Source organism: Rhamphochromis longiceps, linkage group LG7 (assembly GCF_057381845.1).
Source record: "Rhamphochromis longiceps isolate RC_006_pf linkage group LG7, R_longiceps_female_GT1.1, whole genome shotgun sequence".
Classification (NCBI taxonomy): Eukaryota; Metazoa; Chordata; class Actinopteri; order Cichliformes; family Cichlidae; genus Rhamphochromis; species Rhamphochromis longiceps.
In genome coordinates this window covers 18,068,234-18,212,412 of record NC_140563.1, presented here as the reverse complement: position 1 = coordinate 18,212,412, position 144,179 = coordinate 18,068,234, and the positions used below count along the sequence as shown (strand labels likewise).

At 40.4% G+C, this 144,179-nt stretch overlaps 2 protein-coding genes and 1 long non-coding RNA gene across 4 annotated transcripts; 1 reads left to right on the top strand and 2 right to left on the bottom strand.

Annotated features, from left to right (window-relative positions):
- The first annotated feature begins 24,068 nt into the window (after nucleotides 1-24,068).
- On the top strand, nucleotides 24,069-103,197 carry LOC146665158 (A disintegrin and metalloproteinase with thrombospondin motifs 20). Its single transcript, XM_085412677.1, has 39 exons — nucleotides 24,069-24,491; nucleotides 24,700-25,061; nucleotides 30,357-30,525; nucleotides 40,367-40,620; nucleotides 45,525-45,608; nucleotides 46,156-46,280; nucleotides 46,391-46,431; nucleotides 46,767-46,872; nucleotides 49,959-50,105; nucleotides 54,013-54,154; nucleotides 55,316-55,420; nucleotides 64,955-65,100; nucleotides 65,341-65,522; nucleotides 66,380-66,516; nucleotides 66,673-66,790; nucleotides 69,277-69,372; nucleotides 71,043-71,209; nucleotides 71,497-71,626; nucleotides 72,333-72,459; nucleotides 72,542-72,752; nucleotides 72,847-73,011; nucleotides 73,390-73,560; nucleotides 74,392-74,511; nucleotides 75,839-75,946; nucleotides 77,353-77,517; nucleotides 79,030-79,299; nucleotides 80,417-80,578; nucleotides 80,786-80,962; nucleotides 91,286-91,453; nucleotides 95,377-95,550; nucleotides 96,384-96,554; nucleotides 97,102-97,302; nucleotides 97,474-97,603; nucleotides 98,235-98,329; nucleotides 98,435-98,529; nucleotides 98,632-98,765; nucleotides 100,011-100,102; nucleotides 100,219-100,323; nucleotides 100,591-103,197. Exons 1-39 carry the CDS (start codon nucleotides 24,401-24,403, stop codon nucleotides 100,678-100,680), a joined length of 5,733 nt encoding a protein of 1,910 aa, XP_085268803.1. The 5' UTR covers nucleotides 24,069-24,400; the 3' UTR covers nucleotides 100,681-103,197.
- Nucleotides 83,364-89,941, bottom strand: LOC146665159 (uncharacterized). Of its 2 annotated transcripts, XR_014912570.1 has the most exons (5): nucleotides 89,608-89,941; nucleotides 88,693-88,746; nucleotides 87,670-87,725; nucleotides 87,277-87,354; nucleotides 83,364-86,647 (listed from the first exon to the last, which is right to left on the bottom strand). It is a non-coding gene; the product is annotated as an uncharacterized LOC146665159 (long non-coding RNA). The 2 variants fall into 2 exon arrangements; XR_014912569.1 differs by having other exon boundaries at nucleotides 83,364-87,354.
- A 16,165-nt stretch (nucleotides 103,198-119,362) lies between the features above and the next one.
- LOC146665157 (T-cell surface antigen CD2-like) lies at nucleotides 119,363-121,219 on the bottom strand. Its single transcript, XM_085411099.1, has one exon. The coding sequence runs from the start codon at nucleotides 121,168-121,170 to the stop codon at nucleotides 120,169-120,171; it is 1,002 nt and encodes a 333-aa protein (XP_085267225.1). The 5' UTR covers nucleotides 121,171-121,219; the 3' UTR covers nucleotides 119,363-120,168.
- Between the last annotated feature and the right edge of the window lie 22,960 nt (nucleotides 121,220-144,179).

Genomic DNA, 144,179 nt, shown 5'->3' with positions numbered 1-144,179 from the left:
TTTTTAAAGGTTTACAAACTCCTACTTTGTTCAAGGTTTTCTGACCTCTTTTCTACACTGTTCCCTTGTATTGTCACGTAGCGATGTGCTTGAAAATGCCATTCTGTAGCTGAATAAATAACCCAAGGCAAACTAGGGCGGTTTGCTCTGATCTCCCACAATAAACTTCTCTGAAATTTCAAAGCAGGTCTAGACCTCAGCTCTGAGGCCTTGACAATAGTCTCGGCTCAAAAAATGACAGAACACTGCCACAGGTGGTTTATTCTTTAAACTATAAAACAATGCTGCACCTTATTTGTTCCTTATTTAAAAACCTGTTGGAACTTGCTGATGGATGAGGTTAAGGTCTGCGCTGTGGGGAGAGCAAAGAAGAGCAATAAAAGGGTGGATACACTGACACACACTGTAACTTTTTCCTGTTTGGTTTGCCCGTGTGCTCTTTGTTGCATGATAATGATATATAACATAATATATAATACAGCTACAGTGCTGAACATTGACTCAATGATTTACTAAATAGGCCATGAATATCAGCCATAGGTGTATAAAAATAATCATATTTAAAAAATACAACAAAAAACTATTAGTATCCAGGTCACAACTCTTCAGCAGCCTCGTGGTGAAGTCGTAAATCTCATAATCACCTTCACAAGCTCCAACATTGAGCTTCTATTCATTATAGTGAGAGATGTGCATGTTTCTCATGCGACTGATCCCTCTCGATCTGAAAAAACCAAAGGCTTTTTGTTTTGTGCATTGACTACACTTGGGGTTAACGCCTCACAAGCTCTTATACCTACACCTAAAATGCTGAGTCATGCTAATCCCATAGATTTATCTTTTATCCACAGTGAAAACAGCTGGTGGCAATGTTTAGTGGACTGTAAATAAGAACAGCTCAGAATAATGGTAGCTGTGGATGATATGCTGGACTGCGCACACCCACCACAGACTCAGTCTATGGATTAAGCAGTCTCCTGTCATGATCACGTGGGCTGTGTAAGTCTTTTCCCCCTGAAGCACCAGTAGTATAACTCTTATTCTAAATTAATTTAAGAACTTAAGTATCTGTTATTACTTTTGATGAATGTGGCTGTCCATTAAAGTCTGGTGTGCTGAAGCTAAGTCGGGTTTGTGATTTTCAAAATTTTATTTAGCTGTGACTCAGTTCAGAGACTAGATCTTTCAAAAATCAAACCAATTCAATTAAATCTTATTTATGTCGCACCAATTCACAAGAAGAGTCACCTCAAGGTGCCTTATATTGTAAGGTAAAGCCCCTTGAATAATTCAGAGAAAACCCCAACAATCAGATGATCCTCTATGAACAAGCACTTGGTGACAGTGGGAAGGAAAAACTCCCTTTTGATAGGAAGAAACCTCTGGCAGGGGGATAAACAAGATAAGAGGCACAGTGTGGAGGAGAGTCATAAATTAACAAATTATTAAATACAAATTGTTGGATAAACACATGTATAAACACACAGTGAAAATAGGTGAATAAACACTCGTCATGGGAACTCAAAAGCAGCCAAGATCTATTGCAGCATAACTACGGGAGGATTCAAGGTCGTCTGATCCAGCCATAATTATATGCTTTATGAAAAAGGAAAGTTTTTAGCTGAATCTTAAAAGTAGAGAGGGTGTCTGTCTCCAGAATCCAAACTGGGAGCTGGTTTCAGAGAAGACGAGGCTAAATCACAAGTAAGCCTGAGACTGAAGTGCTCTATTCTGGTCATATGGTACTATGAGCTCTTTAACATAAAATTAACAGGAAGCCAATGAAGAAAAGCCAATATGGGAGAAATGTGCTTTCTCTTTCTAGTCATTTCAAACCAGTTTTCTTTAATATGTTGGTTACAGCTTTAAACAAGTTTAAAAAAATATATAATTTAAGAAATCCTTCTTCTATGTTCTGAATGATTATTTTAGCTTTCTTTAATACTTGAACATTACTACCCAGTAAGTGTAAAAAACTTGCATGTTCTGGAGTGCAATATTTAACATGTAACCCACTGTCGGTGTTATCATGCACAATGTCCCACAAGTCATAGCAACATCATCTTTTTTTTTAGATTTTACAGGCATAGTTACTACTGTAGAGGGTGGGTGTTAACCAGGAAAAGAACATCTACAAATTACAAAAAAAAGTTGCAAAATCCCTTAAAATACACATTGGCAAATTGTGGTTGCCTAACATAGCCAAGTGTGTTTGCAAATTATCAGTGTGAATCCTTTTAACTTCACCCACCATCTCTGCCATGGGGAGATGATTGCTACATGGTATAATTGAAGAGTAGATCAAAAGCCAAGGCAGAAGTGGTCGCTGAAGACAAGTGTAAGGGTGCATCCATACCGACTGCAGCGCTCTGTGGAAACTCAGACCCACAGATTACAGGCTTCAGCTTATCATTACAATAGTTGCTGGGTAAGGAGCAAGTTGACTGATTTCCAAATTACTTAAAGAATGCACAAATTGAAGCTCACGATCTGCTTTATTCTATATGATCTGGAATTCTGGGGCACATACTCAAATAGCTAGCTATAATGTTGGAGCAACTTTTATTTTTTTTTACCAATAGACCCTCGTATTACTACATTAAAACAACTGGATTTGTGAGTTCAAATGTGTGACTGAATAATCTTTAAAGTCGTATTATAGTGCAGGATGTTGTGGTTGTTTGCATACGTTGTTTCAACATGTGCTCGCAAACTAAAAGGAGTCACGTGATCCCACGGACAAAAGTTCACTGTGTAGGTGAATTAAGGTTGTGCCAACTTGTTTCCTTTCCATTCTTGACAGATCACCCTCAGTATTTGTCCAGCAGGTCCACCTTAAGCCCACCAGTGAGTACCCCACACCCATCGTGCATACATATATGTACAAACACTTATATACATCTCAAAACCTTGAAACCACCAGCCACACCCGCTCTGTCATTGATGGAATACAGATGTTATCAGCATGCTGGATAACACTGTTTGCTCTCTTTAAAACACTGGCCACCTACTTTTCTCCACATCTGTTATACAACCAGAGCAGGAGCAAAACAGGGAAGTAGAGACAGGTCGCGCTCTGGATAACTATATTTTAATTAGATGTCCTGCACCACCAGGGTAACAAATTGTCATCACTTATTATTGCCACAATATGCACTGCTGCTAATACTTCTGCAGTTTTGTTTTGCTTGACGTGATAATGCTTGTAATAGTGATAAGCAGATCGACGTACAACTTTTCCAAATATCCTTTTTTATCAACTATTTGATCAAATTTCATCAGCTTTTTAGTACTAACTCATTGAGATCGTAAGAAATGTTGGCTGACTGGAACATATTAAAACATGTGCAAACACGTGAAAATACAGCACATAGAGCAACAAAAGTTTTTTTTTTACAATTCTAACTCTAATTCGAGGAGTAAATGTCAATATTTGGTATGAATATCTGTATTCTCTAACACAGTCTGAACTCTCTTAGTCAAATTTCCTTCAGTAGTCTTGAAGAATATCTCTCCAGGTTTCTTAAAGGACATCCAAAGCTTTTCCTTAGAGTCTGTCAAGATGATCTCATACTGGTTCAATCATTTTGAAGCTCTGGGGAGGCCAGTCAATGACTGATAGTGTTCCACAGTGTCTTTTCCTATCCAGGTAGGCTTTTATTCAATTCACTTCAATTCAATTTTATTTATACAGCACTAAATCACAACATCAGTGGCCTCAACTGCATTTCGTTGCCCTGTACCTGTGCATGTGCAATGACAATAAAGTTGAATTCTATTCTATTCTATTCTCAAGGCGATGGACTTTACTGCATTGACAGTGTGTACAGGATCATTGTCATGCTGAAACATGAAGCTGTTGCCAATCAGTGGCTTTCCGAATGGTTTTGCATCACAATCTGATGATACTTTTCTGTGTCTATGACAAGATCTCCAACACCACTGGCTGGAGTGGAGCCCCAAACAATGACAGGGCCTCCACCGTGTTTTACAGACTGCTCACTGTTGTTTCATCTCCCGACCTCCCTGGTGACAATTTGAACCAAAAATGTCAAATTTGGATTCATCCCTCCATCAGATGTGTTGCCATTGATTTTCAGTCTATTTCTTGTGTAATTTGACCTAACTGAGCCTTTCCTCTCTGTTTACATTGCTTCAGTCTCTGAAGAAGTCACTTGGTCACAAGTGTTCATCTGACCTACAGATGAACACTTGACCTACAATCAACTTTCTGGGAGTTCATTACCTGGGTGACTGAGCACACATCAGGAAACTATTAATATATTTTTATATATTTTATTTATTGTTTACTCCAATTAATTTGTTAAATATGTGTACACACACACACACACACACACACACACACACACACACACACACACACACACACACACACACACACACACACACACACACGTAGAAAAATATTTAGTATACACATCCAGAAATGCATATACTATTATATATTGTACATATATTTATTAGTTTCAGATGTAGCCATTCTTGTATTTTGCTTGTTTACATTATTGTATTTTGCACAACTCTGTTGCTTGTGAAGCTCGCACACAAGAATTTCACTCACATGTGCTGTACCAATGTACCTGCACATGTGATGTGACAATAAAAGTGATTTGATTTGATTTGAAGTAATATAGGTCACTATGCGATTGTTCCATATAACACACTATATAATTTTAACGTAAAACAAACAAACATTTGGCACTGTAAATAAAAGTTTTGTATCATCTACATATTTGACATCAACTAATCAGCAAGAAATCTTTCAGCAAGTTGTTCTCACGTGTCTATGTGAATTTTCCAGTTTGGAACTCATTTTTCATTATAGCCAGCTGCTGCAATCATCACTACTGATACTTTTTCAAGCCTCATTTCACTGACAACAGCTGTGTAGCAAAAAACTATTTTAAAAATGTATTTAATATATATATAATTAATATAATATATAATTAATTTGCATATGAGTTTAAATTTGTATAATACTTACTACCTCAGAATTGGTTTTTTTTTTTTGCAACTTATTGCTTAAAAGTGCACTTTCAACTTTTTTTGGTTTTTCAGGGGGAAAAATTCACACTGATGACGTAGAAGTCTCAAAAACTCCCATAAAAAACTGTCACATTATAATACTGCTATAGCCCTGTGAGTTTGTCTGCAAAAAAGGGCAAAGATGCTAAGGTTAACAAAATCAACATTTGCATCTTACTTGTTGTTTAAGTAAACAGTTTGTTACTTCTATATGCGACTATATTGTCTGTTTTGGAGAGGCAATAAAAACGTTCTTTAACTCCTTTAGAATTCCTTTGCCAAGAACTGTTAAAGGGAAAACTTCAGTCAGTGAGAAAGACGTTTTAATGCTGTTTGTAAAAGTACATCTCATCCAGAATGTGGAGCTACAGCAGCACACAGTACCACACGCCACACATTTTTGCAAAAGTGATTAATGTGCATCATGAAAGCCTGGAAATGCTTAATAGCAGTTGCAAAGCTATTCTGTCTGTAAAGGTTAAACCACAACAGAGGTCCTTGGGGATAAAGAAGACAAAGCGAGGTGTTTCGGACACATGCCAAAGTTAACTGATGCAAAAAGATACTCACTGGGCCTTTATGGGTCATTTATTTTAACTGTGATGGAAGGAGAGGGTTAGTATGTATGCTCGGAATCAGTTTGGGGGCTGCTTGGTAATGTCCGTGGGTAACAGGAGTCATTTGTTGTGATTTCTAAAGACTTTCTGATATTTTCTCAGGCTGTAAACTCTGGGTCAGAGACCTTGGACAACTCTTTGTTTCCTTCTGCAGAAGACTAGTCCAGACTCATCCATTGCTAGAGGCCAAAAAGATAAAGCAAACAAATATCTGCTGGGAAAAGATGGAAACAGTTTAGATAGATAGAAAATCTCCTATCTAGCTTCACATTTACATAATACGTAATAGTCCTGGACATAAGCAGTCAAATACTGTGAGTAATTTTATTTAATTATATTTATATATTTTATTTTTGTTTGTTTGTTTTTTTTCCTTAGTTGCACTTTCAAAAAAGATGCATCCACATGTTAAGACTCAGAAACTGCTTTAAGAGAATTTACATTTGTCTCCACTTGCATCTGGAAAAAAAAAAGACCAGGGCCTCCCAGGCCATGATTACATGTTATATTTTGCTGTTACATTTCTAATTAGAGAACACACAGGAGTGGAGGATGTGGAACAAGTTGAGTCACAGTCGGTTTGGTTTCAGGAACATTTCATAGCCACATATTCATTCGCTGACAATCCGCTGCAGCATTATACTTCTGTGCTGAGGTAAAACCCTTCTGCCCCAATTCTGACCCTGCAGGAAGGCCGCTGGGCTTTATAGCACTGTAGCTACATGCATTTTTCCATTGTTTCACCTGTGTTTACATCCATGATGTAATGTGAGTGCTTAACACTACCCTGAGGCTACAATGGGACTTCTGCTGTTGGTGGAATAATTTGCAATCTCCTGTTTTGTTTGTTTTACCTCACATCAGATGGAATTCCCCTCTTATCTAAATCCAATAATTACTTAAACCTGGATGTCAAAACACTTTCCATTATCATCACAGCCCCTTTTACCCCCTTTTTCCCTTTGATGCCAGTTGTTACCATGCAGGAGCAGAGTACTTGGGTCTTCTTTGGCTTAACTGAGTTGCCAGGAGGACAGGAACACTCTGTGTGATCTCAGGATATGCTGATGCCTTGTCGGGATTAAGACAACACTATGCTGTATGTAACTTTCATTTAGGACTAGTCTAAAGATGTTGTGTCTGTTTACTGAAAACAGATCGTGTTTTTGTGCTGTTTTTGGCTTTTCACGTAATTAAACCACATTTCAAAATGTTTGATGCTGCTAACGTGAATCTAAATTTGAAGGCAGCTAATAGCCACTTTAGATGCCCACGTCATTAGTTTTTGTTAAAGAAAATAACAGCACTGAACTTTTTTTTTTTTATAAAACCTAAAATGAAATTTAAACAGTGACTGACTTGGTGCTTCCATTTCATATATCCTGTCTATGTCCAGGATTTAAGCAACACTGATGGGGTGGCTGTGGAAGTAGTGCAGGTCATCTACTAGATGGAGGGTGTTCCAGTCTTAATGCCACCATGTCCTTGGAGAAAATCCTAAACATTGAGTTCCTCCTGATGGATAAATATTAGATAGAAAGCAGTTAGACATAGAGAAAAGTGCTTGTGTGAATGTATAAAATGCTTTGAGTGCTCAAGTAGAGTAGAAAAACCTTGTATATGAACCAATCCATTCACCATAATTTACAAATGGAGGACTTTGTTCTTAAAGTCTGTAATGGCTCTTCACGTTGATGGATTTAATCTTTTAGCTTAATCCCAGTCAGGCACCAGTACAGAGATGCTTTACTGAAATTCTGGGTGTGTTGTAGGATTCTGGTCTCTACTTTCACTCAGACACTTGATGCATTTGCTTTCTTTCTTTTCCTCAGTGTCTGGACATTCTCCTGTTTCCTCAGTTACCTTGCTGATGGAGACGGGGGAGGGTAAGTGCTTTAGCGTCATTAAAAGTAAGTTAGGTGTAGCTAAAAGAAAACACAAAGCAAAGGGTTAAAGGGCAGCAATGGGCTGCTTCAAATGGTTTCCACAGTCTTCCCTTGATAGGTGCGTTTGAGTGGATGAAAAAGTTTCATGTGGGTAATGTGTATTTTGGTCAAAGTAAAAAGTACATTACATGCTTGTAATGTTTTATCTGTGTGGTAAAATTCTGAATAATATACTAGCTTCTGTCGACATACAGAAACACAGCAACAACAAAGTGGGATCCAGGTTTACATACTAGTATTTAGACGTTGGCTAGCACACTCTGTGAATAGCAGAAGTACTAAGGTATGTTTATTTACAGCCTTTCAGATGGGCCAGATGGGAATTTAAAAAAGAAGAAAAAAAAAAGAAGGGCAGCACAGGCAAAGCTTAGAAGATGACTCGGTTAATTCCTCCAGGGCTCCCTGCATGTCTCCAGCCCTTTGCACTGTAAATGGCTTCACTAAAGTCATTACTTTCTTAATTGGACCAGCTCAACATGTTTCCCAAACTCTTAAACAGTTTATGATTCGGAGATGCAAACCAAACACTAAAGACTGTTGTTTCCTCTTTGCCTCGGGGTGACAGGCCTGCCTGCCATGTGAGGAAGCAGGAAGACACCTGTGCCACATTTCCCATCATCTCTTTCTATACCATACATCAGTGTGTCTGCCCCGAGGACCGAATTGTAATCAGCTTATTGTTTAATGGGAAAGCCAATCTCAGCGTTAGGCCTAATCGCCTGCCGTGTCCTTTTCGAACCTTTCCAAAGACACCATGAGGTTTAACAAGGAAAAAGGCAGGGGGGGGATAATAATTAAAAGGTACACCAGTAGGATACCATGTTCGCTCACAATCACCTAAAAGAGGGATCATTCCTCCTCACTGAGTCCTGTGGCACTTGCGTGAATTGAAATCACATGTGAATGAACGAGCTGATCCACAAACGGCTGGAGCTTTCTGTGCTTCAATAGCCTCCGTGCGTGATATTACTGCAATGTTTTGAACATGCTGAATGGAGTTCGAGCCAATTTAGCACGAGGTCCCAGCTGGAGTTCCAGTCTTGGTTTACTTGGGAAAAGAAAATGTTGGGAGAATGGAAAACGTTCGCTCATATACATGCAGTTCAACCCCCCTCGCTTGTTGTGACAAAGATGAATGGTTGGCTTTAGGGGACTTTTAATCAAGGCTCGAGAATACAGAACGTAACATAGTCTGTGCCAGCAGACCACTTTTGAATATTAACAGGAGGATTGGATCCTTTAAACTGGATCCTTTAACCTCACAGCACTTTTTCTCATATCATGATGAAGCGATTCTGACACTGAAGATGAGGATCATAAACACAGATACCACATCTTCACAGTCTGAATGGACTCTGACACTACGACTGGGAAGCTGAGGGTCACTTCAGAGAATCCTCCTGTACATAAGGTTTGCCTTGGCCACCTGCGTGACGTGACATAAGGTAGAGGGTAGGTGCAAAGATGTGTGATGGAGGCTTTGGCAGGACTGTTTCCTGCCTCTCTTTCTCTCTCTCTTTTCTTCTTTAGCAGCACCAGGAGCCCCTGCATGGGGGCCACCCCCTCTGACATCAGCGAGGCCCCGCAGCCCTGGGAAGTTGAGCATGTGAGCTTCCCCAGGTCATTAGGGAGAGGCTTGAAAAGACTGTCACCAGGAAGGAGATAAGCCGCGAGGGGCGTAGTAATAAGGCCCCGAATAATAGCCCCTCTGTAGAAAGCCACTGAGGATACAGACCCAGGGATTAAAGGGAGACTGAAAAGGAGAAAGTCAATGGACCTCCACAAAAATATGAACCGAGAGTACTGGTGAATAGTGGGGGGAGTTATCAGCATTCTGGGGGCTCCTTCTCTGGGCCCCATCAAGCTCAAGGAGAAGAGCGGTGTTCTGTGTTTTTTAGCCTCTTCTCTGATGGGATTGGCAATATTAAGGGAAGACTTTTCTGCCGAGTTTGTACGTATCATTAAAAAAACAACAAAAAAACCTCCAACTTAATTGGACGCAGACCTTTGGTACTCCGGTTCACTGAAGTCATCCTCAAAGTGGAGGTGCTGCGGGTCATCTTTTTCGATGCAGTTTACATGCAGTGTGTTACTGCGGTGCAAGAACAGGCTGTCTGCATTCACTGTGTTTGTGCAAACTGCTCATGCAGTTGCGCATTTTTGTGCATCTACTATCTTTTTATTCTAATGGCAAAAGTCAGCTCAGTGTGTAGAGGCTTGTTTCTACTTGTTTGCTGATAAAATCTCAGTCACCCTCCCTGTCAACACTGTGTCCATGTCCTGTGGGAGAACTGTTTTTGTTTAAACAACAGGGCATTTAAGCATCACTTTAAACTACAATGGCAGTCCAGGAAACATGTAGTTACAGTGTGGCAGAATATGAAAAGAACTGGATCAGTTAAATATCTTTAGTCAAAGTAAGAAAAGGTCGATAGCAATGGAAAGCTTAATATCCAATGATACTTTTATGATCTGATCTCAGGATTTGAGGATTTCCTATAACGGGACACTTGGTGCTGTAGGTGGAAGACAGAATAAACAAGCATTCAGCCTCTCTCTTTCCCTGAGACCATTTCTTGATGTCTTATTGATTGTGAAAGTGGGTTCGGATTGGCCTGCTATGCGCTCAGCTGCTTGAGCTGTAACACAAACCTACAGGGTAATTTAGGCTTCACGCCAAGTGTTGAAGGGGAAGGAAACCTTACAAAAGCTTGTTAATCTCCCAAAGGAAATTTCATTTTTCTTAGGGGACACCCAGCAAAATGTACTAACAATCAGTGGGGTCTATACGAAAGGTGATCTCTGAGAGGCTGGCGTGGCTCACGAATTGCCAAATAATTAGGTCATTCCCTTTAATGCGCATTATCCGAATCAATTTCCGATCTCACCGCAGCGCCGTGGAGCATCCCATAATGTGAGCCACATTGTCAGATGCGGTCAACGGTAATATGAAGCAGACGTGTGAAGCTGAACTCAGGTGGGCTTGATTGTATCTGCTGGAGCCACGAGGCCTGTGTCAGATCTGCCCTTTAACCTCAACAGCACTTATTAGGACAATGACAGAGCCAGACGTAAACACCCTTTTCAAATGAACTGAATGAACTTTTTAATTACCAAGTGGTAGGTATATACTTATACAGATACAAAAAAGTCACATCAGTGTGCACACACAGACAGAGAATTTAAAAATACAGCTTCTATGCACACACACTTCTTAAAGAAAGTCTGTTCTTTTCACTCAAGCACTCCAACAAGTTTGTTAGTAGAACAAAATTCAACCTCTCTCCTCACCCCTCTGTCACCTCCCACACAGCTGCTTGCTGCCACATTGTCCTCGCATCATTGTCAATGTCACTGTCATCACCATGCGCAACATGCGCTAACCTTTCCTCTCACCGAGCCCGGCCCCCGGGGTGTCGGCTGTCGGTTGTTTCGGGGCACGACTGTGGCGCTGAATGGTGAATCAAAGCTGTGCTCTCCCGCAGCAGGAAACCCCTCGACTCCGACTTGTTCTGGCCTATTCGGCAGCTCACAGCAACCAGACTTCATTCCCTAGACCACTGCTTTTAGAAACTCTGTCACTCCCCCAACCCCACAGTCACACAATCCCTGTGTAGGAGCAAGCCCAGAGAGACAGGCAGGTCTATGAATAGGAGCAGAAATTGAATGGGCATTTCTTCAGACACTGCTAATGGGTGGTCCCTTTACCTCGGGATTGGACTGCGTGCAAGCAGCCGATCCAAAAGAGCTCTCATGCAGTGTCACCTCGAACAATAATCTGCAAAATCAGTCCAGAGTTTGGACTTCCTGGAAAGACATTTTTTGTTAAGGGGATTTTAAAAGAAGGCTCTTGCTGACCATGGAAGCTGTCTTGAGCTTCCCAACCCCATCAGCTCTGTCTCTTTCACCCTTACTCTTTTTTTATTCCCATTTCTTTGTTTGCTTAAGAGGCGTCTAGGAAAAAGGCATCTTAACTCACAAAAATTTATAACAGAGAATTTGTCCATCAACACATCATGTGTGCAGTTAGCTGACGTGGAGTATTTTCAAAATTCACAGATTGTATAGAACTGTGTACAGTGTTTCTTAGAAATATCAGCATTTGTGCGTCTTTCAGGACATATACAGTAGTGGCCTCGAGTTCACGTGAGGTATTGTATGAGCTATAGGTGCAGGTGAGTGGGCTTTCCATTGTTTGTGTTGAGCAAACAGAGGCTGTTGAAATACAGGAAGGTTCTGAAAGAACCACACCAGACACATCTATGTCTGTCATCTCACTCTGGGAAATGCACAACACTGACACAGGCTGCATGTAAAGGTTCCTTTGATCAGAGGTACTCTCAGATCTTCAGCAACTTCCCTGCCATTTAGACCTGTTTACACAACTCCAGACTCTAACAAGCACAGGGATAATACCTGGAAGACTGGTTTCAAGACCTGGTATAGTGGGCTACTCATAATGAAGTCTGACCTGGGTTTGGCCTCTTTTTCAGTTCATTGTTAACATTGCTGTTATTCTGATTGCTGTCATGTTCGTCTTCTCCTTCACTTCATTTGTTATTAATCTATATGAAACTGTCTATAGTTACATTAAAAAAAAAAAACGCAGTAGGTTTCTACTAAAACATATCATTACACATGAAAAGTACCACTCATATTTCCTTTATTGCTTTTCTGCAGTAATAGTCTAACCCCACAGCTGCAAAACCACAGACTACATGACAAAAAACGCAGTCCATCATGGTTCCTATCATGCTTAATACAGATTTGGTCCATGTTTTATGAGCTGCAACGCTCAGGTAGATACCACCATAAAGCACATAGTCGAAGTGGGTAGAGAGGAGATCAGAACTGGATGGAAGCTGTGATGACCATGTGCTGAGCTCTTACAGCAGCTCACAGGCCCCCTGATGGGGGTAGAAGACTAAATGAAGACCACCTGTACTGGGGCTAATCCCCCAAACACCATCCTCCTCCTCCAGAGGACTGCTTCATGGACTCATGCCATAGGATTTACACTGTTTTGAATTTGAACCAGTCCCTTTTGCCCCCCCTTCACCTTTTCTCTTCCACTTGAAGTATGGATAAAGGTGGCGAAAGGAAAGAAGGGAATGCAGAGCGTTTTTCTTTTGTGTCTCTGATGTCACGACCAAGCTAAAGCTCACCGCTCACACATCTGACAGAATATTGTGTTCTGTTGGAGGTAACTGATGTGTAATCATAAAATTGTTTTGTGTTCATGTGCTCAATCACCGCTATCTGTTTTGGATTATGTTGGATCTCTTAAGTTTGCTCAATAAAGGGAAAATAAAGTTTCTCATTATGAAACAATTGTTCCACGTCCTTTTGTGCATTTGCAAAAGTTTCACGTTTGTATCTGGGTTTTGTTTTGTTTTTTGCCCAAATGTATCTGTCATCAAATCGTGGGAATACTTGACACAATTGCAAGTTAAAATGAACGCATGGAGAACTGAGCGCTGTGCGCAATCAAGATTCGATCTGCAGATTCAAGGGCTTTGAAGTTGTGTATATGATGAAGGTCGCGAACAATATCTGACATCAGATTTTAACCTTGTTGTAGCGAGAAGTGAGGCACATACAAAGCGCACACACGAACATGCACACAGACAAGCAAGCACATGCACATTAAGATTACATGATTCCATGAGCTAAGGAGACTGGCTGTCTACTTGTGTTTCGAGATAACGTACAAAAAGGGGACAGTTTCCAGGTGTTGAAGGCATTTCCTTTTTTTCTCTTTTGGCTATAGATAGTCTCAGTGTAAAAGAGAGGAAGTGATTGACAGAGTTATTATATTTTGGGGGTTTTTCTTATTTGTTGCTGAATTTTGGCTTGAGTTCATTAGGTTTTCTCACTGGATTTACTTGTTTTAGTTTAGTCAGTGTTTAAAAATGTTCAATAAAATATATCAATAAAATGAATGAAAAATGGGAATCTAATGCTATTAATATTTAAGATAGTAAAGTCGGTACATAGCCAAATGTCTCAGACACTGGATACACGTGATGAATGTGCGCTCCATTGGTAGCAGAGGGTTTTAACTTCAAGCTCACTTCTGTGGAGTGTTGAATGCTTGAAAACACTTGACCACTTGGCACTCGCAAGGTTATATTAGTGCATGGTTGTAATGCTATTAGTGCCGGTAAAGTTTTATTGAGCTTGATAGCATCCTTATATTGTGCATAACTGTAAGGTTGACCTGTGTGCTATATGGTGCCTTCCTTGATGGAGAACTCTCAGCGAGATTTAAACAGTCTGTCTGTAAAAACGCATTATCTCTTGCTCGCTCACAGTGTGAGATACTCAAAGAGCAGCAGAAGGTTGTGAGCAAAGTGACTACCAGTGTGCAGTGTGAATTCTCAGGCTTTCTTATCGTGAAGCATTTTGATAACACTAATTTTAGACCTCCTAATATCTCAGAGACCAGGCTATCTGTGCCTGTAAGGTTCCCGGGCTCACGAAAAGCTGCCATCTTTCACTGTGAACGAACCAGGTCTTCATCAGTGGACACATTGGCTCAGTGAAAGCCCGGTTTGACAGATTCGACTCAGGCAGACAGTGTATGTGTGCGTTTCAAGGAAAGGATCCTCACAACTAAATAAGGAGAAGTACAGAAGATGTTAAGATATGTTTATAATAAACAGTTTGGCTCTGAACTTTGCTCATGCCATATCATTTTAAGCTTAGAGATTAAGTCAGAGACAGAAATTCAGCTGGGATTATAGAAATTGGGATTAAATTTCAAAATAAATGAGGTGCCGGTAGGATTTTGGGTCTTTTGCACACAGCCTGGCGAGCTGTTTACTTATGTTTCCAGTCTGCATGATGGACTAAACCAATGGATTGGTGGCTGTTGCTTTTTATTTAGTCTTTCTTTTCATCCAACTATTGTTTTAAGAATTTAGCTAAATGAAACAGTATCTTACTCTAAACTAAAATAAGTTTTTGGTCTCTGAGAAAGAAGGTTTAAAAAAAAAAAAAGATGCGTGCATGTGTGTTTATGTCTGTGCAACACTTTTATGCTTCAGGCCCTAATCCTTCTGTGAGGGAATGAAATGAGGCGAAAAGCAAAGTGATTCTTTGTGTGAGTGCCGAATAACAGTGAGCTCAGCGGGTGTGTAAAAGGATGAGCCCTGCTTTAGACAGACTGACACTGTCAAAGCTTACAAATGATTTGCCATGTCTCACGTACAACTCGTGGCCTTCAGTAATACTGGTATTATTTCTGAAAGAAAATGATTTGAAATCAATGATTGGACTTACCAACAGTACAAATTAAATTTTAATCGCGAGTATTTTTCTTTTCCATTTTCTCATTTTATAAAGCTTAACAACAAATCCCCTAATACTAAAATTTTCTGGTTGGAAGATATTTAATTATATTACACATTTAATGAAAACTTTGATCTATGATAAAGTATGATAGGTAGGTCTTCTCAGGGAGTACCTGAATTTTGCTTCATGTCATCTGGGATAAACTCCAGCACCACCGCAACAATATTAGATCTGTTTGTTTGCACTGAATAAATAAATGATAAATCCCATTAATTACATTTACTGTTCATAAATGAAGACGACTGGGAATGTGAGGCAGACCAGAGGCAAATCTGACAAAAACAAAGCTTTCTTTGCATTAACATTGACAAACCCTAAAACACCACTTATGGACAATCAATGCCACAACTATGAATATCCGCTTTCTCTCTTTACTACATCAGACTTCATTGCTGCTTGTTTTTGGGTCTTTCTGCATTATGTTTTGTATCTAATAACTGAAAGCATGCTCTGTTTGGTCATCAATGAAGAATATCCCATTTCTTTGTCTTGAGAAACTCTTGGGTTGTTTTTGCAGTGCTTTGGGTCATTATTCATTTGCACTGTGCAGGACTGCCTGATCAGTTTTGCAGCATTTTGGTGAATCTGAACAGAGAGCACAGTCGCTCTACACTTCACAACTCAACCTGCTGATTCTGTCAGCAGTCACATCATCAATAAACACTAGTTGCCCAGGTCCACGGGCAGCCATACATGCCCAATTCATGACATTTCTTTCACCCCCTTTGACAGATGATGTGCTATGCTTGCACTTTGTGGTAATCCTATGTATTTTCATGAAGTTGTTTCTTGAGTCTAGACTGTGAAAATGACGCCTACCTTCTCAAGCTTGTTCCTGACTTGGATGTTAACCATGGAAATAATCCTGTCATCATACCCTTTAGGGTCTTCTTTGATCTTTTTTGGCCTTTTGGTGTTGCTGAGCAGTTTTTGCTCTGTCTGAACAGTTTATTTGCCACATTGGTGCTGTTAATTCAACTTTATTAAATTAATTTAAATTTCATAAAATATAGGAGACAGAAAACATAAATTCACGTCATGCAAGAGTGGCATAAAAAACACAGAAAAATACACACAGGAAAGAGGAGGAGATGTGCTCACTACATGGGAAATCCCCCAACAGCCTGAGCTTATAGCAGCATAAATAAGGGATGTTTAAGGCTTCCTTGATCTGGCCTTGGCTATAAGCTTTGCTGAAAAGGTGTCTGTCTCCCAAATCCAAACTGGACTTGGCAAGTATCCAGTTTCCTGTCATTAAGACAATAGAGCACTGAAGCAAGCGTGCAATCTTCTTAATGTAGTGTATGTTAATGTATTTATTTTGCCAGTCAGTCTTCTCTCATCCTCCCATTTTTTTCTTGTCTAACATGACAGTTTTTTTTTCCAAAGGCAGGTTCAGCTTTTGACTGTTTATAATGGAAGTGGAGAACCTCCAGGCCTGGCATGTTATCTATTTTCACCCCAACCTCACTGTTATTTTGGTTGCTGGTCACAAATAGTAGAGCAGTTGTCCTGTCTGTGGCCCATGGGGATTGTACTCTGTAAATTACCCTCTGCAGTTGGAACGGTCAGGATTTAGCATCCCAGTCATATTTTAAGAAAAACACGATGGTTACTGGTGAACAGTGTGGCATTCGGTCATGGTATGGTATCAGATGGCAGATTGATGGCTGCGGTAAATGTTAGCGGTTGATGCTAAAATGCTAGTTCTTTCCCACTAATCAAACAACAAGGGTTAAAAAGCTGAGTTTGATTTAATTGACCGCATCATATCAACACATTCATGCTATTTCCATATGCCACAGCGGACAAAGACATTTTTCAGGAATAAAATAAATCAACACTAGTGTGGCCAGCTGTCAAAAGAAATCAACACCCACTATTTTTATTGAGGGGTGTGGATGCACGATTGCCTGTTGACAAGTGCAAAAAAGGGAATACATTTCTCGGTGAAATTTAATCAGAAAGACAGTCACATGACCCATGTCGCAAGTGTCATGTTGAGAGCGTGGCCACACCGGACACCACGGGTGTGAAACGGTCGAATGCCTTCTGTTTAGATCATCATCTGTTCTCCATTACATTTATTAGTGTGATGTCTTTTTGCAGTATAGTGACACATCCCTGGTGTCTGAAAGTCAATTTCGCCATTAAACATGATCTCGCTTCACTCAGCTGTATGATTTGCCTTCTCATTTTAGCGTAATTGATACAATCATGTGAGGAATTAAATTTGGCCTTTATGGCAGCAGACCTTAACCTTGACAGCAACCTTCTCCTAATTTAAAGACACATGCTTTGTCTCACTTCTGTTTGCTTAACCCCTTTACTAGTCAGTGGAGCTAGAGTGCGGAAGCAGACACTTTCTATTAATGGAAAAAGAGTGTTAAGAAGTCAGAGACTGGAACTGGAATTAGGCTGATTGTTTCCTTGTACAGTGCAGTCCAAGCCTTCCTTGTTAGGCCTTTGCTTGTCATGTAATGAGCTCAGCAGAGTTATAAACACAGTGTCCCAACCATGAAAAGAGGACATCTAAATACAAAATTTGTACTTGTAAAACAGCAAGAATTCACCATGTTTTCACTCATTTGGCTTTTCAACCATTGCAATAATGTGAAATTAAAGCCTTTGCTGTCTGATTTATTTCAGCAACGAAGAATTCTTTTTGGGTTTGTTTGTTTTTTTGGCATAATAACATAATTCATCAGCCCTCAGGAGATGGGTGACAGAGTGTACTTTAACATTGTTTTATAGCTGTCTGCAGAGCTGAGGCAGACAGTGCCTCACTCAATGGGAGTATGGAAAAGGTTGACAGACTGCTGTGTTTAAACAACTAAGAATTCAGCATCTTATGAAGCTGCGTTGAGGAAATGGGGTGGGGGCGCTAATCTGTAGTGCAAGCAGTCAGGTGGATGAGCTTCTTGATCAATGCACCATGAGAACCACCTGAATGGTCGCAGACCGGGGATTGCTTTGTCAGTGTGTTATGCTAACTCTTTGAGGGACACAGTAACTCCCCTATCCACCTCCCAGTGACTTTTTTATTGAATTTTCCTCTGAGCTGATTGAGTATCGCCATATTAATTATAGTACAGTGATAAGAGTTCATTATACGCATGCAGTGCAACAGCAGACATTGCAACACTGCACAACAATAAAGGATTCTGTGGACGGTCATGGAGAAATTGATGGTCAACAATCCATTACCCCCCTGGGAGGAATGATTCTCTGTTGTCATGTTACAATCTTTGCACTTGACACACGTACATGTGCAAATATGTGTCAAATAAAGAAGATTTTGCAACACCACGAGAAGAGGCTGGTTAAGGCAAGGCCCCGATGTGTATCAGGAGGTCTAGATCACTGTTATGACTGCAGAGTTCAAAACCAGCGACCCATGAGAGGCAGAGCAGCTCTGGAACTGCTTCAGCTTTCGAGCTTAGGCTTTGCTTAAGTTTGGGGTACAGCAGAGAGGGGAGGGAAGTTCAGACTGGTTGATAAATCACCTGACATGTTGGTGAGCTTCCACTGCTTTCTTTGTTTAGTGTACACTTTAACTAAGAAGTACTTTGTACGGTGTAAGGATTCTTGCAGAGCTCCAAATGTGCTGAGTACACCAGTGTCATTTTTTCATTATTAATTCAGTTTACCGAAAGATTTTATGTTTTTGTTTTAGCCATGTATTCATCTGTATGTGTCACTCATTTATTTTGTCAATGTATATTGACCCACATGTACCTTTGAATAAAAATTAGATTATTTTGAAGAAAAAAAGACAGGATCGTGCTGCTGCATTCATTTCCCTATAAAAACAGTATTTGACAACTTCCCCTGTAGCAAATGGTGAATTTTGCCACCTCAGAATATATCAATCAAGACCTGGTTTGATGACCATTAGCATAGATCCAGTGTTTTTCCAAGAACCTGAACCTATACTGTTAAGCTGATCACTAAATTATTATGTAGACCAAGTCATTTTATTCTAAAGGAAGGTCTGAAATTACAGAAATTGATCAGATGAGAAAAGAGAAACGAGGTTTAGGCCTCCGAGGGCAAAATAATTAAAGACATAAATCAGTGTCAGAACAAAATACTTGGTACAGAAAATGAATGACCAAGGGAAGAAACAAGAAGCATTGACATGTATAAAGAGGCAAATCATTCAATGACTATTTGTTTTACTGGGTAGACACTTGGAAAGGGGGTGAAATATTTAGATGGCAGTGAATCTTACACAATTTTTACCTTATTTTTTTTTTATAACCTAAATCAAGGTCATTCTTGGTCATTATCAATCACTTAACTGTATGCATAAACCTCCAAAAGGTAGACTGAGGCCAGAGACCAAACAAGCAATACAACCCATAAAAAACATATTATGATAATAATGATTCACATTTAAAAAAAACCCGATAATAAACAATAAATAATTACCAGCAAACTCCTAACCAGAACTTTTTCACACTGCAAGCAACAGTCAGGGTATCAAGAGCCAACCTCGTTTGATGCATTTTTATGAAAATTACTCTTCACAATAAATAATTCACATATGAAAGATGGTATAGATGTACAAATGTGTAGATGATTACAACAGAGAACTGACACGTGCAGATTTTGAGCAGACCCTGCAATATCTGGGAAACTACGCAGATATTGCAGATGTTTAGCCAAAACATCTGTCTGGAATAACAAGCACATGAGTAGCTAGACTAAACCTAAATAAGCTATTTAGTGCAGGCATGTGGCTAACTCTAAAATGCACCATAGATTATAAAAGCTGGTTTGTGGATGGGCGGATGAAGAGGTGTTAAAGTGATAGCTAGAGGCACTGGCACCTGTGTGCCATACAGCGGTTGTTGCAGTATAAGAAAGCTGCACATCTGGGACTTATCGTTCTCGTCATAGAATTAAGCTCAGTCTTTTCTTTCCCCCTAAAATTGAAACATATAATTAGGAAAAATAGAAGATTTAAGCACCAAATGAGGGTTTTTTTTATGTGGCTTTAAAGCTGAACATTTCAAATATTTCATAAGAGAATTTGTTTCTTCTGTCACTATGTAAATCTGCTTTTCTTGCCATAACCGGTTTGTCTCAAACTCTGTTCTTTTTTGCACATACCCAGTGAAAGAGCTGGGACACTGGACAAGAGGACTGAAAAGCCTCACAGGAGGTTTGAAGAGTGAATGAATAACACATCAGGGAGGCATCAGAGGAGTTACAGTGGGGAGATTTTTTTTACTGAAAAGAACAATAACTTCATCCCAGAAGGTTGAAATTCATAATCAGATTAGACAGCCTGACTTCAACACTGAGTAACTATTCTTTTAAAATATTGTCAGCTTTTAGGAACTGGAATGTGCGAATCCTGCATTTTTATTGAGAAGTTTGACCCTGTTTGCAGATGCATTCTTGGTCTTGTTTCATTCTTTTGTCTAAGTTTATTTCAAAAAGTTTCATTATCTGAGATGCTTACATATTTAACAGAAGCCTGGACTGACTGTTAAGAGCAATTTCTGAGGCGTATAGTTCTTTCTACTTAACATTTATCGCAATATATGAAAAATTATGCAATGCAAAGCTATGGCAAACCTCTGTTTGGCCTACCGCCGGCCACACCACCGCTCTGTTAGCAGATATGTGTCGATGAAATAAAAGCTCTTGGAAGAGAGGGAAAGAGAAGAGTCAGAGAGACTTCAAAAAGTAATAGCTGTGACTTGAAGACTAGATGTTTTGTGTCAAAGAAAGAGCTTTTGGTATCCGAAAGTGTTTCCGGTGAGACCACTGCGTCTAATTACTAACAATGCTGTGACATCAGTCTTCAAAGGACAAGATTTCTTTCACACATCCATCAACTTTGTGGAACACTTTACGTGCCCAAATGATTAACGAGAAGCTGGCCGCTTCACAGCCAAGGAAATCCACTTCCTCCAATAGATGACAGTGAAGAATGGTTCTTAATGCCTTCTGTCCTCATTATTTTGTGCTTTGATTTCCTCAGTGCTTTTCTCACCAGTTGTAACTAAATAGTCTCTAATTTTTATGGTAGCTTCATTTTAATGGCGAGAGACAGAATATCAACCAAAAATTCAAAACAAAAAACACACATACACGTTACTTAATTATTATACAGTAAAGTGATTTACATATCATTGAATGAATAAATGTTTGATCATCAAGCAAAATTAGGACTTGGTGGAGAAACTCTAGCAGGGAGCGCAATTGTAAGACATTTCTTGTAGTTGGTCACCAGGTTTGTAACATCTCAGGAGGGATTTGGCCCACTCCTCTTAAAGAAACTCTCCAAATCCTTTAGGTTTCTGGCTGTCACTTGGTAACTTAAAGCTTCCGGTCCTACGCAGATTTTCTATAGCACTGAGGTCTGGAGAGTGACTCAGCCACTCCATGACCTTTGTGTGCTTCTTCTTTAGCTAATCCTTTGTAGCACTGTAGGTATATTTTTGGTCATTGTCATCCTGGAAAATGGTAAATGGACTGGTTCTTATATGGCGCTTTCCTACTCTACCTGAGTGCTCAAAGTTCTTTATATAACATGCCCCATTCACCCATTCACACCAGTTCAAACAAGCATCTTTTTCTGAGTTTAAGTACTTTCTATCTAACATTCACACACACGTTCACACTGTTATGGGACTTAACTTGGGGTTAATATTTTGCCCAGGGATGTTTGGCATCAAACTGACAAGCTTCTAATTAGTGGATGACCTGCTCTGCTTCCTGAGCTACAACCACCCCTAAATCCCCTGGATCCATCCACAACCTATCTTCAGTGATCTGGCTGAGAGTGACACACGGCCCTCAACAGATCGCTGACAAATGGTGGTGACTGTGGTTCCAACAGAACATTAAAAGCTCCCACGACAATCCATAGTTTTGGGCTGTGTTACGGTCGCTAACCTCTAGGCCGTCTCCATATTTATGTTGCGGCTTTTGAGCCGGATCGTAACAGGCCGCCACCACCTTTCTCATGATCATGAGGTAAGATCTTACACGGAGCTCCTGGTCAATAGCTGGTCATTTTATTTGTCTTTCATTTTCAAATAATAATAGCAACAGTTACCCTAATAGGTCTTTAATCTTGTCCCTGGTGTCTTTGGTCTTGGCCATGGTGGTGAAGAGCTTGGAATAAAAGAAATTGATTCTGTGGACAGATGTGCTTTATACACATAACGAGTTAAGATCAAGAGTATGTATAATTGATTGACTGATTGTCCTACATCAGGGGTGTCCAAGGCCAGGCCTCGAGGGCGGTGTCCTGCAGGTTTTAGATGTGTCCTTGATCCAGCACAGCTGATTTAAAGGCTAAATTACCTCCTCAACATATCTTGAAGTTGGTACTAAAATGGTAGTATTACACATTTTTACTGGTGCAGACAGTGCTGCTGATACCATGGAACATGTAAGAAGCTGTACACACTAAGTTCCTAGTTTATCAGGATGAGTTTGCAGCTCCATAACGTGCTGTTCAGTCAACTAAAATTTAACTTCATTAAATTCATTACATCAGATATCACATTACTTTCACTTGATTTCTCTTACCTGTCAGCAACAATAATAACTTAATGATCTGACTCATACTGTAATTTGTTTGTCTATTCATAATTATCCACAGTAAGTTCTGACTGTTCTCATTTGAATATTTTGTTCTCCCCATAGACAAATGATGCTAATAGGTACAACGAGTCACTGACCATCTCTGGCAGTTTAAGCAAAGGTTAGTAATGTTGAAAGTGTCAGTCAACACAGTATAGTCTATTTTATTCCACCTGAGACTAAATCGTTTTAGATGCTAATAATATCAATGTATAAGTTACAATATCTCACGTATTGTCCAATATGTGTTAATATTGACATTTTCCCCTAATAAGTACTCTTGAAAAAGTGTTATTTTTTGCAAGTTAATTAAAATATAACTATTTACTCTTTTACTTTAAACTTGCTAAGCTTTTTTTATTACTAACTAATTACTTTTGTTGTTGGATCTAATTCAGTCAAGGCTCTGTTAAACACACATATATCACATTCTTTGCATATCATTAGATAAAATAAGATATTTCAGTTTTAACCAGCAGCCAGGATGAGGTTTCTCTTTAATGGTTGATTTTTTCTGATCAGCAGCAACACAAACTCTTGAACTCCCAGGAAAACCAGCTGACTGCTGGGTGTTTCTCAGTACTCGCTGACATTTGGCAGCTGAGAAACAACAATATGAAGCATGAAGTTAGTTCAGGCAGGCGTTCAAGTCGAGCTCTGCCAGTCCTTGCATATCAGCTGATCTCAATGCCAGTCCTCATCAGCTAACGGTCCAGCTCATTTCATATGGGGCCTACTGTTCAGGGTGCTTTAGCCTGCACACAGCCACTTTGCAACCCACATCTGGTCGTCTGTTCATGCTGTATCTGACTTATTTTGTTGAATATCTGTTGCCCCTGATACCTGCTCTGCAGTGTGCCGGGGTTTTCTTACCTCATTCTTTTCCACATAGCTACATGCAGGGGGCTTGGAGTTCATTGAACAGCGCAATACAGATTGATATAAACTATTCCTTAAAGAATTTTTTAATGCAAAAATGGTTTGTGAATGCATTAAGACCAGCCTTTATATGCTTCTTCCTATGTGTGTGTGCCATAAAATCTATATATTATTATCTGCTACCATGCTGACCTAGCCAGTATAACAGTCTAGGTTTGAAGCCTATTCTGTAAATCCAATATGACTTCATTGTTTGGCATCTCAGTTACATCACGACTCTTTTTAATAACAGCCTAATATAGAATCAAGGAAATTTAGTGCTGCATGGCACAGCTTCAAAGTGTGGCTTTCCTCAGAGTGTGCCTTTGTGTGTGTGAGAGTGACAAAGCTAGAATCATAGCAAGAATCACGGCTGAAAACAAACAGAAATCACCGGACTTTCACTTCGTTTTACTGTTTTGGCTGATTTTGTGCAACATGACCGGTCTCAGCACTGCAACACTCCAGCTTGTACCTTGTGTGGTGGCGGAGGCACACTCACTATTGGCTCGAGATTGTAGGGGCGTTGCTTCGCAGTTGGTGAGTGCTTAGGGTGCACGGGGTGTTCTAGGGATGGCTAAGGGAAAGCTTACTTGGCACTGATCCCTCCTTTCAGTATAGACTGCAATTAACATTAGGCAGCACTTTTTTCCGAGTTGGGGGGGGGGGGGGGGGGATGAATGTGTCATAAATAGTTCGCCTTTATAGAGGGTAGTGGATGCATGTTGAGCAATGCGATGAGGCCAGTGCACTTTGCAAGACTTGCGCTGCAGAGAGCGTCCACGGATCCCACGACCTGCTGCTGACAAGCCGGGGGGAAAGGAGAGGCAGAGGGGGAGCCGCTCGGAGAGAGATTGAGGGTACTGCCTTGGAGACGACAGCCCGGGTTTCTTTGCGGAGGGAATCATGCAGTTTGCAATCTGGCTGGTTGGACTAATGTGTCATCTGTCAGCTTTTGTCCGGGAGACTCTGCAATACCAGTTGCATCCGAAACAAGGTAGTGTTTTCTTTTGGCTTGCGAGTACGATGAAGTGATACTGCTGAAATGTGTTTCAACATTATTAACGGTGATTGAGCATGATTCCCGGCGTGCGGTAGGCTTGTCACCCTGCATCTGCATTTAGTCTGTTACACAGGCTCTAGGCTGTTTGTTACCATTGCTTTGTCTCTCACTTCCAACTTTCTCTGACTTTTTTTTTGAGCAGAAAGCTTCATCAAGCAGCTGTCATCGTATGAAATCGTCAAGCCGCTACGTGTGAATGACTTCGGAGAGTCGTTCCCCCACAAACTGCACTACAGAAGGAGACGGCGGAGTTTAAACAATGACCTGTCCGGTTTACGGCTTCACTACAGGATTGATGCTTTCGGGGAACGCTTTCATCTCAATCTAACCGCAGACTCCAGCTTTATCGCGCCCTCTTACACGGTGACACACTTGGGAGAGGAGCAGAGCAACGACACGGACTCCCAGTCCACTGACCCCGGCGATATGCGCCACTGCTTTTTCCGTGGACACGTCAACGCCAAGCGCGAGTACCCTGCCGTCTTCAGCCTGTGCACTGGTCTGGTGAGTACTTGGTTTCCACTCCGCTATCTTCAAGCTTCTTTTTTGGGAAGCTTTAATCACTCTGACATGCTTTCTTCCATTTAAACGAATTCCATCCACGCACGCACAGCCCACAGCTCAAGTCATGTGTGTAAGTGTGGATCGAGAGCAAGTGTTACTGGACTAGTGACAATGGGAAGCCCTGCACCTTTGTGCCTGTGGGGATGGTGGGGTGGGATGGATGTGAGGGCTGGTTGTTATGGTTGGGATTGGGGCTGATTTGACAACAAGCCACTCTGTTGAAGTGTCCGTCAGCAAACACACTAAAACCCTGATGTGGTCATAGAGGATTTTCACACAGAAATGGATTATTAGTTATTTGGTGTCATGCTCGTGCTTGTGAAACAGAGATGCCAAACTCATTTTACAGGCCATATACAGCCCACACTGATTTTAAGTGCACTGGACCAATGAAATGACATGATAAACGTGTCAAAAGTTCTGGTAGTTCATTGCCCAGAATGTCCTGTATTCATAAAATGTTATATTTTTGTTCATTGACAAAAAATATTAGGTGTTTGTTTGTTTGTTTTTTACTATGGATGTAAACCCCCCCCCCCCCCCCCCCCCCCGCAACTTTGTAGTAGATAGTGGAAAAGGAAGCGCTTTTCTGTCAATTAACTAATAGTTAATTACTTTGTTTTAGTATGAATGGCAGTGGGGAGGAGGGGGGACTTAATCAACTGGAAAAGCTGTAAAAGTTATAAAAATACAGTTAAAAGTTCAAAATCTATTTACATTCTTTGGGCCGATTTTTGGCCCAGGCCTTATGTTTGACAACCCAATTTTGAAGCAGTCCAGTTTTTAATTTTATGAATAAAAATGCAGAACATTTCCTTGTTCCAGCTTCTTTAATGTTTATAATATGATACTCAAATCATCATAAGTTTGACCCATAGACAAATAGGTCTTTTGAAGATGCCACCATGTAGTTCCTGGAACTCGCTTCTCTTGTGGTCACTCTTCATAGCCTAAAGAGGCATGTTCATTAATTGACAGAAGAAAGAAGATGCTCATTGATGAAAATGTATCACATTTTTTTCCCCTGCCAACTTTATAGGGGTGTAATGGAATAAGTGGGTAATAAGGGGGTTTATAGGACTTATGTGTAATATCGGACGCCTGATGCCAGAGTCATTTAGTTTGCTGACTCCTATGTGAGGGAATCTGATAACTGTTGACAGCGATGACTTCATGGGTCACATAAGGTTACTGGTACAGGGGCAGGGGGTTGACCTTAGTCGCGCCAGGCGGATTCTGGCATAGACTGTGCCTGGGGATGGGGCAGGGTGGGAGAGCAGGGGTTGTTAGAGTGGACAGATAGACTGACCATAGCCTCAAAAGCCTTCCTCCTGCTCTAGGCCATTATCAGTGATGGTTATCCTTATTTTAGATGTACAGCAGGAGAATAGCATGTCATATAGTTATTTGCACATTCAGTTAAAAAACATAAATCTTTGTATTATCACTTTGCAAGAATTGACTCACAGCAGTGTAGCTATCAAAAATAAAATAAGGTCAAATAAAGTGTTTTTCTTGTTATTCACCAATTTAAGACAAAAGGTGTTCTCCATTTATCAGGGCAGCCTTTAATTGCCCTCTCTGATATATGACTCACTTATACAAACATGTGTGCATCCTTTTTTTCAACAAACCGTCTTGTTTCCTTGCAACATCACTCATTGAGAATGACAGGACAATGGACACACCACCAGAGGCTATTGGGTCATAAATGTTTCCGTGTCTGATCACTGGGGCTTAATGGCCCGGGCACATTTTGGTGAGATGAGGTCATTAAGGAATAATTAGGCCCTAAAACAAAGGGGTCATTCTGGAAAAAGCAGTTTCCCCTTTCGTCCAATGTTGCTCAAAGCTATCACCGGGGGGCAATTGAGGAGAGCTTGGGGGAGGCAGGGTTGAGGAGCTTTTGGCCTTTTCAAAGGGAGTCATGAAGGGCAGAAAAGAGGAGAAATGCCCCGAAGAGAAGACAGCTGCCAATGAAGGTTGCGGAGGAGACTTAAAGATTGCTCACACCGTGGGAAATTTGGGTTCCTTGAGAAGCTGGGTCTTTCAGTCCACTCACATAATAGAAGTGTAGGTTAAGTCAGGCTGTTCTGACAAATGCATCTGTTTTACTTCCAGCACAGAATGAAGCAGCTCTGCACAAAGATCAGGTTCACGGCACCTTTATGCCGTAAGATATTTAACAGAGACTGACTGCAGGTGTCTGCAGCCACAGAAAATCATAGTGTCTTTGAGAGATTTCATAATAGAGCTGTGTGCCAGCAGTCGGTCCACTCATGTCATGAATGTGACCTCGCTTCAAAAAGGGGTCTCTCAGTTGTAAGGTCCAGTTCAGCACCCAGTACTGAACAGCAGCCATTGTGTCTGCCCAAACCTTTGTCAGATTTGCTGCTGAGCTAATGCTGGGAAACCCTGAATCTCTTCCTCTCCGCTGACTAAAGGGAGCATTTATCTGTTCAGCTTTCTGTTAACACTACACGAAACTTTAGACTGGATCACCCGTAATTACCTAATTGAAGTTAATTCACCATAGACAGTGATTTACAAGACACCGGCAAACATCTACCAATTTTTGCATTGTATAAATCATTCATTATATTTAGATTATGACTGCAATGGTTTGAAAAAGGCTGCAGTACTTCTATGTTGATCAGGCATATTTAAACAGAGTTTTATTTTCACAACCAGATGAGACGAAAGCGAATGTTTTGAGCCTGCTGTGAACAAAGAGGACATTACATCGACAGTTTGATGACAACAGAGTAATCTCCATCTGCTCAAGATGTGCACCGAAATGAACCAGAGCATGTACCAAATGAACCTTGTGCTTTTTTTGTAGTTCCAAGGTCAAGAATGAAGTAATATCTGACTGTTATTCAGTGATCATTTTTTTGAAACACAAAGGGAAACGTTCTCTGCAGTGGATAATTCCTGATGCGTTTTAGCCACATAAATTTGTTTTTTACTCGACCGTGTAAATGTAAGAAAATGTAGTCGTGTATGCTTGAGTGGATTGACTCTTATTTTGACTGCAAAGACCATTTCATGAACACTGTTTATTCAGTATCAGCTTCTCTGGCGAGTTGTTGTCACAGCATGTTTTGTGTCTATGATGAGTGATTGGTGGACTTTAGGACTTAAAAAAAAAGAGTCACATCATCTTGAAATCATTCATACAAATGCATCCGTTCATGCTGTCTTCTCTCAAAGTTCCCCGCTGGATTTGAAAACTACTTCTATTTCGTTTCACTGGCTTCTCAGAACTGAAGAACCAGTACTGATCCAGGGCAGAGGGGGGGGGGGTGCTTCAACAAGTGAAGGCGTTTCTATCCTGTGCATTGTTTATGAAAGTTTTGACACTTTTGCACTGAACCCACATCCATATGTTTTTGGAACATGGCATAGTTATTCTAAATAAAAGAATTAATATGTGATTGAAGTCCAGACTCTCAGCTTTTATTTAAGCGATTAAGCAAAATTATTGCATTAACTTTTCAGGAATTACAGCCACTTTTATACACCCCTTCCTTATTTTCAGAGGCTCACACTGATTTGGATAATTTTAAATATCAGGACTGTTTTTCATACTTTGATGGGTTCTAGACTGCCTGAAATCTCTGTTAGGCCTTTACTGTAAGCCACCTTAGATTGCTGCTTGCTTGTGTGTCTCTTTGCCTTCAGCTTTGTCTTCAGAAAGTTGAGTTGACAAAGTTATCTTAGCAGTATGCTTTGGTTCATTTAACTATTAGCACTGTCTGATCTGTTTTGAAGTGTTTGGCTGAACCTGAGCAGAAAGTATAGCACATGTACACTTCACAATTTATCCTGCTGATTATCTCAATAATAATAATAATAATAATAATAATGGATTGGATTTATATAGCGCTTTTCTAGGCACCCAAAGCGCTTTACAATACCACTATTCATTCACTCTCACATTCATACACTGGTGGAATAAGTCACGTTATCAATAAACACCGGCAAACTTGTTCTGTTGACAGTGATAGTTGCCCATACCACAACATAGCCTTGTCTTCTAGTCCTTCTGGTGTTGCTGAGCTGGCTGGTGCATTCCCTTTTTTTAAAAGAATGTAGCAGAGTGTTGATTTAACCTCTCTTAAAGTTTTTGTTATCTCTTTAATAGGTTTTTTTTCAGCCTAATGAGGGCCTCATTCACCTAAACTGATATCTCTTTGACCTTCACATAGTTCCAGTTAACACCTAAGTAATGAAAGTGCAACACTTGGAATCAACTCCAGAATTTTTATCTGCTAAATTTGTCGTGGAACGACGAGGAAACAGGTCCCACTTGGCCGTGAAACCGCCTTCACATCTTGATTTGAATTGAATGTCATACAAAGGCAAAAATTACACAAATTGTGCCACTTTCCAAATACCTAACTGTAGAACTGAGTGCCTTTAACCTTTTTCAGGAGCTATAGTGTAAACCTGCAGGGGATCTAATCCCTCACTTTTTGAAAAGTAGGGAGGAAAAGTGCAGTTCCAGTTTGTACTTGTTTTCCACGTCCGAGTTGTATCTTTTCCATTGTCAAATGTCCATCACTCGGGGATGTTTATGGCGTAATGCTGCCTTAAAGATAACATTCCAGCCTCCAATATCCTGTTTAAGTGTGCGCATGAAATTACCATGCAAACACCAGTGCGCCTCATGGCTGAGTGAGCTAAGAAGCTTTGTGAGGGACCGAGCTGCCAAATCAATATTAGCATTCCTCTGTCAGCAGCTTGGTCCGCGTATGATGATGTCACTCTTCCCAGTGTCAGGGTTTTCGGGGAAAAACGCATTTTGACACTTACAGCTTACCTAATAACCTGTGCATAAATGTGTGAAACGGTTTACTGAATTGCAACAGCGCCCTGATAAATGTATCATGCAAAAGACTTAAAATGTTTCAAAACTCGCCTTCATTGTCACGGAATGAGATTCTCAGGGCTTAAACTTCAACAATAACTGACATGAAAGCAGTTATGGATATTCTGTTGCCTTTTCAATCAGCATGTTCTTTCCATACACACCTGTCAAAAGAGCTTATTTAAAAGCATGGAAATAATGTGAACCCTGGTGCCAGAGGCTAGGACCGAGTGACTGCAAAGAGACCACAACCTGTGTAAATGAAACTGTGAAATAAACAGACACGTGTACAGTAGAATATGCACACATGCACGTGCATGCTTTGTACCAGTGACATCTCCTGGCTTTCCCCCCCCTTATAGATTGGAACTTTTACAACACAACATGGCGAATTCTTCTTGGAACCCCTTTTAAACGCTGCTGGGGAGGAATACGATGAAGAACACGACAAACCTCATCTCGTCTATCGACATGAGAGGAAAAGAAACATCTCCAAATCTGACAACAATGCAGATCCCTGTGCTGCCTCAGGTAATAGACTGCCTAAGTATTCTACCTGTAACCACAGTCTGTCTGACTTTCACCCACAAACACTTACCTCCTTATCTCCTGTATTTTCTTTCTGAACCGTGGCAATAAACACTGCCCTAAAATGTAAATTATACTCAGTCACGATCTTTGGCTTGCAGATTTCAGCCTTGATTAGTGGCTGTTACTTGTGCACTGCGTGGTGGTTTCATGCCTCCTCTGCTGGAACATTGAGTCCCAGGTTTGTAGCAGGAGCTCAGAGGGTAGGTGCGATAACTTTTTAGTTTGCAGCTGAAAAGAACTGGGGGGGTTTTCCACTTGGGAGGCTGCTGGAAAGTTCCCCCAATTTCATTTGAATTTTTATGGTTGAGGCCCTGCGGGTGGTGGAGAGGCCCTCAAGAGAAAAGCAGGGTGACTGAGTGAAGTTCACCTCGATGGAAGACCTTAAAGTTGTCCTCCAAGGGGGGCCTTTGTCGAGTGACGCGATAAATCTTTTATATGCCGACTGCTTGATTTGTTTGTTGTCTGAACGCAGCCATTGTCGCCCAGTGGTGGCCTTTGTGTGTGGCGGTGGGTTAAAAAAACTTGGATAGGCCAACGCTGCCTCAATATGCTCAACCCTTTCACTCGCTCAATCTGTGTGAGGCAAACAGAGACCCAGCATTCGCTGAAAGCTTTGTGTATATATATCTATTAACCCCCTGACTTTTAATGTTTTAAGAACATCCATTTCCACCATTCAGTTTAAGTGTGTAAACCAGTTTAATGTCTAGTTAACATGAAATGAGAAGCATCCTGAAATAGCTTCTCATGACCTTTACTGTGAAATGAAATCCTTTTGTTCAGTGTACAGCAGGAGGTAGCTGGGATGTAGGTGTTTAAAGTGTTAGAGACACCTGCGGGGCCTCATCAAAGGATAGCAAGTAAACAATGAACAAGGGATTAAAAGAAGCAGTGGGCCTGGGTTAGGACTGTGAGGTGTCCCCAGACTGTGCCATTATCAGAAAGGGCAATCTCCACATGTTGTGAAAAATTGGTTCTTTGAAGGCTTCACTGAGCACAGACTAATAGGCTTGTCCTGTCTTTTTATGACACACAGCGCAGTGCAGGTTACATATAAACGCTAACTTGACGCGTGTCGTCCTGCTTCCGGAACACTTGCAGTTTTTTCTCCTGGTCTTTGGGCATTTTCCTCCTGGCTTTGCAGTATGTCTGCACATTGATGTCTCAGAAGGAAAATTGTCCACTTAATTTTCTTCATTAGACTAAACTGACTTCTAAAATAAATGTCAACACACTCAGGCTGTCAGCTTGTCATTGTGTTTGAAAAACTGGAAAGCTTTATTAATGGATTAGAGGAGCGCATAAGCATCACACAAGACCACATTTTAAGCAAGAAGCACATAGATTACCCACCCAAAACCTGTGATGTTAGCAAGAGAGCCGATTCCAATCTCCTTTTTTTTTGACTGGCTCTAAAAGGACTCTCTGTCAAGGTCAACGCGATCTTATGACTCTGTTTTTCTCTTTGTCGCTTTCTCTTCCATATTCGTGTTTTCGTGTGGAGAGAACGTTTGAGCCACACAGAGAAGTGCTGATGACCTTCCAAGCAGCCACTCTGATTTGTAAAAAAAAAAGTTTTTGCAAGACATACGGTGATTTTATTCCTTATCCATCCCCCTTTTTTTGCTGTTTCCTGAAGCAAAACATATTTTTGAAAACGATAAAGATGAAACAAACTGCGCTTTATCAAACACACCTTCAGGAAACAGCATGTGTATCAGCAGAATGGTAAGATAAGAGCTTCCTTTAGAAATGCTGGCTCAGAATACCTCCCTCGTGCACTGCGCAGTGCGCCAGAACAACGGAGACTTCTGTATCTGCTGTCCTAAGACAAGTAAGAGTTTCCAAGATCTCTGAAAGAAAAAAATGCTGAAAGGAGAGGAAAGCGATGTTTCCACATAGAAACATTTCACAAAGATGACGCTCTGTTTTGAGCTTTGAGCTTGTCATCTCCGACACGTACAAATAGTTGACTTATTCATACTTGTGCTGTCACTGCTTGTGAGATGTCAGATGTAGAAGTGGACTGATAAGACTGAAGTGTTACCTTGATGGAAAATTCTATTTTAACTGTCAGGTCACGGCTGTCTTCAGCTGCTTTTCTTCACGACATGTGTTCATGGTCTGTTGATAAAGCGAGAGGCTGTTATTGTAATGCTGTGTTGAATGGATGGAAGTTTATATGACATTTTTAAATGTAAATTCATCCTACTGAACCACTGATGCCAGTGTCTTTGATGGACATTGCAGCTGTATCAGTTTCCTTTCTCTGTCAGCCAACCTGGGTGGTTTTCCTTCTGTTTAGAATACCTTTACTGGAGTAGATAGCTGTTGAGTGGGTGATTAATGTTTTAAAGTCACAGAGTGCCTTGTTGTGCCTCGCTCTGAATTTTGAAAGCATAGAGGCAATAAAGCTTAACAGGCTCAAACCACAACACGGCTCCGACCCCTAATGACACATTCTACAGGGTATCAGTCTGTCGGCTTGCATGTGAATCCCCGTGTCATCCTTTGATAGAGATAAGCGCAGAAATGAGGGCGGCTGCAGGTAGGGGTAGATTCTTCTGTCGCTCTGCTCCCTTTGCTTTTTAAAAATCCATGTGAAGACAAGCAAAAGGCAAAGGGAAGCGGGAATTGCAAAGAATCTCTTTCACCAAGCCACTGGCTGCAAGTCCAGAACTGTGGGGTGTCGTATTTTGTCTGAATTAGAAACAGTGAAAAGACTAAAAGACAGCTTGACACCAAACTGAAATCCAACTACCCAAAGTCCTGTTCCAGCGTCAGCTCTCAAGCAGCTTGCCTGATTTCTTGATGGGTAACCGAGGCCAGCTTGGAGACTGAATTGCCTGGCGTTGATGCGGCAATACTTGGCACAGATGGCATCTGTGCCCCCTGACCCTTAACACAATCATCGTATACGATTCCCCTCTCGGTGCCCACTGTGTATACATGGTAGCTCAAATGCTAGCATCAGGTTTTTGGTCAATGGGTTCATTTACATGGAAAAATGTCCTCCCCGCCTGCGGTTTGAACTAGCCGACTTGAATCGGTGCCTGCCCTCCCTTTGCGCTTTCATGTATGTGAATGGAGGCACTTGTTGATTGTGACCTCACTTCCCTCTTTGTTTGGAGTCACTCACTGGATGAGTTGATGTGACCTTGAACTTTTCCCTCCTAGATGTGCGTGGATTCTGGGCTTGGCGGCTTGTTTGCCGGGCCTCACTTGGAACTATGTATGCATTAAACCCTTTGTTTTCCTCTGAAGCACGGCTCTTGACAGGGGTCAGGAAATGTGGTCAGCTAGGGTGTGATGGGCGAACAGCAATTACTCTGTCATCTTCACCATCTTTCTTTAGATTGTGTGGAACTTCTGGGTGTCACATGGCTCCAAAGGGCTTAGGCTTATTCTGTGGCCTTATGGCCCTTGCACTGACTCAACCTCCTGCATTCCAGGAAGTACCTATTGTGGCAAAGAATAAAAACAGTTTGTTTTGGGGCTTTTGTGTCCGTGTGTAAATGTGGTTTGCTTGTGAATGTGTGTTTGTGAAAGTGCATGTCATCTCCTTGGCCTGTCAGTGGATGAAGTGTCCCACTGAGTGCTGAGAATTGCTGAGCAAGAGCGGAGAGGAATGGGGAAACGAACTTCTTTCTTTGTGAGTTTGAGCAATTCTGGCTTGCACTGCATGTGCCTGTCTGTCTTGCTTCAGAGCTTGGCAGTGGCCCTTGCCTTTTCTCAAGCTCCCACTGCCTGCTTTTCTTCTTTTACACCTGCTTCTATAAAGTAGCTTTCTTACTCACTGCATTGCTGTTGGCCCTCATTTGAAAAAGACTCATTTCTCTTGTCTTTTTGAATGCCAGTTGAATATTTTTGTCTTTTGAATCACTGTGATCTGAACGCTAGCCTTAAAATGTGTCAGATGAGTCTAAAAAAATCTGATTTTTCATGCATTGATTGCGAGTTTGAGCCACCACATGTGCTATTTGTGTGTAATGAGTGAGTTTTCCCTTCAGGTAGGATGCTCTGTTGAGTTAGTGCCTCAAATTTCATAACACTCCATGACAGATAATGCAAGCAGCTAATAATTTGGTCCATTGCACTCGCTGAGTTTAGGATAACAGATACTCCGGACAGGGCTGAGTAGGGCTGGGTACACACACAGTCTGTAACTTTAATAGCTGCCATGTGCCTACCCTGAGGCCACAGCCCTATTGAACCCAGTGTGTTGGGTGTGTTGCTCAGATTCCAACTTGAGCTATTTTCTGCCACTGAATACTGTCTGGGCATTCTTAACAGACTTGAGCTTATTCAAACAACTTGAGTGACAGTGATTAACTGCATGGTGGCATGGATGCTGGAAGAGCAACAGTTTCCCACTAAGGGTAAACCCAAGAGATGACCGGAAATCATCAGTGACTTGGCCAGGGTCTCGGGCTGTTTACTATCATAGAGGCCAGACATCCTTCAAAAACACAGAGCTACATTTTTAATGTAAAGATGATTTATAGTTCAGTATCTAAAGTAGGGGTTTCTTTTAAAATATGGTAGACGTGATTAAGTCATCCATACTGATTGTCTTGGAGTAAAATCAACATCTCGATATTTAAATGGTTCCTTGAACAGATCTGTAGTCATTGTTGAGTCACAAATGGTCGTCTTCGAGGAAAAGAAAAATGAGGCCTTGTATATGTGCTTATCAGATAGGATTTTAACATTACGTATAAACGTGTGATTGCATAAATTGCAGTGTTGAGGTTGATGCTCTTTAGTGATGCATTTAACAAAACCTGAAGATCCTGTTTAATTTGCTGCTTTGCATTTTATTAGCATCCTGTGTGTGCAAATCTCCGATTGGGCTGGTTTTGTATACCTGTGAACTATGGCTTTCACTCAAGCAAAACGTTAGCAGTATTTATCCCTGCAAAAAAAGATGTTGATTTTTTTTTTTTGATTTGATTTGATTTTATTGATTAGCATTCAAATTCAAATCTCAGTGAAAACAGTGAGAAAAAAACAAAAAAAAAAACAGTGAAAACAGAACAAAAATCTACCATAAAGAAAGAAAGCATGAGACAAGGCTAATCAAAAGGTATTGGCTGAAGCATTTGCTTATTACGCCAACCCTTTTCACAAAATATCTTTTTGTATGCAGCTCCTGTACACAGGGCTTGAAGAAAATAATAAAACAAAGCAAAAACCAAACAAAACAAACAAACAAACAAACAAACAAAACAAAGAAAAAAAAACTTTCCACCTTAGATAAGTAACTACATCAAAGTAAAGAATCAAGAGGTTGTTGTTTTTTTTCTCCTTTTTGTTCTTTTCATTCTTGATATATATATTTTTCTAATACTCTATTTTTAAACATGTTTTTAAACAAGGAAAATGAACTACACCTTTTTAAATCACTGTCATAACTATTCCACAGGTTAACTCCTCTAACAGAAACACATCTCTGCTTTATATTTGTCCTCATCTTGTTTTTCTTAAAGAAATCTGTTCCCCTTAAGTCATATTGACTCTCTCTGACTTTGAACAGCTTCTGAGTACTGGGGCAAAGCAAGTTATTTTGTGCTTTATACATTATCTGTGCCATTTTATATTCAACTAAATCATAAAATTTCAGGGTATTCAGATTAATAAACAAATGTCATTAGAATAATCTATAGAAGGACAGGAAACTGTCCAGAATAGTTCCTGTCGGGGAGTTTCAAAGGATCGAGAACATAGTGCTCATTGTTAATGTCTTTGCTCTTGAAGTGGCACTAGTTCTGTGTTATTGTATATACAACATCGTGTATCATGTATATGTTGTATTCACTCGCTTGTTTTGTATGTCAGTACAAGCAGAAACTATTTATTTCTGTTTAGAATGACTAAATCTTTGCCTCTGTCTTGACCAAATCACTTTTGAAAAAGGATTTTTTTAATCTCAATGGAACTTTTATTTGGATAAATAAAAAATAATATTATTAGAGACTTTTCATCAAATCTTTGACACATTTTGAAGAGCTTTAGAAAATGATGTATTTGCTCTTTATCGGCACTTCCTTGTAAAACACCAACATCTGTCCTATAAACTATTGACTGGGCCTTCCAGATGTAACCAAATTACTCTAAGATTTGAAGACATGTGTATTCAACAAAGAGGAAGGGTTGCTTCTTGCGTATCCCAATCCAAACATTTTCAATTGAATTCAAATGGTATCCATAATGATTTAATCTTTAGTATATTTGGATGAACCCCTTTAAACTAGACATCTTGGTTTGGCTAAGATAACACTCCAGGCTACTACCCGTCACAGTTCTGATTCACAAGTAGTGTTTCGTCATTTGAGGAGGTCTGCAGCCGACCACTATGCTGTCGTTATCTCTGAACTGAAAATATCAACCGAGTGGACTGCAAGTGTACAAAGACCATACTTCCAGTGATGTCGACAGCCACGCCACTTCACTTTTAAAAGCCTTCTTCAGCAGAAGCAATTAGCTGCCTTACTTCTCCACTGTCTAGCCGCAGAATTACACTTAATTGTGCCCCTGTCTGCGGTGGTTTCAAAGTTTTTCCCCTCTTAACTTGTATTCCAATAACCACGCTGTCTGATTGTTTTAAGTAGCAGGCACTACCTGTACTGATTGGAAAGTGTACTTTAAATGTGTCCTTGAACCAACACAGCTGATTTAAATGGCTAAATTAGCTCCTGCAGTTCTCCAGAGGCCTGGTAATGAACTAATCATGTGATTCAGGTGTGTTGACCCAAGGTGAGCTCTAAAACCTGCAGGACACCGGCCCTCAGGGCCTGGAATTGCCCACCCCTGGTTTAATGTGTAGCCTAAGATGACAACTCTCAGAAGGCCAGCAAAACACTGTAAAACAATGGTTATTAGTTCAACTACGTATTTGTTGGTTCTTGGCATTTGTCATGAAAGAGCAGCTCTATGTTAAAATCCCATTGAGATCCTTTTGGACAGGCTGGCATACATAGATGGACTCAGACTAAAAGTATATGTAACAGTAAAATATTTCCACACTTTAATGTTTATGGATTAATGTAAATAAATGCTTAACTGTTAACATATGTGGCAGTTCAAACCCAATCAAAATGTCTAGATATGTTTAAAAGAGTTCAGTCATTGTGTGTATGGGATATTTTGTCTGCAATTATTCATGGCATTGAGTGAATACACAAACAGGGTAATGTTCATTGTTTTGATTGTGTTTTGGCACAGTGATATAAAGATTTACACATCCCGAGTCAATTAGGTGTTGGAACATAGAAGTGAGTGTGTTCTGTTGGTACAATTTAGCTGTGTGTACATTGGAATCGACTAGATTATAAGTTGGAAATGCCTACACTCATGCCATGCAGGGCCCCTTTTTAATAATGCTCCCGATCATGAGAAACCTCTGAAGTTCGAGTTTATATTCCAAGTTTGAAAAGAAATAATATCTATCAGGTTCTTTTTGTTGATAGTAAATTCCAACATGCAGAGCACAGAGATATAAAGACCTTCTGTGGCTGATTTTTCCAGTGCCCAGTGAGTGATGTAATGCCTCTGTGCATACAGTGGGTCAGTCACCCCTGTCTTCTCATGGTGTAAGTAGCAGCTCACTACCTAGCGAGAGGGGGATTTCAACCTAAGGCGATTTGGGAAGGTTGTGTGTGGCTAATCTGCACTGATTCAAAGGCTATTATAGCAGAAGGCAATATTTTCACCTCCTCCTCTCTTTTTTCCATCACACACTTGCTTACTCTGAGTCTTAACACCAATTTCTGAGGATGGAGAGATACTCCTCTGTGCTTTGATAATCCCTTTGATGTCGGACTGTCTGCAGCGATGAGTCTGTTTAAGGGGTTTAGTGCGGTGGGTTTTGGCCTTTGAGACTTTTCTTTCCCTGGAAAATACAAAGCTCCGTGCTGGCCCAGCTGCCCGGGCTGCGTGCACAGGCACAGACCGGCTTGGCGCTGGCTTGGATGCTGGTTCTGGCATGGGGTTGGGCCTCACGGCGGCAAGAGCTGTGGGCCATTGTGCCAGGGAGTCACGCTTCGCCTCGTGTGCCCACTGGGGGCATCGCTTGAATACTCACGGAGCACTGAATGAGTTTTCCTTTCTCTTTTTTTCCCTAATCTAACAGTTACACACAATCTGTCTCTGTGTGACTGTCTGGAAAGATTGAGTTTACAAAACACAATGGAAGTCTTCACTGTAATCGGGTTATCCAAAGTTGAGGAGGATGACGGATTCCAAACTATGCTTGGATCGTAAGCACTAGTGGTCTTACTTAAAGTAATTACATAGTCGGTGTAATTTTTTTTTAGCAACTTTTGCTACATTGTGTCCCTTTTGCGGCTTGGTTTAATGGAGGCAAAAGAAAAATACTACACCTATATGTACAAACATTTATTAAAAATTACAGCAATTTGAGTTTTGACAAAATAGGAAATTGACAGTGAAATCTTTCATTGTCAATTCTTAGCTATTTCATCAGTGGCTCCTGATATTTTTCTTCTTTTTCTTCTTTCAGCTGGTCCTTTTAGAGGTGGCCACAGCAGATCATTTATTTCCATCTCACCCAATCCCACTTCTTCTGTCACACCAACCCTCTGCATGTCCTCCTGCACTACATTCATGAATCTTCTCTTTGATCGTTCTTTTCCGCCCGCCTGGCATACGTTAAATCAATCTTTCCTCGGCAGGGCGACAGGTGAAACTGCTTTAAGCAAGCTTTCTTACACTATATCACGGATGTGCGCCAAAGCAACAGTGGAAATCAGAAGAGCACAATGATCGACCTGCACGCTTCGGTCCTGGACTTCTCACAAAATGCAGTGTAAAGTTATACAGTGCTGATTGACTGCTTAAGCATTTTGATGTTCATAGCTGATACGTGCAGTTTATCTGGCCCTCCATTGGTTGTCATTTTCAGTCAGGAGAATCTGGGGATATTGCAGAAAACAAACTCAACCCTTTTTTGTGATTTGGATTATTCCTGTGGTGTGACTGGGAAACCTCTTGCTGTTTTTTCCACTCTGTTTTTATTCAGAACTCCAGGGTTCTTATTAATGTGCAATCAACGCTACTTCATTTTTAAGTACAGCAAGTTTTTCTTGCCTTGCCTCTAATAATATAGGCAATCGGTCTGTGTCTCTGCCTCTGTGTTCCTCTTTTAACTTCACTCTGTCATGATGATGGAATCTACCGTTTGTAGCCAGCACAACACGTGCGCTTCAGCTGAGAGAAGTGAGCCATTTGAGTGTGCACTGTGTATGGCTGTCATTCTGGGTCTGAGGCTGCTGTTGGAGGCGGCGTATGAATGGAACTGTTTGAGTGTTAATGTGTTCCTTTCACCACGATTGTAACAATTTACCAAAATAATACAATGACTGGGGTATCCAGAGCGGAATATAGGATTTTTACGCCTCTGCATGGCGTAAACTGAGCCTAGTCTCTGTGACTCAGTAAAGTGCTGTTAAGGGATTTCTTAGTTTGTGTGGCTTCGTTTGAGACAGGAGAATCCAGATTGCCTGAGATAAAACACAGGCTCAAAGCTCACCAGTGACTCTGTGTCTCTGGGTTCAACTGCTTTCCTGAACACTTGAATGAGACGGTTTATGGCAGGTGTCTGCAACAGAAGCCTAGTTATGTGATTGGAACTAAGCTGCGCCAGAACATGCACTGAACTGTAGATGTAGCTTGCTCTCTTATGAAACACCTTTATGACGTTAAGTAGTCCATTAAAAAAAAGGCTAATTACCACATTAAAATTATTTTCTTTCTTAAACAGAGAACTTGAAGAAGCCAGCCTCTTCAGAGATGAGAGGGACCATGAGAGAGGAGCTAGAATCTCTCAGAGCCACAGTAGAGCACCAACGCGTGCTCGAGAACAACTCCACCGGCCCACACCCGAGATCGCCACGCAGGCGCAAGCGTTTCCTGTCCTATCCTCGCTACGTTGAGCTGATGGTGACAGCAGATGCCAAAATGGTGCGTCACCATGGACGCAACCTAGAGCACTACATTCTAACAATCATGTCAGTAGTAAGTAAAATAATGTTTCTCATTTTTTTCAGTGTTTAAATGTGTTTTTGCTCAGTATTGTTTGCTGGCATTGCCTTCCTGTTGGGATTACATGCTACTAAAAGGTCTTTAACATATGATGGGGTTAGTTACTCAAGACCTTGTATGTGAGGAGAAGGGTTTTAAAATCAGCTGTTAAACCAATTTAACCAAACATCAATAACTGAACGATTTAGAGGTTCATTTAAAATACTGAAAAGTAGCAAAAACTTAGTGAAAGAACATGACAAACGTCTCAGTGTTAGCCATGCTGTTGTTCACAGCAGATTTCACAAGTCATTGAATTGTTTAAACTTGAGACTTGTAGACTTATAGAATAGTCAGTTAAACTTGAATGAAATGTAGGTTGCTCGGTTGCTAGAGACGAGCTAAATGCTAAATGCTAAATGCTAAATTTTTTTCCAAGCAATGTTTAACTCTATGTGGCCATGTTCTTTGGCTGTATGCTCAGCATGTTGTTTCCCCATGTGTAAATAAGCGTCTCAAACTAGATCAAAATTAGGCTTGATGGAATACACTTACAAACATTAACCTTTCCACTAGATGGATCTAATTTAATAGATGCCAAATCTACAGCAGAGCTGTATTGAATTTAATGTGGTTTTGTGGACATTTACATTGAAAACATGCCTCGTCTTTTTTTAATTGTGAAAGATCTCTAGAAAATGACAAACTTTACAGCAAAAAATAAACAACTTCAGATAAGAAACTTCTTATGATGATCGTCTCCATCATGAGGGTCAGATTTTAACATTAAATCAATGACACTCGTGCTATTGAACCTTTTTTAAAATGATAAACTCTGCTGAAATGAATGCAACAGAAATAAAGAGCAATCTGACATTTTGGTCACAGTAGTATTCAGAAGCTTTTTCAGTGAATACGCCACATATGACAACACTTTAAAAAATTTAAGTTCTGATATATACACCACGTACTCTGTGATATATTTCTTTCCACTATTAAAGCAATTGCCCAGTGGAAACTGCAGTCAAGTCCAGGGCTGTGTTTTTCTAGTCTTAGATTTTACTGTTTGGCATTTTTGGTCATTAACTCCGATGTAACCTCAGCATGCTTCTGCATATGCCAAACAAACCCTGTTAGCCTGTCCAGCACCTTGACCACTTTATAAGTCCTACTTTTGACTGTGAAAGAAGAATATTCATTTTAAGAATATTCATGGAGTTGTACGATAAAAACTGTCCAACAATAAAATACAACAGAAAGCACAAATATTCAGATAGACCATGGCTCACTAAGGGTTTACAAAATGCATGTAAAAAGAAAAATACACTCTATAGGGAATACCTAAAACAAAGAACAAAAGATGCTGAAAATAAATATAAAAAATACAAAAATAAGTTGACCAATATTATACGTGTATGTAGAAAGGAGTATTATAGTAAAATATTGAACAACAATAAACATAATATGAAAGGAATATGGGATGTTTTAAACGGTATCATTAAAAATAATTCTGGACAACAAAGTTATCCACAATACTTTATCGATAATGGCAATATTATGGAAAACACTGCTGATAAGGTCAACAGCTTTAATCATTATTTTGTAAATATTGGACCAAAACTGGCAGAACAAATTCCCGAGTCACTGCCATCAGTAGACTGTAGTGAAAACCTGATTGATAGGAACCCTAACTCAATGTTCCTCACATCAGTGGAGGAAAAAGAAATAATTGACATTGTACACATGTGTAAATATAAAACATCTACTGATTGTAATGATATTGACATGAAAATCGTCAAGAAGGTCATTGAAGGAATTGTAGGACCTCTAATATATATTTGCAACTTATCATTTCAGACGGGAAAAGTGCCAAACAAAATGAAAATAGCTAAAGTTGTGCCGCTGTATAAAACCGGGGATAGACGCCACTTCACAAATTACAGGCCTGTTTCTTTACTACCACAATTCTCCAAAATCCTAGAAAACCTGTTTAATAAACGATTAGACAAATTCTTAGATAAATATAAATTACTCTCTGACAGTCAATATGGATTCAGATCAAAAAGATCAACATCTCTGGCATTAATCGAATCAATTGAGGAGATTACGAATGCTATAGATCAGAAACAGTATGCAGCTGGAGTATTTCTGGATCTCAAGAAAGCATTCGACACAATCAATCATGACATATTAATTAATAAACTGGAACGGTATGGGATTAGGGGGGTTGTACTGCAATGGGTGAAAAATTATTTAAGTGACCGGAAACAATTTGTGAAGCTGGGTGTCCATTCCTCATCATGCTTGGACATTGCTTGTGGTGTTCCACAAGGCTCTGTACTGGGTCCAAAATTATTTATTATTTATATAAATGATATTTGTAAGGCATCTGATATATTAAAATTAGTATTATTTGCAGATGACACAAATATTTTTTGTTCTGGGGGGAATCTAAAGGAGCTGCTGGATACAATTACTTCAGAAATGTGCAAAATTAAAAAATGGTTTAACAGGAACAAACTATCGCTAAATCTAAGTAAAACTAAAATTATCTTATTTGGGAATTCCCTTAGAAATGCACAAGTGCAGATTCATGTAGATGGTGTGGAAATTGAAAGAGTACTTGAACATAAGTTTCTTGGTGTGATTATAGATGATAAATTAAACTGGAAGTCTCATATAAATCATATACATAACAAAATTTCAAGAAGTGTCTCAATCTTGAGTAAAGTAAAACACATTCTGGACCACAAATCACTCCACATTCTCTATTGTTCCCTGATTGCACCGTATTTGAATTACTGTGCAGAGGTTTGGGGCAATACTTACAAATGTTCGCTATCATCAATCTTTATATTACAAAAAAGGGCCATAAGGATAATCCATAAAACTGGTTACAGAGATCATACAAATCCACTATTCTTAAAATCAAAAAATCTAAAATTCACAGATCTGGTTCATTTTCTCACAGCACAAATTATATATAAAGCAATAAATAACCTGCTTCCTGACAATATTCTAAAAATGTTTTCTAAAAGGGAACGGGGATACAATTTGAGGGGGGAATTAAATTTAAAACATCCTCCTATCCGTACAACATTAAAAAGTTTTTGCATCTCTGTGTGTGGAGTGAAGCTGTGGAACAGACTAAGTAAAGATATGAAGCAATGTCCAAGCATGGCGCAGTTTAAAAAGCGGTTTAAGGATATGGTTTTTACAGGGTACAGGGAAAAGGTAGAGATTTGATAGGGTGTTCTTGTCTAATATTTTCATGTGTGTGCGCATGCACGGGTTTGTTGGTATGGGTATATATATATATATATATATATAATTGTAGGTTGTGTATCCTTGAGGTGTTAATGGGGTTATTGAAAATGTGTATATGTGCGTATGTGTGTATATACGTATGTATGGATAGATAGAAACATATATGTGTATATATTAAAAAAAAAAAAATTTACACATAACATATAATGTAATTGCAAGGAGGTATTTCTGTAGTCTATTGATACTAGATAGTGGAAAAGGGGTGGGATTAAATAAGCTTATGCTTCTTCCTGCTCCTTTTTGAACATGGACGTTATTTGGAGTTGTGGTTGCTCGTTTTCCTTTTGTTTGCTTTGTTCATTTGTCTCTTTTAATTCTATTTTTTTTTATACTTTTTCAACATGTTCAAAATAAAGATTCAATCAATCAAAAAGAAGGCTGGTAATTAAGCCAGTGACACTGTGATGGACTGGGTAGTAAAACGTCTCAACTCAGGACGGGTTATTAATTCAACTGAGTCTAGTATCTGCTGTCTCTCTACACCATCACAGGCAAAATGTTTGAAACACTCATTTACTTGCAGAGGAGTAATGATTGTCAGTGGAGTGTCCTTAAAGGTTGCTGGAGTATAGTGAGTGTTGCATAGGCCAGTTTCGACAGCAAATCATGTTTATGTCTGCAGACCAGGGGGCAGCCATACACAAATGCATGCTTTTTTCCCCCCTGTCCTCTTTCAAATGGTTACATTTGCTCTACTTTTGCAAAAATTTATCCAAACTTACCATATTATTTTCTATTGGTCACGCCGATAAACTGTATAGATATGACCCCTGATGTCTTACTGTCTTACTGTTATTTTAAGAAGGTAGCTTTTAACCATGTAAAAAAATGTTGCACATGTAGCAAAATATAAATTCTAAGAAGTCCTAAAAAAACCTTTACTGTTTAATATTTGCTCCTGAATGCATTTTGCAGTAATTTATGGTGTCGTCCCCCCTCGCTTCTGGCTGTTAAACTGATCGCATGAGAGCATAAACTGGAGGTGAGAGTCTAATGAGCGGGGTCATGTGTCACCGTTGGATGACGTGCATACAAAGACAGTCTCGTTTTATTACTCAACCCGGGCAAGCCTGGGCTACGTTTGCTTCCCTCTATTTTACGATGAGGTAGCTGTTTATAGTAACTAATAAGTTCCTGTCATGAGGCCGTACCCTGTTTCGGGGCACCGCTGGCTGACTGTGACACGGGTGCACGAGAAACGCAAGAGTAGCAGAGGGGAAAAGAGTTGGAATATTTTGCTGTCCCCACAGAGGGGCTGCTTCACATTTGTAGCCAGGTCCAGTTTCTTTCTTTTCTTTTTCCTTTTCTATGGTCTTCTGGGTGGGGGGGTTGTAATTGGTTTAAATACTCTGTTGATTAAACTTACCCTCGAGGAGGCACTTTGTGCTTTCTTTTGACTTTGGTGAGCTGCTGCTATTTTGATTAAACCAAAATAGAGCTTAGCTAAAAGAGCCTTGACTGTGTGTTCCCATTCCAAGTACTTTAACTAATACATGACTCTAGCTCTGCTCTGACTCAGGTTAGTGGAAGTTTGCATTTTTTTTTGTCTGTGTGTTTTGTCTTTGTTACAGGTAGCAGCAGTGTACAGGGACCCCAGCATAGGAAACCTCATCAGCATCAAGATTGTCAAGCTTGTCATCATCCACAATGAACAGGTGAGTACGGGGTCTTGAATGCTACGTGTACGCAGGTCATCTGCGCGTGGTTGACGTCATTGCAGGTGTCTTTGGCTTGGCTTTTTTTTCTCTGTGGGGCCTCTTTGAAAGGAAGCTGTCTTTCTTGTCGGGCTTATGTGGAATACAAATCATAATGTATTAAGGCTGCTAGCCACCTGCAAATGAAATGCTCTGTTATCAGTTTTTGAATAAGTAGGCATTTGCCTAGGGATTTTCTTTGTTTAGTTTGGTCACGGTGAGATTTTCCTCACTACCTCTGTTATTGAAAGGACCACAGGAAAGAACATAAGGCCGTTGTAGGTTGCAAGATGTCACTGAAAAATTACCAATGTATGTCCTTGTTTTCCAAAAATCCAGCACCTAAATCTTTAGTCCAAACATTATAATCATAATGAACACAAACATAAGACTCACACATTAAAGAACCTGATGTTCTAATATGTCTTTACCACCATTATTAAAAAAGGTTACTGTATATAAGCCCAGTTTGTTGGTCGTAACCCCACTGCTGTTTCACCCAAAACAGGAAGGTCCCACTGTGAGCTTCAACGCTGCCACCACTCTGCACAACTTCTGTGTCTGGCAGCAGAGCCACAACGTCCAGGACGACAGCCATCCTTCTCACCACGACACTGCGCTCCTCATAACCAGGTATCTGCCTTTCCCACCCCACCCCTCACCTCCTTTTCGAAAGCAAGTCGCTCGAGCACGCTGCCCTTTTCAGAAGGGATTTACAGGATGGTGTTTTTTCTTTTTCACAGGGAAGACATCTGCCGCGCTAAAGACAAATGTGACACATTAGGTAATATTTTGGCTTTTCATGCAAAAATATCTGCACGTTAAGTTCTTTTACAGTGAACTTTCCACTCCACTGACCACAGCTCATGAACTGTGCTGTAATGAGTTTATGGCAAGCTGTCAGCTAATAATATTATCGTGACAGAACAGAGTGGTAGACCTGGGAGGAGGGAGACTGTGGCAGTGCTAATCTCTCTTAGGAAACAGAAGTTTTGATGCCTTTAATCTTCTCAAACGCTCAAGCAACTATTTTTCCCCCAGACACACTTGGCTTGTAGATGTTTATGCGGATCTGTGTGTTTTCCTGTGTGTGCGTATTGGTGTGTGTTGACCCTGTAGGGCTTGCTGAGCTGGGGACCATGTGCGACCCGTACCGGAGCTGCTCCATTAGTGAGGAAAATGGAATTAGTGCATCCTTCACCATCGCTCATGAGCTGGGCCATGTGTAAGTTGCAGTTCTAAACCTGTTGCCCCACCACCACCCCCATAACTCACACACACACACACATAGGACGTATGTCACCACTCAAAGCCAAGCTCGACTACAAAAGCCCTCTTATCAAGAGACACAGAGTGCAGCAGACACAGGTGCAAAACATAATAAAGAAAAAAAACCTTGACTTTTAATAACATGCCAGCCTACAATGCCTTACTATAGAGCTCAGGACGTCAACCCTCCATGTGTCCGAGCTTTACCTCGATAGCTATAAGCTCAAAGACACAACTTTATGTGAATGCCAGAAAAAACCCTCAAAAATCCTAATAATAATTGGACCTGGCATTGATGAACAACAACAAAGATTTTCTTGGAAATGGTACAAGGAGCAAGTACAAAGCTAAATATTGTATTTAGTACCTGGAAAGCCTTCCACCCCCCACCCCCCACCCCCGACTCCTCAGCGCCAAAGACAGGTAAAACAAACTGGAGATGTCACATCGCCATCATGTGCAGCTCGCCTTCGACCGGGTAATAGCGGGGTTATCACAACATGCCTTTGCGCCAGAGAGTGTTTTCACAACAAGCAAATACTGCCACATGTGTGGAGTGAAGAAAGACTCGTACGCATAATCTGTCTTCAAATGACTGAGTCAAAACACATGACTTTATCTCTCGTATGAAGCGATGTTTATTCCAAACATCCATTTGTGGCGAAATTATGATAAATAAGTCATTACCTTCTCATTCTTACAAACGCTCCAGGTGATTTAAAACAGAGAGCTTACTTTTGGATAAAGACAAGGCCTCTGTCTTTGGTTTTTTTTTTCTCTTCTGCTTCTCTCCATCTGGGTAGTAAAAAGGCGCACTGTCAGTGTGAGCCTGTGAGGTAATAGTTAAGAATGAGAGATATTTTTTTCTAGTTCCTCTGCCACGGTCACACATTTTTCCAGTGGAGAGACTGGACCAGAGGAGCAGCAGATGGACCAAGCTTACACCCTGCCCTTTTTACTTCGAGTCTCATGTGGATCTGTTTATGCTAAAGTTCAAGCAGCTGGAAGCCCACTTGGCTCTGTCTCTTGGCATGGCGAATCACTGTGTTTGCAGGCGTGAGCTCTCATGAGTGTTTGGCGCTCTGAGAAAGCCAGTGTCAGGTAATGGGACCCACTCAAGAGCACTGCAGATTAATCAGAGACTTATACTAATGGCTGGGAGGCCTTTCTCAGATAACTGCGAGAATGTGCGATCACTACTAGGCAGCACAGGGATTTTTAGGTGGCGTGGCGTCACTTGATAGCTCCTCAAAGGTGACATGTATGAGGACTTAAAACATTTGTCTGTCTTCACATGTCCCAGATCAAAAATAAATCTTCCTGACATTTTGCAAAAAAAGTATATCAAGTGTGTAAAGTGCACACAAAAAACAAAACAAATCAGAAAGCCAATGGGATAAAATCTCTGGGATTGTTAAAGATGGTTTCTTCTCGTGGACAAGTACATTCAGAGCAGCTAAGATGTGTAGTTCACAGACAGTGAGCCCTGCCTATCTTGAAGTGCTTTTCAAAGGATTTTAATCAAAGAAATACTTTTTTCAGTGCTGAAGATCCATCAAATAGGGTGGCAGAGTGGCGCGGGGACAGTGATGTGCACAGAGTGATGCAGTTATTTTGTTAAGAGCTTGAAGTGAGTGGTTTCGGATGCATGTAAATCACTGAAATTGGTTCCTCCATTGATCTAGCCACAAAACTGCCTGATTTATAACCTCATTACACTAAAAGGCTCTCATCTCAGGATTTTAAGGTTGTATTCTCATTTGTATCCTTCTGATCTGACTTATTTGACGCAACATATCCAGTTTTATGTTTTCTCTCCTTTTTTTTGTGAAACTCAATTCTATTTACTTTTTTTTTTACATCATAAGTGACAAAAAATCTTTTGCATAGTACCAGTTGATTCAGTTTTGATGTTGTGAGTATTATCCAACGGCTTGGTTTGTGTGCAGAGCTTATTACTGTGCCAGAGGCTTAATTATTTCCTGGGTGTTTGCCCTCGGGCCCTCCGTCTCCCGTAGGGTGGGCTTCATGCCAGCCATGCTAGATCTTGTTTGTGTGGTGGTATGGATTGACCCTCAGCTCCAGCCCAGAGCACAGCACTGCCCCACATCCTGGCGTAAACATCTCAAGACATCATACAGCTGCATGGGATCCTGTGTGTATAAATACATGTGTACTCATGCGTGCATGTATTTATGGGTAATGCGCCAAACCGCAGTACAAAACAGGACATCTATGCTGGGCTGCACTGTTCTGGACATGATCAAGAAAACCTGCTCTATGAGACTGCCAGCTACAGACAGCCTGGATGAATTCATTAGTTTGCAGCTTCCATGCCTCATTACGTACAGTTATTCTTTTGCAAAGACTCCCGTCTCACTGCTTGATCGCTAAAGACAAATGCTCAAACAATTAGCTGGTTAACTGATTTTTGGACTTGCAGAAAATACAGGAAATAGTATTATCTCAGCAAATGTTTGTGATAATGTTATTGCAGCTTTATTGGTAAGATTGTGTACACATCAGTCTGGTTCTCCTGTCTGTGAGAGCAACTGATGTGTGAGGTGCTATTACCCCCAGCTTTTTCTAAGCATTAAGCCCTTTGAGAATGTGAGATGGTGAGCTTTGACCTCTAAGCTGGAGGTAGATCTCACTAGCATGTTGTTCTCGATGTTGAAGCCAATAGATAATGATAGATGGGGTGTGACATTTTTTTTAAGACAATGTTGCACCACCTACTGGCCAGTTGGAGTTTTCTTGAAACTCTTGAAAGGATTTTACTCTCTAAATATTTAGCAAATAATACAAATAAGGATGTGCATGTATTTGGAAGTGGAAAACAAACAGACCAGTAGAGGAAAAGTGCAAAGTGTGAGGAATAACTCAAAGATATTACCGGATCTGTGGGCTGGTTGTGAACCCCTGCTACAAATGACTGAGAGTCGATCTTAGACATTTATCCTTTTTACTATGGCATATCTAATAATCGGATGATAACCCTCACAATCTCTAAATTCCCCCCTTTTTTTTGTTCTGCACCAGGTTCAACATGCCTCATGATGACAACCCCAAGTGCCGGGAGGCAGGGATAAAGCACCAGTATCACGTCATGGCTCCTACACTTAACTACGATACCAACCCTTGGTCGTGGTCCAAGTGCAGTCGCAAGTACATCACCGACTTTCTTGAGTAGGTATCTGCAGCTCTCCTATCTGGTTCTAAATTGCTTCGTAATCAAAACACGTGACTCATTATGAGCTCTTCTCACGGGAGAGAAAGTGATGTTTTTTCCAGGTTTTACATGTAACTGCTTCCAGTCTCCCACAGAACTCTGCAGACAGGTCAGTGTAATGTAAACTGTGTGGAGTTGTTATTGCCTTGTGTTGAAAGAGTATTTCCTGTTTGAATTTGGGGGTCTTCCTCAGCTGACCTGAGCGATGGATCTCCTGAAGTCCTTCATCTGTCTCCCTGCTCAGACAGAGCTATTTTGTAAAGAAGCTGGCCAAACAGTAATCTAGTCACTAATCCCATTTCATCACCACAACCTTGTGCATGGGGAGGTGGCTGATTCAGCTACTCCAAACCCGCACCCACGGACGCTCATCCTGACTTCGATTCAAAATGGGAAATGTCAGTTATAATTACATCTTCCCTGAACATGACCCTTTAATCTTTGCCTCCTTTCCTCTGTTAATTGTAGAGGCCTTCACAAAGGACAGCCTTGTTAACCAGATGCGTCTCGAGAATTAGGCGATGGCCTCATATGGAGTTTTAAGGCCATGCTCTTTGCATAGTTTCCAGCTAGCCCGGACCTCAGCATCCAGTGGTTGGAACTTGCAGCCAAAGTTGAAAAGAATGTCCATCTGTCTCTTTATTGTTTGGATAAAGTTGTGTTGCTCTTCTGTTTGTATCTAATTACTACACAAAAAAACAGGAAGAGCATGACGTGAACGTCAGTCGCATTCATGTTAAACTGTAACATTTGTTAGTCACTTTGGATGTAACACACAGTGCAGGTATCGAGAACGAAGCACTGGCTTCGGTGTGGGAGCCGCGGTGGTGGGAAAGGCTCTTGAGAGTGCAGTCCAAGTGCTTTTGAAGTTTTTTGCAAGCCAACAATGAGGAGCATTGATTGAAAGTAGCACTTCTGCAGCACCACTCCTGCTGAGTGGACCGACCTGGTCAAGTATATCAGTGTTTTGACTGCCCATTCTTCCCGTAGAGTAAATTCAACCTGTAACAGTTTACAAAACGAAAGGCCGTGCCACCTCTCAAACATCCCTTTTCAAACAGCAACGGATTCCCCAATGCAGTCCCTCTTGTCTGAATATTGTTGTAATAATGTGCACTCAAGTGCCGTACCTGAAAGCTGATGAAAACTGTACTGTTGTAGTGCAGTGTCATTGTGTCCCATCTGCTGCACAAAGACACTATTCATTCCTACTCTGGCACTGTGCAATTTGATTTAACCCACAACATCCAAATATAAAATTTAAATGCAACTCTTTGACTATTCCTACGCTCTAGTTCTTGTTCATTTTGGGGAAACCCTATCAATTTCCTATGTACATCTCAAATTTTGCCAAAGCAGCAACAACTCTTATAAAGTGTAATGTGAAATTATTATAAATAATCCATCAGCATCTATTTTCTTGACGAAAACTAGGAGCTACTACATCTACTTTGTGTTTATTCATATATAACTGTAATTCAGTTCAATTCAATTTTTTATATAGCACTTTTATGTTAAAGTAAAGACATTATACAGCAAAAACCTCAACAATCAGATGACCCCATTTGAGCAAGCACTTGGTGACAGTGGGAAGGAAAAACTCCCTTTTAACAGGAAGAAACCTCAGGCGGGACCAGGCTCACGGAGGGACAGCCATCTGGTTGTGGATGAGGAAGTTGAAGACAATCTTCATACAGTTGAAGACAGAATTATCAGCCTCCCTCCATGAGAGTAGTCACATATTCTTTCTTTATGATTCCTTCCACTTTGAGATGCACTTAAACGTCCCTACAACACAATACCACCACTTCTGTGTTTCACGCCTCTCTCGTCGTAATCCAAACATAAACACTGTCTCTTTAGTCAAACAAGCAGTTTAGTCTTATTTGATCCAAGGACCCACTTCTAGTATCTTTCTCCAGGTTGTTCCTGGTATATTTAGGTCTGACTTGAAGTTGTTTCTTCTGCAGTGAAGAGAAGTTTTTCTTGGTCTGTGAACTCACAGTCCATTCCTGCACAAAGTTCTAGTGATTAACTTCCTTGAGACCACTATCCCTGACTTGACTAAATCGTTAACTAGCATTTTGGCAGTTGTTCTGGGGTTTTTAGACACATCTCTGCCAGGCTTGTTCTTTACTGTGTGACTCTTTGAATTTCTTGATGCTACTTCTCACTATAGATCTTGACACAACGCTGTCATAAATTTGTAAATCCATCTCCTGCTTTGTGAGCATCATCTAAACGGATCTCTGTTGTTTTTGGCATGATTCTTTCTGAAGTGACAGCTTAAAACCTTACTGAAGTTTTTAACACTTAATTGGAAGAGAACCTTAAGTTTTACGTTTTAAGCACTACAAAGTAAAAGCACATCTTTGCACAGCAGTAAAAAAAAAAAAGGACAACAATAATTCATCTTGTCAGAGGCAAAACGCTGACATGACAGACTTACTACTGTTTGATCGAACACTGCACATGTCGTTTAGCTCTTTGTAGAAGCCTCCAATCTGTCATGAGCTGACCTCTTGACAGCTTGCCTTTATGGTGTACGTGAAAACTGTTATTGTTTAGTCTCATGTGACAAGAACACAATAACCGAGTCACCTTGTAAATAAACACACTTCCAAGTCTGCCAAAGGCTTCCAGGTGTGACAGCTCTTGTTTCCAGATGGGAATTGGCTCACCGTCTTGAATCCACACAGCTGATTTTTTGTCCCCCTTCCCCAGAACATAGATGTTTCATTTAAAATATGACCACAATGACCCCTTCTGCCTCGGTCTGTCTCGGTCTTAATAATAATTCCATTAAGTTCCAGTGCACCGATTAGACAGATGACCAACTGCTGAAAGACACTGTAATATGGGACTGTCCGAATGATTCCTCGACAGGCTGCTATGTGGTTTGCATTCAGTGTCTTCCACTGCTGTTGCTTTCTTCTAGTGCAATCATCCCCTCCTCTTGCCACAAGCCAGCATTTGCAACAATTTCTTACATTATGGCTGGAAATGAAAGGGTAAAGAAACAAAGTAATGGTAACGGAGGATAATCCTGTGTAATTATTGGCCTGTCACATCAGCTGGTGCTTTGTTGAGCAGGTGTTTTAGCGGCTCGATCCAGGATGAAATTTGTCAGAGCAGTGCAGACATGTTGTCTAATTACACATCTAGACCTGTCTCATCTGAAAGTTTCCTTTTCCCAAAGTAAACAAAGCGAGAGAAGATCCTTTGTGGCTCGCCTTGCTCTGCTAACATGTTTCATTTGTGCCCATTCACGGCCGTAAATGCGGATGATTTTATACGCAGACTGCTGGTGAATAGACGCAGTAAGTCCAGCTGTGCTTTTGTTGTCTCTTTTATTGTGTCATGGCTCAGGGTGTGGCTCATATACGGCACAATCTGTCATTATACTGCAGCGCTGGGGCTGGTGCAGATTTATTTAACTTAATCATGGTGCTTTAGCATTCTAAATGTTCTTGTTTGCCTTCAGCAGAGGAAAATACATCTAATACAAATGTGATCAGTAAGCAGATCCCTTTTTTTGTCTCCATCAAAATACTGTTTTATTCAGTCTGTGGCGCCTAACTCCAGTTTCACAGTGACAGCGTTTGCTATTAGGCTTTTAAGGGGGAAGCGGTATCAGTCTCTCTCCTCTGTAACGTTACAGACCACCCACAAGGAAAACACATCTGTGGATGATCACAGACAGTGACACAGAGATGTTTACCTTGCTTTTATGAAAGAGATGAAGTGTGCTGATACATTTTAGGGTTGGAATTACTACATTGTTATGAAGAATTCTGTACTGTGAAAGTCTGCCTGTTGAATGTGTACATGATTTGTTTTGAATTTATTTATTTAATTTTTTAGCACCGGCTATGGGGAGTGCCTCCTTGATGAGCCTGTGGGCAGAACATATGACATGCCCACTCTCCTCCCTGGTCAGCTCTACAATGCCAACAGACAGTGTGAACTGATGTTTGGTCCCGGTTCCCAAATTTGTCCTTACTTGGTACGTTGTCTTGCTATCAAAATAGATTAAAAAGCCACGGTAAAAAATGAAAGTGAAACATTTCTTTACCTGAAACATTTGAGGGGACAAAAATAAGGCCAAGGATCCAAAACTGACCCACCGAAGGCTCCAATCTGACCCACTGGACACCTGGGCCAAAACATGTGAAGCAGGGCTTAATTTTTGGACTATTAACTGAATTTATTTGAATTTCTAGATTTTGTTACTGAAACTCCGACATGGCCATTCTTATTACTCAAACCTAAGTAAGACGTAAAAACTTCCTGTTTTCTCACTATTATAGTTTTGTAGTAGTATAGTTAAAAAAAGAGGAAAAAGGTAAACAAGGACTTTTCTGTGAATGAACAAAACTTTGTTACAGTGTTTTAAGGCGCTACCACATATTTTTTCTGTAATTTTACACACTTATTTCTTATGATTCTTTCTTACTGTCATATATCTTCCATTTACTACAACAGCATTTATTTATCATGTAGAAAAACTGTTAAAATTGCACATCTTCGTTCTTATATTAAGATATCTGAGGCATTCATTGAGTACTTAACCCCTTAAAGCCTGAACCATGAAGTAATCAGGCGAAAACTGTAGTGTTAATTGAACCTCCTGATAAAAGAAAACAAGGAAACTAAATATCACTTTGCATAATTGAGTTTTAATTCATATCATTTTTGCTACATTCTTCATTTTAGTGTGATTTAATTGCTCATAGTAGCATACTGCTACTGTCTCATAGTATATATCAGGTATTTCAGGAGAAAATGAATCACACTGTTGATGTAGACGTCTTAAAAACTCATGTATCAAATATGATAGACTTGCCATTATGGGGTCAAACTTCTTTAAACTGACCAAACGGGGAATCAGAAAAAGTCGACTACCAGCTGCTTGGATTGAAATGTTTGTAGAATTCCGTTAATATACTGGGACTACAACCACATGCTTTATCCCTCTTATGTAAGACCAAAATGGCTGGAGCAATTATTTCTTGTGTTATTCAGTGTTGTTGAAAAAAATATTTTGGCATAAGAGGGGTTTTGTACATGCTTTAACACCTTGCAGGATATTCACATCACAGAAAAGCTCTTTTCCTGTTAATTCCCAAATGATTTACTGCTCGCGTTTGTTTCTTTTCCCCCACAGAAACAGTGCAAGAGGCTGTGGTGTACGAGTGCGGAGGGGGACCACAAAGGGTGCCGTACACAGCACATGCCACTCGCTGATGGCACTGACTGTGGACATGGAATGGTAAGTCTCAGTCTCTCCATGTATAGATTATGGGAAATCATCTACACCAAAAATGCTAACAATTTTAAGGAACACACTTAGGGTGTCCCAGCTGATATTCAAGAATTGCCCATTTGAGAATGTAGGTGTAGATAATGCCGCCGCTGAACCTCTAGTGTAGGTTAAAGGTACCGCACAAAAAACAGTCGTTGAGCACTGAGTTTCCATAGGATTTTTTCCACCTTCTTGCACAGCGGAAGGAAAACACATGTCTCTCATCTAGTAAATGGACATGAATAATTATTGTGATGCAGTAAAGGCTAACAATGTGATATTTCTGTCAGTGCATTTAAATTAATGACACAAGCCAAACCTCTAATGGAGTTCTGTTTTGAATCATGATGCCTTTCCCTGCTAGTTCATTTCCTCTGCCAAGAAAAAGGAATAATTTATCATATATTACTATGCTGTCGCCACATTGATTGTAGAAACCTGCTCGAGTGGGTTCAGGTGATGGTCCTTGTTAGAAACTTGAAGCTGTACTCTAAGTGTTTTACGGAGACCCAACGCCCCCATTAGCCTTAGTGTTCCCCTCGCTCTGGGATGCTATGCTAATTAGGCCTGAGACGGGTCAGTTACTTAAGATATGTGGAGAAAGGGGTGAAAAAGAAGAAACAAAAATGTAAAGAAAAGAGGGAGAGAGAGAGCCCTGATAGGGAAAGGTAAATACATGGGCCCTTTGAAAAAGGATGCCGACCGCCGTTCACAGTTGAGTCACCTTGTTGTGAACCCACGACCCCAAAACCTCTTTAAAAGGCGGGTGATTGGGTCAGTGGTCAGACCGTAACAGAGCCAGTCTGAGGCCAGCCAGCGCTCTCACAAAAGACCTCACATCAGTGATTCTGCTGGGCAGGAGGTGGGGAGGAGAGGGCTGAGGAAAGCAAGGAGGAGGTGAAGGAGGCTGTTATGGTGGGCTGGTGTTTAGCATTCAAAACATGCTGGAGAGGAGGAAAGAGAGGGAGCGAGAGAAGGAGGGCTCTCTTTTTCTCCTTAACCTTATGCCCTCCAGCAGTCTTGTAGTGTGGACCCATGTAAATCTCGTATCCCTTGTATCCTTTCATCTTGCTCTATCTCCCTCCTCACCATGTTAGGTTCTGGATCAGCCCAGTCTAGCGAAGAAAGGTTAACAGGGGATGGCTAACATCTTAATCCAACTACAACAACCAGACTAAACAGTAATGGTCCTGGGATTGTAGCTCCCATACTGCTCTCGACCTGAATGTGGGAGAAACACATAGAGTTCAATCGCACACAGGTTTGCTTTATTAAGATTCAACCCCTTAATCCCACTGGAGCTGATTTAGCTAGATTACCACTGATGCCTGATCTTTAGTGGAGACTAGTCTATATCAGAATTAATTTAAGGTTTAAAGAGACTAGCATACAATCTTATATCAAGTCAGGTTTTTATTCTTAACAGTTATGCATAACAGCATTTTACAAGAAACTACTTCACAGTGAAATATACTGTATGCATATCATATATAGTTTTAACCAGATTTAGCTGCAGTTTAATCTAACCTTCCACAACTAATTTCTATTTCAAATTCAAAATTTCTTTGATTACTCTGTCCACTTGCCACTTTATGAATCACTATGTAGGCATATACTGCCTTGAGCTAAATGTTTAAGATACCACCTTGCCTACATTGTCATAGGTAATAAATCTAGACGCATGCTCTTTCAGGCCACTTTTGTAGGTATTAAGTACTGGAAACCACTGGAAACTATTTGATTGATGTTGACATGACAGCATCACACACATAAAGCAAATCTCCTGTTCCATTACATCCCAGTGGTGCTCTATTGGGCCGAGATCAGGTGACTGTGGAGACTATTTGAGTACAGTGAACTCAGTGATATACTGGGTACACTGTGGTCATAAAGGGACGATTATGGTCAGCAACAAATAACCCAGGTTTTTCCAATCATCTATTGTTCCATTTTGATGAAACTGTGCAAAGTTCAGTTTCCTAATCTGAGCCTTACAGGTCCCGCTGTGGTCTTCTGTTGTTGTAGCTAGACTTTTAGTCAAGATCGCCTAAACTAAGACCAAGACAATACCAAGACCAGAGGGTATCGAGACCAAGACAAGACCAAGACCAAGACAGACCGAGTCAAGACCAAGACAAAGTCGAGATGAGACAAAAAAGTCTTTAAACTGCAGCCAGATGCTGCTTCGTTTACAGGTGTCAGGCATATATATGTGTTTTTGCGATGCACTCACTTACCGAGAGGACAGAAGCACGCTCCACTTGACTGCCGCGTCTCTCACCCTCTCTGTTTTTCACATAATGATATTATCCTATATCCTCGCATGTGATTGGCCACAATATGGAGGGATTGGAGCATAGCTGAGCCACTGTGTGAGAGCTGAGCAGTGAAAGGAAATTAAGTGAGGAGCCGGCTCTCGCCCAATGGGAGTCGACTCTTCTGATTCACTACAAAGCACTCTGTAAGCACGGCTCTTAGAGCTGATGCTTTTGCGCAGGACACATTATCGAACGTTACAATGTGTGTCAGGGATACTGTTGACTCCAAATCTCCCGACCACTATGTCGATCTGAGACAGCGAGACCAAGACCAAAGTCCGTTGAGACCAAGGCAAGACCAAGACCACGTAAAAGAGACCAAGACCGGTCTTGAGACATCCAACTCTAGTTGTAGCCCATCTGTTTCAAGGGTTCCACATGTTTTCTGTTCAGTGATGCTCTTCTGCATACATTGGACGTAATGAGTGGTTGAGTTACTGTCGCCTTCCTGTCAGCTCGAAGCAGCTTGGCCATTCTCCTCTGACCTCTGGTATCAAACAAGGCACTTTCACCAAGAGAACTGCTGCTCACTGAATGTTTTCTCCTTTTCTTTTTTCTGGAATAACAGATGAGAGAAAAATGTTCTTTCATTTCTGCCTGTGTGTGCGTCAGCAGTGGCACCACCTTTGTTTGTGGTGCCGAGGCCCAGATTCATCTTCATGCAGGGTGCTCTTTGAAGTGGCGTTAGTTGAAAGAGCAGGGGACCCTACACCAACGCTCACCTGCCCACACAAGTGCTCTTTAATGTGGTGTCTGAGTGGGGTGTGCTTGTGTGTCTTTGAGCATGTTTAAAGTCTGATAATCTGCATGCCCAGATGACTCCTCTTCATTCTTTTGTGCCAGAATTGCGTTGTTCCTTCTTTACATGTCTTGGTTCTGCTTTTGCGTTGGTCCGTGGTTAGGTTCAAGTGTTAGGCTCTGCACGGGCCTCAGACCCTCATGGCTTCTTGGCTTTTAGCTGTCAGATTCGTAGGATTGCAGCTATGTCTCTGGGATAGGGGTCGAGGTGGGGGGGTTTGGGGGACTGAGGATCCCAGCTCTTTTCAGATACGTGTTTTGTTGCTTACTGTGTCGTTCTGAGCAATTCCATGTCATCTCATAAACTAATTTTCCCTCTTGCGCTTCTGTGCTTTTTGGGAAGAAGTTTTGCTCTCTCCAGTTATGAAACAAAGTTTCGACCACATTGGGTAATTGAGGGCAGTGCCTCAAATAGTGGGAGAGTAGCATGTCCTGTAAATGAAAGAGGGAGGTGGAGAAAAACTTTGTTTGTATACTGCTCAGTTAAATCAGGGCATTGGGCAGTGCAGGGTTCATGGGTAGTTTTCTCTCTGTCTCTCTCTCTGTTCCCTTCTTCTCTGAATATCTCCAATCCTGCCTGTTTGTCTCCCTCCCACCCTCCTTCCCCATCTTTTGCTTTCACTGGGTGCCGGAGTGAGTAATGCGGTCACATGACCTCGTGGCCGCTGCCTCTGTCATCTGGCTCAGTGGGCCGTGCGCTAACGAGGGCATCCCATCACTTGTTGTCTATAAATACCACCACCACTCTTCCTCCCTCCTTCCCCCTCCATCCTCTCTTTTCTTGCCCTTCCCCGTTTCAGTCCCCTCACCCTTCAAAAGGATGCCGCTTTCACGCCTGGCTGCGACTGTTTGCGTGTGTGTTTTAATTGTGTGCTTCAATGTGTGCGTTTATTGGAGAAGTACCTGTTTTTAAGTGTGAGCAGATGCACATGTGTAGATGTGTGCATGCAACTATGTGTCTTTGTGTGTGCATAGATTAGGGGCCAGCCTGCATGGTCAATAAGTGTCAAGCCGAAGTGCAGGGCTGCTAGGCCTTGTATCAGTATCCTACCCTTTGAAAATCCCAGTGCTGCTTCTCACCACGTTGTGGCTCAGCGGGTGGCAGAGGGGCAAAAGAGAGGCAACAGAGCTTAAGCTGGCTCTATTTTTTATTTTTTATTTTTTTGGATGAAGGTTTTGACCTAAAGCATCTCAGCAAGAAATGATGAAGTATTCAATGAATTAGTTTTTTAAATTTATTTAATGTGGTGGCTGCTAGCCAAGTTTTTAGTGTGTGAAATATTTGAAAGAAAGATTTCCACATACTCTTGTTCATGGCTTAAATGAACAGTTAGTGTAAATTAAGAAACAGGAAGTTGCTTTTGATTTACAGAATCTTGTTTGGAAAAGAATGACGATCCGCTCTGGTTTCAGCCATTTAGAGCTGAGATAGTGGGGTCTTGAAAAGTGAAGCCGGGGCAGAATGGAGTATGCTGGCGGAGGCGATGAGTGTTGGCTGGATCTCCGCTGGCAGCTTGACAGACTTGTTGTACGATGCCGGGACAGGCAGTGCGTTTGTGTGCAGTCTTGTGCGAGCGTGCACGTCTGCATGGGGATCGCGAGGCCAGTATCAGTGTTACTCTCAGCTAATCTCTGGGTATTTGCAGGATGTTGCCACTTTGATTTGCTATCATCGCACACATATCTGTGGGTTTGGGGTAACAAGAGGATTGTTGTTTTCGCATTCGTGCAGTTTACTGATTGAAATTCTGTGTCCGGAAACCACTGAGTGGAGCTTTCATTGCATGTGTATTTGCTTGATTACGCTATAATGTGGTGACATTTAAACCCGTCGCTGTGTGAAAGGCGATATATTCAGTGGAACTTGGAAAGAGTTACAAGATAATGGGACAACAGCAAGAAGCTGAAAACACTGCATCCGACTGTAGCAGTGAACCCACTTCCTGCACAAGCACAGACTTAACGTAGAAAGCCTTTATTACCTCAAGAGGAGGTCATGTTTTTGGTCGAGTTTGTGTGTCGTTATTTCTGCAAACATGATAGCTCAAATACTTTGCACACAACTGAACTGCCCAGCGCACTGGGGCACATGTGTATCATACTTAAACAAGCTTTTCTTGCTTGAGCAGGACTCAAAGCCTATGGATGCTCTATGTTACATTCCAAGTATGAGAGTCCTCACAGTCCCAGGATGTAACTATATAAGAAGAGACATGTTGATTAGTCAGTGTGCAATCATTTTGCCAGTCAACCCTTCCTGGCTTGTACAAGGATGGTTCAGGGAGACACTTATGAGAGTATTCTCTCTGAACCACACTGACGTACACAATAATGTATTTGGCTAACTTGTTAGCAAGCAGTTGTCTCTTTACACATCTTACAACGACCCAACATAAGCATTCATTTAGAGTTAACATATGTGCCTAACGAATGTATTTGCAGTCTCCACCACTTCCTGAGGATGTTTGAGCTTAACTTTCTTAAAAATAACCAATAAAAAAATAATTGCTGACTCTGCCTGTCTGTTGTTTGGTAAGTTTACCTGATCTATTTTTGCTCACACAGATGCATGCTGCTGAGCAAAAAGAGTCTGAAGTTGAGCTTGTTTGTTACAGCTGTTTGCAGGAAGCTTTTTTGCATTTGTATGTAGATTGTGTAATTGTATATCTAAAACTAGGTGAGCACATATATAGGTAAGCACTTACTAGTCATTAGTTTGAGAACAGTATCACAGCCAACTATGGAAGACCACACAAAAGTGTGTCTTGCATAGATCTTTGTTTTAGTAGTGCCTGTCCAAAGTCAGAGACATGCAGAAACAGATGAACATTTGACCACTAGCTGGTAGATCCACCTGCAGTTTTTCTGTGACCACATTTTGCCATAATGGCACTTGAAAACACACATATACACAACAGCTGTACGAGTGTGACTGGTAGTTACCTGGACACAGGGTCTGTCGGGATCAAACAGCAAATGGTACTGTATACTTTTATACCTTTGAGTGGCATTGTAACATTGTGGCTTTGCTCAGTTCTGGTGTTAAGTTCTAATCACAGATTGGGTTTATATTTAAAGGTTTTTTTTCTCAAAAATGGTGATCAATTTACTAAAATCATCAATCATCAATCCTTTTTTATTACGGAAATGTTTCTTACACTCCTCGGAAAAACGGAGACCACAAATGAGGACAGGAAGCAAAGAGGAGATAAAATTAGAGGTTGTTGTTTCTCCTGTTGTCTGCCACACTCCTTCCAATGTGTCTTCTCATTTCTCTGTCTTGTCTTATGGTCTTTTAAGACACGACCAAAGAGGAGACTCGAGGAACTGACAGTGAAAACACGTGCATGGGCTAAAAAATGAGTCTGTGTGTATCCACTCTGTAAAAGCAGCTGTAAGGTGACTGATTTCCAGTCGCATGGCCAGCAAATGGAAGTGCTGCAGATGATCCTATGTTGTCATTGGGCCTCTACAGCTTCCCTCACCTCCAGGACAAGCGATAAAACACGTAAAACAAAATGACGCCATATTGAAAATTAACTGCGGTGGTCCATGCCATCGCATTTTGAGGGGTTGCTCCAGATGTTTCTAGCATTTCTAAGATTGCAGTCTGTTTTAATTTTGCATTGTTGGGAGGAAAGGGGGCTCCCAGCTGCTGGAGACAATACACAAACCCCCAACCATCCGAGGTGAACTCCTAACCCAGAGGCATGAGAAAGGCACCGCCCGCATGAAAGGTGATGACTTTTGGAAATGGCCGTGTTAAAATGAAAGAGCGGAGTGCTTTTTAAATCAGTCCTCTACCTTCTCATTCCTCTTGTGATGTATGGCTTGGGTTCAGAAATGAGGCGCTCTCTGCAACAGTTTTCTGGCAATTACAGGGCGCTAACTTCCAAAGCAGCTGAGGTGCTCAGAGCAGATGCTGCTGTCCTTACTATTTTCACTGTTTGAGTTAGCATGCTGGTAACTGCTCTCTGTGACTCCATGGGCTACTCATTTAATCTTTATTGAGTATGTCATTAAGAGCCAAGAGGCAAAGGTATTGGGTATATTTCAGCTTACATGATCTATATATATACATGCATGCAATATAGGTGTATGCACATATGCATACTTTCATATGAGCTGGTAAGTTAGCTTGTACCTTTGTGAAATTTCTAATTTGAAACACATGCTAGTCACAGCTGGATGGGTTTCTCTCACGGGACCTCCAAGTGTTTCAACACATTCCCAGCTGAGGTCAAAATTTGACAATCTTTTCAGCAAAAAGAGGCTCGCCTGGTGTCCTTAATGGGCACTTGGGCTTTGCTAAATGCGCCTTTTTATTTCAGTGTTTTCCAAATGTGTATGTGCTCTTTGGTAGGAACCTAATTGGAAGTGAGTGTGGATCCAAGTGCCTTCAGACCCTAAGCAGTCATTCTTAACACTTAATACACATTCACATTTGCGCACTTATGTGTGTTTTTTTTCTTTTTTTTTTGGTTTCCACCCCCCCCCCCCCATTCCTCCTTTCTTTTTTTTCACCACATCACCTTTTCAGGCCAAACAAAACGGATGTAAACAGAGGGTGCCAGCATGGATAGTGGAATGCCTCAGAGGCTTACACAGTCCGTGGTCCTCTGTGACAGACAGTCAGCCTTGTGTTTGACAGCTCCTTGGGTCCTGCTGCCTGTCTGCACTCTGGTGGTCTCCGCTCGACCTTTGCAATTCACCGTGAGGGGATAAGGGGGGATGGGTAGCCCTGGAGAAGAGGTATAGAAGGGATGCTCAGGTCTGGGCTGACACTCCTCAAGTTGAGCGTGGGGGGCTGCAAGGGGAGGGGAAACTATTTGCTGTAACAAAGGAAAGCTTTTGGACTTACTGCCTAAATGTGTTTCATTGACAGTTCCATGAACTCGGTGAGCTCCAAAGTCCAGCACCTGTTTGCCTTTTTCTGTGGCATGGAAACTATTTCCAATAATGCGCATGCTTTATCAAATTCTTTTCAGCACTTTCCATTTGATTCTTTTCTTAATTCATTGTTTGCGCTCCAACAGAATTATCGGCGCGTTCAGTTTGCATTTACGCTAGACTCGGACTCAGGAGGAGTGAGCCCGGGAATTCCTCAAACTAGGCCCGGATTATGAAAATGTTTGTGGCTTGTTTAGTCCATACCCTGCAGCTCTTAACACCTGCCTGCCATTGTGTACAGACTTTACACTCCATCATTAAAGACCCACAAGTGTGTAAAACACACATGCAAACAAAGCCAGGATAGCAGAAGCAGCCAAATAGTACTTGCTTCCATGTGGTTTTGTGTATGCCCTTTTGCATTTGTACATCTGAGGTAATGAATACATGTTGTTAATTTGCATTAAAGCAGAAATTAACCAGGTCAGCCATTGCCCAGGAGCTACCTCTGATTGATTGACCGATCTCACTGGCTAATGAGCTGAAATGATAAAATTCCAGTGAAGTAAATGTGGCACGGTTTTGTTTCCATTTTCTCATGAGTCTTCAGAACATGACGCAGGCGCTCAAATGCCTCATAGTGGAAAAAGGATTAGACATAGTAGATTCATTTCTCAGCTGATTGGAGCTGGGGGTGGGAGTAACAGGATGGACATGAAGCTCCCGACAAACGGAGTGCAGTCAAAATAAACACTGTGAGGTGTCCAGAAAGAACGTTTTCCTTTTCTGGTTAAAGGATAAAAAAACTGAGCAGGAGAAGGGAGCTTCTGATGTCAGGCTAGTAATGAACTTTCTTCCTCTTGTTATCACGACTCTAGAGTTTCCTTATCATGGTGCCACTGCTCCCCTCGCCTGTGTGCCCGGACGGCGGGCTACGTACCCAGACAGACGCCGTCTTGTCCTGCATTCTTTCTCTGAACAGGACCCTCTGATATCTTAGTCACTGAGAGGAGGATTTGGTTACACACAAAGGGAAATGTGCGTGCTGTGCTTTGCTTATGAAAGCGGTATTAGTTCTTTTTGGCAAAAGTTGCTTAGCGGGTACACACTGCTTGACACTGGAAGCCTTATTTGTGGGATAATTGGGTCTGTTGCATGAAAGCTCTGTGTTCCCGTATTTTGTTTTTTAATTCCGAAGATGGCTTATAAAATATAAAGTTTGGAATACAGGGGTCGGGTTAGAGATACACTAAACCACTTTTGTGAGTGTCAGATTGTCATTGTGTTCATTAAATTTCCTCTTACTATCGATTGTGTTGTGGAAATGCAATTTTCTCATGTGGGACTAAAGATCTAATAAGCCGATGACTGAGATGGCGAAGAAGAACACTGTGCCCAGGTGTGCTGTACTAGATTATGTTGCCTTCAGTAATGCAGGGGTTGCTTTTATACATTTTAACATGCTCTCTTCTTGCTTGTGTGTGTTCCATTTCAGTATTGCAGACATGGGATGTGTGTAAATAAAGATTTGGATCTGCAACCAGTCCATGGCGAGTGGGGTCCCTGGGGGCCCTACAGTGTTTGCTCCAGGTCCTGTGGTGGAGGAACGAGAAGCACCACTAGAGACTGCAACAAGCCTGAGTAATTCAATTCAATTTCAATTCAATTCAATTTTATTTATATAGCGCCAAATCACAACATAAGTCGCCTCAAGGCGCTTCATAAGAAATAATGAGATCGTTATTGACGGTCAGAGTGCAAATATGTGTGCGATAACTGTGATTTGGATGTGAACAACATGTTTAAAGATCACTTAATGTGATCTTTAAATTCAAACTTTGCGTAGTGCCTCTGTAATCGTTAATTTTCCCGTTGTTGTAGGCCCAGAAACGGCGGTAAGTTCTGTGTGGGTCGCAGAATGAAGTTCCGCTCCTGCAACACTGAGCCATGCCCACGAGGACAGAAGGATTTCCGGGAAGAGCAGTGCTCTCAGTTTGACGGCAAACACTTCAACATCAATGGTCTACCTCCCACCGTCCGCTGGGTCCCCAAGTACAGTGGCAGTGAGTATACCCAAACCATTCAAGCCACACCATCAGCAATATACACTATTTAAATGCAACTGAGCATGTAGCTTTAACTTTACGTAAACGTTCACCTTAAACACCACATCCCACATTTTTAAAGTGATTTTTTGTTTGCATCCAGTTACTCACAGTTTGCACAAATACGTCAATAAACTTATCTGTAAATCCACAAGTGTGTGTAAGAGAGAAGCAAGGACCAAGACCTACAAAGTTGCGACGCCTCCACAGCCATTGCATTTGAATCTAATGTGCCTGAATTTTAATACATGGCAGGGGAAGACAGGCAATTTTTGTTGAGAAATTGATGAATGTATGATAAAAATCTACAGCTGTATTTTTTTTAAGGTGTCCTTAAGTAAACTTTTAATTGACACTAATCAAGGGCAACATAAAGTCTTTCCATATGAACTTCCTGGCAGCTTTCTCTTACAGATGTATGTCAGGCCCTGCCTAGATAGTCTGCCCCATGAGATTACCATCTGGCAAAGTTGCTGCAAGTGATTCTTTTAGTTAATTGATGCTGAAGCGAAGAAGCCAAGCCCCGGTCTGGGTACACTGTCAGATACCATCTAGAATAGAATAGAATAGAATAGAATTCAACTTTATTGTCATTGCACATGCACAGGTACAGGGCAACGAAATGCAGAGAATAAATATTCTAGATATTCTAGAGTCTAAATATTAGAGATAAAGCAAGAGTCTGCTGAGGGTCACAAAGAAGTAAATAGGTTTAAGTTAAAAAGTTTGTTTCCTAAGGATTCGCAGGATTTCACTGAAAATGTATCTTTATTGCTCAGAATTTTAATTTAATTGTTTTCTTTGTATCCTTTAAGTATTAATGAAGGATCGGTGCAAGCTCTTTTGCCGGGTTGCTGGGACTACGGCATACTATCAACTGAAGGACCGTGTCATCGACGGCACACCGTGCGGGCCAGACACTTACGACATCTGTGTGCAGGGCCTCTGCAGGGTATGTCTGCGTGCTCCTTGTTTTTCCCGATTACACTCAAAGCAATACTTGCTCACATACCCTCCGACGCCGTCAGCTTCAGCTTAGTTGCGCGCTGTCAGGAGCTTCACTCTAAAGCACACATTTCTGTCTTTTCTATCTTCTGCACTTCTGCAGCAAGCGGGCTGCGATCATGTGCTGAACTCAAAGGCCAGGAACGACAAGTGCGGCGTGTGTGGCGGCGACAACTCATCGTGCAAAACTCTGGAAGGAACCTTCAATGATGCTCAGTATGGTAAGTCCCTCTCAGCTCAGATTGCACGCTCTGTCCATTAATAACTGACTGTTCCACAAAACATATGTCAGCACATTCTGCAAATAAACAGGCTGTTATAAATTGTATATGCAGCAAACATAGACGAGCTTAGAAAGACTTTTAGTTATATGAGGCTACAACACTGACATTCAATATGTTCATATTAGGCACTGATGTCATGTATGGTTATGGTTAACATGTTAAGCTTGATGTGAAGAACAATGTATGCTTTGGACAAATTTTGGGGGAAAAAATACATGAAAGCAGTTTGCTCTAAAGCTTTACAAACTTTGTTCATGTCACTCAGTCTGGTCTTTTGATAGCAAACACAAACCTGACATCATCCCCTTTCAGCTGTGGTGCTTAAAGCAGTGCCTCACTGTGGGCCAACTGCTGATTGCATCCAATCCTTTTTAAGTCTGGGCAGTAAAACAGGACCAGCATTAGCATAAAAAGCTATGGGTGTGGCCTCTGTCATTTGTACTGTGCTAGTTTGGCACTCAACTTTAGCATCTCTATCCATCTTCCTTTTTCTGCGCTCCTTTGGCTCAGGGGTGGCAAAGTGTTTGAGGACTGTATTCAACCAAATCAGGCACTGACCTCAGCCCTGGAAATCTGGCTTAACCATAAGAACGACAAAAAGAAAAAAGAAGGAGTGGGAGTGTAGCCCAGGCAGGATATCCCTCTGCTCCTGTCTTGAGTCTGAGCCTGTCTTCTTGCCATTGAACCTTTTATTCTTTTTCTTTTCATGTCTCTTGATTTATTCCTTTTTTTGTCCGCGTTTCATTCATTGTGTTTACTTAGTTTTCCCCTTAATCCTTCTTCACCAGCCGACACAAAATGATGAACTGTCAACCATAAGTCTGGTTCCTTTTACTTGTAAACAAATATCTTTATGTTCGCAATACAATTTGTATTAAACATGCTTTTGTAGCTAACACCAAGGCCCGATAATACTTCAAATAGCACAAATACATTATTATTCTTTAAAAAACTGTGTTAAAACACAGGAATTGGTGACTCACTTACATTAACTGTTGATAGTTATTGTGAATCAAGAACTCCCACACCATCCGCCTTTTACTGAAGTTTCCTCAATGTTCTTCACTTAAAATGAAAATAATCTGTACACAAAATACTTAAGGGATTAAAAACACAAGCTAATTTTCTTTAGCAAAGCAAATACTATATAGTATTCCTTCTCGCTAGTGTCAGAAAGTAGTCTGTACAAGGTAAACCAAATCATTCCACAAGTGCAAGTTTTTTTTTGTTTGTTTGTTTTAACCTCGGGGTGTTGTATTTACTATTCTTTTCTGGGTCACTCTGTGGTGAGGGCTGATTGTGTGTGCGGTCAGTCGCTAAGCTAGGAGATACCACGTAGCCTCAGGGAGGGTCTAGTGTTGGCTGTTCCTGATGTATTTCTGTGGGCCTGTGAGCTTATCGTTACCCAAGTGGCTCTAGGTAGTGAATGTGACATAGCACTTAAAAGCAGTAACAGTGAACTCAAAAGGCAACTTTGGCAAGGTTTTTGTTTTGTTTCACGCAAATCTTTATGAGTGAAAAGTGTCAAGACGAAAAAAAAACCTTACTGTCTGTCATCTCTGTTTGGTGCAGCTCATTTCAAATCAAGACTAACAGACAGAAAGAGAAAGACCTACATGTGTGAGATCTACAAGGCTGATGAGAAGAAGATATGTAAAACAAGTGCTGCCCCCGAGTGGCTTAAGGTGTCAGGCTAATTGTCAGATCGCTTCAAACCCACCTCTTGTATTTTATTCCTTTCACTTCTCACTTGTGACTCTCAAGCTGAGCCTATATGAAAAAGGAAATGAGTAAATAATAAATCGACTCCTAGTTTACCTTTCCACCACCTGTTGCAAACATTAGACTAAAGGCAGTCTATTAGAGAGACCAAAAGTGCAAGACAATGGTTGCACCAAACAGCTGCTCATTATGAATGCAGTTCATGCAAATTCTGGTCCCAGTTTGGTCTCGCTGGTTCTGTGTTTTGCTTAATTTGTTGTTAAACCTTCATACCTGCATCTCGGTTATCATATTTTGGTCTTCACAGGCTCTTTCTCTTGCTCATGCTCAGTCGCCTTCTCTGTTAGTTTATCATGGGACAACAGGCCTGGTGTAGTAATTACAGGCCAAAGGTAAGTCCAGGGAATAATTACATATAATTTAACGGTCAGGCCTCTGAGACTATAACAGGGCCTCCTGCAGGTTATTTGAGATGACTAGACTTTTTTTTTTGTATTTTTCCAAGTGTGACATTTAAATCCCTAGTGGTTGGAACTTCCCTAAGAGGAATTTGGTGTAGCATAGTGAAGCTATTATGGAAATCACAGTGGGGAGTGTTCAGTGCATTGGTGTTATCGTAGCTACGTTTTTCCCTCTTGAAAGTTCTTAAAAACGGTCTCAGTCTCTTGTTTGCCTGGTTTTGTTTCTTTCTTCTTCTTTAGGTTACAACACAGTGGTTCGGATTCCAGCTGGAGCCATGAACATTGATATCAAACAGGTCAGCTACTCTGGAAAACCAGAAGATGACAACTACCTCGGTGAGTGTACCAGTAAGAAGGTGTGGTTTTTAAAGCAACACCAGGTCAAATTTAAAAGCATTCAGTCTGAATGCGGTGGCAGTCCAAACCAGTCAGATGTATACATTACATTTCTTCGGTTCTCATCTCATAGGTCAATGCCATGACCATAAACCGCGCTGACTCGGTGACCCAGAGCAGTAAAGGCAGATGTTAATGAAAAAGGGGTTGAACTTGAGAAACGAGCCAAGTTACTGTCAAACTGTTTTCAAAAATGAAAGGAAAAGGACTTTTTTTTCTCTTTTTTTACTGAGCACGTATATCGAGGAAATGTGAGGAGCGTTGGTTGAGGGTAAGCAAATGGAGTGTCAACCACTCGGAAAGATAAATGAGGCAGCAATAAGTGCTAATTAGATGCATGTGGAGCTTGAGCTGCATGGAAGTAGAAATAAGGGTTTTAGGGTCAGATGGACCTATTCTGTGCTTGCATGTGAGCAAGAGGAGGACACAGGAAAAGAAAAAAGACAAGCAAAAGAGAAGAGAGAAGCTCTTTTGCCCCCTTTGTAAAGTGTACAGGCATCCATGTTTCAGATGGATCAAGTTGTGTTCAAGATGTTTTAATTCCAATTGTCAGAAGAAATTTCTGGTGGACCTCTTTTGCCCCGCCAATTCTGGGAGTGCTGTCTGCATTAAATATGGTCAATGTTTGCAACACCCTTTCAGTTTTGCCACTTCAGCTGGTGCAATATGGAGGAATTTGTTTAGAGAAGATCAGGGTGACATAAATGGGTGTCAGTGGCTTAGAAGTTCAGGCGCCATTTTTCTCCATTTATTACGTGTATATTGTGACAATATTTCAAAATACTCCAACGAAACAGGTTGAAAAACAAAAATCATGTAAATACAGCGTTTGCGCTGTGCCGTGAGTCAAGAACAGCCTTTCAGAGCTGGTGAAACATCAGACGTCTCTGTCGCCAGTACTCCGAGTATGCTCTGAATGAGTGCTACTTTGAATTCAGTAAATAAACATAATTGCTTTCTCATTTGGCTACTCCCATGGGTGCTATCAATCTTTCTCCCTTTTTCTTCGCTCTTTTCTTTTTCCTTGTGTAATGAAAATTGCACATTAATGTCTTTTCTTCATTGTTCTTCATTTATGCGTACACGATTCTGGACAGTGCACAAATTCTTCTGCAGGCATAAGAAATATGTGATATGTTGCCATAAGTTATCTGCGTGCATCATTGTCAATTCTCTCTGATTATTTGGCATTGCACAACTTGCAGATTTAAATGCAAAACAACAAAAGTTTTTACTAGGCTTGATTAGATGCATTGTTTTGGCATGTACTCACAGACTGTAATTCAGAGGTGGTTGTTTAGGTATTTGTGTGTATTTGCAGTCAGTGAAGATCCTTTGTTTCCACTCCAGTGTCAATCACCGAAGAGAGTCCCGGAGTCTGACTCCAAATAAATGCAATTTGGTGTCACCGCTGTTTCAACATACGGTACCTCCTCGGACGGCAGAACAATAGGTTGGCAGCTGTCTGCCAGACTGTTTACTTTAAATGTAGGCTGAAAGTGACAAATGCCGTCTCGCGCATTCCCCAAACTTCAAATTGCGAGGGCAAAGCTTTCCTTCTTCTGTCTCTTGTGGTGAAATGTGTCGTTCTTATTCGAATGTCATTCCAGCATTATCCGATAGCCATTCCAATTTCCTCCTGAATGGAAACTTTGTGGTGGCCATGTTCAAAAGGGAAATCGACTTCAAGGGAACCGTCATTGATTACAGCGGCTCAGACACAAAAGTTGAGCGCATTAACTGCACTGACCGTATTGAGGAGGAGCTCATTCTGCAGGTATTAATAGGAAGTTTGTTTTCTTTTAATGCTTAAGTCAACTTTATGTTATTACTATATCAGTTCTGCTTTGATTATTTGCATACTGTGTGTTCTTCTGTTAATGTTTCTCCCCACACCGCTTCAGTTTTCACCTCTGCGTCTCTTTTCTGCAAAAGTTTGCTTTCGTTCTCACCTAGTGACACACTGATCTTAATCCCTCTGTTAAAGAGGTGAGAACTCTGTATGGACAAAATAATAAGCATGTCAGACCTTTGACCTCGCCTTTTCCAACGTTATTCCCACAGGTCCTGTGTGTGGGAAACCTCTACAACCCAGATGTTCGTTACTCCTTTAACATACCCATTGAGGAACACAGAGAGCAGTTTGTCTGGGATCCCTCAGGCTCCTGGCTCGAGTGCAACCGCATCTGCCAGGGTAAGATCTCTTGGCTTCCAAATCTCCACACATGAAGAACACGATCATTTTTCATTGGCTTCTGTGAATTTAAAATCACTTCAGAAATGGGGGGAAGGGACCTTTTGAGCTGCTGGGATGCCTTCATAAATACAGAAATGAATATTTTTTAAGCTCACTGTTGTTCAAAATGTGCAGCATTTGTCTTTGTGAAGAATCAATGGCCAAACACTCCAAAAGTGTGAAGTATACAGGATCAAAATGTATAGTGTGAGCTTCAGTGCAAATATTATTATTAATTAATATTATTAATATTTTGATTTCTTCTCCATCATGTTACTCACACCTCTAGATTTTAAAAACTTACTCAATCGGCATCTGGTTTCTAAAGAGCCCCTTCTTTGCAACCCCATTCTGATCCCAGGTAATCGCATTACCTGACACCTTCACCTTCGCCTGGTTTTACTACACCCCACAAATTTCCGTTTTAGTAGCAAGCTACTCGGTTTCCCAGTGGATCAGAGTGCACAGCGTGTGTTTGAGGGGTGTGAGACCTGCACACCCCTAAGGCTGGAGGATTGAATGTTAGAAAGCTAGCAAGACTTGTTAAAGGCGATGAAATGTGATATTTTTAAGTAAAGTGACTACCAGATGTTGAACGATCTGAACGTTGCTTTGTTTCACTGTTTGTGCGTGTGTGTGTGTGTGTGTGTGTGTGTGTGTGTAGGTGAGCGAAGACGGAAGAGAGTGTGTGTGCGTAGGAGCGATCACCTTGAGGTGTCGGACCAACGCTGTGAACATTTACCTCATCCCGAAGCCGTCAACGAGCCATGCAACATAGACTGTGAAGTCAGGTGTGTATTAATGTCCCACGGTCCCACTTCCCGTGCACGCCCACAGTCAGACACTTCATGACAACCCTTCTCTGTCTCGCAGGTGGCACGTTGCTGGAAAAAGTGAATGTTCAGCTAAATGTGGCCCAGGCTATCGCAACCTGGATGTTCAGTGTATGAAGTACAACCGGATGAAAAGACAGAGCGAGAGAATGGAGACCAGTGCCTGTGCCGACATCCCCAAACCAACGACCAGAGAGCCCTGCCACGGTGACTGTCTGCTGAAGAGCTGGCAGTACAGCGCCTGGTCACAGGTACAGTCGGAGGAAATTACATTGTACATTGTGAGGGCCTAGCCCGGTTAAGGACTTTAAAGCCATCCAACCTGCATGACTTTTCCATATGCAGTGTTCTAAGACATGTGGACGTGGCAGCCGTAGCAGGGAGTCTTACTGCATGAACAATTTGGGCCGCCGGCTCGTGGACAGAGAATGCAATGAATACCAGAGGGTGGTAACTGAAACCTGCAACGACCACCCGTGTCCGAAGTGGATCATCAGTGAGTGGAGTGAGGTGAGCCTGGATGCTCTTAGACATGCAGATATGACCACACAGAAACAGATATCCCAGAATAGAAATGATTTATTCCTCAGAATGAGAGGATGAGTTCAACACACCTCATAAAAGTAAGCTTCTGCAAAGCCACATGCAAATAATAAACAATCAAATTACTGGCGTACTATATATAGTGTATATGTGATGTAATACAGGGGATACCCTGAACCTGCAGCTTGAAGTATAACTGCTTTCTCTTATAGTGTTCACACCAATGGCATAAATAGGACAGGACAATTAGCATAAAAATGTGTACTCACCATCGACTGTTTCGTAGATTTTCAGTAACTTCATAAAAAACAAACAAACCTCAACCTACAACTCTTCTACCATCAGTGCCTGGTGACTTGTGGGAAAGGGATGAGGCACAGACAAGTGTCCTGCAGCATGGGAGCCAGGGAGGAGAAGCTGAGCGAGCACCTCTGCGACATGACAAGTAAACCCCCTGCCGTGGGAAGCTGCGAGCTGCCCGAGTGTGCATCTTGGCAAGTTGGCGTCTGGGGAGCGGTGAGTTCTGCGCACACACACGAGTAAGACACACACACTGACACAGCGGGGCGAGGTGACTCCATTCAGTGTTTGACTGAGGAAATGGGTTGCATGTGTGAGTGCCTAGGATTTACTCTGTGTATGTGGTTGTGGATATGTGTGTGGTCAAAGAGAGAGAATGTGGCAGTAGGAGACTCAGTGTAGATTTGTAGTGCGTGTGTGTAAGCTGATATACCTGCAAGTTACAGCAAAGTGTGCTTACTGTGACACCAGCTCCCATTTCCTTTATGCTACTTTCACTTTGCCCTCATATCCTGTAAGACTAAACCTGACCCACACTATTAGAGACACACATACACATTCAAATATACAAATTTCCCACTGTCTCTGGGTAGATTTAACTACATTTTAGTAAAGAACAAACTAAATAAAACAGGCATGAATGGGCGTTTTTCACCATTCATAGTGTAGTTTTGTAACTAATAATACGCTCCCAGACATGTTTGTATTAAGTCAGATAGTAGTATTTACAGAGCTGGAATATATTGACTCATTACTGCCTGGGTAATTATAATTTGCAGATCAAATAAATCTATCTTGTGGCATTTTCTGTGCTCTCGTGTGGTACCTAAACATGATGGGAGAGCCTTGTATGTGAATTAAGAACTGGGTAAAGGGTCGAGTTGAGGCTCCGGGTGTGTATGTGAATGGATGTCTGTGTGTACGTGTCAGGGCCTCTGCTGAGCAGGACCTTGACTGAGGCCCTGTCTAAGATATCAACCTTCAACCTCCAACTTCAGCAGAGTTGGCATAGGTGCGCATGTGTGTAACTTGTTTTTTTTCTTTTAGTGTTCAGTGACCTGTGACCATGGCTACCAGATGAGAGCTGTAAGGTGTGTGTCGGGGGATTACGGCGACACAGTAGATGACAGAGAGTGCAATGCTGCAGCGATGCCCAGAGACAGTCAGGTAATAAGAAACCTAAGATCGTGCATCGAGTCAAGAGTCAACCATACAGAGTCTTAATTAATAGGTTTTAAGTGGATTTTACCGTAATTTCACCATAATGCGAAATATTTCACAAACAGTTAAGTTTTTTATGGGACTACTCCCTGAAAATATATTGTAATGTGACCTTCAAATATATGAATCCAAAATGCATCCCCCCGCCCGCCCGCCCGCCCGCCCACACACACACACACAACGCTCATTACTACTGTAAATCCGGCAAGTGGCACGCACAATTTAGATTACTGATGAGTTTATGTTCCTAAGTCACTTTAAAACAGCATTAAGTAATTTCTGATTACTTCAGAGGAAGTGGAAAAAGCACTAAAAGCATCTGTATTTTATCACCTTTAAAACACTTCTTCTATCTGAACAACCACCAGAAATGAAGCAGTGCCAGCAACACTCTTGTCAGAGCTACAAATGAATGTTAATATATCAGCATTAAGTCCAACATTAACCTTCCTGTTTTGGCTTTACCAGCTCCCAATGGGGAGACTAGCACTTTAAATTGCTAAACGCTTTATTATGTTCCCCATCTACTTGCCAGCTGATTGTGGTTTGGTGCTGGTCAGGTAACACAAGTGTAAAGTGGGTTTATCAGAGCCTTTTGAGTGAAAACAGCTGCCTGCTGTGGCTGGAAAGAAGGTTGGCAAGAGTGATGGAACTGATCTAAACACTGCAGCTGTGGGTCAACAGTGAGCTAAAAGTTGTGGTAAGGCTCGATATGGCAGATTATTTTTTAAGATATAGACATGGACAAGTGCCGCTTTAAATCTTACTGGATTTAGCTTGAAAACTAATCTAATGGTGTTTTGTTTGGCTTCCAAACAAGCTGAGGTCATAAATTCTGCTCAAAGGTACCCTCCCTTTACTCAGATTTTAGATGCATATAAAGAAACTAGAATTTAGGTAGAGCCTTTTAGTGTCAATCTTGGAACATGCATAGTTCTGCAGAATGAAGGGGAAACATACAGGTAACACTGACTTAAAAAATCTTTTTGATGTCCATTGACAATGATGGACACTCAAGGCATTTGACTGATCTTAAAGTTTATAGATAAGTGATCGTTTCTAGGTGTTTGATTTCAGGTTGTCTTCAACAGTACTACGTTTTAGGGTTCTAGGGCTTAGAAAGGTGCAATGATATATTTTTGGGGTATATTAATAACCATATTTTGCCCCAATTTGTTTAATTTACCCTATTCCTTTAAGACAACTTAAGATCCTTGCATATTTGCTTATTAGCTCATCACAGGGCAGTTTGTTACAATGTTTGTCATTGAAGGACTGTGAGATGCCATCATGCTCACAAGCCTCTCCAGCACAAAGCACTCCTCGTCCAGACAACTCTGCGCAGTTCCTGACTCAGTGGAGATATGGCTCTTGGACTGCGGTAAGGAAATAACTTGAGGTTGGTGGATCTGTTAGAGCATAATCTTTGTACTGTTTTGTTCATCACTGTGTGTGTAGATCGAGTGAAAGTAGGACTGTAGGCCTCTGACAAAGAATGAAAAATAAGAATATTGATGGAGCAATTTGTGTGCGGTTTGTGCGTGTGTGTCTCAACCACACTCAAGTCATGTTATGTGTTTACGAATATTAGGTTGACATATTCAACATCACTGTATATCCCAACATTACTCTAGAAAGTACATACTGCACATAACTACAATCCTCTGTTTTACCCCCTGCTGTAACTACACACTCACACAGACATACAATATGCAGACACGTGCAGGCTCCAGTGTCTTGGCAAAGAGGTCCCTCCGCCTTTCTAATACTTTGCATTGTTATTCGGAGCAAATGGAAACCAGATTTCATCTAAACACGAGTCTTCGGTTTCTGAGATTGAACCCCATCTGTCAATCTGAAAAACCGGTGTGAGCTCACATGTCAGAGGCCAGCGCCAGTACGGTCTTTCAGACACACATGCTCCACATGCACATATATACATGCATGCATTCCCCAAGGAGCAGCATTGCCATCCTCAGTGTGACATTGATATGAAAGCGATATTAATGTTTCTGTTTGAGCTAGAGCTGCTTGATTGCATTAGATATTCATCTCTTCAGAAATGTTTCCATGGTGTCGCGCTGAGATGGCAGGAGTAAACCTTCAGAGCATAATTATGAGCGCTGAGGGAGTTATGTTAGGATACCAGTGACAATGAATTCATTTGTAAGGTGAAGAAGTCACAGTATATACGTTTAAAAAACATAATGAAGTTGCTCCTTTCCTGCATAAAAAAGCCAGGTTATTACTGTAATGAAATTAGGCACCAATACTTTGAACATGGCCAAAAGATCCAGATCAGTGACTTGAATTAGATGAGGTAAAGTTGAACCCTTTATCATAAGCATCATGTCATACAGCACTCCTGGATGTATTTTATATTGTAATTCTCATCTCTTGGGAACCATTAGAATTTTCTCTCTAAAATGGTCGAGGGGTTACAGTAAAGTGAAGCACACAAATCTAGAGCTGATTTTTCTGCCTGTGTTCAGACAGCAGTACCTTTTGAATGCTTCGTGCTACCAAATATCACAATAAAGCTTGCCCTTCCTTCTTTACAAAACCATTTCACTAGCTGGGCCCACGTCCTCATTTTAGGTTTGACAGCGTTTTAGTAGGTAAAAGTGAATGCTTTGGCATAAATTGAGCTGCGGTTTGGGGAAGGCCTCAAAGGGGACTGTCGATGGCTCCCGGGCCTGGCAGATCCCCATGTACTAAATAGAAGCAAAGAAGTTAAAGAATGGAGAACACGTGAGAGAGCTCTGCTTGTATGTGCATGTCCTCCAGTGCTCCGTGTCCTGTGGCAAGGGAAAGCGGGCTCGTTATGTCAGCTGCCGAGATGTCCACGGAGGAGTGGCAGACGAATCCTACTGCGCCCACCTGCCCCGCCCCGCTGAGTTTGCCACCTGCTTCAGCCCCTGTGGGCAATGGCACGCCGGAGAATGGTCACCTGTAAGTAAAACATCCAGCTGTGTCGAATAGAAACAGATGTTTCCAACAATTTTCAAATCGTGTTGAAACACAATGAGCTGTAAACACTGTTCGTGACGTCACTAAACCAGCATTTGCATGGAGTCAGTGATGAGCTGTAGTTTTTGCATGAATTTGCTTGAGTGAAAAACAAATTCCTTATACTATTTGAACCCAAGTGAGATTTCTTTGATTTACAGTTTATGGTGGGACCAACCTGCCAACTCTATATTGTCTGTTGATTTCTCACTCATCATGTTTTTCCTCTTTGCTCTCTACGTACCACAGCTGGTCGAGGCAGACGGCTGCCTTCTCTGTGCATAGTTTTGTGGGAGGACTTTTCTTGTTAAAAGGGAGTTTCCCATTGTCCCCCCCCCCTAATTAGATTACATTTTAATGTCACATAATGTTGATTTCTACTCTTGTTGTATTCATGTTTTTAGTCTCATGGGGGCTTCCCATCAAAAGAACTCACCACGAAATACTGCAAATCTGTTCATGGGAACATCAGTGAAAATAACATTGCTCAAATGTAATTCAGAAAATGGAAAACATCCAACAAAAATGTCATGAGAGAGATAAATTAAAAAAAAAAACCTTGAAATTGATCAAAAGCAAAATTTAAAAAAAGGGTAAGCAGTCATTCACTATCCAGACTTTAGGAGTATATAGAAAATGTTTGGTTACTAGTGTAACCACGGTTCTCTGCTAAGCAATATTCCACAGTGCTCGTGGAAGTGCAGGCATCCCAGAGATTCCTCTGTGTGGTTGATACCCAGGTGATGCCTGAGGGGATGGGTCAACTCACAAGCAGCTGGGCAAGGGCAAGACGCCACCAATGGTTACCTGACAATATTCAGTGGTAGCAGTAATCACTAATGCTCAGCTAGCAATAGCTAAACAAACATAAAACTCAAGCTACTTGATGTGTTACAGTTATGCAACAACCACTACTAGAAGAATATCTCTTGATGTAAATATGTACATCAAATATAACTTAGTAGTTAATCCTTAAACTAGAAATACCCACATTGATGGTCTAACCTTGATGGTTGCATCAGCATAAGATGGATCATTTTGGCTCAGGACCGCTGAGGAGTTCTAGTGATCTTTGTAGGGAAGAAAGCAGGTATGCTTGGTTTGGGGCTGGGGGCTATTATAAAGGGGGTTCTGGGAACCTGTGTGATTGGTGATTGGTCTGTCTTGGTCAGACTAGTAGTGGTGGTGGTAGTGGAGCTTCCGCAATTGGTCACACAAGACGGCGCTTCTCATGGTGCAACACGTAGCGAGGTTTGAAACATTGATTCTTACTTAAGGTATCCAAAAGCCCACATTTTTCTGTCTTATAAAAACATAATATAGTTCTCAGAGCTTTGCAGAACATGCAGTAGATTTTCTTTTTTCCAAGCATTTTTTTCTCATTAAAAATCACAGCTCTTCTATTTCACCTTTGTTTTTAAAACTCTTTGGCTCTCTTCCCACACCTTCCCACAGTGTTCAGTGACTTGTGGTGTAGGAAGAGCCACCAGACAAGTGGTTTGCTCCAACTACCCCCAGCCAGTGGACCAGTCTTTCTGTGACCCGGATGAGAGGCCCGTGACAGAACAGGAGTGTACTGCTGCACCCTGTCCTTCTGTTTACCACCGCCAACGCATTAATGACCAGCCCTACGAATATCCTCAGGATCCAGGACGTCACCCAGGGCACAGCAGCTGGAATGTGCCTTCAGCAGACAACCAATGGAGGACCGGACCTTGGGGCGCAGTATGTTCAGCATGAGATAGTTGAAGAAATAGCAGGGTTCAAATATATTTTGTCAAGGTTCCTTTTAATGCACTTGGAGGGTTATTAATGTCTTTTTTTTTACATACAGCAAAAGTAAGCTTTCATATTAATGTAGAACCAGCAGTGTATATACAGGCCATGCCTATATAACATGTTGTTGAGAGACCTGTGTGTGTGTGTGTGTGTGTGTGTGTGTGTGTGTGTGTGTGTGTGTGTGTGTGTGTGTGTGTGTGTGTGTGTGTGTGTGTGTGTAAACACATTCTTGCGAACACATCTAGTAGGAGTGAGGTAGCAGATGTTTTCATTTCCCAGGGCAGAAGGCCATACATGGTAAAGGACTTTATGGACAGCTTAATAGGAATACTGAAGGCTGCAGTGTATACATAGCAAATGTTATATTTCATGTCAGTGTCAGTGACTGGTATTTAGCAATACCAAAAAAACAATATGGTATCAAAAGTGTTGTTTTTGATGGTCCTATTAACAGATTCAAAAGGTAGTGCCTTGATTTCTTGGCTGAAATTAGTTCAGCATTAACAAATCCAAATAGTTTGAGGCAGTTGAGGCTCTTAATATACTTGGCTTTGAATCGCGTTGGCCCAAATTCAGATAGAATGCCATGTTTCATTTCTTCTTTTAATCCTTTTAACCTTGTTTGGTAGTTTTACGTCTGCATAGTGTTTGCATGTATGGAGGAAGGTCAGTGTAGGTGTGGTTGTCCCTGTTGGTAGTAGTGTTATTGTTAATGTTATATAAAAAGAGCTTTTTACATGCATTTGGCATGAAATTGCTCATGTGTTTCCAACCAGTTATCAGTGTGAAACCAAATGCAGTGTTACATATGGGTCACTTTTACTCAGATTGTCCCTAGTGGCATTATGTATGTACTCTTACACTTCATAAATAATGGGTGCGGTGGAGACTGAAAGTTCTTCTTTAGACTCATGTAAACATGATACTGCTGCAAATAGATTCTATAAAGAGATTTTACATTTGTTTTATGTTAGATGTCAATTCAAGAGCTTGGTAGTCCAATCATTTTGAATTAATCATAATCATTGTCTGAATATAATTGCATATTTTGTGTGCTCTCCAGTGTTCCAGCACCTGCGCAGGAGGCTTCCAGAGGCGGGTGGTTGTTTGTCAGGATGCTGATGGACGCAGCAACAACTACTGTGATGAGAGGGTTAAACCTGCTGAGTCCAAGAACTGTGATTCTGGGCCCTGTCCTCTGTGGAACTACGGTGTTTGGGGAGAGGTGAGACCATATTTATAGTTAGAAGTGCAGTTCGCTCATCTCTTTTGTTTTCCATCGACCATTTATGCGATCCCCATTTTTGTTTGTGTATTTTTTATCACACAAACAGGGACTTGGTCTAAAAATCTGGTAGTCATGTCTCTGTAAGTCAAAGCAAACTGATCTGGAATCCGAAAAACAGAACATTTTGTTTGCTGTTCCCCTCAGTGCACCCAAACTTGTGGTGGAGGGAGGAGAACTCGCCTGGTGGTATGTCAAAGGCCCAATGGACAGAGGCTCAATGACTACAATTGTGACATCCTAGACAAGCCACCTGACATGGAGCAGTGCAACTTGCAGTCCTGCCCAGGCTCTGCCTCCTGGCACCGTGACCCATGGAAGCCGGTATGATAGTACTAACTAATTTAACTTCAGTGGTTATTCTTCCTCAAGAAAGGTGTGTGCTGCATTTACTTCAGATCTGCGTTCTTAGTGTGTTTTCAGCCTGAAACTATCAAAGGTTCTGAAGCAAGAGCTGGGTTATCTCGCACCACTGTTGCCTACCCAGCTCGAGCCCACCCAGATGGGCCCTGCAGTGGCATGGGGCTGATTACAAGTTAAAAAAAAGAGGAAAAACATACCCAAAACAATGCTGCTCCACTTAGGGAATCATTAAAAACACATGGATCCCATTTATGAGCCAAGGCTCCAAATTAAAACATATAAATCAGGACAGTGCTGTCTAACAATGCCATATATTTCTAACTCCAGAAAATATTTATTTTATACATGAGGCGTGAAGTAAATGATTTATGTTGTTATTGCTGTCTTCACCCTGTGCCCAAAGTACACAAGTGTATATTTGTGTATAAGAGTTAATATTATGACCTTTATTGAACAGCAACAACAACGACTTTCAGTGCATTTTGTAGATGTTTTTTTGTACAGTATGATGATATTTTGCAAGGAGCTGGTTATATTTAATATTTCGCTGGTGCTCTTGGTCAAACTTCTCTTGTCTCTCAATGAATAATGACATTTTGTACAGAGGAAAATATTTTCCATCATTTGTTTTGACTTACATTTTAATGCATCTCTGTTGGGTTAAACTGAAAATATATGCAGTAACGTTTAAGGGAAAAGAGAGAATTTCACAAAAGACGTAAAAAGTCGTTTTGAAATTATATTTAAAACCTAAAAAAAAAATGCAAAGTTTTTCAACAAGAGGCATTATAGTAAAGGTTGTTTAATATATGATGTAATGTATGTCACACGGGAGAATTCCATACTTTCCAACAGCTTTCAAAGACGTGTCCCAGTTCTCACTGTGTATACTTCATCTTCCAGTTAGAAGGGGATACGTCATCATAATAAGGTGCTAATAACTTAATTTTAAATATTGATGACTTAGCGGTATTGTGAAGATTGAATTTTTATCATATTTCCAGGCTTAGAAATAATTTATTTATTCTGTTTCTGGTTGATAGCATCAGTTCAGCTTAGTCAGTGTGCAGTAAATCAAAACCATTGAGAAGTTCATTATTATTGTTGATCAAAGAAAGCACGCAGATACCTCCTTTGTGTAAAATTACAGTCGATTGTTGTTTCTCTTTCATCCTTTGGCCAGTTTTATTTCTGAAGGATTTCGTTCAAATGAATCATATTTATTTGTTTACAGTGTATTATTAATTGTTGCAGCTTTAATATTTTGTTGCAGTTTAGACTTGTGTAATGCTTCACTTGAATTATTTGACATTTTTCACACGTCCGCCAAATAATTCTGCATTTGGAGGGTTATTAATGTCTTTTTTTTTACGTACAAAAAAAGTAAGCGAAGTATGCAAAGACCAAATTCTGCTTTGGTCTTTGCATTCACTCTGCTACACTGAGAGGCAACATGTTCAAAGAGCCACATCATTTCCAAATTCGGCTGTCAGGTGAAAAGTATGTTCTATATTAGCATGAAGACTAAATATTATTTCAGAAATATGTTTGCTGCTCTTATTGTTCTAATCTTTAAAGAGCAACTAAACACCCGAACCTTGAAGCCATTTTTTCTTTAACATTTCATCTTTCGTTAGTAATGTTGAAGTGAAGGCGTGTTTGTGTCATTACAGGTGCAACTAGGCACACATTCAACCTTAATATGGATGAAAGACTTGAAATGTTTAACTCAGTAAAAGACAGCTCTTCAGTCAAGTATTAGTAACGTAAACTGTGAACACTTTGTAACTTATCCAGGTAAACACAGAGCATTTGCCATATACAGTCTGAGTATGTGTTGGACTTACACACCGTGCAGGGATTGAATCTATATTTGCAGAGTCAGGCTTCCACTAATGCTTAATTACCAGTTATACACTGTGACATGTGTAAATCCTCCGAGTTACATTTGGATTAAGCCAAAAAATTATCATGACAAATATTTCAGGTGAAGTGTTGCAGCTTGGTCTCTGTTTATGTTGGTATCCTTCCCAGTGGAGGAGGATCGCAGTCTGCCTCTTTTTGTGGGTTCTTTTATTTTTTTGCTTCTCTCCCTGCGTATTTGTGTGACGACTTTCCACTACAACCGAGACTCCTCACCCATGGCAGTTTCACTCCCAGTCGTTTTATTAAAGTCTGTGGTGCAAAGTTGCACAAACCCAAAGGGCCAACTCTGCTTTATTTTGCATATTTTGGTACGTTGCTGTGCTTGTTGCTATTTATTTCATTCACATGCGAAATATATAAATATGTTAAATTAGCTGTTTCCAACTGTAAAGAACATTAAAGAAACATAACTGTGAAATTTGTGTTGTTTCTCACTGTAATGTTTTATTGACAAACAAACAACAACAAAAAAATAACACTGGACTTTAGTGAATGTCATAAAGCCAAAATGTTGCACGAGGAACAGCAAGACAGAAAAAAACACGTTGCTTTGCAAGGGGTAAGGTAAATAACAACTGACTTTAAAAAGAGTTTGTTTTCATGTGCACTGACTTTTTATATACAGTACATTTATATGCTCTACATACTGTGTACATGCAATACACATACAGTTTATGTACAAAGTTAACGTACAGCACCCCATAGAAAAGATGTGATCTGTGGGCCATTAGGGGTATTTTGGTATTTGACCCTCAATTTGACTTTACTGTTTTGTTTTTCAGTAATACTTTAAATAATTTAATCTTTGGGGGGAAAACTTAAACTCTGATTCTATAGTATCTATAGTGTTTCACATACCATGGCACATTGCAGTGTAATAACACTCCAGGCCCTTTTCCTTTTATGTGTTTTAACATTTTCTTCTCTAATCTCTTTGGAGAAAAACATGCAGAGTCCAAATTAAACCTTAGCGCTGGGTGGCACATCTGTTTACCATTGTATTAATAGTGCTCTCTGTAATGCATTTGGCTGGAGACAGTGTAATATTATCTTTTTTCTTTTTTTAAACCGCAACAATAATTGGTATTAATTTTTTCTGGCAAGTCTTGTTTAGTTTTTGGAGAAAGGAGTAGAAATTCTGAAAAAAAAAACCAAACACTGTTTGCAAAATGCAGGCAATTATAATCTTTGAAGTACTGTCAAACTATATTTAAATTAGTATTTCAACAAAGGCTTCAAATAACCCACAATATGCCAGAATTACTTATTTACTTCTTTCTTTAAAAGTAAACGATTATTTTAACTATTGACCTACAAAGCACCAATGTACACAACACAATAATCATTGAGTCTTTTTCTATTCAAAATTACAATTACCTATTCATCTTCTGTAATGCATAAACTCTCATATAATTTAGGAATTCACAATGATTTGAGAGGCTCAAAACGCACTTATTGTTCATACAAACAAACCTTTTTTGTTCAGGTGAAATAGGAGACGCTTAGAGGCCAGATAGAGATCAAGCAGCATGGTGGGGAGGTGGGGGGCAGGCAGTTGTTTTAATTAACATTTCCAATATTGCTCATGGCTTTGGATTTATCTTACCTTATGTAAAAGCATCTTACCTTTGTAGTATATACCAAATCTTCTTTTTTTTTATAATTTTGAACCATCAGCAGTAGTGTATATGTTAGTTGTTATATGTTACATAAATCAAATATATTCAAACGTATCCCGCCTTTTTTTCTGTCAAAACATTTCATAAGAGACTGTATTATTAAAATCCTTGTAATCTTGCAGAGACACCCTTAAATGCCATCCATTCTAATCAAGCCCTCTCAATATATTTAAACCAGACAACAATCCTGGAAATAAACCTGAGTACATACTACCATCTTGGAAATATTCATAAATGAGCTCTGCCTCTCTCGCTCTCTGCCTCTCGATTTATAAAATGTTTACACCCTTAAACTGACTTTTCAAAACTCACCTTTTCAGATTGAGACTTAATCTTAGACACTAATCTTGCTTGTTGTGCCCTTGATTTCATTTTTGTTTTCCTTTTTGGCACCTTCTACATATTAAAAAACATATCTTGATAAATTCAACTGTTTACTTGCTTCTTCACTGACTGATTGACTGACTTAAGTGTCTTTCCATCAATCTGTTGTAAGTAACCAGAAAGGTCTGACTGATCAGTTACTGTTAAAGTCATATTCATTTTCCCAATACACGCCATCAGAGAGTATTTTAAAAAGAGAAAAAGACACAAAACAATTACCACATTTATTGCACAGGTTCCGGATTATAGGCACACAGTTCAACATAAACTTTTAGGAACATAAATATCATTAGCTAATGGTAATTACCTTAAAAGCAATCTTGATGTCAGCTGGGTGTAAGGACCAGTGATACGGCTGTGTTGCACCACTTATGTGATTTATGCCTGTTTGTTGTTAACAAAAACATACCACTTCCCGTCGAGTGTGGGTTTCCCATGGAGGGGGGATCACAGTAAAGCGTCTGCACGCTAATCATGCTGCTTCAAATGAAATCCACATGTAGAGCTTTGACATACTTGACTCCAGTTTGAGGGCAACAGGGGGGGAAACATCAAACCTGTCACTTTGGGGGCAGTTGTTTGTGACATCATCAGCCTTGTGATTCCTTATGCTGCCCGTGTGCTAGTTGAGTTTAGGTTATTAGAGCAGCGGCTTCCTGGTGCTTCTCACTAGAACAATCATTGCTGTGTGTGCTAAATTGGTAAAAGACTTTAACATAAAGGATCAATCCCTGGGGCTTACACATTTTGGCAAACCGCTAAGATTTAGGTGGCACTGATGCCGTGAGATGATATCAGAAGCTATCTTTGCAGGTTGCTGCACAAGTATCGTCATGATCTAGTTTAGTTTAATGATAGTTAGGAGAAGTCTATTAATGCCGTTCCTGCTCCTGCTGAAGCACAGTGAGTGTGTGAAAGCTACTGAAAGAAAATAAAGTGCCCATTTAGTGAGCGTAGCTGTTGTGGGTGATCCAGCTTGGGAGCTGATGCAGTGAGATGAACAGAGAGGAGACAGGGATTGAAGGTCTCTGGAAGCATTTGATTTGGTCTTCTCCGGGCTGGCTGAATGGCAGAGAACATGATCGTGTTTTCACACAGGTACAAAACATCTGCTTTTTCGCATTCCTTTAAGTGAAGCACTGTGAAGTGTTTTTAAACCCACAGGAGTTACTTCATAGACTCCACTTACATGAAAAGTCCTCTCACATGAGGCTACCACCACAGACTTAATGGGGCCTGTTCATGTTTGGGCATGTCGATGCTATCAAGTGATGAAGTGAAATGGACTGTTTCCCCTCTTGTGGGTGCGATAATGATTGACACTGTCTTCTAGGTCAGTTTCAGTAACAGAGCAAATAGCGCTTTGTTTCAACTTTTAGCTAAAATAAAAACCTTAATATAGCACCACCTGGTAGTTCTGTTTCTTTTTGAAGTTATAAAGGATGTTAATTCCACCTCACCACATGACCCCTGCATGATGCATTTGGATTGACGGAGGAACTCTGAGACCTGACTATTATCTGTTCTCCGTCATTGTTGTTATTTACTTTCTGTCTTGATTCCTATTGTATTTTTCCTCTGGTGGAAAAATTTTTCCTTTGCTAAGAATTGATACCGTCCTTGGACTTGGACTAAAATGAGGTACAGTGTTGGAGAGCTACAAAACAAAAAGAAAATGATGGTGAAAGAGAGGAAAACAATTTATAAGGTAAACAAGGCAATCTCCACACAAAGGCTAAAAACAAAACTGAATACCACTTTGAAAATATGCATTAAGTGTAAGATTCCTTTGCATCAGTTCCTTGTACATTTCTTTTTCCTAGAAAAAATTGAAAGGTTCAGATCTTTCTCTTCTCTGAGCTTTTCCATACGTTGCTGTTTGTAAAAAGAAAAGCAGCTGCGTAACATTTAGCAGGAAGAGGAAGTTTGACTTGGCTGCCCCGTGTCACAGGTCACTACTTTATGACTAACTGATCTGCTGTTTGTGTTTTTCCAAGTTGTGCCATCAAGAATTTGCTTTATTCTTATGTTTATATGACTACTCTTCATTTTTGGCTGTGTTCATTATAGCGCTCATTGCAGGATGTTTAACAAGCTCATTGAGAAATGTCTCGGTGGAATCTTTAGAGTTGGAAAAATTGACTGGATAGTCCATTTTTTTCCTTATGTCACTTGTTATATTCTTTCTGAGTGGTGTTGACTTGAAAAGCAAACTGTGTTGGAGACTGTTGTACATGCCGCTCAACCTGCTGTTTATTTAACACTTTATGGCAAGTTCATACTTACACGTTTAGGTCAGAATGTGCTTAGTTTTAGCCATTTGGAAGTTCAATGTGGATCTTGTGTTAAAACGTCTGTGAAAAACTGGATAGACAGAAATTATTTCCACATTATAAAGTCAACTACATCCATAAATGAATAATATGACAAAATCAACTTCCATCATTTCAAATTCATCACTTGTTAGGTCAATATATTGAACTGCATCCTGATCTTCATATACTGTATGTGCATTGTCATTGTTCTTATTTCAAAGCATCTTATAAACTTGGTTGGAGTTGGATATTCAGTATAAATCAATGAAACTAGGATGAAGAAGTCTGATTGGGTGTTTTAGCCTGTTGGATAGAAAAGATCTATGACTCTTGACATTCCTTTGCCCCATGACGCCACTCTTACCAGCTGTTCCCATGTTGATAACATGTGTTGTTTTGGCTTCTGTCTCTGAAACCTCCCTGCAAAACAAGACCATGGACAGAAAAGCCTGAATGTTCTGTGACACCACGTCTTCCTCTTCTCCTTATCTGAACTTGATGTGTTCAGCTGCATGCCAAGAACATAGTTACTCAAGACATGTCGCTATGTCAACTATGTCAGCGTTTGGTTAGTTCCCACCTATTAAACTCCTACCAGATTAAGACTCTGCTGGGTTAGCATGGTTAATGAGGACAAGTCAACTTTGCTCAACTGAGTGATATTTTATCACTCAGCCTTGACAACATGTGCTTGAGAGTATGATTCCACACGCTGTTCTTCCTCCAGGTCAGCACTGAGCTCCTTTGAAGACTGTATGCAACTACAGTTTGCCATATGCTTGGTATTACCATCCCCTTGCATTGCGAGCATGCTGCAATGTGATTGGAATGCAACCATGGTCCTCACATTTTAAGATGTGTACTCAGTTAGAACCACTTACTGTAGTCAATATACAACACCATAATTGTCCCTGTCCCTCTATTAGGATTTATATCTACAAAGCTATTTTAAACGCGAAAGATATACTTTTTTGTCCTATGATCCAGTTTGTTTTAATTAAAAAAAAAAAAGCTACTATGATGATATATTACACTAAGAAAAAAGATGAAATTCTGGGATAAACCAGCATGCAGATGGATTTAGGAGGAGGTACATAATATTTTTCAGTTCCAACATAAAACAAACCTGAATTCTGCTTTTATTGCCAAACAAAACCTCTTCATCCCATAATTATAGTTCAAGCAGCAGTAAATGTTTGCTGCTTAAGGCCATGATGACAAACTAGTCTGTCTGAACGAGGTGGTTACTTGGTTTTGTGGACTATTCTTTCCTCTCCACAAGGTACTGCAAGGTCATATCCATTTATTAGCAGTGTGACACATTTTTAAACTACAGTCAAGGTTCCCTGGGGCGTTTTAACAATTTCCATGTGTTCTGTTGGCTTACCTGTTTAGATTAAAGCAGTGGGTTGGGTCATCTCGAGGTTTCTGCCTGCCAGTCCTAGACAAAGGCATTGATGCACAAAAAGGTATCTGATATCAGTTTGATTATCCAGTTGGAGCATCCATATGAGATCATAGTGTTCACTTAATCAAAATCAGAGGTCTGTATTTTGTAGTTTTGTAGCATGCAAAAAAGGAGAAAAATGGCATGAATTAGCTGGGTTTGGTTTAGCACTCAATTATGCGATTTGTGGTAGAACTGTGAATCTTGATCAACTCAAAAAGGCTGCTTTAGAGCCACTAAGCAAAATAATGAAAAGCTGCCTCTTTGTTACATGTGGCTGTAAATATTAATTATGTCTTCCTCTGGAGAAGTTTTGTTCTGCATGGGGAAAAAAAAAGAAAACTTGTTTGACAAAAGCTGTTTTATTTGGCTGATTTCCAGCTGCCAAATCTAAAGCTGTTGAGTCGTTCCATTTTAGAGTAATCCACATCGTGCCTAAATGAACCTCACTGGATTACAGTGGGCTTAGCCCGCCAAATCATCTGAAATTAATTGCTGGGACAACGTGGGAGGGCAAATCTGTCTCAAGAGGGTTTAATTTCCCTCCCGTGTGACCTGTTGATTTATACGTTTCTCCCAAGGAACTGTGAACCTGTATTCAAAACTGCTACACCTTAGCACACCTGAATAGTACTAGAAGTTCAACACAACTAATAAAACATACAGTACATACGTGGAGGTTCAGATGAAGCAATTTTTCATTAGTAAAATACACTAAAAACTAACATAAGTATGTGTGTTGATCAATTTTCCACCAAGAAAATAAAAAAACAGACATATTTTAAGTTTGACACTGTACAAATGCAGGACATAAAAGACAAGCAGCAGGCTGATTGATAGGGAAAATGGTCTTACCTGAGTGGGTGCTGGTGAGTGAAGCAACCCAGCTGTAGATCGCTGAATCAGAGGTCCCTGAGTCCTTGCCCTCCTCTTGCTCTCAGAGGTGAAACTGTCTTCTGGTCCCACGCGCTGTGCCAGCTCTCTGTGCTCTGTGTTATCGGCCATGATTAAGTAATGGCTGACAGATGAGGCTGGCAGGGTTGCGGGAGGAGCGCGATGCCATATAATGTCTTTTCTTCCACTGTTAAAACGCAGATACAGTTCAGCTGGGGGAGCGTAGCTCGTATGGCTGTGATTTCCTTTTTTTCCCTACCCCTTTTTTTTTTTTGCCTTTCTCTTTCTTCCTGCTTCTTTTACAAGAATGAGGAGGGGCCAGCCCCACTCCTCATCTCCCCCCCCTCCAACTTGTTTGCCTCTCTCTGCTCTTGTCTGAGGTAAAGGAGAGTCCTGTTTTGCTTTTTGAGTGAGCGTGCAGCAGGTATGTGAATCTGCCGTGCTTGGGGACTAGTCACTCAGGCTCTGGCCCTTGGCTTTGATGTCATCTGTCAGCTGAGCGGGCCCTGTGTTTAAAATGCCTTGATAATTACAATGTGTATGATGCGTGTGTGTGCAGTGTCAACCGCTACCCGCACCATACTTACCAAGAAAAGGCAGGATGAGGTGGCTTTGTTGAAAGGCTTTGAATGGAGCATATGATTATTAGATTGTTTAAACAGGAAACCATTCCTCTACCTCCCAGAATGTGAAGAAAAACACAAACTCCACATCTGCAAAGCCCATAGGTCACCACCTCTGAGTTATGCAATAATCTGAGATCATAATTAGAGGACAGTAGAATATAATGTTCATTATCTGGACTGGAAAAAATGCTCAGGCAAAATCTCATCTGGTGTGTTCGATTCTAGCATCTCATTTATTCAGAGTGGCCTTGTATACAGGCACTCACTCAGCAAGCAGAAATAGGCACCTTAATTGCTGTCTGTAACATCTCAGGCAAAGGCCGTTTCAGATCTTTTTATTGGTGTGTCTGGTTTTTATTCTTCATGCCTTTTTTTGTGTCCTCTTGCCTCATTGTCTAGATTTCCTGAAGTGTATCTAAGTTCCTTATTGGTGCCAGATGAATGTCTTGCGTGTGCATCTACGGTGTGCTTTGCATTGCATCCCTTGTCCCCGCTTCCTGTGCCTCTGCTGCTCTAAAAGCAATCCCTGTGTTTACAGGTTCAGTTGTTTCACTGTATTCCATCAGCATGGCTGTTTAACATAAAGGTTTTTCGTCACTATTTTGGGTTTTTTATTTAAATTTGTTTTGGAGTGTGTGTTCAGTCGGCCTTTAGGTGTTGGGTCAAAGGGGTGTTCTTCTGTTGAGGCCTTAAGTTCTGCATTAAATGCGATTGTTTATGCATATTGATCTGAGGCTTTACAAGAGAGCCTATGAATGAGATTTCTGGTTAACAGAATGTGGTTGCCTTAAAAAAATCAATCTCTTCTGGTTTTCAGTGTGGTAACTTGTGCTTAACAACTTTATTTTCAGTTGACTTACTTTTCGAGGAACTTCTGTACAGAAATGTTTACATGGTGCAATCATAAGCGTGAGCGCTAATCGAGCTATGAGTTGGACTTTACTGTGTTTCACTAAACTTTGTGTTGTTCTCTATCCAACACCCATCCCCCTTCCCTGCAATTTCCTCCCCAGTGTTCAGTAAGCTGTGGCAGAGGGACCAAACAGCGGGATGTAGTCTGTGTATATCAGAACCAAACCAAAATAGAAGAGAAGCACTGCAGTCATCTGCCCCGGCCTCGGACACAGAAGGCCTGTCGGGCTCGAGTATGCCCCAGTTGGAAAGCTAACAGATGGAGGGAGGTATGTTTGTTCTTCTTGCTATCTTCTGGGGATTAGATAATAACCAAAAGTCTCAGAGAGGCCATGCTGTGAGTAACTGCAGCTGAGGCACAAACACAAACTCTTTCTAGAGATTGCAGATGTAGGACATGTACACACAGAGCACCTGTCCAATCACCGCTCAGTTTGCTCTTTTTGAAGATTTATGTGTCATTCCCAAAAGTGTAAACTAAACTCTAAAGGCCAAGACTGTTTATGTACAGTACTGTGCAAAATTCTAACAAGCTTCAGAGTCAATAATTGTGTGATGACCACCTTCATTCCTCAACACAGCCTGAACTCTCTTAGGCAGCTTTCTTGTAATTTGTTAAAGAAATCTTCAGGAATAGTTCTCAGGCTTCTTTAATGACATTCAAAGCTCTTTTTTGGATGTTGGCTGGATTTGGTTCCATTTTCTGTCAAGATTATCCCACACTGCTTGAATAATGTTGAGGTCCAGAATGTGGGGAGGCCAATCTATAACCGATAGCATTCCAAGTGTGCTTATACTGCGCTGGCAATGTGATTGGGATCATTGTGATACTGAGAAATGAAGCCAGTGCAGTACTACTGGATGCTTTGCACATGGCGTTGTTTTTATTTATGCCCGATATGTCATCTTTTGCCCTCCACTTGTCAACTTTCCTCAGTTTTCTTTAAGACACATTGGACAGCATACCAAGATATGTCAAAGTTTGAGTTAATAGCTCTAAAGATGCAATTTCAAATTGGTTCTTAGGTTAAGTTTCTGCTATGTGTAGACACAAAAGTGGTTCATCCCTTGAGTTAGGTGCCTTTTTATTCTTGATCTTTTCATAGGTCAGTGTTAAATGGTTCAATAAACAAAAAAAGAAATACTCTATAAATGGTCAGGTACAAGGACTGGACTAAAGTGCAAAAAGCGGTTAATGTCAATAGAAAACCTTTGAACGACATTCAGAGAGCCTGAAGAACTCTTGCTCAAGACCACTTTAAAAATGACAAGAAAGTCTGGCTTCTTGGAAGCAAAATGTAAAGAAATGAGGAGTGACACGAGACTTTTGTGCACTACTATAGCACACTTAGTGTAACATTTGTGTTTGTGGTTTCAAATATTCAGGGAACTTTTTAAAATCCTATCTTAGAGTACAGTTCTTCTATGAAAGCTTTTTGTCAGACCACACACTGACCATGTGAATGTGAATCTGTCAAAATGAAAAGTGATAAATGTGGCAGCTGATGCAGCCAAGTTTGTGGTGCATGCACATGCAAACAGGGTGGGAAGGGGATAAATATCTGAATTACAGGAGGTTTCTGTACTAATTGGTGACTTGGACACTGAATACTTTCATAGCAGTTCATGAAAAGCCTCTCATGCCTGCTTGGAAAGTATAAAATGTAAATGTAAAATCCCCAAAGGTCCTGCAAGGCTTACATTTGCTCCCCCTTCACAAGACTCCTGCCACTCCCCACTCTTTGAGCCTTTCCTCCTCCCCTCTCACTTTTTCTCTCGCTGGTGTCTGGAAGCAATCATCTTCCTCCACATACCACCAGCAACCATGAAATCCTCAACTAGAGCATAAAGACATGTTTTATATCTTAATGTCCGTGCATGTGACAACTTTGAAACCTCAGCACCCAGTGCCTGAGTTATTCCGAAGCTACCCAGCACTCTCAGTCACCTCTGACTGCGAATGTAATAGACAATATATTAGAGGAGCTGGGGGGGAGGAGGGGGTGCTTCCCATTGGGAATCAGTTTGGTTTTCAAGGACAAAATTCTCTCCACTTGCTATTCAAAATACCATGTTACACATGTTTATTGTAAAGTGAAGTTGAAAGGACGATTCAGTGTCTTATTGATTTGGTTATCTTATTTTGAGTTTGGATTTTAGTTGCATGTTTCTCACAAATTATTGAATTATTTTGTTTTAATAAAATGAAGGTGAATGATTTTGTTTATATGGTCAAATCTATGTTTGCTTTAAAAAATGATAAAGAACAAGTTTTGTTTAATTCCACTATACGAAGCTTGAAAGTACAGGAAAAAATGCCCTTTTAAATGAAATGAGCTGACCCTTTAAACTGCTTACTAAACACTGTGATTAAAGAGCGCACACTTTTTAAAGCTGGGTTATGCTGTATCACTTCTAGAATCACTTGAACAGCAGGTTCTATTTTCATGCTTGACGCAAGTTTTTTTTTGCTGTTGTTTTTGCTTTTTAAAGGCATATTTTGATCTGAAGGTCAGATTTCCTGCAGTGCTTTTTGTTCTTTCTCCAAACTCAAAGAGTTGAACCTTCACATCTAAGGATAAACTCTGCAACGATAACAGAAGTTGCAGCAACTTCTGGGTCGTACACTGATTTTTATGAATGTGTAATGTGTGGCGGGCAAGCTGAGAAATCAGCGTGGTCAGCTGAAATCGTGGTAAATGGCCTGCATTTGTATAGCGCTTTTTCTAGTCCCTAAGGACCCCAAAGCGCTTTACACTACATTCAGTCATTCACCCATTCACACACACATTCACACACTGGCGATGGCAAGCTACATTGTAGCCACAGCTGCCGTGGGGCGCACTGACAGAAATCTTACAGAGCGCTACCTTAGTATGCAGGCATGCTTCTCAAAGAACATCAAAGAGATGTCTGAGATAGATCTTTGTGTGATCCCAGATATACAGCTCACAGAATAGGAACAAACCCATTTCTGGATTCATGAAGTGCATTGAACCGGAGCATCAAAGCAGCATATCTTAACTCGGCAGACCAAACAAACGTTATAAAAATATCGCCTGTGAAACTTAGGAGAGGAAAACCAACAGAATTATAAGATGGATTTTGCTGTCTCACTTACTCTGTTAACACATATTTTCTTAGCATATTTGTTAGAATGGTAGTATGCAATACGTAAGCATCTCAGAAAATAAGGGCAAATTCAATAAACCATTATCTTGTAACTGCCCCTTGTAGTGGCTGCTGCTGAGCAGACATTATATAGTCTTAGTTTAAATTGGTGAGTCCGTGATTTAGAGATTTATGAAGCATCATAAGCACATGGTCCTAAAATGCAACTCAGCTGTCAGTTCTTACTACTGACCCCCACTACTCCTAAATAGTGACTTGTTCTAAACCGTACTCATGCACAATTTTAAGTCTAAACTCCAGGGCAACATACCTCCAATGACAAAGTCAAGGTTAATAACAAAATATGTTGTACAGCATTTTTCTCATGTCAAGGAAATTGGATTTAATGTGTAAAATCAGTGTGTCTGTGTAGGCCCTCATCCAGGCCATGGTAGTCTTAAGAGTTTGAAAAATCAAGAAAAGGAGCACACACATGTAAAGAAATCTCTTAGAACATACGGTTGACCCAACTGGACTTTCATCAAATCAGAGAAATCTTTGAAATCTTTACCCTCCACTCACATCTTGCCTCAGATGACCTCAACAGATCGCGTGAGGGTGGGGCAAGGTCACACAGTGGATTCACCCGTAACCCCCTGTGATGGTAATGACCCCTTTTATCAGACTTTGGCTCATCTGATGATACACAGGATCAATAGTGGGTCAGCGACCCTCAGCACCACCTCCGAAGTGGTCAGCTCCCACTAGAGGTTAAATGCTTGGAACTCTCCACCATTTGTTTTAAGAACCAAAGAAGCCTCTTGGATGAGAGGCGAAACATCTTTACGGACTTAAAGAAGTTCAGTCGCCTTCTTTTTTAAGCTTTTAAGACTGTGTCATCAGCTTAGTGCCCCTTTAAGGTCAGCTCTACAACAGAAATGAGTTTAAAAAGCCACAAAAACGAATACTTTGTATTTATAGCCTTATTGCTGCTGGAGAAAAATAAGCTTCCTTTAGAGTCATTTCCCACTTCTTGCCATGTTTTCGAAATGAGATGTGTGTTTTGTGTGTGTTTTACTAGTGTTCTGTCACCTGTGGGGTCGGAGTTCAGAACCGCGATGTCTACTGCAGGCTAAAAGGTACGGGACGAGTCCTCGAGGACCTGTGTGACGCTCGCGCGCGACCTCCTACTGCGCGGCCGTGCCAAACTGCAGAGTGCACACACTACACTTGGGTCGCTGATGAATGGAAAGAAGTAAGTAACTTGTTTATTCTCTTTCTTCCTATCTGTGACGACGTATTTCCTTTGCTCACTCTCCAAGTGTGAAACAGATGTTCAGATGTTTAAGCATCTTATTAAAGCTTTTATTGGCTGCAATCTCCACTTTGTCGCTAACTCTCTCTCTCTGCACCATTAGATGGGCGTCCTGCATACACCCTTTATCTGTCGTGAGGGCTTTAGTGTTAACCATCGCAACTAAATATGATACAAATCAATGATATCCAAACTTGAGAGTACTGATGGCCATCGCCCCTTCTGTGCTACTGAACGGCACTGCTCTGTGTCACACTAGCAGACTGTTTTCTTCCTGGCTCATCTTTCTTTAATGCGATGTGCTTTGTCCTCAAAGCGAGGCATTAAAAAAAGGGACATCCTGTAGGGACATAGCACTGCTTGAATCTTTGCAGTGTTTAGATCTCTGTCTGTGCTGCCGCAAAAACTTTGAACCTTCTTTCTCTCACAGTTTGCCGCTGAAATCCTCTCTGTTCTTATGAAATATAAAGAAAGTGAAAAGAAAAACACACAAATTTTCAAATCCTGATCCATTTTATGACTTTTAAGCCATTACTGAAGGGAAATCTGTTTTAACTTTTATCTTTAACACTGACATTGTCAAGAGCACATGTTTGGCATTGTGTTACTGTTCCAGTTGTTACACAACACTCACTTTCCTCCATTTGTGTAAAGGTTTAATAGGGATGTGCATTTATTGTGCTAAAGGGATGTCCAGGAGTCTTAGAAGTTGATTTAGTTGCTGAAACCACAATCCATCTCACAACCCTGTGTGTGATTTTTTTTTTTATCAGTGTAATGCAACATGCGGAGAAGGCGTGAGAAGCAGGAAAGTGGTGTGCATGGATCCAGGAATGACACCTGCTCAGGGTGATTACTGTGATCCATTAGCCCGACCTCCATTGCTCCAGCCCTGCAAAGAAGCTCCTTGTCACTACATGTGGATAACAGGAGACTGGTCAATGGTAAGAACATGAGAAATATAAGTAATAAGTTTCAGTATTGGTATCAAATAATTCATAATTTCTCTAAAATGGAAAGAAATAATTTAAGACTGAAGGAACTTTGTTTCATCTTTTTCTTTTTTCAAACAACTGTCTGAACCCAAAAGGTGTTAACTTAAAAATGAGATAAAAAGGAGAAACTGTGTCTATTTAGAGGTGTCTTCTTGTTTCTCACATACAAATATTCGAATAGTCATAGGGAGATCTGCTGTGTATGTACTAAAACAGCTGACAAGATGAAAATGTGGCATTTATTTCAAAATGTTCATTAAATAAAACACGAAAACGTTTGACATCTTCTGCTAATTTAATTGTCATCGTAATCAACTAATTGCTTCAAAACATCTGCATTTCAGTAGAATCAGGCTCATTCAAATGGAGAAGGCTTTAAAATGAGCAAGGTCATCAATTCTCATCAGCAGTACCAATGAGGCCCCGTTCTACTGCACAACAGCTTCTTCTAAAGCCAAAGCTTTTAACCCACTGTGTGTATTTTCGTGTGGCTTAGTGCTCTGCCAGCTGCGGTGTTGGCTACCAGCAGCGTATTGTCTCCTGCTCCCTGATGCCCACCTCTCCCGCTCAGGGTGTGTACACTCAGTCCTCCTTTGCCAGCACGAATTGTCCTGAGCCTCGCCCTCCTGGCAGCCGGCCGTGCCTCCTCACGGAATGCCCTCACATGTCCTACTGGAAAGTTGGCCCGTGGAGCAAGGTGAGTCAGAAAAGGCTTGTTAGACAGCAAGAAATCCTCCTCAGCTAATCACAGTTTTAACAATACATTTTGATGACTTGTGGATTTTAATAAATCTCATTTGTGGATTTGGACTGGAGCCTTTTTCACTTTTAGAGGGAATGAGTTTGTGTATGTGCGTGTTTTTACCAGTGCTCGCAGACCTGTGGAGCAGGAGTGATGGAGCGCAGAGTGGAGTGCGTGACCTCAAAAGGCCAAACGTCCAAACACTGTCGTCTGTCAGAGAGACCTGAGTCTCAGGCTGCATGTCAGGAAAGAGAATGTGAGTGGTAAAATGTAATGTAATGGTCACTGTCGGTGCTTTCTGTGGAAACAACCATATCTGATTCTAAAAACTCTGTGTTTTGCTTTGTTTTTACACAATAAACTACTTAAAGGCTCTTGGAGTGATCACTTAGTGGAACAATAAACAGACAGTCAGCAGTTTTCTGCAAATTGTGCAGTCTGTCAGAATGCCTCAAGGGCTTCAGCTGAGCCAGGCATTATTGTGGATTTGGAAAGTGCTGTAAAACAGCAAGCCAAAGTTCGCAGGGTTAATCATTCCTGACTTAGATTCTGCCAAGTCAGGCACTGATGAAATTGAAAGGATATACTGGACAGTCAGTTCTCTGGTCAAGTATTAATCTTGACTAGCTAATCAGCTCAATATGAGCTCTGCAACACAAACAAGACAATTACAACACCTCAAGCTTGGGAAGATTAGATCCAAGTCACTATCCGCTTTAGGGAGAAGTGCTTAGTTTTTTTAGCTTTCAACATTTTTATGCTATTTGCTGACAAAAGATTTATGTACTAACTTTTAAAATGAGATGGCTAAATACTCCAGCTTTTAAAAGCTGTCGACAGCTCCCACTGTTGCACTGAAAGCTCTTCTTCCTCACTCCCTCTCCCAGGCCAGTTGTTCAGTACGTGCCGAGAGGTCCAGATGAGACAGGGCGTGAGGATAGATGGCGAATACTATCTCAAAGTCAAATCCCGGATCCTACAGGTTTGTATGTTCTGCCAGAATTACTCCGGCACACGTCATGATTCAAGCAGCAGCAGCAGCAAACTTGTGGGATCTCATCCTTTACCTCAATATGTTTGCTCTTAGATTTACTGTGCTGAGATGCAGACTGATTTCCCCAAGGAGTATGTGACATTGCGCAGCGGTCAGACCGATAACTACTCCGAGGTGTATGGCCACAGGTGCGTATGATGTGGAGATGACTCGCTGTATGGTTATGCAATGTGTGAAATATGGTTATTGTGCTGTTTGCACTCAGTTCCCATATTTCTTTAAACGCACAGGTTGCTGAACCCATTTCAATGCCCGTATAACGGCAGCCGAAAACAGGACTGTGAGTGTAGGAACGACTACTCAGCAGCGGGATACACACTCTTCCACAAAGTTCGTCTGGACCTAAACTCCCTGAGGATAACGAGTGAGTAATTACTTCATGATTGCCTTACGCCGTGCACTGTATCGAGACCACACATGGGTGTTTTTTTAACCCTCACACGCCTCGCTCCAAAGCGCTAATGCCACATCCAGAGCCCAGTCCAAATGAAAGTAAGCCTTACTCCACGCTCTCTCCTCCCAAATCAAAATAATGAGATTTCAGCACTGTGTGTTCGTGTCCCCGGAGAGGACTTGAAACCGTGCCCGTCAGCACTCATCCATCCTTTTGCATCAGAAATAAAACATGTCCTCACGCTTGCATGCAAGCAATCATACAATTACAATGTGCACACATGCACATCTTCAGGCCATATTCCTCTGCTCATTATTCCACTCAGCTCCACCTGCCCTATTTTGTCCAAGTATGCTTTTGATTACATAAAACAATGTAGATTACTGTGCTGTTTTTTTTGTTATTCTTTTGTCTTTGATGTGTGTGGGTGTGTGTTAGTGTGTGTTTATTATATTCTCAGGGCCCAAAAGCTGAGACACAATTATACTTGTGGCTTCAGGCAGATTTGTTGGAACCAAATTGCAGGACTGTGCAAGTTTGAGAGGCTTTTTCATCGCTAAACCTTAGCTACCAGGTTAAGTTTAAAATTAAGTTATGGTGAGAATAAAGGTAATGGGTAGGATTAGATGTTCCGCTTTTAAGTAGCTTTAGGAATATCTAAGGAAAGGCGTTATGGCCATAAAAATAGGTAAACACAAGATGTGTCTGCATGAGTTTGCATGCTTGAGAAGCTGGATTAGTACCTACGCTATCATCCTCCCGTCTCCTTCATCTGATCTGGGTCCTTACAGCACATGTTCCCACACCCAGTCTGCGCAACACTCATTTAGTTTTCAGGTGGCTTAAAGAGAGCCGAGGAGAAATAATGAGTTAAAGATGAGGGGCAGAATATGAAGAGGTGCTAATGTGGTGTGCCTTTTGCAATATTGCAAATGTTACTTGCATGCAGTCAAACAGTATTTGAATTTCAGTAAACAATTAGAAAGTGTAACATAAAGATTTCCTATAGGTAAATATGTTTTAAAAAGTAGGATTTTGCTAATTTTGCTTTAGATTTAAGCAAATTCACTATAGGAGAAAAGATGTTGAAAAATATCTTCTTCCAGAAAGTAAAATCTTAGTTGTTGATACTCTACAGCCATGTGGTTTCAGTCAATTTTTTCTTCTTGTGGTCACTGTGACTTTAAATCAGTGTCTTTGGTATCTGTTTACCAGTCACAGACCTCCGGTTTTCCCAGACACCTCTTGGTCAGCCAGTGCCCTTTGCTACAGCGGGGGATTGTTATAGTGCAGCCAAATGTCCACAGGTTTGTGAAAAAAAAAGAAAGACAGTTTTGCTTTTTTTGGTTGTGTGTTTTCTATTCTTTTACCTTACCTGTTAGAGAACTTCTATGAAATAAATCCGTCTCTTTTGTGTTTTCAGGGCCAGTTCAGCATCAATCTAATTGGCACTGGCTTCAAAGTGGCTCAGGCCACCAAGTGGACATCTCAGGGCAACTATGTTTCAGTCAAAGTCCACAGATCGGAGGTAAAAACAAAACGTTCCAAGTGAACTCCTATAATGCTTGCCTTTAGTGTGGGTCATGCCGGGCAGATTTCAAGTAATGGATCACTGTTTTCATTTTGCTGGGGTGGACTGAGCCTCATGCTGGATCACTCCAGTTGTGGTGTGAGACTGTAGTGCTGAAATGTCATCAATGTGATTCACTGAGCAGGAATCCCTTCATGACATTTATGAAGATTTCATTCTCTGCCCTTTGCCCACTTTTCCTCTCTCATTTGTCTCTGTCTGTAGGATGGGACAAGAATCTACGGCCGCTGTGGTGGTTTCTGTGGGAAGTGCATTCCCCAGGCTCACAACGGCCTACTTCTTCAAGTCCACTGAGAGCTGTGCAGAGACCAAACCACCTAAATCTGTCTGGAATAAGATACTGGCAATAAGAGAGATTTGATCCTGCAGTCATCCGTGAGTGTCAGAGGGGGACCATTTAACAATTATTATCCCACAGTAATATCCTCAATCCCCAAACAGCAGCTTGAACAGACAGGACGCTATATATAGTGCAGTGCTACAGAGCCACCATCAGGTACTTCACCCAAACTACTAACACTTAAGAGGAGTCAGCAGTTGTGCAGACGTTGTCATGCACTCATGTGCTTTGGAGACTAAATTATTTTGCATGACGCAAATTGATTTTTTTGTATCATAACACGGGATACAGGACTGAAAACACTGGGAAAACAAATACAAAGACAGGAGGAAAAGAAATATCCTCCCGGCTGATAAGGAACTTTTTCCAAACTTAGAAAGACACAAAACACTTGGGCTCTGATCCAACTGATATGGTGGTCAGCAAGATAGTATAAAAGGAGACATGCTGTCCTTGCAATCCTACTGTGGTTCAAAAAAAAGGTCTATACGCAGACTATGGAAGAGTATATAAGGGATAGTTGTGTTATTTTTCTACATTGTGACAGATTAAGAAAAATGATGGCTACAGGAACTAGCTGCTTTGGTATATATATGAGGGCATTACAAATCTTGTTCTCAGCAACAGATGAGCAGGAATGATTCCCATATGGAAAAGAAATGGAACAAAAGTAGTTCAGGTTCCTGTTTAAACGTATGTCTCATCCTGGGATTTACTCAGGAGGTGACCCCTTTTCCCATTTGCGTTTTCACTTGCAACACAATAATGAGAATAACGTATAAATCAAATAACCATTATTTTTTAACCTGAAAAATGTGAAAGGGGCCACTTGCATGAGTAATGACATAGTTTGAGACGTACAAACATTTACGGTCGGTGGAATGAGAAATTCTTATGCTTTTTTTGTTTTTGCGGCTCAAGACTCTGAAACGTATCAGCATGCAACTAAGTCCTTCCACACCTGTCTCATGTCAGAGGTCAAACGTTAGGAGAACATCAGGAGCCTTTAGAATAACTACAGATAACGTCTTGTTTTAGTTGTCGTGTACTTTGTGAGTCTGTCTGCTGTCATCTGTTGTCAGGTATTTTTAACAAAACTACTGAAACCCACATAGACAGTCCACCGACTGACACTGAGGCACGACTGTCAGAGTAAACACTAGTGCTGTGAGGAAATAGCTGAACTATTTCCATATTTCCTGGTGTTGAAGTACAATTTTGTCTGTTTTGTGCGTGTGCGTGCATGTGTGTTTCATAGTTAGATTGTTATTGGTGTTTCTCTTTGTCACACGAGTTCTCATCTGTTACACCTTGACACAGTATCAGGTGTGTGTATGCGTGCGCGTCTCACCTCACACCCTCCGTTGGGCCTACTGTAGGTGCCTGCAAAACCCTACCTCTCATAGACATCCATACTCGGTTGAGATATGTGTTGTAATATATTTATGTTTGAACATATTTATTCTGCATTGACTTGTAGATATGTTCTGTATGACGGTACAATGACTACTACCAACAGAGAAGCCATTGTCTGATATGTTTTGTCCGTTGTCTGCTAAAATAGGTATTATCCTACTATTTGTAGCATATAACCACTAATCTTGAATGAGGATCTTTTAAAAGGTGCTTTTGAACTGGAATTACCTCTAATGTTGAGAAGGAAAACTGGCTTTGGGAATAACACTCGATAGGGCAGAGATTCAACTCTTTCTAGCAGACTCCCTAGGATCTCCTTATAGCCTGTTGTGGTCCTTTTATGAACAGAGCTAATGTTTTAGATGCAAGATTGCCCGATAAAACAGACCAGCGACTGTGCGAAGGACTCTCCCATTGAGCAATACTTACTGTAACGCATCATATCCGGCTTTTGCCATGACCGCAAATACAACTATCAACCAACTGAACACGCGGATTCGCTAATGTTAAGCTTTAACCAAAGTTAGGCAGTAGATGCAGACTGTTTTTTTTTCCCTCTCAGACAATGCCGCTTCTTTTGATTTAAAGAATGGCTGAAAATAATAAAAGTCAGTGAGCAGCTAGAAAACCTTTGGCTGTCGTTCATTTTATGATGGTCAATTGTGCTATGAGGTCTGTATCAGAAATTTAAAGAATACTTGATGCACTGTGTGCTGTCAGTTTTGTAGAAATGTAATCCTGTTTTTGTTTTTTTGTAATAACCATTAAGATTTGTAACTTATGATATATGTGTATTTGTAATATTCATACTTGAATTGCAAACTGTGTGCTAAAATATTGAATGGGCATTGGTACTGAGTAGAGAAACGGTGTGCTTGTTTGCCATGCTTTATCCAAAGATGTTTAAAAGAATCCTATGTACCTACAGTATGTACGCAGCCTGTATAAAAGAAACAAATGATTTTGGTGCTATACTAATTGTACTATTACTTGTATGTCTTGCTACTACACTAATGTTAAAGAATAAGTAAGAATAAAACTTGCTTTCCAACAGACTCGTTGATGAACAAAGTGATGGTGTGGTTCTTTATATTTGCAATTTTCAGTTTTTATACTTTGCTATTTTCTTGCTGTTTTTAGAAAAGTTGGATACCAACTCCCTTTACGTTAAGACACGTGACGTTAAACTGCTAGGAGGGTCGGATCTGGGTCTCTCACATCAAGGCTCAATGCAGTTTAAAAATATTGATTTTAAAAAGTATAAAATCCCAAATCACAATCTATAAATATCTATACTCTAACACTATTACTAGTTAAAACTAAAATACTAAATACTAGTTTTGTGTTTTGTTTATCTATTTCTTTGGGACTTTTTATCCATGAATTTCTAATCATGCAAGTTGCAAAACAATTTTTAACCAAACTAAGTTGACAAAATCATTTCAATTGGTCTTCATTTTTGCAAAGTCTACTTTTAATTTTTATTTTAGTGAACTAAAACAATATGCAACATAATTTATATAAATAATCCTTCAAACAGATCAAGTCATTGCCCTGTTTTCTAATATAATCATGTGCACATAGATTTAAACTCAAAATCTAAGGTCAAACTCCATATACATTCTGTATGCAGCAAAGTAAATATATTAAATGAAATATTACATGGCTGTATGAAGTCACTTAAAGCACGGGTCCTTCTTATCACTACAGCAGTTTCTGTCGGCCACAGAGTCAGCTGGATTCTAAAGAAGGGCAGCAGGTCAGCTCTGGCTGGGTGCTTTGCTCACCACATTGTGGCTCCATGTGGATTCACTTAGTGATGCAGACTGCTTTTCCACAACATGACTTTCAAGAGTTCAGTTCCACTTAAGAGACATATAAACAGAGCAAATACCTTTTAAAACCAGTCCTCACTAATATATATATGTATTCTTGAGATCTAGAAACACCTTAAGCTGTCAACTACAGAGCGAATCATCAAAGTTGTGTCAAAATCCAGGAATGAGGTAAGTTTCATGAAGTGGAAAAGTTCCTTTTCAGGGAATTATGTCACCAAATTCCCTTGGTAATAAAGGTGCAGGTACTTCAGGAAAAAGTGGAGTGCTTATATATAAGCCACTTTTCTAGGGCTCATTGCACCAAGATAGCTTTGTACATTAAATGAAAACAGATACTGTAGTGCCTCAAGAGCTGCTTTGATTTCTTGCCAAAAGCCTGCTTTGGTTCCTAAAATCTAATCTAAGGATTTGGAATAGTCCTGAAGCACAACAACAACTCCCTTCAAGAGCAGTTTTCCAGTGAAATCAAGCTGTGATGAGGTCCTTTCAGACTTCCCAGGCTGTGGACGTTGGGAAAAAACTCCTCTTGCCTTAATGTTTTCATAAACCAGATATTGCTAATGATGGAGCTGAAAAACACAAACCTGTGCAGAGAATCCTCATAAAAGTGCTAATGATTGATGTTGACCACGGCGCACAGTCTGCTTTGAGGTAACGGCACAGACATTCTGGTAAAATCTACAGCTGCAACCTGCTCTAAGGGGCAGAAGTAACTATGAAAAATAAGAATAAATCTGTAATAAAAACTTAATGTCAAATGTTTGTTTTATGTGTACTGTATGTCTCATAGTACATTTTGCTCATAAAAGTGAGTACTTTTGCATTACTCTCATACTGATTAAGTAAACATTAAAGATGAAATAGTTATTGGTACAATAACCCCATTGTTGAATAAATCATAATATAACTTATATGGTCCTTATAATACTTGTTATTATTATAAGGAGTGACAGTCCTGCCAGCTAAGAACAGGAAACTGATGCTGCAATTCAAACGGGTTCACCAAAATTGAACAGTTTAATAGAAAATCAATGCCTGGTCTCATGAGTGTTGGTTTCTGCTGCAGCATGGTTGTTTAAATGTCACAGTGTACTTGAGTGCTGCTGCTGTTGATCACATCCACCGCTTTATGACCACAACATTTCACCCATCTTCTGATGGCATTATGTTACAAAGGAGAAAAAATCTCAAACTGGTTTCTTGAACATGAGTTCACTGTACACTGAACCAGCTTCCAGTTTGGATTCAGGAGACAGAGATTATTTTTACTTTTAAGATTAGGCTTAAAATTTTCCTTTTTGCTAAAGCATATAATTAGGGCCTTAGTTATGCTCCAATAAGTGTAGGCTGCTGGGGGATCCCATGATGCATTGAGTGTTTCTTCTTCAGTCACCTTTCTCACTCAATATGTGTTAAAAGACCTTTTCTGCACTGATTCATACTTGTTATTAATCTCTGGCTCTCTTCCACAGCATGTCTTTATCCTGTCTTCCTCCTCTCACCCCAACCAGTCGTGGCAGATCGCCGCCCCTCCCTGAGCCTGGTTCTGCCAGAGGTTTCTTCCTGTTAAAAGGGAGTTTTTCCTTCCCACTGTTGCCAAAGTGCTTACTCATAGGGGGTCATATGATTGTTGGGTTTATCTCTCTATGTTTTATTGTAGGGTCTACTTTGCAATGCAAAGTGTGTTGAAGCAACTGTTGTATAAATAAAACTGAATTGAACTGAATTGTGCTCAAATGGTCTCTACAGTCACCTGAACTCAATCCAATAGAGCACCTCTGGGATGCGGTGGAACTCAAAATGTGCATTATGGATGTGTTACCAACTTTGTGATGCTATCATGAAAGCCAAAGAAGTTACAACCCAGTACTAGGAAGATGTAACTTACCAACTTAACCAAGTGGTTGATGAGTGTGTGAAACATTAAAAAAGTTAGTTTACAAGTTTACTACTGAGGCAAAGAAAAAACTTTAAATTTAGCAGTGGAAGAGCTACTGCATTTTTGCCACTTAAAATTACGTTTCAGCTATGAGAATCTGCACTGAAATCTAAGAAGGGATCATTTTCTGGCCTGAGAAACAAACATTTCCCAAACTGAGAGAACAGTGACCCCTACCGTCCGCAACATAGAACTACATACATGAATCATTATGTCCATAATTACGAGGACTATGAATAATCGATTACTGTCATATTCGATTGCTTTTTTTTTTGCTTTTTTATGCAAAGTGGGTTTAAGTTACTGAGCATAAAATAGGCCTACTACATTGCACAACTGGAACATTTTTGCTTGTCGTCAGTTTATTAATGTAGCCTACGAGAAAGTGCTGGACAAAAACAGTAAAAACAATGCGAAACCCCTTTCCTATTATTGTTGTTGTTGTTGTTGTTATTGTTTCTTTATGTATACAAAATGTTTTGCTAAACTTTTGATTAAAATGCCTTGGAGTTCAGGTTTCATCCGTTAAGACTCATCATTGTAGGAAAAGACAAGTATTACTAACGACATCAGTGATTTTATTATTTACAGCTTTGCTTCAGTGGTCTTCTTCAATAAGGTGAACACGGGTTTCCTTATCAGTAAAAGGGGGATCTTCATGAAGAACATAAATGAGGCTTGAATATAAATATATGACAAATATTAAATGATTGAAAATTGGCAGAGAAATATTTTAATCAAGTGCTTTGATGTTAAATATTATTGCGGCTTTTCATATTTATTGTAGGTTTAAACTGTGGTATTAAGACTTTCACCTGAGATGGACTGGGTTGGTGCAAAGCCTATACTGCACCTTTACTGCCGGCCAGTAGATGGTGCTAAAGCATTAGAAAAGCCACTGGCTTACCTCATTATGGCTAACGTGAAAGATTAACTGTAAGTAAAGAAGCAAGAACAGTGTATTCTAGACATACAGTGCACAGTTCAGTGTATCGTATACGTTCAATTTCAGTTTACTTACACAACAACATCACAACAACATCACAACAGGAGTTTTCTCAAGGTGCCTTGCACTGTAAGGTAAAGACCCTACAATAATACAAAGAAAAAATATAAGTCACATATTTGTGAAGTCTTGTTTTTGATTATGCAAAGTCTTTGTTGTGCGAGGTTTCAAATGTTCATGTACTCCAGCATTTATTTATTTTGTTTTAAATATCTGGGCAAATGCAAGTATGCACATATACTGGATAAAGAGTCGTGAGCACAAACGTCCAATCTTCAAGCCCAGCAGTTGTTTCCAGTAAAAGCTTTTGCAGGAGGAGTACGAGGTTGTTTAAGCAAGCTCAAATCCCGTAAACCTCACACATAAACCCCTTTTCCACTCCTCACACACATCCTGCAGTGGAACAGTTGGCCTTGAACAGTATCAGTTTCATCTTTTGATGCACCATGTCTGTGTCAAAATCTAACAAACCCATGCACAATTTTGAAGTACTCTACACTGCCAACTGGGCCATTGGTTGTTGAGGGGTAGAAGCTGTTGGCACGTTGCCGTCTGGGCATTATAGACACTACTGTCAGGCTCTCTGTCAGCTCTTTTTTAAAGAAATTGTGCCAGCTTTGACTTTAACAGGTTAAAGCTGAATGAGGTCATTTTTAGGTATTGTGTTACATGTCTAAAGTGTCCACTTTGTAACAGCTGCATGCGATGTGTGGGGGATTGCATCCTTCGTCCAGCATTGACCACCTATTCACTGGTATGCTGGGTGGTATGTTGTCAGAAACGGGCATAGTGCAAGCGAGGGGAGGGGGGTATGGAGGGGGTGGTTGCTTAGCGTTGGGGCCCTGGGGTCCTGCAAGTATGTGCCAATAGCCTATGTGCACATGTGGTGTGGTGAAAAATGGACTTGCATTGTTTGATCCATGAATGTGAGACCCCAGCGTGACTCACACATTAGGGCTAGCAGTGAACAGAACACACTCCCTGAAGGATTTCCACTTCGGCTTAGGGATCTTCGTGGCATACAATACAGCAAGGCTTTCTTTGACAGCTTTTATTTTGTAGCTCATATTGTTGTTGTTTGTTTTTTTACCCCTCATTTGAAGCTCAAAGTTCTCACAGTGAAGGAATTATAAAAACCTGCTGAAAGTCATTTAATAAATGCGCACATTATGGCCAGTGGTAGTGTTTTTATTATAGAAAATACTTTCCCATTGTAAAACTTGGGCTGTTAAGAAGCCTGGAAAATGTTGCCCCATGTCAGCATACTTACAATGACTTGAGGCAAAGGCCAGACACAACTATAGCTGTGAGCTGTGGGCAGTCTTTTGTGATTGAAACTACTCACGATAAGAGGTGGGAGGGGGGGAAGCCAATTATTTTTAACAGCTTTACACTCCAATTAATCCGGAGACTTTTTACACACTGTTGTGGCTCATGTCACCAGGGAATATCAGACCTCTAAACAGAATGTCTCCTTTGTTTATGCATTTCACAAAAGTCAGTGAGAACTGCATATACAGTACAACCCACATATACCGTGTCATGTGATGACACAGAGAGCGCACAGTTCAAGCAGCTGAAATGCTTTCAGATTATTGTGACTTCAGCATCTTATGGGTTTAATGCTATATGAAGGGGAGAAGGGTGAAATTTATGTGTCTTCAATGGAAATGTTTGCAAAGGTAATGAAAAACGATTTTGGAGGTCATGGGGGAATTACTTTCCAGGTAGATCAGAATAGATGAGGGGCATTTTTCCAATTCCAGCTGTTTTCCTCTGTATTCTATAGAGGACCAGCGCTTTCTTCACAAATCAGTAGCAGAGTAAGCTACTTTACTCAGTTAAAGTAACTTTTTGTTACAGAGTAATCACCTGTTTTTGTTAACAAAAAAAAGACAGAAAGAAAAATGGGGAAAAGGTGATTTACATGCAAACATGCATGGAATTACAGTATATAAGTCAAGGACAGCATTTGAAAGCATTTGAAAAATACTGTTCAAACTTTAAAAATAAGTTTTACAAAACTTTTAGAGGAAAGTCAGGCTCCTTAGAAGGAAAGAATATTAAAAACACGAGGGGCGACTCAAGACTTGTGCACAGTAAGTTTCATACCTAAAACATTTCTTGGTTATATCGTCAGCAGCATCTTTGATTCGTTTTTTTTTTTTTATTAGGATATTCTTAGAAAAATCGATACTGTGTCAAGGCATAGTATGAGCTAATGATGGCACTGTTGCCTTCAGCAAACATGCACTGAACTGTAGCTCCTTGCTACTATAAAGGGAAAGCAAAGAGTGTATCACTCTGCTCTAACAGTGGTAGGTAAGACCATTTGGAACGGATCTATCGCTGTTGGTGGATTGATCCATAACCTTGCATCTGACAAGTAAACTCAAATCAGTTCATTCTGAATTTGGAACCAGAACTTCTTTTTTTTGTGCTCAACTAAGTAATATGTTCTACTTTCTTGTACCTGAGAGACATAAACTAACCCATAAACTAAGTAAGATACAATCTGTGGACAGGAGGAAATGAGGGGGAAAAGAATAAAAGAAATGTAAATAAAGAAATCACTTCTGTTGTAATTATTATTCATTCTGTCTTTGGAAAAGAGTGTGACCATGTTTAACCCACAAAAAAAGCACCACTATCACTGCACTATTCATCCTTTAAAAGGCCCTCAAAGCCTCAGCCATGTCCCTCCCCCCAAAACATCTCCATCCCTTTTGTGTACCTGCTCTAATTGAGAGTCACTCCAAGTGATGCTGTCTTGTTCTGAACATGTCGTTCTGTCTGGACTACAGACCACAGACTGTACGTGTCTGGGGAAGTCTTTGTGTTTGATAATGTGCATGTGCTTCACACACATTTAAATACGACCACAGTCTCTTTCTCGGACACACACACACACACACACACACACATCTAATCTATTAGCTTAGTAAGAGGGGCACTTATTCCAGTTTTACTCGATGCTCTCTCTCTCTCGAGCTGCTCAAACACAGAAAACCACTTCAGTACACCGGCATAATAGCCAATGACAAGCTTTTAAGCTCTCCAGCCTCATTTTGCCATGTGAACATCTTTATTTTTTACAATAATAAATAAGTACCTTCAGTTGTAGCCCATTGATATTATTTTAAAGTATGTCTGCAGTAGTATACACAGTGCTCATGACACTTTGCTTTGGGAAGCAGGAAAAATGATTGTTTAATGGGAAAGCTGGCCTCCAAAATTGTCTCTATTAAACTGGGTTTTGAAGAACGGTGCATTATAAGTATTTTGTCTGTTAGGGTTTCCTCTGGAATTTCTGCTTTACTTTCACAGTCCAAAACATGCAGACAAATTGCCTGTTTTGGGACTCTAAAATCCCAAATTACGAGCGTGAATTGTATGACTGTAAATTATTGCTTGGCAATATATATTAGCCATGGAAAAGATCCTTCTGGGGAGTGCACTCAGTGTCACTGCTTGTACTTACAATCCAAAAGGCTGCAAATCAGCAGCTATTTTATTGTCTGAAAAACAGGGGAAAGCATCACTTAAACAGATCCAAGTTTCTTTCTTTCTTTCTTTTTTTTGTGAACAAATCGGTTGGCTTAAAAAAACAAAACCCACGGCACCAAAACCCATAATTTTAAGTAGGGATGTGTTTTTCAAGTAATTAAACTCCTGTTTTGGGTGTGAGATGTGTAACAGATGGCTTTTTTTTGGCTTTTTTTTTTTTTCAAAACTGCAAGAACATTAAAACTCTGAACTAAATGCTGAACCTGTTCATTAAATGAGTCTTTTGTAAGACAGTAAATAGCTCACTGAGACACAGTTTGCACTTTTCATGTACTGTTTGGGAAAAGCTTACATGTTTATTAAGAAACACATTCGTCATTACTTTCATTTACTCACTGAAACACTCGTGGCTGTGTTGGCAGTTGCATCCACAGGTAGCGGAAGTTCAGCAAAATTACAGCGCAGATGCAATTGTTTGCACACAACAACGCAAAGTTGTTCACACTGCTCGTTAAAGATTTGGTTGAGTGCGGAGGCAGCAGGGGTGATTTGAGGGTTGAAACCAGCAGTGGATGGAAATAATATGAGAGGCAGAGAGGAAAGAGTGAAAGCAGAAGGGAATGCGAGAGAAGGAAGATGAGAAGCAAATTTCAAATTTAGTAGCTGTGAGAGAAAGAATTTTTTTTGTTTGCAGTTTTGGTGGATGGATGGATGCATGGATGGATGATATATCTACAGTGATGCAAAGAGGAGAACAGCAATTGTCTTCATAGGAAAAGGGGGTACAAAAAGGACTTTGAATATCTCAGTATTGATGCATGGATGTAAAATGACACAGCAAACATGGATCAGCTCTCATTCAGCTTTTGTTAAAACTGCTTTTATTGAGATATTTGCCATATTTTTTACCTTAAAAATTTTCAGCTAACGAAAAGACTAGGTTTTGGTATGTTTTGTAAAGGTGGAGTACATGAAATTTATGGCCCTTCTGAACCAAGCAAACTACCCACCAGTCATTTCTCTCTGATGCTTCAGGTGAACCTTACTGCTACCACTCTAAAATTAATGATTGTTACCTACCTACAATTCCAAAGCTTTATTGTATTCATTTTAAAAGAACCTCAAAGCCTTGTTCCTTGGACCTCATGTTGGCATTATGCACATGGGCAGTGTTGAGTGAGCTATAACGTGTCATGCAGTATAAGAAAGAATTAACAGTGTTTCACATGTCTTGGTAGCAGCAGGATTTATTCAGTTTTAACACTCCATATGGTTGGCTATTGTAGCTCAACGGCATACCCCACCCAGCTGCTTGTGACACATTTTGCTGGCACAGAGTGCAGCATCAGAGGCCACTTTGATCAGACTGTCTGTCAGCTGCCATAAGGACAAGGCTTGACTGAGAAGAAGGCCAAAAAGACTTGTTAGACACATAATTAGATGTCTTCTAATTAGACAGTCATGCTTCATTGTAAGATTTTACATACTAATTTGCAGTTCTTTCCTCATAAAAAGCATTTATCACAGTACAGTAGATCATAAACCTAGATATTATCTGCTTCTTTGTCCTCTGTGACCTCCCTGATAGATAAAAAGGACACAAAAATAGGGCTTATTATTGCTGTTTTTCTTAAAGACAATCACATGTAGAGATGACTGAATGACAGATGTGTTGTAGATATATATTTGATCCTGCTCTTGTGTTTATTTTTCTGTACATTTCTCTCAACCAGATGGTTTCCATAGCAGCAATTAATAACCCACACACACGCTGCAAAACGTACCTTTTTTTAAAGCACTTATCTGTTGTGGTGATAAAATACTTTTCAAGAAAATTTTCCAGTAATGCCGCCTTTCGAAAGTGTTTGAAGAAACTGAGGCCACACAGCGAGGCCATTGGGGTGTTGTGCTGATGCTTTGTTAGATAGTCGCGCCACAGCCAAAGCAAAACCTTGTGTTGTTAGTTCTCTTTTGGACCCTTACACCTTTCTCATCTTGAACTATTGTTGCACGGGCCATCACTGACATGCTATTATTCCCGCATGAAAGAACACTGACAATAAGGCTAAAGGGATCCTTTTCTTGAGAGGAGCTAGGCTCATAGACCAAGACAAGGGCTACAAACTACCCAAAATCCTCTCTTCTGGGTGTTCCTCAGTAGGTATAGCTATTTGGCAGACTCATCTTAGATGTTCATGCCCTGCATGTCAAAGCAGAACGTCTTACTGTGCAAAATGTACATCATAAGTACATGTGTTGATGTCCTTATTCTTGTAATTTCATGTTGGCAAATACATAACACTGTATCTCCAAGAATGTTAGAGAAATGTTTGATCTTTGCATGAACGCTGAATCTGTGTGCACAAGATGCTTATTAGAGCAGAAAGCGGAATTTTTCCTCCATCTGATTTACATCAGGTGCAAGACCATGGAAGGGTAATTTTCGCTGATAGAAATATTTTTATTATAGAGTTCTAGTTGTAGTGGAAATGATAGGTCTACTTTACAGCATTTGCAGACTCCAGCTTACCCCCCTTATTCTTTTGTCTAGGACTGATTATCCTGGAATGTTTGTTTAGAATCATCCCCTGTATGGGAACGTCACCTGGAGTTTGTAGTAGTGCCCTAGATGAAGACGAGCTCTGAGATACACCTGGTGAGGGACAACAAAGAGATGAGATTAACCATCCTGTAAGGCATCTTTTAACCACGGATGACATCTCTCGCATGATCCAATCGCAGTCGAACTGAAAGTAAATTAAGCAATAAAGATGCCAAATAGAGAAAACTCATAAAGTAAAAGTCAAAAAAATAAAGGTTGTCATTTTAAAACAAGGTCTGAAGTCAGCATTTAAAGTTCTTTTTCAACTGCCATTTGTATTTACTGTTTGATTCGTGGATCACTGTTCATTTAAACCCATTTTAAATTTGTACAAAACAACACTCACTTAATGATTAAAGACAATTTCCAGTCAGTGCATGATTCTTGGACTAAAATAAACATGATCAGAGAAGCCAAAACAGGGTTTTGTACTGTAAAGCATTTAAAATTGTTACTCATAATGAGGAACAATTGTAAAAAGCACAACCAGGGTTTAGGTAGGTATCAAAACAAATGTAATTTAACAGACTAGTTCCTTTCACACATACTGTAGCCTCAGGGTATTAATTCATTTGCACATGTAGCTTCAGAGTATTCAGTGATTGATTGATTGATTTAGCTAGCTTTGCACGCACTCCCCTCCAAAATAAAAATATTATGTCCTAAGCTTTTCACCTGTGAAGATTCACATGTTGATATGCATTCAGATATGAGGCAGATGAAAAGAAAACAATATTTGTACTTGGAAATATTAAATATAGAATTCTTAATCATTTTTTAAATTCTGAAATTTCTTTGCTTTACTGAACTACTTGTAAACTTTTTCCTGCGGACAGGATGCAATGAACATGTTTTCTTTCACATTCCTTCCTGAGTACTAATGCTTGTAGAGATCCTTTCTAGGTCTGTGTCTGACAAAGGGCTGTTGTTTTCCCAGCTTTTTCTCTTTTCACACGCCAGCTTCTCTGGCTCAGAACAGCTGCTGAGGCATTAGAATAAAATTAAGGGAATATTTTGTTTTCTGCTCACTGCTGATGTGGTTGTAACATTGATTCTGTTCTTCTTTCCTTCCTCCTGTGTGACCTCTGTTCCTCATTTCCTGGACTCTTACGGTATCAAGTAATTTATACATGCATTCCTAACCACAGCAAATTAATATTTTTGACTTATCTAGTAATGACTCAGTAGACATCTGTTGGGAAAGTCTGATAACAATCAAACGTTACCTACGTATTGACCTTAGTTTCTTGTTAAGGCGCAAGAGGTCTGGGACTCCTATTTGTGACAGAAACACTAACCTGTGAAGGTATAACGATTATAGATATTGCACAATGACTAATATGTTACAAGTACAACCCTGTACCCAAAAAAGTTGGAATGCAGCAACATGTCTCAAAAAATTCAGATGGGGTAACAAAAAATAAGTGGTACTAAAAGGAAACAGCTGGAGGAACATTCTGCAACTAATTAGATTAACTGGCAACAGGTCAGTAACATGACCGGGAATAACAAGAACATCTTAGAGAGGCAGAGTTTCTCAGAAGTAAACATGATTCACCAGTCTACAAAAATTGTGTGACAGTTTTAGAATAATGATCCTCAGGCTCAGGAAATCTTCCAGAAATCATTAAAAAGGACAAGGACCATTTGCCATGTTGTCAGCGCTCATCTCAAAAGCCTGCATCTCTGATTGTACAGTATGGTGGTGCATTAGTGACTATGAAATTATCAACGCTGAAAGGTTTGTGCAAATTTTAGACTAAAATGTTCTCATCCAGATCTTTTTCGGTGATGACCTTGCTTATTTCAGCAAGACAATGCTAAACACCATACTGCAACTATTACAACAGCACGGCTGCATGAAGTGAAAATTACAACAAAGAAGACCCAAAACAGTGAGAATCCTATATCAGACAAGCAGAGATGGGCAGTAACACGTAATCCGATTACTTTTTTAAAGCAACGAGTAAAGTAAGGGATTACTATTGCAAAAAAGGTAATTAGATTACTGTTACTTTCCTGTAAGCACGATGCATTACTGCGTTACTAAAACCGTGATTTTTTTTTTCATGACAATGACGTAAGCGAGTGCGACGTTCGTGGCAACAGCTGTGTGCAGATCAACAACGGATAATATATCGAGTGCGGGAGAGAGTATGAGCATGCAGCGTTAAAGCGTGGAAGTACTGATTAGCGTCTGCTGCTCACTGCGTGGGAAGAAAACTTCTTTTTGCAGCGAAAAAACCCTTAACTTCCGAGCAAGCACCGAGTACGCAGACTGCAGAGTGCGCTACCACGTAATGGGAAATTCACAGACAAACTCGCGGATTCTTCAACTGACCGCTGCGGCACACCTGCACCAGGGCAAACCTCCGCCTGCTATACAGGTGAAAATAGAGCAACAGGACCGCTGAGTCTTTGATTTTATTTATTTTCTGCTGTGTTTCACTTGCATTTATTTGAAAGAGTGAGTGTAAACACAAAAATGTTTTTATTTTATGTGCTGGAATGTGCAGAAAATAGGTTTAAATGTTAAACAAATTTCTTCCAGTCAGAGAATGTTGCATATAATTAAATTTTTGCTTGATGCATAAAGTTAAAAGATTAAAACTAATAAAACAAGTTTAAAAAAGAGACTTTTCCATTTGATTACATTTTGTATGATGGATTATGCAGAAAAAGTAGAATTGGGCTGAAAGATCTATAGCTTTATCACCTATTCAGGTTGTAAATTGTGTTTTTAAAAAGTAACTAAGTAATTAATTACTTTTGAAAATAAGTAATCAGTAAAGTAACAGGATTACTTTTGGGGGAAGTAATCAGTAATTAGTTACTGATTACTTTTTTCAAGTAACTTGACCAACACTGCAGACAAGAATGGGACAACATTCCTCTCCAACGAAATCAAACACCTGAACTCCAAACTCAGGTGTTAAGGACTGTTGTTAAAAGACAAGGGGATGCTATGCAGTGCTAGTGCCAGTGTTTTATTTTGTTTTATCTAACCTATAGCCCAAATTCACCAAAAAGAAAAAAAAACTAGACCTTTATGCGTGTCTGTGAACTATTTTGCGTCCAATGACAAGTTGTTTTTGGAATTTTGTCATGCTACAGTGATTTGTGAATTGCCTTTGATTAGACAGCCTCCTGAAACTTGCAGAAGTCTTTCTTCTTAAAACATTCTTTAGTTTTCAGGTAACCAAAATGATTAAGACACGTTTTTCTAACTAGTTTTTACAAGAATGTTGCAAGGAGCCACACACCACCTGGTGCAAACCAGTGAAGGATTATTGCTTAATGCAGCCAACATCATATTCAGATGAAAAGGTTAATTTCCCTTTAAAGACATAATCTTTTAGCGAGAAATGTCAGAGCTGGTTAGAAACACAGTGCACACTGAGTAGTTCTTTGACATGCAGTGTATTTGAGCTTGCTGAAGTCTGGAAAGTATTCTACTTTCATAGAAAAATAAAATCAGTTCTGCCAGATCTCTCAGCAAATTTGTAAGATTGTGTTGCACTCACCCACAGACTGTGCAGAGACAGCCAGCAGACTGCATGTGCTGCGTGGGGGAGCGAAAGTGTGAGGTGCACAGATGGAGAAGAATAACATCAATAGGACTGGTGCGCTGACAGATTCTGTAAATCTGATTTTTAATGAGACATTCGAATAAAGAATTTAACAGCACTTTTCTCTTATGTATACAGCAAGACCACGAACTACAGTTTCTACTTACTTTACACGATGAATGATTTTTAAAGGCAGTGAGTCACTTTGAGGGTTTTTTTTCTAAGAGTAATTGGCCATGTTTCCTTTTCAATAAATTGGAGCTTGATTTGAAAGACTGTGATTTCAGCTCGCTCGATGTGTTGTATACTTTACGTGTCAGTAATGGACGGAGGTCAAAGTGAGAGAAAATGGTAACAGAAGGCTAATGTTTGTGTTTTCAGAAAAATCTGATGAAAAACGCCATTGCACTGGCTGACTTTTGATGTTCTGATTTCCTTAGACTTGGCAGCCCCCGATAACAAGAGAAATGATTTGACACGATACTTTCCAAGGGTAATTGACCCTTTTCCTGGACACACACACACCAAGATCAAAACAGTGTATCCTCTAGACTCCAAGAACCACTGATTAAGCATAATTTACAGTAGACGTATTTCCCTTCCACTTCTAGGGTAGACCTGGAATAGACATACAGTGGGGCAAAAAAGTATTTAGTCAGCCACCGATTGTGCAAGTTCCCCCACTTAAAATGATGACAGAGGTCAGTAATTTGCACCAGAGGTACACTTCAACTGTGAGAGACAGAATGTGAAAAAAAAATCCATGAATTCACATGGTAGGATTTGTAAAGAATTTATTCGTAAATTAGGGTGGAAAATAAGTATTTGGTCACCTCAAACAAGGAAAATCTCTGGCTCTCACAGACCTGTAACGTCTTCTGTAAGAAGCTTTTCTGTCCCCCACTCGTTACCTGTATGAATGGCACCTGTTTGAACTCATCATCTGTATAAAAGACACCTGTCCACAGCCTCAAACAGTCAGACTCCAAACTCCGCCATGGCCAAGACCAAAGAGCTTTCGAAGGACACCAGGAAAAGTATTGTAGACCTGCACCAGACTGGGAAGAGTGAATCTACAATAGGCAAGCAGCTTGGTGTGAACAAATCAACTGTGGGCGCAATCATCAGAAAATGAAAGACATACAAGACCACTGATAATCTCCCTCGATCTGGGGCTCCACGCAAGATCTCATCCCGTGGGGTCAAAATGATCATGAGAACGGTGAGCAAAGATCCCAGAACCACACGGGGGGACCTGGTGAATGACCTGCAGAGAGCTGGGACCAAAGTAACAAAGGTCACCATCAGTAACACACTACAACGGCAGGGAATCAAATCCCGCAGTGCCAGACGTGTTCCGCTGCTGAAGCCAGTGCATGTCCAGGCCCGTCTGAAGTTTGCCAGAGAGCACATGGATGATACAGCAGAGGATTGGGAGAATGTCATGTGGTCAGATGAAACCAAAGTAGAACTTTTTGGTATAAACTCAACTCGTCATGTTTGGAGGAAGAAGAATACTGAGTTGCATCCCAAGAACACCATACCTACTGTGAAGCATGGGGGTGGAAACATCATGCTATGGGGCTGTTTTTCTGCCAAGGGGACAGGACGACTGATCCGTGTTAAGGACAGAATGAATGGGGCCATGTATCGTGAGATTTTGAGCCAAAACCTCCTTCCATCAGTGAGAACTTTGAAGATGAAACGAGGCTGGGTCTTCCAACATGACAATGATCCAAAACACACCGCCCGGGCAACAAAGGAATGGCTCCGTAAGAAGCATTTGAAAGTCCTGGAGTGGCCTAGCCAGTCTCCAGACCTCAACCCCATAGAAAATCTGTGGCGGGAGTTGAAAGTCCGTGTTGCTCGGCGACAGCCCCAAAACATCACTGCTCTCGAGAAGATCTGCATGGAGGAATGGGCCAAAATACCAGCTACTGTGTGTGCAAACCTGGTAAAGACCTATAGTAAACGTTTGACCTCTGTTATTGCCAACAAAGGTTATGTTACAAAGTATTGAGTTGTATTTTTGTTATTGACCAAATACTTATTTTCCACCCTGATTTACGAATAAATTCTTTACAAATCCTACCATATGGATTCATGGATTTTTTTTTCACATTCTGTCTCTCACAGTTGAAGTGTACCTCTGGTGCAAATTACTGACCTCTGTCATCATTTTAAGTGGGGGAACTTGCACAATCGGTGGCTGACTAAATACTTTTTTGCCCCACTGTATGAGATGTTCATCTCCATCTATGTATGTTGTGCACGGTTTAAGCTGGTGACTGAATGTGGCGAGTTGCCAGCCAAGACTCAGTGTTTCTTGGGAAATGGAGAAAAAAGGGGCATTGTTCTAGGAGCAGATACCAGCTTTACGAGCAAATTCAGCTGGACTGAAATTTTTTTGCCATGTATAGAAAGCAGGAGTGGAGCGGGACCTGACAAAAGATGACATTGGTTTGTAAGTTTTAGGCAGTGACGCTCAGGGGGATTCCATTATGTGGCTGTCACACAGCATTAGGCGAGACAGCAAACACTTTCATGTGTGGATTACCATTTACCCGTTGGAGATAATAGATATTTGCCTTAGCTAATCCATTTCTCTATTGATTTTTTTCTCCCTTTAATAACTTCTTGCAAGCAAGCAAATTTTAATAAGTGCAAGAATGCTGACATGTAAGAAGCTGGGACAAAGGGCTGTGTTTGACACAGATAAGCTGTTTAGTGTAGTTTTCCATGCAAAGATCATTTTGACAACTTTATTTATTTCAAACAACACATACAGTTTGTAAGCGCACATTATGTTTACATGTAACAGAAAATCCATCTGCTTTCATGTAAGAGTGTTGTGTAAGTGGGGTATCCTTTTTATTTTTTTAAACGATTTCAGAAGTAGGTCAAATGGTGACTGGTCATTTCTTTGACAGAAGAGGTCATTCCTCTTGTTGAAAGCCTAATAATAATAAATCTCATGCCACAGCTTTTGGCAATGTTCTCCTCATTTCAAAGATAAAACCAGTGGATGAATTTATGCTAGTAGTTACTGTCTGTGTAGCCTAATGCTGATATAAACCACTTTTGTCCTAGATCTATTAATAGAACAGTTGCTATTCCTGCGTTGCTAAAGAAAAATACATACATAAATACCGTGTAAGTCCCAACAGTTCACTTCTGTTTGATAAATCTAAAAAAAAAATTCTAAAATGATTTAGTAAGCTTGAAGTACCTTTTCGTGAGAGTGCCTAACAGCAGGAGAATTACAGAATATTACAAGCATTATGCATCATTTCTATGATATCAATTATGACTAGTTGCTTACATCGTCAGACTGAATTACCTCTGGAATTAGATCATTCGTGATATAACAGCTAAGACTGTCAGTAATGACACGTTGATTTAATCACATAACATTGAATTGAAAAGGAAATAAATATTTTGTTATTTTAAGTTTTAGCTTAAAGACCTGCAAAACCAAATAGTAAGAACGAGGGTGGGCAAAGATAATAAGGACATTTTCCACAAACACTATTTTTGGTCACCACTCCGAAAACTCATTGTGATGTCAGGTGTTTACTTGTTGGAGGTTCCTGGTCCTTGGTTTCGGTACAGGTGAAGGCTGTGGTCTGTCAGGAACGTCATACATGAGTGAAGGGCTGTTTTCAGTCTGAACTTCAAGCTGAGGAACATTCTGGTAATATGTTCTTGGTGAAGGCTGAGGTATCAGCGGTGGAGTGACAACCTCTGTTGGGTGGTTATTCTTGTGTTCTGGGCTTACAGAGTGAGTCTCCTGCTTCTGTAGAGAAAGCATCCTCAGTTCGCCTTTATCCCTGGGACTCGTTTGGCTTTTGTTGCGTCTGAGTAAACAGCACAATCCAACGATAACGAAGAGCAGAAAAAGAATCAGACCTCCTCCTCCTGCTAGCACTGCCATTACAGTTTGACGTTTAAAAGAAAGTAAAGGTGGACAAGTCGGCCGAACCTTGTCGCTACTCGCCTTGCTGATTTTGTTTGCCACATCACACGTGAAACTTCTCTCAGCTTTCAGATCGATAAAAGATATGCTCAGTGTTTGTTTTGTTTCACTTTTTAATGTCTCCTTATCAAGCGTCCATGAAAACACCAAACCCTCAGGTTTAGTAACATGGCAATTAAGATTAACAGCCATAGAGCTGAAGTCACAAGAATAACTGAGCTGAGGTTTTGATACTTTGTCCAGCACGCAGAGGCGCCCAGTCCATGTTTTAGCAGATGTATTATTGGGATGCAGTACATGTCCTTTGTAAATCCCTTGACTTGAAAACAGAATTTTCTTAAGCACGAGTGATCCATTTGAAGTAATGTCCTCTGGTTTTCCAGTTGACACTTTCCCTTGCCTGTAGAAAATGACTGTATTGTTATGAACCCATCTCAGGATATGAGAGTTTGTCAGTCGTTCATATGCAAGCGGCAGAGTCAGACTCTGCCCAGGAGTGGCATAGAGATCACACGTATCTTCTTTTGCCATTAAAAGGTTGATGAATCCCAAAAGAATTGCAGCACCAAACATGGCTGTAAAATATGCCATGAGATCCAGAAGTTTTAGAAGTCAAGATGATTTCCAAGCCTCGCTCCAGGACCCGTTCTACCAAAATGGGAGTGATACATTCGCAGCTCAGAATTTATCTGACTTTATTTGGGAAGTGAATCTTCAGTAGTGTGGAAACCACTTCATAAAAGTCTACTTTCAGTTCTGTAAAGCTGACTAAAAGCGCTGTCAGAGTCATGCGGTAACTGGCATTTACCCGTTTTCCTTCATGTGACATGACGTGATGTGACGTGGTGGAGAAAGAATTTTTCGTCAAAATATCACTTAATAAACCATTACAAAAAGTAATACCTTTTAAATGTTATTTATAAAAGCCACAGGGGATTCACAGTTGGCATCACATAACTCCCTCTAACCATAGCTCTCCAATGAGGAACAGATCCACACCAAAACCCCAAGATAAAGCAACTGAGGATCTCTCTTTAAGACGAAAATACAAAAAATAGATACAAACAAGTACCGAGTAGTAGTACCAATGAAGATGCCAAAAATCAATGCTCAACATGTTAAACTTATCATCTGTGCTTATTTGAAAGCTTTTTTTAATTTGTAGATGCAGAAACGTCACCATACTGGAAGAAATTAGAAGACATTCAAAGAGCAACAACATCATAATAAATGACTTGATCTGTGCTCTGTAAAAAGAACACATCCAGCAATAGTATAATATTTCAAAAATGTAATATGCATGCTATATTAGATTACTGAAAATAACATGAAAAATCACCAGTAAGATATTTCCCTGCTGGCCTTTGCTTTATATATTCTGGTTATTGGTTTTTGCCTGTCGAAGAATACAAATGACTTTTATTTGTGGAGTCTAAATTGGTTTAGTCATGGCCGCCTTTTCTGATAAAGCAAATGAGTAATGAGACCACTGCCTCATGTTAATATTTGTTACAAATGCCTTTGTTTCAGTGGCTTCAGTTAAACTGCTCAGCTTGTGTATTTTGTAATTATAAATGGTGCCCCTTGAAACTATAAATCTTTTCCAGACACTTTCCTTTGAGAGTAGACCTCTTCTGCAGAAAGTCACACAACAGTATTTTCCTTTGAACAGTAACAGTCTGACCTTATTAGCCTGATTAGTTTTAGTTCAACAAGTGTCCAGGTGGCACACAGCTTCAGCTACTTTCACGGTCTTTAGGTTTTTTAATTTGGTAGATGTGAAAACGAGCTGGCTTTTTTTTTTTCTTTATGCCATTAAATATACTATTTGCCTTTGAAATGCACTTCAGTCATCACATTCGAGGGAGCGCTCTGTAAATCCTCCCCACAGCATTCCCGGTAAACACTGTTCATTGTTCATTTAACGCACAACACACCTCTGTCATTCCACAATTCGTGCCATCTATAACCCTTCAAGGTACTGCAATTACTGCCGTGGCTTATGCTGCACTGGCATGAGTTCATTTTGCACCCCACAACTATAATTTCATGCCATTAGCGGTGATTCACAATCTTTCTGTAACTCTCAGCACCTTCAAAGAAACGCTTGGCGAGAAGAACACCTGTTTCTTCTAGTTTCACCGTCATTACACTTTTTCCTACCCTGAGGGAACAGATTGATGTAAAATATTAGCTATTCAACTGAGTGTGTGCAGGGGGCTGAGTGCAATAAATTCCTAGTTACAAATGTTGTAAAGATTACACGTGCTTGTTTGTGCAATGAATTGAAAGCAGCAGGTTCACAGACACGGGGGAAAACAGTCAAAGAAACATATGGTGTCCTTGTGTTTTATATCATAGCTGACATGAAGCAAAGAACGTGCTTATTTCAAATTCTCCACTTTTTTGATTAGTGTCTTTAATACAGTTGTCACGGTCTGGCTGGCAGACCGTGGGGATGTGGGGAAGGAGGACCCAGGCGCGGAGCTCAAAGTTCAAGCAGTGCGTTTATTTACAGAGGGTGATATCAAACAACAATAAATCCCCGTGTTTTTCCCCAGACTCCCGTGTCGTGTCCTCCAAGTGCTCTCTGCTCCCGTGTCTGCACTCCCGGTGCTCGCTGCTCCTTAAGCCTTCCACGCTCCTCCTGCGGGAAACAATAGCGGCAGTAGTCAGGACACTGAACAATGGCAGGCATACACTACACGACCAAAACCTAAACTGGGTAACTAACGTGGAGTCCCAAGCAATGATCCCGCGTCGGTGGGAGCTCCAAGACTCTCTTAAGTAGCTCCCCCGACGAGGCCTGATCAGCAGCAGGTGTGTGGCTTCGGGTGTGGCCAGTCCCCTTGCAGGGCCACACCCTCCAGGCCTGACGCCGCCTATAAACAAGTGCTCAGCCACCCACACACACATATACACAAGCACAGGGAAGGGGGAGCAACACCAAAATACACAGCAATAATAATAATAATAATATAATACATGACTGCTCAGGGATCCTGGGTCGCCCTGTCCCAGGACCCTGACAACAGTACCTGGCAACAAACACTTACGCAGAGATGTATTTAATAAAGCTGTCGGCTGGAGGAGTTTCATAGCCCAGCTTCGCTGCATTGACAGGCGTGGCAGCAATTGTGTCAGTAAGATCATCAAAATCCAGTTGTGAAAATGTTTCAGCTGAGACTTCTTGTGTTTCTGACCATAAAGGTTTTTTAGGCTTTCCCAAATAAAAACTATAACTCCTTTTTCTTCCCTTTCCCAGAAGGTAAGCCCCACTGCAAGGGTGTTTTCAGGATTTTCTTTTAAAACAGGATGCTCAGCAATAAATACCAAATCAACTGAGAACTGGCTGAAACGTCACCAAATTCAAGATGAGGTTGCTCTGTAACATTTCGGCAGTTGCTCTGAAGCACAGCATTCAACCCAGAGGTAATGGTGCTAACAAAATCTTTAAGAACATTTTTTTTCTATTGAGTGGTAAAAGAAATGAACAATGAACATATCCTTTCCTTGTTTAAAGTAAAGGAGTCACCAAACCTTAGTGAAGTATTTGAGAGGGAGGAGATTTAGTGATATATTAATTCAATTCAATTCAATTTTATTTATATAGCGCCAAATCACAACAAAAGTCGCCTCAAGGCGCTTCATAGATACAGAGAAAAACCCAACAATCATATGACCCCCTATGAGCAAGCACTTTGGCGACAGTGGGAAGGAAAAACTCCCTTTTAACAGGAAGAAACCTCCGGCAGAACCAGGCTCAGGGAGGGGCGGGGCCATCTGCTGCGACCGGTTGGGGTGAGAGAAGGAAGACAGGATAAAAGACATGCTGTGGAAGAGAGACAGAGGTTAATAACACATATGATTCAATTAGAACTTTATCTGATTGTAATTTTAGTATTATGTATACACTTGTGTTTTTAGGCTTTGAAATTTGTTAAGGAGACGTTAATCATTTAAGAAGATGGATGGATGGATGGATGGATGGATGGATGGATGGATGGATGGATGGATGGATGGATTCAAAGAGGAAGACAGCAATTGCTTTTCTAAGAAAAGGTCATCAGGACCCCCACACAAGCTGTCCCTTTTCAGTGTCTGGGGTGGAAATTTAAGTTTTATAGGGGGGATTTGCCTGCCCCTACTACACTGGTCATATGGTCCATATCATTATGAACACTCCCAAACACACTCAAAGCTGAATGTCAGCACCTTGACCACATAGCATGTGTTTCATTTCTATTTCAGTGTGCTGGAGTAGAGCCAAACAATGAAAAACATATTAGTTCTTATACTTAGACACTGCTCTGTGTAATGATAAATCCTGGACATATTATTCGAAATGTTTAACGGCACCACTCAGTGAAGTGAAAGCTAAATCAAAGTTTGCCTGCATCCTGTTACATTGCAAATGATTTTCCATGTCACAGTCTAATAAGCTAGGTTACACTGGGCCACAACTGTGATCATTTCCATCTGTTGCAAAGGCAAAAAAGACTTCCTGATTTCTTTTCACTTCTGCCCTTCTCTTTGTTGTGTTTCATGTCCTTGTGTCATCTGCAGAAGTATTTCTTCATAGTATGTAGAAAAGAAGACAAAGTAGTATTTGATGACGTTGTGACATAATGTGGCAAGTCAAAAAAAGATTTTGCAAGTGTAGTATTTAGTGGTTATACTTAAAAGGTTTTGTTATTCTATAAATTATTCAAGGGAAATATTATTGGGGCCCTAAAATACCCACTTATTAATCATGATTATCCTTGGCATTTTTATTTAGTTGGATTATGCGAACTGTAATCACAGCCAGAGACAAAATGTTCTCCTCCGGTCTCTGTGATTTTATGCAAATGGTGTCCAGTGTTCCTGATGTCAAGTCAGAACCCAAACGTTTTATCATCTTTTGACATGCCCTCCTAATTGGCTACACAGTAAGAGCTGAATAGACCAGGCATGGGTTAATTGGCCTCAGTTTCTGGTCCCTCAAGCTCTGGGGCAGGGAGCCCGTCTGCCTAGATGATGTTTAATTCAGGGGTCCAGATGGAGGTGTAACAGCCTGGCTGTGAGATCTTTGACTCACACTTTATCCAGACATGGCTGTGGCCGTGGACGGCCTCTGGGGATGGCCCCTCCTGCTCGTCAAAGTCAATGTAGTCCCAGGGACAGTGATATCACTCTGAGCCAAGTGTTGGTGCTTTGAACTGGATAATACCAGATCACTGGAAAATAAATTAATTTATTAAGAGATTTGAGCATAAAATGAAACTTAATGAATAAAAATTTGTAGTGTAAGCTCGTGGATATTAATTGTTAGTGTTGGCATTTGGAAGAACTCAGAACCAAGGAGTGCAAAAGAGAAGTCATACATTCAGTTTTACATAACTATCCACCAACAACAGTTCTGTGTCAGTTGTAAGATCAAAACAAAAAAAACAATGTCTACTGGCTTGCATAAATCAATGCATTCTCATATACTTAGATCAATTAAAAATATATAGAAATGGACGCCGGTTTGTGGTCTGCCATGTATGTGCTTAGAGTACGTCATGTAGCGAGGCAATTGCAAAGACACGTTTTAATTTGCATCTGCACCGTCAGAGTCAAGAAGTCATGAAGGCCTGTGTTTTATCATCTGATTATATTTTATCATCCCTCTTTTACCAAAGAAGTGAAAATCCAAAGGAAGGAGACAACGTGATTGGCATCTCAATAAAATGTCATTCTCCATCTCACCTCTCACCTCATCTCACCTCATCTCTTGGACTGAAGTCAGGGCTCTAATACAAAAAAATGTGCATATACATGCTTATTTATTTCTGATAATGTCGTAATTACTAACTTCTCAACAGATTAGCCATGTGACCCTCCCGTCTTCAGAAAATGAGCTAAAAATTGAAAGCTAGCGAAACAACAACAACACATGGTTATAAGCTATTATTACCTTAATACCTTTATTTGTACAGAACTTCTCAAAACACAGGGTTAAAGAGTATTTCATAGTTTGAGAACTCAGTTGACTGCAATCCGCAGTCTACTGAGTTCTAGCGGTAAGATTTTACGCACTATAACTTTAAGTAAGACAATAAACTGTTAAAAACAGTACCTTGAATGAGAGTGAAATTGCAAACTATACTGCAGTGTAACTGTTAAGAAGTTCCTTTCTCAGTGTGCTGATTCACAACTTCAGCTCTTTCTGAATATTCATCTCAGTTAATCCTTATTTGACTGTGTGCTGGATTAATTAGAGAATAGGCTTTAAAATTTGTTACTAAAAGCTCACAGGTGACGTGTGACCTGCATTTCCATAATATAAGCGTATTAGTGAACTTAGTGAACACAGTAACCAGTGCCAAAAGAGTGTAGCCCACAGCATGTGCAAGCAAAAATCATATCAGCCCCTTTAATGACATAATGCCGTGTAATCATTTGCAGAGCTCTATCCTTGTGACCTTGTAAATTTGTTTGGACTATATTAGAAGGATGGCATTACAAAAATGTATTCCTTCTCCTCGTCTCTGATACGCTTGACTTCAGGCACAGACTTTGGGAAACAAATTAGCTTAAAATCTTTATGTTTCGAAGGATCTTATGTGTACAAATATGAACTTTTGCTTCTGGCAGACTCTGAAGAGGGATCCAAGCTTGCTCTGTTGTGCATGCCTCAAGCGCTGTCAGCTAAATCCAACAGGAAATTGTGCAATTGAAAGTGTTTACCTCCACTTTTATGCAACGTCTGCAAATTGTAAAGCCTGGAGAGTCCTTCTTAGTACACTTTCTTGTCACATTGCTGTCAAATTCTGCACCCATAAAATTAGACTTAAAAACTTGTTTTAAATATGTCTGGTTTACAGGTCCTAGTGTTTTAAAGGGGGAAGACATCTTTAGACATTTAGATCATGTTCTTATGATTTTACAGGTCATTCGTTGCCAGTTAAAATCACACTCGCTACTTCTCCAAAATGGTTGTCGTGACAAAAGCCAGAACTCTTTTTTTTGGCAGGGTTCAAGAGATCGCAGTTTATATTTCCTCTTGCAGCACATGAGGCGGTAACTTGTCTGTTTTTGGTGGTGCTAGTAGTGCGGTGAGAGGACAGGTGGGGTAAAACGGGGAGATGGTAGAGTAAGAGGGTTTCGGGTGGGGGACTTATGCACTTCAAATATATAGGCTGGTGCTTATCATTGTCGACTGCAGTAGTGCCGCCCCTAAGGAGGAAGCTGCTTATATCATCTTTGTTTTGCTTGGGCCCAGCTGTTTTTGCTCACGGGGGTGACCAGCTATCTGCTAATGCTGGGGATCTTTGATGTGCACAGGGAGGCTCTGTATACAGGGGAAGCACTCTGGCACCATTCACCCCAAAACCTACCTCCCATCAGCCTGCTAGAGTTCAAGTTTAAACAAATTAGAAGGGCTGTTTTTGTTCCCCTTTTCACTTTATGACTGCAGGGCATCTGTTCTCTGTTGTCCTCCCCTGCAATCCAGTGAAAACTGAGGAGGACACTTAAGTGAGATGCTTTGTCGTTGACTATGTGCTGCAGACATATGCAACTCTCCGTTGCATAAATGTTGCAGTGTATGACTTAGAAAAAGAAAGGCTATATTTCCTAGAAGTACCAAATCTGTCCCTTAACAATTCTTTCTTTTTAGTTCTTTATTTGTTTTAATCCAAACAGGATTTTAGGTCCAGGAAAGCCACCTCAAAAATGCTGTTAAAACAAAGTTTGTTGGACAGCTGGGAAGAATGAACCAACACTTGTTTTCTGAGATTTCGCCACAGATTATGTCATTTGTACTTGCCTGAAGGTTATCCTGTCCACACTTTGCTTTTGTGACTAATGAAACGCCTAATCCTCTGCAGATGAAGAATTTACTTGATCTAGGAGCTTTCTTTGTTGTTTTCTGTATGCTAACATGCTGCCAATTCAGAAAGCAATAAGAAAGACCAGTGTGCTACATGGTGATTTTGACTTTTGATCCTTTCATCCCTTTTTTTCTGTGAGTGTGTGTGTTCTGGCCTTTGTCTGCCTATTGAGTCACAGTGTATCATTTCAAGCCCCTTGTTTTCCATTTAAAGTTATATTGGGTTTTTTTCCTGCTTTTACTTGCAATATAAGATTTTTATGTTGTTGTTTTTTTAAGCACAGTGGTTAAAATCTTTAAATTCAATAATTATCTACAAGCTGTTTAAATCTGTCAAGCTGTGAATCTTGACAAAGAGCAGAACTCTCAGTGGTGCGGGTTAAGGCTCGAGGTCAGTGTTAAAACCTGTGATTAATTGCTTGTTTGCCTGCTTAAGTGATTCTGTCGAACAAGTGAAAATAGCGTGCAAAACTGGTCGACATAGATGCAGACCTGGACTGTAAATCACTGCACACCATGAGGTAAGAAAGCTGGTTGAGTGAAACAGAAGTTCTTGCTGTTGTTTAAAACAGAAAAGTTAAAAAAAAACAACTTGTTTTGTTTTTCTTTAAATGATCAAGTATGTATACGTTCCCTTTAGTTTTTCATAAGGCTAGCTGGTCAGTCAATTCAAAATCATCTGCTGTTTCATTCATGAAAAACTAGCGTACAGAGTCACACCTGGTAGCTCGCTTTCAAATGCCTGTACTCAATAATTAGTAGTGGAGTTTATAAAGAGGGCAGTTATGTGGCATCTGTTCTTTGGAGCTGAGGGGAAATGCTGGCATCCTTTCTTAAAGTAGATTTGGAGTCTTAAGTTAATAACAGTTTTGATGCAAATGCCTGTATTTTGAATGGTGTTTTGTTGGGATTACTCAGAGCCGAGTACACTGCTGAAGATAGCAGCCAAGACCTGAACCCTACATCAGGCTGATGGCAGAGTATAAAACAATATTACAGCTTACTTAATGTGCTGTAATTAAAATGATCAAAGCATCAGCTAGCTTGAAAAAAGCCACAGGTTTTAGCCTGTGTACCTGGTAGGAGGGTATGAGATAAACTAAGCTAAGGACAAATATTACATTGTCTCAGACAGATATCAGAACAACCAGAGTGGAATATTAGACCATGGAGGTATTTCAGTGCTGCACATCTGGCAGTTTTGCTGGTTACATCTGTATTTCAGGCCATCAATCAGTCTTCATTCCTTCCACTCTTTCCACCTGGCTTGGATTAGTTCACATGAAGACAGGATGCCATATTCTGCAGTCCTCTTTGAATAGCTCAAAAACTTTTGATGTGGCTTCAAATGTGAGAAAAGATCAAGAGATCAAAAACCAACTTGGATCCGAGAGATAACGCTGTCGGTCATGTCTGTCATTAAATCAATAAAAAGGCTATGTTCTTGCTTTAGTGATAAGATTGCAGGGGTTTCGGTGAGTGAGGGTAGACAGTTTGGCTAAAGTGACGCTTGAGTGTGGTCCCAACTGATCAAATCCACAAACAGTTATTTAGGTACAAGAAATTCCTTAGAAAAGTGGATAAGCCAAAAGGAAGACAGTAATTCTGAAAGTCACTGTTCTCTTCTGAGATCTTTGAAGTGTTTGGCCAACATCGGCTCATGTCTTCATTGACAGGATCACAGTCATAGGGTCTTTCAGCAGTAGACTGCATGTGATTCAGCAGTTTCATATCTTCTCAATTGCTAGCCCCAATTATTATGAATTTCCCATGTTTATGATTTAATATAAAGGAGTCTGGAAGAAACAACTTAAATTGCTTTTTCTAATTATTCAAGTATTTCAGTTATTGTCAAAGCATTCCCAGAAACTGGAATTAGACACATTTCTGGATATTTAAATATGGAGGTTTACGTTAAACGTAAAATGTCTTCTTTTAACATGAATTTGTACAAAAATGTGCTTGAACTCCATTTGTGTGTGTGTGTGTGTGTGTGTGTGTGTGTGTGTGTGTGTGTGTGTGTGTGTGTGTGTGTGTGTGTGTGTGTGTGTATAAATACTCTTAAAAGCTAATCTACCTTTAAATAATTGTTTTCCATTAAGTCTTTATCATCCAATCAAAAAAGAGAAAATATTTCAAGACTTCCTGTCGAGTACGGCTTATCTTCACAGTCCAGAGATTCATTTAACGCTGAGCTTAACTTCAAATGATTTTTGAGAAGGATATGGTGACCAAGAAGAAGAGGTCAGCCTTTTTCTTTCTGCCATGACACTTTCATGTAGGTCAAATAGCTTATAAGCAGCCCGGTATGGGGCCCTGCCTCTCATAGCTTGGACTTGTCTGGGGACACAGAAGAGACACAGAAAGGGGGATTGAATTCAAAGCACTGTGAGTACTGTTCTCTCAATTCCTCTATAATCCTCATGCTTACTAACTCATGAGCTAAGACTGTTCGGCAGCATCAGCTCTTCCAAGAATCCTATGTGTACTGAAGCTTCTGTGTTTCGGTCAATCTGCTGTAGATTGCTTGAGAGATTATAGCCAGTCACCGGAAAAAAGATAAAATAACAAAGGTTTTCCCATTTGTCTCCATGCACAATGGCTTCCATGGCTTGAAACAAAAGCATAAAGAAATACAAAGGATGGCTGCGAATACAAAGAGTCAAATTGGCTTTCTTTTAGCTTGGCTTTTTAATGAACAATAAAATCTCTCAAAAAAACCAAACTACATATATATATCAATCAGAAGATGCAAAGTCACATGCAAAGTTTGCACCTGCAGTGAAATTAGACTATAGTCATCTGACTAATACGACAGTTGAGTTAGGGTCAGACAAATTAAAAATCTTATGGCACCTGTAAGAAGTCAGAACCTGAGTCTGACACTGAGGAGTGTCATTATGAAATCCAGCCACGCATCGGGAAAACTCGATTTATATTTTGGACAACTAGATATTAACTAACTCCTCAGGCTTGTCCACAGCATCAGTATTGCTGCTTAACTCCTACTGCTAGCTCTATCTTTTTCAGTGAGTTGGGGTTTGATCATTTATTTTTTAAAGTTTGATACCTTCAGATGTTTCTGATGTGATGACAGTATGTCACCAGATCTGTTTAATGTCAATGGAAGACACTCAGTTGAGAGTAGCTATTACCTGGTTATTCAGTGACAGAGTTAACTTCTTTGACCACTGGCTAATAAACACCAAAAATCATACTCATGTGAAAATGATGGAGCTTTGTGAACACTTAAGAAAGCCTTCCATTACACACATGTTCTTCACAATTGTGTGTATTTGTGGGGTTATGAATACCTGATGAAATCAGTGCTGGCATCCTCACACAGAAGTCATGATGAAAGAAAAAAGAGGCTTGTCAAAGCGGGTTCAATCACAGTGGAGATGCAAAGATAGAATCAAATAAAATAATGATTTCTTTTGTTTATTCAAGAATTCAACCAAGGATTTTTTGTATTTTTAATAATGAACTACACAAATGCCAGAAAAGAATTAAGCAGTTTGACTGTAAAAAAGTAGGTACTTGTGGTACTTATTTTAGTTCCCAGAACTGCAAGAAGTCTTCAGATTTTTGTCATATTTGGTCCGTGTTCTTGCTCCATCCTGCAGATTTAAAAGAAGAAAGTTTCATTACCTCTACTTACAGATCAGAAATCATTGATTTCTTTGTCTTTACTTTCATTTTGGGCCTTTTCCCAGCACTGTCAATGCAATTTGTTTTCTAAGTTCTCTAAAAACCATGAGTATTTTATGCAGACCAGAGCGGGGTCCTAAACAAAATCCTACCTGACCCGTGAACCATGTAATCAATTTGTCATTGCCACATAAGACCCTAGTGCACTGCTATCCTACCTATAAAAATGCTCTCTCGCTCTCTCTCAATAAACCATAAGCAGGTGGACTGAACACATACAATGATGAAAACTTAATATTAGTGGAATTTTTTTCTGACATCAAACACAAGATACCTGACTCCTGCTTCAGATGTTTACTTTTTCCTTCCTCATTATGTGACCAGACAAGCACTTCGATGAGACATTTGAAAGCCCCAGTTTTCCACATGAGCCCAAAGCAGGCATTCAGCTTACTTACACATCAAAACAGCTCTGATGCAGAAAAATCCACTAAAGTTGGTAACTGGGACGTGGGAATGAACTGCCGGGCTATTAAGTAAAAATAAGTAATTTAATCTCAATAAATCTTTGAAACAATGAGTACTGAAATGTAATGTTAATATAATAATTTAAAAACAAACAAATAAATAAATTTTAAATATTAAATCATTGAAGAATTATGAATTAAGAATTAATAACTTCTCTACACATATGCTTTAAACTATTCTTCCTGCCATTGAGTTTAACGAGGGAGAAAACATACAGTTTAAAATGGATTATTCTTTGGGTGTGTGGGCAGAGGGGGTATTTTCACTGACAGGTGAGTGCGAACACCACCCATATTCCTCCATGTTGCAGATTAGCAGTGTGCCAGAGGGCGGAGACGCAAATGGGATCATTTCAAAGTGGGCTGTAACTACAAATCGCAGAGATAGTGGGCGCAATAGTAAATCTTGTCGATGGATAGAGAAAAAAATGTGACTCCGTCTGCCCCGCTGTGGAATGTAGCATTGTCTCTGATAAGAGCGACGTCTCGTTGTAAAGCCTGAACATGCCGTGGAGGCAGAGGCCTTGGAATCATTGCTGATCTAATCATGCTACACTTTGACTTTGCATGTGTGCCAAAAGAGCTAGAAAGGGAGGGAAAGTGCAAAAATCCCCCGTAAGAAGGTGTTATTTAGGATTTTTATTGCAGAAACACTTCCAAGGTGTTCAGAGAAGACTAAAATGTCTTATTATTATTTTACTGAAAGCTGCCAAAAGATCTTTAGTTTATTTTGCAGTTTCTTTTGGATTCAGGTCACATGAGCACTCCAACAAAGCTAAAATGGGAACTGCCATTCATGGTCAAAGCTAATAAATTACAGAAATAATTCAAATCCATCTCTAATCTGGAATAATAATAAAAGAAAAGCCAGCAATGTGTGTCATAATGTACTATCAGCCATGCCAAATATAGCTTACTAACCAGTGGTAACACAGAGTTCAAGGAAAATCTGGGGATAGAAAAGGTCTTACAAACTCTCAGCTCGCTGTGTTTATGAGAACCTTTCCTGAAACCCTGTCAAAATACCACCTGTAGTTCCAAAACCAGCCTGGAGCTATCGAAAATAACTTGCTGTTTTTCTTTGGACAATGTAAAAGACCACAGCTGTACAGATACTCAAAATGCAATCATATCTGGGTTAGTAGTTAAATTCCTGCATATTTTCCAACTTACACTGCTTGTTGGCTTTTTAGCAGCGAAAAGTAAAAAATGTTCAAAAAATTTCAAAGTTGGAAAGGTGTGAGAAGTTAGGTGTCTTTAAGAGCGTAATGTTTAGAAGCTAAATTAGAAGCCTAAAATAGTTTATCTTCACAAGACATGACAACTATTGCAAGATGCTGTCTTATGATATTCCTGATGAATCAATGTCATTAGTCAGTATTTACTTCTACTTTTGCCATACTTGTTGGCTTCTGTGGGAGACCTGGGTAAAAATAGAGCTTTTATTTATGTATTTCCTGCCAGGGTCTTTATGAGTGTAACCAAAACGCTGTTTGTTTCCTCACTGCTGATTTGTTTCCTCTTGATATGCACAATGTAAATTCTCAGGATGGGGATCAATGGTACTTGGCCACCTGAGGGCAATAACTCTAGAGCAAGTGGAAAACGTAGGGACTGAATAATTTTGTGGCAAAATCAGACCCAACGGAGGATTGTTAATTATGTAAACTCTGTATATTCACTGACAGACACATGTTGAGCTGGAGTTTTGTAGCACAACTCAAAGATTTGGGAACTAGAGCTCTTACATAGCAGAAAAACAGAACAGAAACTGATAGCTTAGAAAAGAAAAAGACTGTCTGGGACTTTGGTGCCAGTCCTGCAACATTTGTACAAAAAAGAAAGACTCAAAACATTAGAGCAGATAGCAGAGTTCCCCGTTGTCATAACCTTGTAAATTAAGACTGACAGCCAGCATAACAGCGACCTGAGCCTCACCACTCTCAAATGTTATCAAGGTCTCAACAGAAGCTCGGCCCTGTGATCTTTTCCACTTCCCTGTTTGCAGGTACGTTGACCCTGCCCTGACCTCGTAGACATTTGAGTAACCTTAGTTTACTTGTCGACTCAATAGGGCAAAAGGAACAGATGGGTCAAAGGTCAACCTGTACATTTCATGCTCTAATTTCGCCTTTACAGCAGAAGCCTCCAGGCCTGAAAAATGAAGCCAGTGAGGAAGTGACACAAACTGCAGTTTCTGTATTGGCCACACGAGGCTGGCCCTTAAAGACAGTCCTTCCACCTTAAGCTGTCCAACACTACAACAGAGAAACACCAGAGCAAGAGCAAAAATTCCTTTAATTTTAAATATGTTTATATTGTCTATTCTGTAAAATAGTCAGATTGTCTATTCTTATTAATGTACAGAATTCACCTGCTTGCTGCTACTACTGCACATTCACCTAATGTATATACTATATATATAATGTCCCCCCCCCCCCCCCCATTTGTCAAGGAGCGTGTCAGGTTACATTTCACTGTGTGTTATACTTGTATAACTATGCATGTGAAAAATAAAGAAACTTGAACCTTGAAAAAAAGTGGTTTGGATCTCTAATACTTATTTTCATGTTCATGGCAATTTTACAGGCATGTTTTATTTTGTTCATTTATTCTTCATACAAAACAATCAGTGTCAGTGCGCTTAGCTTCTTCAAACAGTATAAGCTGCTCTTGGCTGCTCCCTTATTAGCAGTTGTTTTTTGGAAGTTGTTTTTTTTTTGTTTGTTTTTTTAATCCAGGAGGCCTTCTGACACAACTTCAAATGGGATTTCTGTCTCCAGATGGAATTGAACCAGTGGCCTTTCACTGACCAAGTAACTATGTAAAACTACACTGTGGAGCTACTGCCAACCAATAGATTTAAACAGTCTGTTCGCTTTGGCATGTCCCTTTTGAATACTAAGGTATAAAGTATATCAGGACTTCCTCTTTGATTTTATATCACATCCTGCTTATTGTTGGATGGACTAAACCACACAGATAGGTGCTTGGATGGATGCAAAGTCCTTGTATAACTCTTTATTTTTATTTTTTTAATAATATACAATAAAACTAGGATAAACACTTGTCAACCTAAACCTTTTTAGTTCAGTTTACTGCCTCCAAGGAATTACAGTAGGAGGGGGGAAATCAAGAACAGCACACAGATAGCATGGACATATGGACATAACCACCTCACAGCCTCTGGCGTTGCCTTGCCCTGGACACTTCCTGTTGGGCCACTCCTCTCTTTAGTTGTGGGGGATGCTGGGTGTCAGTGGAGTCTAGCAGATCTGTACTTAGCACTAGGTGGCTTTGCTTAGTGTGACTGTGGTAGAGCTTAGACAAGAAGAAGTGAGTTTGATGTTATCAAAGGAACTGGTTGGTTGTGGTTAAGGTGGGTGTCTGGAACCAGGCGGCAGCCGGCCATCTTAATGACCTTCTGTCATCAGGTAATTGCTGCTTTGGCTTCTGATCAAGACTTGTGCATTCCAGGATCCAGCAGTCATGATCAAAGTTGTTCTAAACCTAGAAATAACTTAATCCTCTCCGTAGTAAAGACGGCCTGATGAAAAATGGTTGCTGGGTTTCACTTTGGATTGAAGTGAAGCTTTCAGAGCTGGGCCTTCTTTACTTTCTTTAGTGATACTCTGTTTAGTGCCTTGTGTTGGACATAAAGTTGGAATTGATTGTTTTCTCTTTTTTCTTTCTCAACAGGTGATCCAGGTGATTGATATATGTATTTTCTGTCTGTTTGTTTTGTTGGTTTTTGCCCCTTATCACATCCCTCTTCCCCGCTCTTTTTTCCCCCTCTTTCTTTCTCCCTTTTCTTTTCCCCAGTCAAGTCTGTCCCGTGTTCAGCAAATGAAAATAAAATCAACAATAAAAGCAAAGGTGAATCAAATAGACCAATACGGCAAGGCTGGGATGGTCCATTTGGTAAAGTAAATCCGTTGGGCATCTTTCTTTACCTTTAGACAACAATTCTGATGGCAAAAGAACCAAACGGGACAGGCAAAAAAAGAAAAAAAAGGAATTGAGGATTAACTGGTCTGGACAGATCAGCAGTGGAACGCTACCTGGGTCTGAGCCCTGCTGGCTCTAGCCACTTGTCACTCATGTCCTAATGACCAGTTTTTGATACTCTGGTCAGCCAAAGGACTTACCAGCTTCACACAGAATCTCATTGATAAGATGAATGAATTTATTCTTCATGTCACCAGAGAAATAGCTGGACACATCCTATAAGCCGCATTACAGATCAGTGGAATCCCTCAACTTTATTGGTCCTTCTTCCGTTCCTGCATTCCACTGATCGTTGGAGGTATGGTAACAAGTTTTCTTTCTGAAAAAAGTTATGTTTGGGATGTTTTTAAAGAACCCTGACCATAATGCTCCGTGGTCCGTACCTTTAAGAAATCACAGCTGTTAGGCTTTGTGAATATCCTGCCGAGTTGCAAAACTGTTTGACAAAATCTGTTCCTCACCTGACAAGTCAGGCAAACACCTGCAAAACTATACAAAACTGTCTTTGTAGTCCTGGTTCAAGCAATTAATCATACCTATATTCGCACTCTTGAAATAGATGACTAATATCTGCAGGAAGAAAGATTGCTTTCGATAATAGTTTGCAGGCCAAAAAGGTGTAATTACCACACCTGGAGCAGTTTCTTCATCTCCATTTGACATTAAGCAGAATGTATAAAATAAAAACAGATGATTTTTCAGGGTCTTCTGTGGTTTTTCATTTTTATCTTCATTTCACGTTAACACTGTAAAGTGCGGAATACCAAATTTCACACTATTGTTCCTACTTGACTTTGGTTTAATGCAATCCAGACTTGTTCTCTCTCATGTTTATTGCAATGTTTTGTCATGTCCTTGTCAAAGCAACACTGAAGTAAAATGTTTCTGATAGAGCTAATTACTGGACAACAGAAGCGGACTGGCATGTTTTGGTCCTCTTTCATATTTTTGTTATTTTTTTTCAATAGAACAAGACTCATGAAATACCAACCCGTTCTCACTCCCAAAGCGTAACATTTTACGCTAGGTGACAAATCGTCACCATATTACGTTTTCGGCTACCCACCACGTTCCTAAATGACGACCTCGGAAAAAGAGGGAATATGAGAACCGTCTGGACTGAACCTACACATGTTCGCTCTTTTTCTTCAAATCGCTTAGAAACACGCTATTTAACATCATTAAAGTCCTGGTTAAGGTCAGGAATAAGGTTATGGTCAGGGCTAGGGATAAGGTTAGGTTTAGGGCTGGAATACAGGGCTGGAACGTCTATTACCGCGGGAGCGTCATTGCACTGGATTCCAGCCATAACCCGCCGCGTACCATAAGAACGCCGAAGGTCTCCTTTCGCGTTCCTCAGGAACGCCGCGGGACGTGACAAAACGTCGACATGTTACGCCTCGGGAGTGAGAACGCTCTGCAAATACACACGTAGCCCAAAACCTCGAAAAAATACCAATCTGTCAAATGTAATTGAAAATATGGGGTTTCTTTGCATCATGAAACAGAAGTGGATATTGTTACTTCCACCAAGGAGGTAGTGTTTGCATGCAGTGTGTAATTCGTTCTGCTTTTCAAGCACGATAACTTGGAAAGTTTTGCATGAATTCTAATAAAACCTTGTAGGGATGAAGTGGGGTCATGTTAACAAACCACTAAAATGTGAGTTAAGGCCAAAGTGATAATAACGGTATATAGAGCTATTTAAAACTATGTTTCTTACATATAGGGGCATATAGGGAATGACATATGATGATACTAAATATCACAATACTTTAGAGCTCTGACCTCGTCTTCAAGATCAAATAAGGTCAAACTTTCATGAAAATATATTTTACTTGTAGAAGTATGTTTCAGATTTTACCATCTTTGATTGTTTTGGCAACATTTAGGAATGAAAGTCGTATATTCTAAATTATATATTACTCACAATATAGTTTGCATCCAAATCACATTTGACCATTTAACTCACTTTTATATTTCAAATCCACGTTTTTTTCAAGTTGACACCAAGACGTGTTATATCTTTAAAGAAAAGTTTGTCAAGAGAAAGACACTGAGCTGCTTAGTTAGTTATAAATATACTGTAGTATAATATTATATATGTTCAAGTCATGCCCAGTTATTTAAAAATTAATGCCTGGTCCTACATAATGTTTGTGTAATCAAAGTAAACATCTGTCACGCTACCCTTATCTGATTTTTAATGAACAACTAACTTCTTAAAGTTAAAGTAAAGATAGTTAAGAGTAATAATCAATAATGTAGAAAATTATTTAATTCTACAAAAAAACCACACACACGTGAAAAAAGTATAAATTACTGACATAAAAACACAAAAGGGACATAAACACTACCCAGTCATACTTTCCTGTGCCAAGAGAGGAGCTCTTCTTTCATTGTGTTTGCCTTCCAGCACTGACGGTCCATTTATGGCCTACAGTTCTCAGTGAGTTTAGTCCTGGTCACATGAGCCTGCTGTCACAACCATCATCACTGCAGAACAAAAGGTGTAAACAGCAAGCTCCTTGGTATATTTCTGTGTTTGAGCTCTTATGATTTATTATCCAGTTGCCCTCAAATATGTTCCAACTTGGCAGCGGCTTCTGCCGAGGATTAGCAGCAGCTGTGGCTAACAGGCAATTGAATATTTATATACTGCTGAGCAGTGGCAAACAAAACTCCCTTTGAGAGTCAGCAGCTTGAGCTATGAAATCGCTCTATTTATGCGGTTGTTTACATAACTCTGACAATATTTTCACGGAGAATTAATGCAAATGCTATCTCAATCATGACTTAGCTGGTGGTGACAAAATGCATATGTGTAAAGTGCAGAGAGACAAGTCAGCCTGTTCTTTTCGCATAAAAGGCTTTGATGGGGGTGGTCACCCTCTGGCCAACATGGCCTTTTGTACGAGCTACAGCCAGTGAGAGAAGCAAAGGATGCATGTTTGCGATCAACTGACCAGCTTTGGAGCAACATAGCTGGGATCTTGCTCTTGTCCCTAACCTGAAGGTTTGCATATTAAACTTTGTTTGGCTAATCCTTATGCCACAGAGAATAGCGGAGGATTAAGACTTTAACCCCTTCAGAGAGCGAGAGCAGAAAGAGCCCTTGGCCAACGTCTCTCTCTGCTGGAGCACCTCTCTGACTCGTTGTCCCATCACGAAGGCCAGCTGTCAGTGTCCTTGAGATGATGAGATGAATGAGGGGCCCTTGAGCAGTGCGTCTGCTCCCTCTGTTTACTGAGGGGCCTCTTGCTGTGTAAATCACAACTTCAGAGCATAGCCCGGCTTTACGCCTTTATCGATTTTAGCATCGATGAATGAGTTTAAAACTACAAGGTTGAATAATTTATTAGATTACTGGCCTGCTGTCCCATCCTCCAAGGCTATTAGAAATGATTCTAAAATTGTATTAATTGGCAATAACAAATGCATTTTGAGAGAAATCAATTTAATCGCATTTTTGTTAAAATAATTTTTAAAAAGGATGAAAAAGTACAAGATGCAATATTTATGCATAAAATATTAGGAAACTACTTAGTGATAACATATTCTTTACGATGTCTGCTCTTGCAATAAAATAGCATAATCGAAAAACTTAAGTGGGGGTTACACTTTCCACTGATGAGTCTGCTATGGTCCACTTGGATCCCAGTAATGTAAACTTCCAAGAGTCTGAACAGACCTGCACATGCCTGTCTGCTTTTGGTGGCTCGTGGGCTTGTCCACGGAAGGTTTACATTACAATGCACCAGCAACACATGCACCCAGGTGGTGAACTTCATACAGTAAGTATGTATAAAATCTACTAAGTAAGTATAAAGTCTAGGTTAGACTCAGGTGCAGACAAGGACAGTTTCGCAAACACAGACAGTGCAGGCAGTCTTTCTTGGTACTTGGTACATTTTGTACATTTTTATTGTCATTTAAAGTCTTAATTACAAACCTTATAACTGTCTGTGACTCTGTGTTTTGATACCTTGCTGCTGTTCTCGGTACATTAACGTGTCCACGCCCTGCATCTATGTGAGTGTTCTTATATGGTGACAAAGGCAAATGTAGCTTATAGTGTACAGATTTTTGAGAGGTTGATAAGAAAGTGGACATTGACAAGCTAGTCCAGGGACACAAGCTCAAGTTTCCAGAAAAAAAACTAATTACAAAAGTGTTTGCAAAATAATGCAAAAAAGGACAAGATGGGCTTGAAATGGATTTGCAGTATTTTAAAAAAGCACTTTACAATTATTAACTTTAACACTGAGCTTTATGGACATCAAGTGATCACAGAAAGGTAGAGGTGCCCGGGATGAATTCACATGGATTCACCTGCATTGTTTATGAGGGGCTGGGGAAGAGTTCTTAGGGAGTGCGCACTTTCAGGTTGGACTGTAGGTGGTCTGGCCCTCACACCTGCTGCCGCATCCCGAGCCTGTTAGCTGCACATCTGCAAAGTCACTCACTTAACGCCCTGTCTTAACGGCATTTCTGCGTCACAGATATTCACCTCTTGGCTTACATGATGTGGACCCTGCAGGAGTTTCACTGAGTGATCAGCAATGAAAACATACTCACTGATAAGGGTGCTGGGTCACGAAACTGAATCCTCCCAGTCAGCTGCCTCAACTTCAGACCAATCAGTGAACCAATGGAGCAAATGTGTAATGTTTCACTTCACTGCTTTGCAATTGGTGGTCTCCCCTTCCCTGTATCTCCTCCTCATCTTGCTTGTTTTCTCACCGTTCCACATCCACTGTGCCACCTGAGCCCCCCCTGCATGAGCCTGCCTGTTCACATCTCTCATTGTGACTTAGAGTTCAAGGTACGGCCAAGGAAATACCACCAACGGAGAAGCCTGAGCATTTCTGACAAACAAATGTTGTGAGCAATTCTTCAAGACTCTCACAGTCACCCTACAATCTTCTGAGACATAAAAGCAGCCATAGAAAGCATGAGCTAGAGACAACAGCGAAGTGTCTGGGAGGTGGTTGCTCATGTGGGGAGGGGGGGTGCATTTTACAAAGTTGACTCAGCTCTTGCTAAGTGGAATGACTGATGGAGAAAGGGAGGATGGGTGGTGGATGCGTGCAAGAACAGCTGTTTTCTTGCTGGTTTTACCGCAAAGGTCGGAGAACCCCGTGGATGATCCTTACCCAACCTGCTGTCACAACTGACTTCCAGGTGTCCAGATGTCCAGATGTTGATTCACCGTCATCTTGAAGTGTCACAAAGCCTGGCATCACCCTCTAATCACAGCAGTTTTGTGAATCAGCAACTGTTGCCTGTGGGCCAAAGCAAGCTGATCCTGCATGTAATAAAAGCATCTGAGCACCAGCAGAAATTTTCATTTAACTTTTAATTTTAATCAGAGCAAAAGTCAAGGAGTTCAAGTTCAGTGAAGAGATGTAAGTTTTCTTCCAGATGCAATGTCTCTATGGATTTATTGTGGAAATATTACTAGAAAGGGCCTGAAGCAATGTCACTGATACATTCTGGGTGGTTAACTCCCCTCCCCCAACCTCTTTGCCCACTGTTTCCAGTGCAAGTGCTCTCCATTTGTGTCCGCGGATCAAATGTCCCCAGTAACTGCTCTGTTGATCTGCGAGCCACCTTATAAGGCCTGAGCAGAGAGCAAAGCCTTGAGAGAGCTATACCAGCTCTTTCCCTTTATTTACACAGACTCTTAGTGCATGCAAGCATGGAAAATCCACGCTATCAGGCTTTATTTAAAAGACCCAGGAATATCTTGATTGTCAAACACTCCTAACGTGGCACAACTAGTCACTGTAATTCTGTTTGATTCTTCTACGTGAACCAGAAGATGGATATTATTGCCGTCTTATGTTTAACCATTAAACAAGCCATATGCAGTTGAGATATCTTTATTGCTTTTCCATTATAAATGGTAGTAAATATACCTGTGTGGCTCAGTGACTCAATCTATAAAAAAAAGATAAATGTATGCAACATTTACAAAGACCATAAAAAGTAAAGACTTAAAGATTTATTTTTATTTTACTGCATATGCCAAAATTCATGGACAAAATTCCGAGGGTGCTTCAGCGCAGATCAAAATTCATTATGTGACTAATACAAAAATTATGGTTTCCCTTATAGTGAGTGAAAGAGGAATTTCCTGCACTGGAGGGCTGTTAACCTGAATCGTAGGGTTAATCTGTGCGGAAGACGGTAATATGACTTTTTCTTCTGCGTAGATTTGGACATATGTCTGGTTGAGTAAACACGGAGTCAGAGAGAGCCTTGTGTGAACAGTGCCTACATTCAGCCCTGCAGTCTCCTCCCTTAGGCTCTTTAAACCCTTTTCTCCAGCACATGGCAACATGGCCTATTAACGTGTAATATTTTGAGGGTGTTTGAGCAGATTTTAAAGTTTTGAGCAAAAACAACAACTGCTTTGTTTTCCAATGTTTTCCAATGGCTAGGAATTTTTTCACATCCTCTTCAGGTTGTTAACATCCCCAAAGTCTCATGCATACACTGTAAGTAAATCCACTAATAGATAAAGTAAGATAACCAAATCACAGCATGGGTTTTGCAGCAGCTCGTTTGCCAGGACTTTCCATTTTAATTAACACAAGTTGCAGTCCAAACGCAGCCAATTAAAAATGATGCATGGGTTTGTTTGTAAAGACAAGTGTTCACACGTATGAAATGAACACCCATCAAGCTTACAACATGTTAATTTGCCATTCGTGCCAAGGGTTGGAGTGACCTGATTGGATGCTATGCTGAAACAATTTAAATCTTAAGCATAATAACAGAGCCATGTGACTAATTAACAGTACCTCAGAGCTCCTTTTCTTCTCCGCTACCATAAATCATGGCTAAAATGGTTTTATTTAACTGCAACATTTTTGCTATCACATTAAGCCACAGGCGTTTTAAATGAGCCTGCCTAATTGCATGATAAGGCTGGAGATCTGCAGAAGTCATTTGTGTAGGTGGGGGAAAGAGGAGTGTAGGCTGGAAGGATATATGAAAATGTGCCTTGGAAACATGATTCTGGCCAATGCAATAAGGCACGTTTCTATTAGTTGACACAGATGATTTCCCGGCGTTTCATATGAGACCATGTGGTAAGTTGTTCACGGAATTTAATGAATGTCGGAAGAGGATCAATATCTTAAGCAAATCAGTGAATCCAGGAAAACATACTGATGTCCCAAATGTAAATTATCATAGCTGGGATGTTTGTCTGCATTGTGGAGACTTTGCTCGACTGCTGAGCGAAAGGTCTCAGACAAGCAGTTACGCAGATAATGAGGGAGTGGAGCTGGACAGCGGACAATCAGATCTGTGTGTGCGCGGACTGGCAGAAGCCCCTGACGGTGCGTCAGTCCCCCGTCACACCTGGCAGGCAGCAACGTCTACTGGAACCGACAGCAGCCTTCAGCAGTCAACACACCTTAATGAATGCCTGCAAGAAGCTGTAACAACCGATGTTGCAATGCACTCAGGTGATATGTCAACAATGAATTGAAAAAAAAGTTCAGAACATCCTTTAAAATACCTGCACTTTTCTTTTTTGTTAG

Coding starts and splice junctions, on each gene's coding strand:
- LOC146665157 (XM_085411099.1), bottom strand. CDS start 121,170: ATGGCATATTTTACAGCCATGTTTGGTGCTGCAATTCTTTTGGGATTC.
- LOC146665158 (XM_085412677.1), top strand. CDS start 24,401: ATGCAGTTTGCAATCTGGCTGGTTGGACTAATGTGTCATCTGTCAGCT. Junction 91,454..95,376: donor AAGCTAACAGATGGAGGGAG/GTATGTTTGTTC, acceptor GTGTTTTACTAG/TGTTCTGTCACCTGTGGGGT. Junction 98,330..98,434: donor TCAAATCCCGGATCCTACAG/GTTTGTATGTTC, acceptor GTTTGCTCTTAG/ATTTACTGTGCTGAGATGCA.